General features: G+C 34.5%; 1 protein-coding gene and 3 long non-coding RNA genes across 14 annotated transcripts in view; 3 read left to right on the top strand and 1 right to left on the bottom strand.

The window, feature by feature from the left end:
- LOC134715199 (E3 ubiquitin-protein ligase arih1-like) overlaps positions 1 to 18,642 on the bottom strand; it is a 19,823-nt gene extending 1,181 nt beyond the window's left edge. Inside the window, exons 1-14 of one of the 2 annotated variants that reach the window (XM_063577219.1) lie at positions 18,126 to 18,642; positions 16,638 to 16,705; positions 14,528 to 14,618; positions 13,901 to 13,978; positions 12,989 to 13,137; positions 10,395 to 10,461; positions 8,909 to 9,015; positions 7,947 to 8,061; positions 7,261 to 7,391; positions 6,117 to 6,174; positions 4,472 to 4,555; positions 3,718 to 3,891; positions 2,846 to 2,958; positions 1 to 1,645 (exon numbers count right to left, since the gene is read on the bottom strand). The exon at positions 1 to 1,645 is cut by the window's left edge and continues 1,181 nt beyond it. In XM_063577219.1, coding sequence (XP_063433289.1) covers positions 1,558 to 1,645; positions 2,846 to 2,958; positions 3,718 to 3,891; positions 4,472 to 4,555; positions 6,117 to 6,174; positions 7,261 to 7,391; positions 7,947 to 8,061; positions 8,909 to 9,015; positions 10,395 to 10,461; positions 12,989 to 13,137; positions 13,901 to 13,978; positions 14,528 to 14,618; positions 16,638 to 16,705; positions 18,126 to 18,338 — 1,536 coding nt within the window. In that variant the 5' untranslated portion in view covers positions 18,339 to 18,642 and the 3' untranslated portion in view covers positions 1 to 1,557. The remainder of the gene's footprint in view (positions 1,646 to 2,845; positions 2,959 to 3,717; positions 3,892 to 4,471; positions 4,556 to 6,116; positions 6,175 to 7,260; positions 7,392 to 7,946; positions 8,062 to 8,908; positions 9,016 to 10,394; positions 10,462 to 12,988; positions 13,138 to 13,900; positions 13,979 to 14,527; positions 14,619 to 16,637; positions 16,706 to 18,125) is intronic. The other variant, XM_063577220.1, reaches the window with a different exon arrangement.
- A 7,720-nt stretch (positions 18,643 to 26,362) lies between these two features.
- On the top strand, positions 26,363 to 83,708 carry LOC134715198 (uncharacterized). Of its 2 annotated transcripts, XR_010106632.1 has the most exons (4): positions 26,363 to 26,479; positions 30,075 to 30,164; positions 82,350 to 82,449; positions 83,572 to 83,708. It is a non-coding gene; the product is annotated as an uncharacterized LOC134715198 (long non-coding RNA). The 2 variants fall into 2 exon arrangements; XR_010106633.1 differs by lacking the exon at positions 82,350 to 82,449.
- Positions 83,709 to 84,736: 1,028 nt separating this feature from the next.
- On the top strand, positions 84,737 to 87,741 carry LOC134715197 (uncharacterized). Its single transcript, XR_010106631.1, has 4 exons — positions 84,737 to 84,802; positions 85,299 to 85,366; positions 85,879 to 85,938; positions 86,507 to 87,741. It is a non-coding gene; the product is annotated as an uncharacterized LOC134715197 (long non-coding RNA).
- Positions 87,742 to 101,265: 13,524 nt separating this feature from the next.
- The window catches only part of LOC134715196 (uncharacterized), an 18,808-nt gene continuing 6,343 nt past the window's right edge, over positions 101,266 to 113,730 (top strand). For 3 of the 9 annotated variants that reach the window (XR_010106622.1, XR_010106625.1, XR_010106626.1), the window contains exons 1-11: positions 101,266 to 101,746; positions 102,493 to 102,561; positions 103,325 to 103,947; positions 104,694 to 104,762; positions 105,526 to 106,148; positions 106,895 to 106,963; positions 107,727 to 108,349; positions 109,096 to 109,164; positions 109,928 to 110,550; positions 111,297 to 111,365; positions 112,129 to 112,751. This is a non-coding gene — a long non-coding RNA (uncharacterized LOC134715196). Of the gene's footprint in view, positions 101,979 to 102,492; positions 102,562 to 103,324; positions 104,180 to 104,693; positions 104,763 to 105,525; positions 106,381 to 106,894; positions 106,964 to 107,726; positions 108,582 to 109,095; positions 109,165 to 109,927; positions 110,783 to 111,296; positions 111,366 to 112,128; positions 112,752 to 113,497; positions 113,567 to 113,730 lie in introns of all 9 variants that reach the window. The other 6 variants (XR_010106623.1, XR_010106627.1, XR_010106628.1 and 3 more) reach the window with 6 other exon arrangements.

Here is a 113,730-nt window from a genome sequence, read left to right as displayed (position 1 = left end):
AAGTCGAATCGTGAAGACAAAAATAGAGTTAAACACATCTAATCAGATTAAAACATAAAATGACAAACATACAAAAAAAATTGTGGTTTGCCTTAAACACAATTGATATTAACTTTGATAAATTCACAAACACACTGTTCACCTTTGTTTTGAATAATTTTGTGTCAAAATAAGTGCTATAAATATGCAACAAAAGACAAGTAATGGGAGACAACTCTTTAAATTGAGGGTAAATATATAGAATTCAAAATCAACTTTCTCTAAGAAATGATTCACACAGCAAATATTTCATACAATTACACATTTATTTTTTAATTTGTTAGGGTTCAAAACAATATTTATATCATATGGAAAAGTAAACTTAGCATTTAACTAAAATAATTTCTTCTGAATAGTTTTCAGTACCCCAGACTGAAATGACTAACCATAAATTTTCTTTAATTTAAATAAAATAATCTCTTAAACTTCTATGTGTTTCAAGACTTGTACCAATAAATTTTGATTTGATGAAAACTTAATGTTTATTCAATAATAATCTCTAATACTCTTACTTACATGAAGTTTTGCATTTTTTTAAGCTTAAGATTTGTGTATAATAAGCACTTCTAAAATAACATAAATAATGAAAAACAAATCTAACAAAACCTAAAATGAATCCCAAGCAACCAACACAATACAAATCTTATTTCTAATTGGCAAGATTATCTTCTTCATTATTTTTCCACAATTTTTTGTTTCATAAAATTTACTTTTATTTGAATTGTTCTTCCATACAATAATGATGAGAATTTATCAAACTAGAAAAATATACTTTGTTTCTGACCATTTACTATAAAGCTATAGGCATTTTTAAAGAAAAGCTTCTTGAACATATACATTATTACCATTAAATTTAATGTTTAAAGAACTAAGTATGCAAAATAGTACAGTTCAAATGTCACACCTAAGAAAAAATGCTGTTTTCAAATAATCTATGTGAAACTTAGATCTATAAGATCAATCAATAAATACCATCATGGGATATAAGTACAGGATGATGTCATCAAACATTCAAACATACATACACACATGAACTTCAAGCTAACATTTCCTTCAGAAAAAGGAAATAAATGCATAACAAAATCTCTTTCCTACTGCTCAGCAGTAACTTTCAATACTTCCTTTCAGTTTAGTCTTTGTATGTATTTTGTATCTAATTAAAAACAAAACCTAACAAAACACACAAAAAGTCAGAATGTAATTTGCATTATCAATAAATCCTTCTTTACTATGCTGACAGAAGAAAAAAGATTTTGTTTGACTAAAAAATATAAAAGCCTTTCATGTCGATATAAACATACAACATTATTAATTTATAATAATAATATTTTACACAATAAAATATCAAAAACCTAACATTTCACAGTTTAAAAGTCCTGATACTCCCAAGATTCTTTTTCATAACCTTCTCGTACATGGTCTAGTAAAACATTACGTCTACTTTCACAGTATCTAAAAAGATAGAATGTATTCAATGATAGACATATAAAATACATTAGATATAGTTCTTATATCTAATTAATAATAATCCCAATACTCCCACGATTCTTTTTCATAACCTTCTCGTACATGGTCCTGTAATACATTACGTCTACTTTCACAGTATCTAAAAAGATAATAGTAGACATTAAAAATATTCGATGATGAAGCCTGGAGAATCATTGTTAGCAAGTAATTAGGTTCCAGAAAGTTATTAGGTTCCAGAAAGTTATTAGGTTCCAGAAAGGTAAGTCTGCACTAACTGTGTTCTGAAGTAAATACAGGGCTGCTTGCCCTATGGCAGAATAACAGCTAGCACCAAATATGGTATGTATATTGTAAATTCTGAAATTTTTGTGATGTTTGATTATTGCAAATATTGTGACTGAATAGATGAAGCAAAATAAAAAAAACTCACAAAATTGATTTCACATTATTTGTCTGCAATATTTTAATACTCTAATGGCAATAATTAATCTCATATTTTTATACTTTCTGAGAAAATGATCCCAATAATTGACCACAATAATACCTGAATTGCCAGTATTCAGATTGTTACAGCTCTTCCATGAAAGCATGCAAAGCAAACCTTTGACCAACTTGCTTTCTATGCTTGTTTGGGTGTTTGTAAACAACAGGTAGGTATAGTCTGTTTCAGTCAGTTTACTCAATGTAATGGAATTTTATTGGACAATTAACATTAACTTCATTTCATGTCAATTTCTGTTGTCTTATCAAATCCCAGTATATATATAAACAGACTGAAACTCCACCTACTTATGTTTGCAAACACTCAAGTAAATATAGCAAACAAGTTGGTCAAAGTTTTGTTTTGCATGCTTTTATGAAAGAGCTGTAATGAGATAGACTATTCTATACTTTGTACTTCAACAACATGTAAAGTCAGATTTGTATACATAATGTGCTAGCTATTATTCAGAAGGAAGACATGTCATTCTTACTAGATTAAATGTTGACTTCTTGGCTGAGGAGCAGAACATTTTAATTTTAAAGTCTCTGATTTGTCCAAACCTTGTATCAACCTAATAATCCTCCACACTTGAGGCATGCACACTACCACAAGAGTGTCACGCTAATAAAGATTTTACTGACTTGTAAAACATACATCACCACTATCAATAAACAAAACAAAATGTTTTTCACCAGATAAACAATGTGTACATAAAATAGTGAAATAAAGTGAAATTCAATGATACTAGGTAACAAAACAAATTTTTGGTATACAAAATATTGAATGTTAGTCTAATTTTAGAGTAAAGGGATACATTTTTATTTTTGTAATTGTTTATGCATTTTGTTGGCTTACCTATATTTATCCTGAACCTTCTGTTTAATGTCATTTAACATATCGGAGGTAATATCTCTTTCTAGATATTCAGATAATTGTTCTGTAGCATTCTCTAAATCTTTCTGGTTGTCCTGGAAACAAAACAATGAAACTCAATATTTTCTCTTTTTGTTCTTGTTATAAAGGAGAACTGTAATTTCCCGAATCTCTTTTTACTTTTCCATTTACTTTTATTAATTTTCCACGTATAAGCAGTTCATCAATGATTGTTTCAAGGTGAATTACTAAAAATTAATGAAAGAACTAATTTTAATTGAAGAGAGCAGACCACTGATGCATAACAGATTAACATTTACACAATTGTACATAGGATTTACCAATATAGAAAAGGCTGATAACATTTTTTCTGTAGAATGCCACTAATCGAGACATTGTAAAATAGGGTGCATGTTGATACTTTAGTCCATTACAACTTTTCTATAAGAGCATGCAAAACAAAACTTTGATCAACTTGCTTGCCTTGTTTGTTTGGATGTTTGCAAATAAGAGGTAAGCAAAGTTTCAGTTTGTTTAATATACACTGGTATTTGATTGTGACAATAAAAATGAATATACAATGTGGAACTTAACCTTGAAATGAAGTTAATGTTTATTGCCAAATCAAACTCCTGTATATAGTAAACAGACTGAAACGGACGGTCCTCCTTATTGTTTACAAACATAATAAGCAAGTTGATCAAAGGTTTGCTTTGCATGCTATTATAGAAAAGCTGTAAACTTTAAAACACAATTCACTTTTATAAAAAAATGTGAAAAAAAATCCAAGAAAGTAAACTAACATATACATATATAAAAGGCCTGTTTCATACCTTTCCTTCAGTATAACTTACCTCAAATATAATTGACTGATTGTTCTTTTTCAAATAGAAAGCAAAGACATATGTGTACATAAGAGTTTGTCTACATTGACACAACACATCAACAGCTTTTTTTAAGAATTGTACTTCAATCCATGACATGTGTTGCTGCATCTCTTCCATCTTTAACTTCACGGAGGCATAAAGCTACAAACAATATCATAATACGTCTATTATAATAAAAATTTGTAGTATGATTCTAATAAAATTATCATAGTGAGGAACAAATAATCCGATAAACTATAATCTAAACAGAAAAATATTAACCAGTTTACACTTCGATTTGCATATCCTTTCATGCATTACTTTGCATATCATTTTTGTATTCTGTTATAACAATTGTACATTTGCTTATTCTTACAAATAACAATGAATTAACACTGATTTGGTTTCTTGGTTGCACACTTCATTGTTATTGCTATTGCACAAGATTATTTTCTTCACAGACACATTATCATTTTTTTCAGAAGTACAGCAATATAACGGATAGTTTGAGTTTAAAAAAACAAAGATTGTTAGAATTTAGTTCTGATTTTATCATTTAATCTAAGATGCAAATTTAAATTTTTGCAATATTGAGGAAAACAAATTATTAATATAAAATATTTCAAAATGTGAGTTTAAATTATTGTAATTATAACCCTGTCGCATTTTTAGAAATAATTTCTGAATTTACAGTATATTGAAATGGTTCTTAACATAAGTTAGTGAACAATACGAATCTTACCTTGTTTTCAAACTTTAAACTTTGCATGTGGTTCATGTACCGGTTACAGTAGAACAGATATCTTTGCAGCATTGCCCTAGAGACCTGTAGTTAATAATAATTTTCTTTTATGACATACATACTTTAATAAGACAGTCACAAGTAAATGCAGTAGTTTTGACAGTTTTTCATTAGAACATGGATGTCAATGGTAATAGTTTTAATTTAGAACAGTGAAATTGTATAAATATAAATCTCTTGTTATCTCATCATCAGTTACAATTTTGTTCAGCAATCAGGCAGCAACGGCGGCATTGAAAGAATGAACGTTATTCTTTTCTTGTGCAATGTTTTTTTTTTAATAATTAATCTTAACACTTTCTATTAGACTCTACCATGATTTGGTTTACAGTTTTGAGTTATCTGTGCCATAGCTGACTGGTTCTTCATTTTTTGCTGTGCATGAATAAGACTTGTCAACAACACAATTCTTGAAACAAATTGGTTGATCCCAGATTAAGGTGGAGTTTGTGTAGTTCAATCCTTAGTTTTCTATGTAGTGTTTTGTGGACAGTTATATGGATTTTTAAAATTTTGTTTTGGACATAGAGTTGTCTATTTTCCTTCAATTTATGTTTTCCTATTGCTTTTTAGTATTTTGTCTTAATCTACCTATTTAAGTATTACTAGAACACACCCGTGATATCGCGAGTCCGTGACTGAATTAAAGTATATAACTATGCACAAGACTTATTTTTGTATTAGTATTGTCATCTAATAAAGTCATGCCGATTATAAGATAGTTATCACAGTTTTCTCTGCTTTCAAATCTATCTGTTTGAACCCTTCTAACTGGAACTTATCAATTATTGGTTATATTAATTATTTGGAAAACAAAAGGTCCTGGGATGGAGTATTTTTTTAATCAACATCATTGTCCTATATTAGTTATAAATAAAGTTGAATTCTTTGATCCGCTGTTTTACGTCATGCCCGCTAACAAATTGAAAACTGTACCTATACGCCTTATTTTTAGTATTCGTATTGTTATCTTATTAAGTCTTACTGATTAAAATACTACAATAGGTAACAATTTGACAATTTAGTAATGTCAACCCTGTGATTATGACCCGTGTATATAGCATATCCTGAATACACCGTTTGGTGGTGCGCCTGTGAAAGGCGGAACGTACAGATAAGGTAATAGGAAACAGATGAATATACTATTGGTATCGGTATCGGACTCGACCCAGAACTTCTTAATTATTGGCAATATTAATTACGTGGAAATCAAAAGGGCCTAGAGAAGTGTAATTTTTAATCTACACCTTTGTACTATATTAGTTATATATAAAGTTGAATTCTTTGATTCGTCATTTTTACGTGATGACGGCTGACAAATTGGACCTCGTAATTTTAGTATTATAGATAATCAAGATCTTAGCTTCATTTCTTATGTTCCCAATGGTCGTCTAAATAAGGAGGCTCAAAATTTCAGAAACCATTGTATAGCAACCCTATCTTTCATCAGTTTTCAGATTTTTTTTCTCACTTTTACATAATATACATAAAACAAGATCCTATAAATGCATCCTAAATTGAAAGTAATCAGCCATACAATTGGCATGCTATTAAGTTTTATCTTTCATTTTAAAGGACAATTTACCTCCTGGTTATCTCTAGCTTTCTTAGCCTCATCTTCATCATATCTGTTACAGTTATACCTGGAATACAATAATGTGTGTATATTTATAAATGTGATTCAAAGTAAAAAATTCAAAAAAATGTTGAATAAAGACTTGCTCAACTTTTGAACGATAAAAGTATTTGTTCCAGGCTATAGTTGTCTTTATGACTTTGTTTTACATACATGAAGCTTTTTTTTTGGTGTCATTTATCAAATTTATTTTTTCAGTGAATGTTTACTAGTTTTGTTAATATTTCCTTTTTAAGCCATTTCAAATGATATTTCATAGTGTCTTTCTGATTATGTTGTAATTTTATACTACTGTTTCAGGTTAGGGTAAAGGTTGGAGCGGGTTAAACTAGTTTAAACCCTCTGCATTTGTTTGCACCTGTCCTAAAGTCAAGAACCTGTTTGTGCAGTGGTTGTCATTTCCCATTTTATTATATAGATTAGACCTTTGTTTTTTGCTCTTTGAATGCTTTACACTTGTCATTTTCAGGCCCTTTATAACTTGCTGTTCAGTGTGAGCCAGCACTCCATCTTGAAGGCAGTAATTTGACTTATAATGGTTTACTTTTTACAAATTTTGACTTGGATGGAGAATTGTCTTGTTGACACTCATACCACATCTTCTTATATCTAATTTTTATATCTAAGATATTCTGTTTCAGAACTAATAAAGACTTTTCCATTGTAAATCAAGTAGAAAATTATCTTCTCTACATGGAATTGATAGAATTTTAACCCCACCCTACTGAAAGGAGGACAAAACAGTCATCATATATGTTTACAAATTAACTGAGTGTTGACCTTAAAAAGAAGTAAAGTCATTTTATAAATATTTTTAAAATGTGTAAGACTGATTAAAATCAGGTTGATCAAATTTAGGACTTTTACATTTTCAACCTTTACTATGTAAATAACAAAGCCCTATGTGATGCTATGCATTCCAAAATTACATCTAACAGACAAAGGATCAATATTTTCCATGGGGAAAAATGTAGATCACAATGACTCAAACCTGACTTTCTTTCTAAAAGTTTTAACCAAGATGACCCATGTGGTTCCCATGGACCTAAACACACCCAACAGAAGTCTGCTTTAAAATTCTAAAAGTTCTTACCATGATGAGCCATGTGGTTCCCATGGACCTAAGCATACCCAACAGAAGTCTGCTTTACAATTCTGGTTTTTACAGATCATGTGGTTACAGCCTCCATCTTTCTCTATAGTCACTCGACATTTTGGACATTCCTGCCAAGAAATAAAAGTATAGTACATTCTCTTACAGATTACAATTATTCTATTACTTGTTTCAAAGTTAACCATAAAATTAACTTTTCTGCTTAATTGTTTTTAGTTCTGGTATTAAATTTGTAAAAACTTACTGTATTTCAGGTTTTTTGTGTCAGCTTAAAAAGAGACGGACTTAATATTGATGGTTTCTTAGTATTAAATATGAGAGTCTCATGTACGAACACAACATATGGTTCTTCAAACTGCTTTGAATATAAGTTGCATGATTGAAATCATATACAAAGCAGCAATATAAAGATTTGTGTATCAAATTATAAATGAAACAAAAAGTTCCAAAATTTAGATTTAAATATTTTTACCTTGAGATTTAGCCTTGTTTTCAAAATTCCAATAAGGAACATACTTTATATAATTGTTTAAATAAACCAATTTTTCAAGACATTTCGGCCATTGGCCTTCTTCAGTTCTTTATTTTTCCTCTCAACTACAAGGCTGACTTTACATTTGTATTTCCTTTTCAATCATTGATTTGAGATTTAGGTTAATATGTACCTTGGTATTGGCAGCTATCCAGTTAGAGGTTTCACTGTCGTCATCACACTTCTTTATCCATTTTCTTAACCATTTACATTTGACTGGGTCATGCCAATTTTCTCCACATGCAAAGCTATATAACAGATAAACAAATTCTGTTAATTTTATTTTTGTATGAAAACCATATGTGTTACTGGCCTTTGACAATCCAATTTAAATTGACTTTTATTTCCCTTATTTGGTCACTAAAAAAATGTTTGCAATTTCATCTACCTATTGTAACAGTTACAGATAGAGGCTGGTCTGTTGTGCTTTTTGTTTTCATCTTGAATGGATTTGGTTGAGGAGTCTGGTTTGGTGCACTTATACACTTTATCGCTATTTAGTCTAATCCGGGAAAAACAGACATTTGTACAACTTCCTGTTTGGGTCAGGCCGCCAAAAATAGAGTTCATCAGTAGTGAGCTGAGGGAGGAAAAACTTTAGAAAGCGATCATCAAGAAACTTTGATAGAGTATGATCCACTTTTTCGAAATTAAAATTGAAGTAAAAACATATTTTGTTTGAAGTATTTATTGTAGTTTAAACAGGTCTCATTAAAAAGTATTAAGCATGGTGAATGTAATTTTAGAACTTATCTGGAATGGAATAAATAGCGATTAGTTGTATTAATATCTGTCTACTCATGCATATATTGATTTACATATATGTTATGTGAATTGTAATAGAAACAAATAAAAGTGCCTACATAATCATACAGAATATTCTATTGTTCTATTACTCAAATGTAGTTTTAATGGTTTCCACAATTAATGACAATTTAATCCAAATAATCACCTTTCAAGGATTTCGAAAACATAAAAAAACATGTGCAAACACTGCTAATGTAACAGTTTCTTTGATTTGACTTTGTAAAGCTATTTTGTAAAGCTATATCTTTTTCTGAGCATGAAACATAGATCTGAGATATTTATTCTCACCAAAATATATGGCCACAGGCGCAGGTTACTGGTTTGGCATCGTGGAAAATAACTTTTACTACATGCCCACAGTCTGGGGCTGGACACCATCGTAATAACTTGTTACACTGAAATATAAACACATTCAATTTTTATCTAATATTTATAAAAACACATTCAATAGTTATTTGACATTCACAGAATATCCTAGTGTGAAAGCTAAAATGGATGTTTTTTCATAAACAAAAATGACTTGTAAGGTGTTTTAAAATAAGATAAACTCTTAAGGGCATACGATACAGTTACGGGGGAGGTAATGAAGTTGCTAACGTAAAATGTTATTTTCGCAACGTCAAACTGTGACATATCGGGAAAAGATGTATTTTTCAACTGATTTTTATCATTCAAACTGATTTAATTTGAAAACGAGTGCATGGACCCCCATTTTTTAAAACGACATTTTGTTTCATTTTGCAGGGAGATTATGTGGACCAAATTTTATAAAACTGTAAATAGTGCAATTTTTTTAATTTTGAAAAATATACAGCAAAAAATGACGTTTTTTTCTCAATTCTTGACCATTTGATAAATATGAGTTATTTCTGAACAAAAAATGCATAACTTTTTAGTCTACGTATACATAACAGAAATTACAAATTATTTCACAAAAAACAATTTGTGTTTATCTTTTAAAACAAAAAAGTTATGTCTTTCTTTCGAAAAGGAAAATACGCCCATAAATCCGAATTTTGAGCAAAAATACAAAATTTCGACCTCATTTAACTCAAAAAGTAGCACATGAAGGTATATTTTTTATTACATATTTGATTTAATCAGGTAAAAAATAGCCTATATGCAAATTTTCATCAACTTTTAAATACAGGATCAAAACTGTATCGTATGCCCTTAACATGACTTTGAAACAAATAAGTTTATAACAATAAATATTAAAAGTTGCAATTTTTGTTCAATGTCGAACTTCATAGTATTTCTACTTGATGTTCATACTTTGTATGCCTGATTTCTTTAACATGCATAATTAATTGATTGATTTTTAGTATAATACATCACTTTTGTCACTCTAGGCTACATATATAACATTGTATTATGGCAGTCAGAACAAATTATGGAGGAAGCCAAACTCAAACTGGCAATTCTTATCATTTTAGATACTGTAAACCAACTTATTTTGCGGATACTTTATTACGCGTTTAGCCCTTTCGAGTCCATTTCGCAGCAATTTAATTTCACGATTTTATAATCAACTTGATGTAATTTAATAAGGAAAGATAAAATTTTTACATATTCGCGACGACTTAAATTCGCGTTATTTTTCTACTTGCGAAAGTCGCAAAAATAAATCGCTCGCGAAAATTAGTTGGTTTACAGTAGTGGAAAGCACCTTTCCACAAGATTGGTTGGAACTTACATTTTTGAAAACTTACATTTATAGCTATTACTTAGACAAAAACAGAATGCCAATAATATTTTACTGTGATAATCTTACCTCTACAAAACTATTGGTTATTAATTGCTGGTATTTTAATCTAGTTCTTCGATCAGTTATTAATTTCCTGCAAGCATAAATCATTTAATCTTAAACCATATGACATATGACCTGTAATTGTCCATCTAAACTAAAATTAGGATCGAAACAGTATAATAAATATCTTTTTGATTCCTACATTTCTAGATTTAAGAGTAGATTATTATGATACAATTCTACAATGGTAACAGATTGCCAGATTTCAATAATGAGTAGTTTACTCAGATCTTTCACTTAGATATTCAAATGTGTCCTTTTTGTAAGATCTAAAGACATAATACATGTAGGTCATGTTAAGTGATGTTTCAGAATTCAATCAAATTTTCATTACAAAAGTTTAAGTATCAACCAGATGCTCCGCAGGGCGTAGCTTTATACGACCACAGAGGTTGAACCCTGAACGGTTGGGGCAAGTATGGACACAACATTCAAGCTGGATTCAGCTCTAAATTTGGATTGTGATTAAATAGTTGACACAGCATAGGTTTCTGACAGAGAATGAATGTGTTCTAATGAACTTAAAACTTTTGTTTTCTCTTAGAGCAATTCACTATGCTGTTGAATATTAATCCTCTCAAAAAAATGTTTGAAGAAATTTTCATTTTATTTATGAAATTTCATTTCAAGTGAGAAAATTGAACCCATTTTTTTTAATCACATCCCCCTTTCCCTTATTCCAAATTAATCTCAATTAAATTTCTAATGGAGTTTGCAACAATAACTACTCATTTAAATACATCATAAAATATTAAGATGGTAGTAAAAAGTGAATATACATTGTATATAACAAAGATTTGAGTTGATTCTGGACAAAGAAAGATAACTCCAATTAAAAAAAAAAATTGCTATTTCACAATATTGTGCAATTAGATATTTCTTGCTTACTATTCTGGACAAAGAAAGATAACTCTAATTAAAAAAAATATTGCTATTTCACAATATTGTGCAATTAGATATTTCTTGCCATTGTGCAATACTGTGCAATTGAAAAGACTTGCTATTGCACAATACTTAATATAATATTTTAGATCCTGATTTGGACCAACTTGAAAACTGGGCCCATAATCAAAAATCTAAGTACATGTTTGGATTCAGCATATCAAAGAACCCCAAGATTTCAATTTTTGTTAAAATCAAACTAAGTTTAATTTTGGACCCTTTGGACTTTAATGTAGACCAATTTAAAAACAGGACCAAAAATGAAGAATCTACATACACAGTTAGATTTGGCATATCAAAGAACCCCATTTATTCATTTTTTTATGAAATCAAACAAAGTTTAATTTTGGACACCGATTTGGACCAACTTGAAAACTGGGCCAATAATCCAGAATCTAAATACATTTTTAGATTCAGCATATCAAAGAACCCAACCGATTAATTTTTTGTCAAAATCAAACTAAGTTTAATTTTGGACCCTTTGGACCTTAATGTAGACCAATTTGAAAATGGACCAAAAATTAAGAATCTACATACACAGTTAGATTCTGCATATCTAAGAACCCCAATTATTCAATTCTTGATGAAATCAAACAAAGTTTAATTTTGGACCCTTTTGGGCCCCTTTTTCCTAAACTGTTAGGACCAAAACTCCCAAAATCAATACCAACCTTCCTTTTATGGTCATAAACCTTGTGTTTAAATTTCATAGATTTCTATTTACTTGTACTAAAGTTATGGTGCTATAACCAAGAAATATGCTTATTTTGGTCCCTTTTTGGCCCCTAATTCCTAAACTGTTGGGACCTAAACTCCCAAAATCAATACCAACCTTCCTTTTGTGGTCATAAACATTGTGTATAAATTTCATTGATTTCTTTTCACTTAAACTAAAGTTATTGTGCAAAAACCAAGAATAATGCTTATTTGGGCCCTTTTTTGGCCCCTAATTCCTAAACTGTTGAAACCAAAACTCCCAAAATCAATCCCAACCTTTCTTTTGTGGTCATAAACCATGTGTCAAAATTTCATAGATTTCTATTAACTTAAACTAAAGTTATAGCGCGAAAACCAAGAAAATGCTTATTTGGGCCCTTTTTGGCCCCTAATTCCTAAAATGTTGGGACCAAAACTCCCAAAATCAATACCAACCTTCCTTTTGTGGTCATAAACCTTGTGTTAAACTTTCATAGATTTCTATTCACTTTTACTTAAGTTAGAGTGCGAAAACTAAAAGTATTCGGACGACGACGACGACGACGACGCCAACGTGATAGCAATATACAACGAAATTTTTTTCAAAATTTGCGGTCGTATAAAAACATTATGGGTAATCTGTGAGATACCTCTGCTTAATGCCTGGAAATTAAACTTAACAATTCTAATTTCATGCATAACCTAAGTGCTCCTTGGTTTGAAGCCTGTTGTGTACACTTTGGCAATAGATATCCCTTTTCATGGTTAGCAACTTGGAAGTCACAAGACAGGAAAGCAATTTTTTCCACTTATCGTCCGGCAGTAGCAGGAGTCCTTTATAGTTAATGATAATGAAAACAGATGATGCTGATAGCTTTTATTATTAAACCTTGAATTGTGTGTATACAGAGAATACTTACATAACTGTATCATCATCTACTAAAATATCACAACCATAAGCAGCACATGATATTTGTTGTCCTTGACCTTCCTCTACAATTTTAGATGTTAAATAATCTGTCCAACATTCACTGCAAAATTTATGGCCACATTCTAATCCTGTCATATCCTACAATACAAAAAAAAGTTAGTGGTCATGCTGGTCTGCTGGAATTACACACCAAGCTTGGAAAACTATCTACTTGTTTGGTACAATTAAACACTCTTTCACTCATCATTTGATGGAAAATGTAAATTATATGCCACAAGAAAGTAGAGCATTTCAAGTGTTTGCCGCTATTCATTTACTTATACTATGTGTATGTAACTTACGTCACTAATGTTACTTATTATTTAAATTAAATAAAGCCTTTGTATATGTAATGTTGCCTTGTGCACAACCAATCATTAAATGATTATTTATTGTAGGAAAACAAGCCCCATTTATCATTTAAGGTATCAGAAAACTGGAATTAGGTGAGATGTGTCTAACAGATTTGAAAAGCACACACAATTTACAACTCTACAGTGTTGAGCTGCTGACCTCGTTTTAAGGACATTAGGTTTTCTAGAGAGAATAAAAAGGGAGATGAAAATTTCAAGTTTACTTAAAATGATGAAAAATTATAAGCAATTGCATTTGAAGTAGGTAGGTAACTGTCAGATGCATAAAGTTCTCATACTTTACATCTGATCAGTCAAGCTGATAGTTCTGAAGGTTATTAGTTGAAGGAACAGAAGAAAAGATGGACAAGGTGCTGTAAATAATGTCTCCACCATGTTTTAGAGTAGATGTTTTATAAATCTTTGTTGACCCAAATTAATTTAGGACTCTGCTAGTCTGGATTTTATTAGTGTCTTTGGTTTTAAGTGCATCACCTACAATGACCTACCTTCTGTGATTTAGTCACATAACAGATCTCACAAGTTGCTGGAACACTATCAGCTGATGTTGCCAATCTTGTCATTTTCTATAACATAAACGAAAAAAATAACTTTTATTATTATCTGAAAAATGTATTTCAGTCATAAATATGTAATTAAATCACCATGATCTGACATTGCAGTTATTTATTACAAAACAAAATTCTCTACAATTTTTGCAAAATATTACTAATACAAATGAAATATCAACTATTGTTGGGTTTTGTCTCTAACCAGCCTGACCAGTGTTCTTCACGAGGCCTTTTAGCCTCATGGTAATATGATGCTATTTTTCTTGAATGTGATGCTTTATTTTTTTAGAAACAAGATGGTATTTAAAATTTTCCTCTTTACTAGGATGCTTTATCATGTAAATGTATGAAGAATCTAGGAAGAACACTGTCTACTATTTTGTGGGGATTAATTTTCCTGTCTTTAAGTATGTGGATGTTATTATTTAAAGGATAGAATTTTGTTGGGGTTTTAATTCCCTGGGCAATATATATCCTCATACATGTGAAAGAAGAAATAAAATCCTCAATAAAAAGTTTTGCTTTTACAGTAGTTTCTTCATTTGGCACAGCACATATATTTACCTTTGGCCTTGCTCCGGTTCCAGAATCTTTTCTCAATGGACTGACAACATGAGCCTCAGAAAACAGTCTGTCTTGATCACCATCATAGTACCTATTAAGTAATAAAACACTTAAGAAAAACCCTTTGATTTCCCAACCAACATATAAAATATAGCATAAAAAGTGAAACAAATTATTTTTTTAGTTTGGAAGGCACTCAACTAATCGTAATTGACTAATATTGTCAGTTTTCCTATCGACGGTCTGTGGTTTTCTCCAGGCACTCCTGTACGTTTGCTCCACCCAGTGGCGGATTCAGAGGGGGGCGTAGAGGGCGTACGCCCCCCCTTTGCGCGGACTTTTTTTTTTTTTTTGGAAAATTATTAATCAGACTAGACTTCGTGAACTTTGCCATTTCCCGAGTATTTAATTTTTATACGACAATTCTTTACCTATCAATATATTTTTCGCTGGTATTTACTGATTGTCAAAGTCATGTGATTTGCTATGGTGGAGTTGACCAGTGCGTTGAAAAAACGGCACACGGTCAATTCAAATTACAGTAATACACATTGCTTATAGGCTGAGGATGTCATGACAATCAGGAAACCGTCAAAGCGACACAGGATTGAGCAAGAACGTATTGACTTCTATTTCACTATTCTACCAAACAGAAAGTAATAGTAAATACTCTATAGACTATTTCACTTTCATGAAAAAAAAGTTCCACAAAATTATTTACCTACGAAAACATGTTTAACCCCAAATGCCCCAGCTTATTTTATAAATAAAAAAGTTGAATAATGATCCCCAGTCACCCCGCCGCATTTTTGCGCCTGTTCCAAGTCAGGAGCCTCTAGCCTCTGTTACTCTTGTATTATTTTATTTTTAGTTTCTTGTGTACAATTTGGAAATAAGCATGGCGTTCATTATCACTGAACTACTAGTAGTATATATTTGTTTAGGGGCCACGGAAGGACGCCTCCGGGTGCGGGAATTTCTCGCTACATTGAAGACCTGTTCGTGACCTTCTGCTGTTGTTTTTTCTATGGTCGGGTTGTTGTTTCTTTGACGTCGACACATTCCCAATTTCCATTCTCAATTTTAGTATAAGCTCTAGAAAAATTTCAAGTCTCATTTACGAAACCATTTGATTTGAGGAGGCATTCTGAGATATTTGAGAGAGAAAAAATTGACTCTGATTCTTGCCTAAAACAAAAATTCTGGCCGTATCTGGATTGAAAACAATAGTCTTATCCACTTTTTTGCTATTAAAAACGAAAATTTCCAACAAAATTATTAAGCATGAAATGAACATGATCAATAAAAACGGACGTAGTTTTTTTGTGGCCGGGGTTTGCGTGTCTTACTGGAATGTCTGTTTCACCGGACTGATATATATTGCATACTTTTTCAAGACCAGACTGTAACCTGCCTACTGGGTGTGACCTTCATGTCTCCATTTGTGGACCGTCATTCTAACTTCGTTGTCATTTCAGACACTTTCGTTATCTTTTGTGGATTTGGAACCCCTCACTTCGGTTCTCTATGTTATGTTGGGTGAAACATATCAATCAAACATTTGGATAAAAACTTCTTGTTTGTCTTTTTTAACTCGTGTCGATCGTATTGTAAATTGAGTCGAATTTCCATGTCTATTTTTTTTCTGACAAGTCCTACATCAAATATATCAGTACATAGATTTGGATTAATACTATCATTTTATGATAGACAATTAATAGGGAGAATACAGCATAAAAAATGTCCAATCCTTACACTTTACAGCAACTATAAAATATACATGCCCCAAGCACTTATTTTATGTTTTTTTAGCCCAAAAAGGGTCCCAAAATTTTTTCATCAAAAATCTTCGCCCCCCCTTTCCAAAATCCTGGATCCGCCCCTGCCACCAATAAAAACTGGCTGCCACAAATTATTATTATTTATCAAGAATTTCGCAATTTTTTCGGTGCTTAAAAGTCGTGGTAAAACACATAAAATCAGAAATCTTAGTTTTGTTAAATTTTAAAGCTTTATACCCTTTAAGCTGTTAAAAATTACTTGAAGCAAAACTTCATTTCACATACATTTCTCATGTTTATCTGCCAAACAATTGAAAACTGTACATTACCTTTCCATAAGCTTTTCTTTATCCCATCGAAAATGGTTCAGTAAAATTCTTATAACTGTTGGAGGAATCTGAAACAAATTTGTTATCCTATAGTAAATGTATGAACTAGAAAATCTTAATATAAAATATCTAATGATAATTTTCTTTTGCCTAAGTCATGAGCATTGTACATGTATCAGTTTCCAATTTATATTAATGACTGATTAGAATTGAGGGCTTTCACATTTCAGCAGGGTTGGCAAAGTAGTAATACCAAAGCGGGGAAAACCCAGGAATTACCAAGCGAGGCAATACTTCCTGAAATGGGTAATAGCAACCAAAGACAAAATGCAACCGCTGACAAATTCAAATGGCAGGGTTAAACCGTTCATGATAGGAAGGAATCAAATGTCTATTTATTTATTCAATTGTTTTAATATTGAACAATGATCACAGTCATCTTAAACAAAACAGACATCAGTATAAGTATAAATCTATAAAACTAAAACACACCCGTGAATTTGCGGGCCTTTGACTATATTAAAGTATATTACTATGTATAGGCCTTATTTTAGTATTGGTATTGTCATCTGATAAAGTCTTACTGATTATAAGATTCACAGTTTTCTCTGCTTTCAAAATTTTTCTGTTTGAACCCATTGACCGAACTATCAATTATTGGTAATATTAATTATTTAGAAAACAAAAGGGCCTGGAATGGAGCATTTTTTAATTAACAGCATTGTCCTTTAATAAATATAAATAAAGTCGAAATTTAGTTGTTTTACATCAAGCCGGCTAACAAATTGAAAGAGGTACCTTTACGCTTTATTTTGTCATCTTAGAAAGTCATACTGATTAAAATACTACAATTGGGAACAATGTGACAATGATTGAATTTAGTAGTGTCAACCCCATGATTGTGACCCGTGTATATAGCAAAATCCTAACTACACAGTTTAAATGCGCCTGTCGGATGCGGAACGTACAGTTAAGGTAATAAATAACAGGTGACTATACTTATGGTATCGGTATTGGATTCAAATTGGAACTTGTTAATTATTGGCAATACTAATTATCTGGAAAACAAAAGGGTATGGATTGGAGTGGTGTAATTTTTAATCAACACCATTGTCCTGCATTAGCTATATACAAAGTTGAATTCTTTGATTTGTCCTTTTTTCCCCATGACGGCTGATAAATTGGACTTGTTATTTTAGTATTATAGATACTACATTGTTATGTAATTTGTATACAATGTCAATGTATATATCTAGTCAATCATAACTCTCACACCTATATCAGTTTAGAATGATTCTATGGAATATTGCAACTTGAAATTAAAGTTAACTTTACAAAAAAGCCAATTGTACATGAATATGACCATATGAAATTATTAATCTAAAAAGTAAACAACACTCGACACATAGTTACTCATTCCACTAATTCTAGGAACTACCCTCCTTTGGTATATTGTGCAAATACAGTTTACATAACTTTCAAACACACCTGAACCACAACATTAACTTCTTTAATGCAATCAACCATAAACTTTACAATCTCATCAGCAGTCAAGACCTCAAATGGAAATTCTTCTTGTTCAGATTTGTCCTGTGAGGAGGAGGGTTCAGCCATTTCCACGAAGTCTTCATTATCACTGGAATCGATTTCAACTTCACCTTCAGAGTCCTCATCATATATCATATCATCTTCACTGTCCATTTTCTTTCTTTTGTTTGAAATATTTGTAGATCCCTCTTGAGTTGCACAAAACAGGTCGTATTTACATCTGTGACGTCATCTTCGGTCTGCGACCAACAGACGGTCACCAGTATTTGTGATTACTAGGGAAAACAATTGAAACTTTACTCAAAATATAAACAATGACATTTCCTTTTTGTCGTGCATGACATAAATTGGATTCGGTTGAAAAGAAAGCTTGGGTAAATCTGAATTTACGAAGATGATATCACCTTCGCCGAGCTCCTTCTCGAGGATTCTGGGAAAGTTTTTTGTTGTTGCTAAATTTACCTCAATAAACAAACGAGCGGAGTAAAGAGGAGGTAACTCACTCAAAATACTCGTTTTGTTGCCTTTTGGAGTTGGCTTTTTTATACCATTGTAGAACTTCGTAAAATTACTGGCTCTTGTTTTTACAATATTTGACTTGAAGATTTTGTTTATTTTTATTTTTTATATTAAAAGAGATTATATAAATATTAAAGCTAGGACTATTATATTATAGCGGTTACTAATTAGCGACAACAAGAATTTTAGCGACAAGAAGCGACAAGAAGAATTATTTTAGCGACAACAAGCGACAAGAAACTATTTAGCGACAAGAAAACATATTTTTTTAATCAAAATTAATTATTGCAATAGATATTAAAAGAATATGCAAAAGAAAATAATTTTAGCGACAAGAAAGTTAAAACTGTCAGAACAAAAATGAAACATTATTTAGATTCTACATATTTATTTTATCATCTATTGTAACAGCCAGTATTACGTTTAATTATTGTATTATGAGACTACTTTTCCTTGTGTTTTAGAACATATTATTTATCTTATAATTGTTAAAACTCTTTTCGTGCAATATACATTAAGCTCGCAAGATGAATTATTTGTGCATCATTTGTCCTGAAAATATTGAATTTGACACAAATTGTGAAATACAAAGAACTGAAATCAAACAAGAGGAAAAGAAAATTGAAACGTGAATGTTTTCATCTTTTTATTTGTTTATTGCCTCATTAAACGATATTTATCATGTTTATGCATATTAATTGAAGATGAAAGGAAATTAATGACAATCTTGAGTTTTCAACAGGTGTTCATTATTTACAATGATTGTATATTCTGGCGCGTTTAATTGTATAGTCTGACGCGTGTACAAAATTGAAGGTGTTAATTGGATGTTATTGTAGAAATAAAACAGGGGACACGCTCGTCGTTAATCTCATTTGATGTTCCTCATTGTGTGTACTGTTATTACCTAAGGGTGAAGCCACATCTAATGAGACGTTTAGCTAGCTATAAAACCAGGTTCAATCCACTATTTTCTACATTAGAAAATGCCTGCCCTGTACCAAGTCAGGAATATGACAGTTGTTATCCATTCGTTTGATGTGTTTGGACTTTTGATTTTGGATTTCCCTTTTTGAATTTTCCTCGGAGTTCAGTATTTTTGTGCTTTTACTTTTTTCTAATATTGTTCCTATCAAGAACAATGATTTATACTGTTAGAAAGGAAAGAAATATTTCATGTTTTTGTTTCACTTGAGTGGAAACACGCTTAAATAATAAAGATAGCAAAGCGTGGCTGAGAGTTCTACAAATAAAACATCGAATTGACATAACAATTAAGAGTACATTTAGAGCATTTATATCTAATATTTAATAATAAAAAAAATGTTTTCTTGTCGCTAAATAGTCTTCTTGTCGCTTGTTGTCGCTAAAATAATTCTTGTTGTCGCTTCTTGTCGCTTGTTGACGCTTGTTTTCGCTTCTTGACGCTTGTTGTCGCTAATTAGTGAGACCCTATTATAGTGTTAGATCTGAGACTACTATAACTTATGATCACTTATAGTAATCTCAGGTTTGATCTATCATGTTAACTGGCTGTTTCTGCCTCGAGACCCGTAGGGTCGAGGGCCAATACAGCTGACCGAGAATCTATATCAGTGCCAATACAGAAACAGCAAATATTATTTATTAAATATTCCAACTTTTTCAAGACAGACTTGTTCTGAATGCCGTATTACAAACATCAAATGTGAATATAGCGTGGGGTGCTCATTTTCGCCATAACTTTCCATGTTTTCTGAAGTTCAAGGATGTTCAGGTCTTGATGTTTTGAAGTATACTAATATGTCTATATGAAGATAACATCAACATCAACATATTCTTAGCTTGATAATTTGTTTCTTTGAAAAAAATGATTTTTTAATATTAAAAAATAATTTCGTATCAATACAAGGATTTGTATAGTTAGTATAACTATACAAACCCTTGATCAATATAAATAAATGATTTTTTAATATTAATAAATAGGGAATAAATTCCACAACGGCTTGCTATAGATTGAAAGCTATTTGAAATTTCCTTATGTTTTGTCAAAGGGGGACACATATTCGCCGTTTTAACACATCTATATATTTGAAACCAAATTACTGCAGCTTTAAACAAGATTTGTCATGCAAATCAATTTCGTTATATAAATAGATGAATAGCAGATATTTAAAAGGTGTAAAGAACTCAGTGAAATTAAGGACAATCAGTCAGAAATACTTCTCTGAAATATTTTTTTCATTTTTTGGGAAATTAGCCGGAAACTTGGTTGTCTGTTTTTCGGTCCTTTGCGATAACTGCCGAAATTTTGTCTTAGTTTAAAAAATTATCATATTTGTTATAATATTATTATTTACCGGCATATTTCTTCCATTTCAGTCGTCCTTTGAAGTTTTTACATCTCAAAATCATAAAACGGCAAAATTGTGCCCCCGGCGAATATGAGCGCCCCAATCCAATATTTCCAATACGGACTGGCAATGAATCCTGAATTACATGCACAATATCATATGTTTACATGTTATTCAGGACTCAAACGGCCATTTTCGGCTACCGTTAGTGTCAAATTGCTTGTTACTGCTCCACATGTGGCAACACCCGTCGTGTTGCTCATGTTTTACAAATCCGGTAATTAGTCTAATTCGGAAGGTCACATGCTAAAAAAATTGCCGTCAACGTCATCTGGCAAGAACTTAACCGTTATTCGTGAAAACGGTACTTCCATTACGACCCTCATCCATGATCAACAATTATTTTTCTATACCAGGTGGGGCCCGTAAACTCAATTTGCGACCATCAAATTACCAATTGATGCCGTCGGAGGTTAGAATACAATATAACTACATGTATCTCCTAAATGTGGCGTGAATTTTAGAGGGGGAATATTTTGATCCCAAAAATTATAGGAACTGTTTATAACACGAGTAATTGTAATGCTTTTTCTGTGATTCGTACTTAAAGTCATCAAAATGACGGAATTTACATTTTAATCAAATGGTGTTATATTATATATTTGTTCATTTTCTGTCATACTTTAAATCTACACGTGCTATTGTAACGGCAAAATATTTGTTCCGGCGTGACATTTATTCCACGGAACAAATTTCATATGAAATATGTTCCACATGCAGGAACTTATGTCACAGAAGATATGTTCCAGCACTATAAAACAAGTGTGAAATAAGTTCCGGAACAAAAATTACAGCACCATGAGTTTTGTTCCAATACTAAAATTTAAAAGAAAAGGTGAAATAAGTTCCTGTGATATTAGTTTTGAACAAAGGTATTTTATAGAAATCAATGAAAATGTTCTGCTCGAACCTATTTCACAGAAAATAAGTACTGTGCTTGCATGGGGTACATTTGCAATTGAGTGCATGACTGTAGGATGAAGATAAGAAATAAAAGCGATGATAATGTATCATAATTTGTTTCTATGTTTTATCCTTTATGTGGTATTCGACCTCCTTGTTTCCTGTTTATCTTTCATGGGTGTTCTTATCATACATGTATGTACTAAGCTATGGTCATTGCACAGGTTTTAAAGAGTGTGTCTTTTGTTTCTTTGTCTTTTAAAATAATTGATCAGTCACTTTGTCCTTTTTTTAAAAGTACAAATGTTCATCTTTAACTATGATACCTTTTTTTGGGGAATGACTTTTATTATTTTTTCTTATTCTACTCTTTCCTGGTTCAAAATTGTAATTTTTAGTATTATTAATTGTGTATGTTATTTAACTTTTGCTGAACTCCACATGCTCCAAATTGGATGTTTACACTTTTCATTTATTACATTATCAATATAATACAGACTAAATATGTGTTTTTTATAATGACTTTAAACTGACTGATGACAAGTGCTCAGTATATAAGATAACTTGTTTAACCAGTGGAACATATTTAATAGACAAGGAACTTATTTCACCAGGTGAGGAACAAATTTCACAAATCCAGAACTTATTTCAACAGGTAAGGAATAAATCTCACTAACATGGAACTTATTTCACTAGGTAAGGAACAAATTTCACCAACCCAGAACTTATTTCACCAGGTAAAGTGTGGAACTTATTTCATATAGATGGAACAAATTATATAGAAATTGTCTGTGTAAAAAGTTCTCCCAGAACATATTAACTGTGAAATTAGGTCCACTGGAACTTTTTTCACAGGAACAAATTTTGGCTCACACTATCACTTTACAAAAATGTATGATTCTTTCGGAGGCAGATTGTAAGCTGAAATGAACAGTGACCCCATTGTTTTATTTCATTTTCCTATTAAGTATATGATAAAGTTCATTAAAAAAAAAATCCTATTTAAAAAGTTATAAGAGTTATACCCGCGAGCCCCCTTAATCTATAATTTTATATCTATATTTATGTTTATATACCTTATATGGTCATCGGAGGTTTTACAAGGTCAACTCGATATTTAATTAGACGACGCAAGGATTTGTATAGTGATAGTATAGTATACAAATCCTTGGACGACATCTAGACTTAAATACACACGAAACGAAGCTACATATTGTCGATCATTTGCTCTATAAATTGTTTATTTTAAACATTTTAAAATCTAAATAGATGTTTTACATTGCTATGAATCAAATATGAGAAATTGAGTCAAATCGGTGAACACGAATTTGACAGCTAGTGCCCCTTTATACATTGACAACTTATTAAAACTATAAATGTAAAAAAAAAAAATGACGTTTTAAACTTTATGTAAAAATCAAAAACAGCAAAGACAGTAGGGTAAGTGCATGGGCCAGATTGTCGATGGCACAGCCACTTCATGGATAGAAATAGAGGTTCAATAAAATCTGATCAGTAAATTGGTTTAAAACGTTATAAACAATGGAAATTCAACCAATGACGTTACGTTATTTTCACTTTGGGGTACGAACAATGAAATTACCCATGATGCTTTAGATTCTGAAACGGCTAATTGTGTAACTGTTTTGAAGACAGATAGACAGAGAACAGATCTCTGTCAAATCCTGACTTTAAATGTATCAATTTGTGCTCATAACATTAATTTATTCCTTAATTCTAGAAGAATTTATAAAGACACATTTCTAGTGGAAAAAGCTACTTGTAATTAGGGTTCGAGTCTTGCTGATTGTTTCCTTTTTAGCTAAAAACTATTTGAATCAATATGCACATTGCATGGAAGTTTCAGATCACGACTCTTTTCAATCTAATTTGAAAATATAGAACTCTGATTTCGTTATACTACATATTTAGTATACTTTTAAAATCATGTTATGTACATGTATATACATTGAACATAAGAAAGAAACATACATTTTGTAGACTAGTCTACGTATGCCAACAATATGTTATCATCGGTTGTCGATGGACTATTGTATACCAAAAGAAGAAGAAAAAGAGAACCAATTTGAATTGTATGCAGGTCGATATCTAACTTTCTTTAGCTCATCAAAATTATGGGCATAGTAAAATCACAGATTTATATTTCAATAAGATTGTTCTCGAACAAAGAAAGAAATTCGTCATCATCACAATTGTTGGGTATGATGTATAATAATGTGAACATATGGTTCTGGCAAGTACTTTATGCCAAACTGCCTGTTTCGACTTGCATTTTATATGTATGCCACTTACCGTACACTTATATCCACAAGGGATGTGAATATTTCCCAAGAAAATTATTGAGTATCAAAGTTTCAAGTAAATTTCGGGATTTATTTTCTTTCTTGGTATTCCATTACAGAAAGAATAAACTCTTGTCCGCTTTTGGGGTATTCTTGCCAGTTAAAACAGACTGTATAACATAATTTTTTTTCGAGCGTTCATTTTTTTTTTATATAAATAAGGCCGTTAGTTTTCTCGTTTAAATTGTTTTACATTGTCTTATCGGGGCCTTTTTATGTAGTGACTATGCGGTATGGGCTTTGCTCATTGTTGAAGGCCCGTAAAGTGACCTAAAGTTGTTAATGTTTGTGTCATTTGGTCTCTTGCGGACAGTTGTCTTATTGGCAATTATATCACATCTTTTTTTTTATAGTATTCACTAACCATTCATCTATTCTTCTTTTGTTTTAAGTGAGGGGCCGGGAAATCATAGGACACACATTTGTTCTCGACTCTAATATAAAACGAGCTACTTGACCACCTAAAACCATAGGCGAATCTAGCAATTTCCCCTGTTGTGGGAAATTTTTGGTTGGTTATATAGGGAATCTCTGAAGCTTACTTTTTTTTGTATTGGCGCTCTGTTAGAAACATTAATTTTCAAAAGTCAACTTGAAGAGAGGTTGAATGCTCACAAACATATCAAACCATGCCAAACAATTTGCTTGCATATCGCAAGTCTGTATGGATGCTTGCTGTTTAATTGTTACATCTGTTTTCCGTTTTGTCATTGATCAACTCCCCCCCTTTATGTTTTACAGTTTGTTATGTTTGCACATTGCTAAACGCCGCCGTTCATTGACCTGTAATTTTAGTTACTATATAGGAGAGTATATTGACATGTCATCCAACATTAAGAAAGAAGCAGGCTGTGCTTATATGATTTCAAATCATGCCTTCATCGGTCAAGCTATGTTATTTTCACTATAAAGAATTGTTTTAATTCATATACTTAATTAGATGGGTCTTGAATAAACTCATCATAGACACCAGGATTAAAATTTTATATTTACCCTAGACGCGCGTTCGGTCTACAAAAGACTCATCGGTGACGCTCGAATAAAAAAATGTTTAAAAGGCCCAAAAAAGTACGAAGCCAGTGAAGAGCATTCAAATTGAGGTCCAAAAATTCCTAAAAGTTTTGCCAAATACAGATAATTTAAGGTAATTTATTCAGATACAGATAAGGTAATCTCTTCCTGAGGTAAAAAAAAACTGAGTTTTTTTTCTTCAAAAAATCAAGTTTTGTTAGCAGTAAAAGCATACTATTTAAAATGTTTACAAGTAAATGTATCACTCCCAAAATTTGAGTAGTCAGGCCCAAAATCCCGGAGGCGCACCGGTCATTTTCGGCTACCGTTAGCGTCAAATTGATTAAAATTATACCGTGATTTGTCAAAATATCCTTACCGTGATTCGTCAGAGGTCTCAAAAAAAAAATATAACGTGATTCGTCAAAATAATTCGATTGTTTTATCGTCTAAAAGAACGTGCACATTTATCGTCATGCACCAAAAATTACCGTTTTTGGTGCATGACGATAAAATGTGCACGTTCATTTCATTGATTTGGCAAGAAATTTTACCGTTATATTCGTCATGAAGGTACCCCCATTACCATCCTCATATATCGATATACTATTGACGTCACGGACCTGGACTACATGCGGACTGTTTTTTTCTTTTGTTTTACTTTAAGTACATGTAATTGAGAATGCAAATGGGGAATGTGTCTTTATTATTTTTGCAAGGAGAGTAAGGACAGATAATATTTTAAAAGAGAGACAAAAGACACCAAAAAAACCCAAAACAATCAAGCTCAAATGTTGAAAAAAACTTGAAAATCGACACATATGTGCCAAAGATACAACAACCCGACCGAAGAGCAGAAAACTCAATACATCGATAGAATCCTGAGTGTTTTTTTTTGTTTGGTTTCATTTCACCGTATGTATTTCCCTATTCACGGTTCATTAAGCCGCTATCCATTTATTGGTTAATATATTTGGCGGGTAAATTCTGTCAAGGCCGGGAGTCATGATCCATGGAACTGCGAAAAAATCTAAAACCCCTTTTTACGTTTTTACGATTTAATAACTTGACTTTGTGGTTGGAAATTCATTATATTATCAGTCAGGTAAGTCTTATTCTTTCGCTAATGACACAAAATGGCCATATCACTGTGTAATTTAATGTTAACCGATATTATGAATGTTTATAGCTTGATGATCATTGATTGACGAGAGCGAGTAAATATTCATATATATAATTATGATATATACCTCCTGTTTATGACTAGGTTATGTCTTATTGTTATCAGCCCTGATATTCATCTCAAGTAATAACTCCTGTCGATGAAAGTTAAATGATCAAATATGCGAAAATTAAAGATGCCATATTTAAATGGGCTAATATGGGAATCGAGTAGACCGGTATACATGTAAATGATGATATTTAAATTTTAAATTTTGTTTAACAGGTGGAGGACAACCCATCAAATGGGGAACTGTTCCCCAAATGAGTAACTATCCTTCATTTTTAAGTAATCATTTGGTAGTGCTAAAAACTAAATTTTCTTATCAAACTGAGTTTTTTTCTTATAATGACACATTCATGAGAAATGCTGCAAATTCTCCAAAAGATGATTATCCCTATCTTGATTTACTTGAGAGAGTTGTTCCATTTTCTATGAATTTGTGTAGTTTTTTCCTAAAAAAAAACATTTTTAGAAAATTTAGTTTTTAACAGTATGAACATGATGAAATGATAAGTCAAATGAGGGATTGTTATGTATTTGGGGAATATGACTTGAGGTGAATATCTAGACAAATAGTGTATGAAGAACAGTCCCTCATTTTAGGGATATCGCTTATTTGGAGGGTTGTCCTGAACCTGTTTTTATAGATTATCGGTGATCATCTCAACAAGATTAATTTTCTTGCTTGAGCTGGGACGGTGAAAGTGAGAAAGGCAATCGAGTTGAGATGAACAATGAAAATCTTTTTATCGCTATTTTCCCTATGATGACGTTGTCAATTTCGTTAGCAACGCCACGTGCATGCTTAGTTTCTAGCAATAATTTTCCATCTCAAGCGAGTAGCATGATATGAAAATTATCACAAAAAAAGATCAAAGGAAAAATGCACAAAATAGCGATAAAACTACATACTGTATGATAACGTAAAGGAAGAAAGTCCATATACTGATATATGTATATATATTATATTTGTATAAGGAATAACAGGAAAAACAGGAAATAAATTTTTACAAAATTTCCTTCTAGATACTAGTTTTTGATCATAATTAACAAGCTTCAGTCCAAGTTTAATTATAATCAAGGCTAGGAAGAAAGTTAAAAAAAAAAATCAAAACTTTAAACACACAGTGCCAATGGACTTTTCTCTAATTTTTGTGCCATTTTCACATTTCCTGACCGGTGTGAGAAAAATATTTCTCCTCACGAGTGAAAAATCTGTTAGCTGCAAATGATTGGTTGAAATCTAATTGTGACGTTGAATTTACTTGCTTTCTTCTGAATTTTCTTATTGTGATGTCACAAAAAAGGCGACAATGCCTGGTGACCTCACATCAAAAGTACACAGCTTTCCTCTAATCTTTTAAAAGGAAGGATAAAAATCAAAAGAGAAACAAGATTCCACCTCTATAACTCTTTTATAACGATATTCCTCCCCTCTGAACAGTTAAATTTCAATTATTTAAACAGCTCGGCAAGACTCACGCTTTAAATATTAAAACTTAACTGTCTTGAGTGGAGAAATATCATAATACACTTGTTACTGTCTTGTAACGGGGTATTTTCTGGTCAAATACAACGAAAACTAATCTAGGTATCTGTTCTTTTAATACACAATATTTAAGACCCTACAACATTTAATAACAAATAATAAATATTCACATGACAAGACAGTACATATAACACTAGAACACACCCGTGATATCGTGGGTCCGTGACTAAATTAAAGTATATAAGTATGCGCAAGCCTTATTTAAGGATTAGTATTGTCATCAGGTAAATTAAGTCATGCCGATTATAAGATACACAGTTTTCTCTGCTTTCAAATCTTTCTGTTTGAACCTGTCGAACTGGAACTTATCAATTATTGGTACTAATATTAATTATTTGGAAAACAAAAGGTCCAGTAATGGTGTACTTTATAATCAACAGCATTGTCCTAAATTAGTTATAAATAAAGTTGAATTCTTTAATTCGCTGTTTTACGTCATGCCCGCTAACAAATTGAAAACTGTACCTATACGCCTTATTTTTAGTACAGATTTTTAGTATTTGTGTTGTTATCTTAGAAAGTCTTGCTGATTAAAATACTACAATAGGTAACAATTTGACAATTTAGTTGTGTCAACCCTGTGATTATACGACCCATGTATATAGCATATTAATCCTGAATACATCGTTTTGTGGTGCGCCTGTCAGATGCAGAACGTACAGATAAGGTAATAAGTAACAGGTGAATATACTATTGGTATCGGTATCGGACTGGACCCAGAACTTCTTAATTATTGGCAATATTAATTACGTAGAAAACAAAAGGGCCTGGAGTGGTGTAATTTTCAATCTACACCTTTGTTCTATATTAGTTGTATATAAAGTTGAATTCTTTGATTCATCGTTTTTACGTGATGACGGCTGACAAATTGGACCGTAATTTTAGTATTAATATAGATATGGGCAAAGGGGAATAACTACAATTATTCCATATTGATAAAATATTAGAAGGTTTTTCTATTTGAATGGGATTTTGAATAAATAAGCATATTCACCTGTGGAAAAAGGATATTCACCGTGCAGAACGTCGCATGCTTTTACATGTATAATTTTGGTAAAAAAACGTTTGATGTACAATTGGTTTTGGTAAATATTTTCCATTACCGTTGGCCTCAGTGAATATCAGTTTTTCAAAAGTCAATAAAACCACACATTTACCTCACCAAGAGACAGTAATTGTATATATATATATATATATATTCATACTTATTCCATTGAATATCTATATACTGAAATAAGTCCTTAAAGCACACAAATCTAACTCTTTGGTTAACTTTCCAATAAAATACTCATATGTATCTCATAATAATTAATGATTTTATATACACATCTCAAATCTATTAATGAGTTGTCCATTTTATAAATATATTTGTAAATAAAGTATACAAATTCTGACCAACATAAATATATTACATAAACTACACTTCACATAAACAGACAATTACTTGAGAAAAACATAGACAGTACAGACATTACAAATAGACAACATAGAACACAATGCTTACCATGTATAATATGGTACAAAGGTCAGTGTATTAGCTGGAAATATCACAGTGCTGTGTATATTAAAATGTGAGCACTATTCATATGACAACTTGACAAGGTATTAATCCATATCCTGAATACATACAAATATAACATTCACAAGTCCAGTGGCAGGACTATTTCACCAATTAAATAAAATATACAACTACATCTAAAATATGTAGTTTCAGAGTTCTGTATTATTCAAATACTAAAGTTACGTCTTTTACTTTTATTGTAACTTTATAATATTTGAAGTACTAGAATGTTTTATATTAAAATGTTTAATATGACTTTGTGTTTTTATAAAATGATTTAATCTTTTACTCATTCACACTCCAAATATTCTTCCATTCAATTAATTTGATGAATTGTTTATATCTTTTGATATTCATGTTTGCAGATAAGTACTTCAACAATGAGAAAAGGTTTTAAAAATATTGAGGACAGAAAAAGCAGCAGAAAGTGAAAGACTTGAAGAAATATAGGGAATGTAAGTACGATTAAATGATTTTGCTGCTTGTGGCGTTTCCTTGAAGTAGCTCGTTTCATCCAAATGAGATGACAGTCATGGATGTTGAGAAAATCAGGCATTAAAAAATAGAAGAATAAGAAAAGGAAATAGTCAAATTCACTTGGTCTACAACAAAGGAGCACTTTTGTTTATTTTATTCCAATTCTACCGATTTAAACAGCTTGATCGAATAAAATAAATTTTTCTCTTTTAATTTTCATAAAATTTTGACAAAATATTTTCTTTAATGACTCTGACAAAAATATAAAAATCTCAAAAATGTTATGCCACACACTTTATCAGAAAAATTTCATTTGATATTTAGGAGTTTGACAAAGACTATTTTTTATCATTGAGAAGCTTTAAATATTTCTTCAACTGAAGAATGTGATTAAAACGTTCAGCTGTTTATTACAGAGTATATCTCCTTCGTGTAATGAAGGCGTCAGACCACTAGTTACTCCCTCAAATTTAGAACATATGTAAAAGAAGGCCTACTCTAACACAAAACAGTGCTTTTGATGTCATTGTTTACTTTTAAAATTTAACTAACAAATTTGCAGAAATGAAACTTTTGGTGCAAGAGAAATTTGTTTTGACCAATTCATGCAACTTGAGCCAAAATTCACTTGTCTATCCGTTTGCATTAAATTTCAGCATAAATGCGCTCCACATTATACTCATTTAAGATTTCCAGAAAACCAGACGTTATTTAAGGAGTACCTCTGTTTCTAAGGTCAGATGTACCACCTTAATAGTAGAATTTTGCAACAAAATATTTATCTTAATTTGAAAACAATTTGCCATTGACAATACAAATATCAAATGATCATTTCAGAAATACATTGTGCTTCAAGTGCAAAGTCTTTTCTAACAATTAACAATTAACATAGTTGTTTTCTGAGCTAGTTCTGATTGGTCAGTTTTTATTGTGTTTCTTGCTTTTGTTCTATGGATAGTTCAGTGGTATCTTGTTTTTCAGGATATGGTGTGTGTTATTCAAAGGCATCTTTTTATGTAATTTTGAAATGATATACATTTGATATTTGATAGCAATTGAGATTGAAAAGACCAAATATTATAGTGCATTAAGGAGGTACCTAACACTACAGGGAGATAACTCTGTAAAATCAGCTAAACGTTTTAATGATATTGTGTTGTTAGGGGAATGTTGAGCTTCTCAATGATCAAAATTAGTGTTTGTCAAACTGCTATATATACAGTCCGCCAAAAGTTAAGCACCACCCTATATTTAACACCAATGATATTTAACAACACCTTTTAATCTAAAAAACTCAAAAGTTAACTAAAAAGTGTTATACTTTTGTTAAATTATGAATCATAACAAAATTTAGGTCAAATTTTAAAAAGGTCTTTTTAAACTTTTGGTACTCTAAATTTATGTTTGAAATACTGTCAAAATTGCAACTTGTTACGGCAACAAAAAAGTTTCACTTTGACAACAAAATTTTATTGTTAAACAAAATTTAATATGTGCACAATTAGCATAGCATAAAGTCAAAGGACCTGATAATGTCTACATTAAATTTCGCATCAATATGATGTGTATCCGCCCGCTACCGGTAAAGTTATCTTACACGGCGTCTCATACTGTGGACCAGGCGTTTCAAATTTTCAAGTCACTGGAAATATCTGCCATTCCAAAACTATTGCTGCTCGTCACTCTTGGAGATTTCGACAAGCTGGGTTCCGGCAGTTAAGATTTTGTCCAATTGCATCCCACACATGCTCGATTGGGTTTATATCAGGAGACATGGCCGTCCAAAAGATTCTGTCAATAGACTCTTGCTGCTTGTAAGCTGTCACAATTCTCGCTCTGCGGTCTGGCATTATCGTCCATGTACAGGGGAAGATCAGCAAGTGGATGGCCATCAAAATGTGGAACAACAATGTCAGGTAACACTAAGTCCCTGTAAATCTGACCATTCATGTTCCCTTGTCAGCCATGCATATCCAGGATTAAGTGATTTTGCTGGTTCTTTCTAACCTCCCTGTTATTAAGAAGCAGGAAAAATTGAAGAATAAGAGAGAGAAAATGTCAAATTTGCTTGGTCTTCAACAAAGAAACCCTTTTGTTTTATTGCTGTGCTTCATATACAAGTTGACAGACCAGTCCTTCAACAATGAGAAAATGTTTTAAAAAAATTGTGTATTAAAATGTTTTGTTTTGTGTACATTAATCTGAATAATAATGACTTTCTTTTATTTCCAATTCTACCAAAGAGGACAGAAGATCGAAGAAACCCAAAGTGAAAGACTTGAAGAAATATAGGCAATGTAAGTAGGATTAAGTGATTTTGCTGTTTGTGGCGTTTCCTGGAAGTAGCTGGTTTATACCTCCGAATGGGACGACAGTCATGGATGTTGAGATGGCCAACGTCGCAGATTCGCGAGGACGGGCGGCTCGGATGTTTGCTAGCGACCTACGACAGCTACAGGCTTCCTGCCTATGCCTGTAGAAGGGGACTTTGAGATGTCATGCTGAAGTTTTCTGGAGATTATCTGGTTTCATTTTTGGGAAGCAGTCCACATGGAAAAATGATGCAGCCAAACTAAAGATATGCTCGATTGGTTTTTTCTAACCTCCATGTTATTAAGAAGCAGGAAAAATTGAAGAATAAAAGAGGGAAAATGTCAAATTTGCTTGGTCTTCAACAAAGAAACCCTTTTGTTTTATTGCTGTGCTTCATATACAAGTTGACAGACCAGTCCTTCAACAATGAGAAAATGTTAAAAAAAAATTGTGTATTAAAATGTTTTGATTTGTGTACATTAATCTGAATAATAATGACTTTCTTTTATTTCCAATTCTACCAAAGAGGACAGAAGATCGAAGAAACCCAAAGTGAAAGACTTGAAGAAATATAGGCAATGTAAGTAGGATTAAGTGATTTTGCTGTTTGTGGCGTTTCCTGGAAGTAGCTGGTTTATACCTCCAAATGGGACGACAGTCATGGATGTTGAGATGGCCTACGTCGCAGATTCGCGAGGACGGGCGGCTCGGATGTTCGCTAGCGACCTACGACAGCTACAGGCTTCCTGCCTATGCCTGTAGAAGGGGACTTTGAGATGTCATGCTGAAGTTTTCTGGAGATTATCTGGTTTCATTTTTGGGAAGCAGTCCACATGGAAAAATGATGCAGCCAAACTAAAGATATGCTCGATTGTTTTTTTCTAACCTCCATGTTATTAAGAAGCAGGAAAAATTGAAGAATAAGAGAGGGAAAAGGTCAAATTTGCTTGGTCTTCAACAAAGAAACCCTTTTGTTTTATTGCTGTGCTTCATATACAAGTTGACAGACCAGTCCTTCAACAATGAGAAAATGTTAAAAAAAAATTGTGTATTAAAATGTTTTGATTTGTGTACATTAATCTGAATAATAATGACTTTCTTTTATTTCCAATTCTACCAAAGAGGACAGAAGATCGAAGAAACCCAAAGTGAAAGACTTGAAGAAATATAGGCAATGTAAGTAGGATTAAGTGATTTTGCTGTTTGTGGCGTTTCCTGGAAGTAGCTGGTTTATACCTCCAAATGGGACGACAGTCATGGATGTTGAGATGGCCTACGTCGCAGATTCGCGAGGACGGGCGGCTCGGATGTTCGCTAGCGACCTACGACAGCTACAGGCTTCCTGCCTATGCCTGTAGAAGGGGACTTTGAGATGTCATGCTGAAGTTTTCTGGAGATTATCTGGTTTCATTTTTGGGAAGCAGTCCACATGGAAAAATGATGCAGCCAAACTAAAGATATGCTCGATTGTTTTTTTCTAACCTCCATGTTATTAAGAAGCAGGAAAAATTGAAGAATAAGAGAGGGAAAATGTCAAATTTGCTTGGTCTTCAACATAGAAACCCTTTTGTTTTATTGCTGTGCTTCATATACAAGTTGACAGACCAGTCCTTCAACAATGAGAAAATGTTAAAAAAAAATTGTGTATTAAAATGTTTTGATTTGTGTACATTAATCTGAATAATAATGACTTTCTTTTATTTCCAATTCTACCAAAGAGGACAGAAGATCGAAGAAACCCAAAGTGAAAGACTTGAAGAAATATAGGCAATGTAAGTAGGATTAAGTGATTTTGCTGTTTGTGGCGTTTCCTGGAAGTAGCTGGTTTATACCTCCAAATGGGATGACAGTCATGGATGTTGAGATGGCCTACGTCGCAGATTCGCGAGGACGGGCAGCTCGGATGTTCGCTAGTGACCTACGACAGCTACAGGCTTCCTGCCTATGCCTGTAGAAGGGGACTTTGAGATGTCATGCTGAAGTTTTCTGGAGATTATCTGGTTTCATTTTTGGGAAGCAGTCCACATGGAAAAATGATGCAGCCAAACTAAAGATATGCTCGATTGGTTTTTTCTAACCTCCATGTTATTAAGAAGCAGGAAAAATTGAAGAATAAAAGAGGGAAAATGTCAAATTTGCTTGGTCTTCAACAAAGAAACCCTTTTGTTTTATTGCTGTGCTTCATATACAAGTAGACAGACCAGTCCTTCAACAATGAGAAAATGTTTAAAAAAAATTGTGTATTAAAATGTTTTGTTTTGTTTACATTAATCTGAATAATAATGACTTTCTTTTATTTCCAATTCTACCAAAGAGGACAGAAGATCGAAGAAACCCAAAGTGAAAGACTTGAAGAAATATAGGCAATGTAAGTAGGATTAAGTGATTTTGCTGTTTGTGGCGTTTCCTGGAAGTAGCTGTTTATACCTCTAAATGGGACGACAGTCATGGATGTTGAGATGGCCTACGTCGCAGATTCGCGAGGACGGGCGGCTCGGATGTTCGCTAGCGACCTACGACAGCTACAGGCTTCCTGCCTATGCCTGTAGAAGGGGACTTTGAGATGTCATGCTGAAGTTTTCTGGAGATTATCTGGTTTCATTTTTGGGAAGCAGTCCACATGGAAAAATGATGCAGCCAAACTAAAGATATGCTCGATTGGTTTTTTCTAACCTCCATGTTATTAAGAAGCAGGAAAAATTGAAGAATAAAAGAGGGAAAATGTCAAATTTGCTTGGTCTTCAACAAAGAAACCCTTTTGTTTTATTGCTGTGCTTCATATACAAGTAGACAGACCAGTCCTTCAACAATGAGAAAATGTTTAAAAAAAATTGTGTATTAAAATGTTTTGTTTTGTTTACATTAATCTGAATAATAATGACTTTCTTTTATTTCCAATTCTACCAAAGAGGACAGAAGATCGAAGAAACCCAAAGTGAAAGACTTGAAGAAATATAGGCAATGTAAGTAGGATTAAGTGATTTTGCTGTTTGTGGCGTTTCCTGGAAGTAGCTGTTTATACCTCTAAATGGGACGACAGTCATGGATGTTGAGATGGCCTACGTCGCAGATTCGCGAGGACGGGCGGCTCGGATGTTCGCTAGCGACCTACGACAGCTACAGGCTTCCTGCCTATGCCTGTAGAAGGGGACTTTGAGATGTCATGCTGAAGTTTTCTGGAGATTATCTGGTTTCATTTTTGGGAAGCAGTCCACATGGAAAAATGATGCAGCCAAACTAAAGATATGCTCAATTGGTTTTTTCTAACCTCCCTGTTATTAAGAAGCAGGAAAAATTGAAGAATAAAAGAGGGAAAATGTCAAATTTGCTTGGTCTTCAACAAAGAAACCCTTTTGTTTTATTGCTGTGCTTCATATACAAGTTGACAGACCAGTCCTTCAACAATGAGAAAATGTTAAAAAAAAATTGTGTATTAAAATGTTTTGATTTGTGTACATTAATCTGAATAATAATGACTTTCTTTTATTTCCAATTCTACCAAAGAGGACAGAAGATCGAAGAAACCCAAAGTGAAAGACTTGAAGAAATATAGGCAATGTAAGTAGGATTAAGTGATTTTGCTGTTTGTGGCGTTTCCTGGAAGTAGCTGGTTTATACCTCCAAATGGGACGACAGTCATGGATGTTGAGATGGCCTACGTCGCAGATTCGCGAGGACGGGCGGCTCGGATGTTCGCTAGCGACCTACGACAGCTACAGGCTTCCTGCCTATGCCTGTAGAAGGGGACTTTGAGATGTCATGCTGAAGTTTTCTGGAGATTATCTGGTTTCATTTTTGGGAAGCAGTCCACATGGAAAAATGATGCAGCCAAACTAAAGATATGCTCGATTGTTTTTTTCTAACCTCCATGTTATTAAGAAGCAGGAAAAATTGAAGAATAAAAGAGGGAAAATGTCAAATTTGCTTGGTCTTCAACAAAGAAACCCTTTTGTTTTATTGCTGTGCTTCATATACAAGTAGACAGACCAGTCCTTCAACAATGAGAAAATGTTTAAAAAAAATTGTGTATTAAAATGTTTTGATTTGTGTACATTAATCTGAATAATAATGACTTTCTTTTATTTCCAATTCTACCAAAGAGGACAGAAGATCGAAGAAACCCAAAGTGAAAGACTTGAAGAAATATAGGCAATGTAAGTAGGATTAAGTGATTTTGCTGTTTGTGGCGTTTCCTGGAAGTAGCTGGTTTATACCTCCAAATGGGACGACAGTCATGGATGTTGAGATGGCCTACGTCGCAGATTCGCGAGGACGGGCGGCTCGGATGTTCGCTAGCGACCTACGACAGCTACAGGCTTCCTGCCTATGCCTGTAGAAGGGGACTTTGAGATGTCATGCTGAAGTTTTCTGGAGATTATCTGGTTTCATTTTTGGGAAGCAGTCCACATGGAAAAATGATGCAGCCAAACTAAAGATATGCTCGATTGGTTTTTTCTAACCTCCCTGTTATTAAGAAGCAGGAAAAATTGAAGAATATGAGAGGGAAAATGTCAAATTTGCTTGGTCTTCAACAAAGAAACCCTTTTGTTTTATTGCTGTGCTTCATATACAAGTTGACAGACCAGTCCTTCAACAATGAGAAAATGTTAAAAAATAAATTGTGTATTAAAATGTTTTGATTTGTGTACATTAATCTGAATAATAATGACTTTCTTTTATTTCCAATTCTACCAGAGAGGACAGAAGATCGAAGAAACCCAAAGTGAAAGACTTGAAGAAATATAGGCAATGTAAGTAGGATTAAGTGATTTTGCTGTTTGTGGCGTTTCCTGGAAGTAGCTGGTTTATACCTCCAAATGGGACGACAGTCATGGATGTTGAGATGGCCTACGTCGCAGATTCGCGAGGACAGGCGGCTCGGATGTTCGCTAGCGACCTACGACAGCTACAGGCTTCCTGCCTATGCCTGTAGAAGGGGACTTTGAGATGTCATGCTGAAGTTTTCTGGAGATTATCTGGTTTCATTTTTGGGAAGCAGTCCACATGGAAAAATGATGCAGCCAAACTAAAGATATGCTCGATTGTTTTTTTCTAACCTCCATGTTATTAAGAAGCAGGAAAAATTGAAGAATAAGAGAGGGAAAATGTCAAATTTGCTTGGTCTTCAACAAAGAAACCCTTTTGTTTTATTGCTGTGCTTCATATACAAGTTGACAGACCAGTCCTTCAACAATGAGAAAATGTTAAAAAAAAATTGTGTATTAAAATGTTTTGATTTGTGTACATTAATCTGAATAATAATGACTTTCTTTTATTTCCAATTCTACCAAAGAGGACAGAAGATCGAAGAAACCCAAAGTGAAAGACTTGAAGAAATATAGGCAATGTAAGTAGGATTAAGTGATTTTGCTGTGTTTGTGGCGTTTCCTGGAAGTAGCTGTTTATACCTCTAAATGGGACGACAGTCATGGATGTTGAGATGGCCAACGTCGCAGATTCGCGAGGACGGGCGGCTCGGATGTTCGCTAGCGACCTACGACAGCTACAGGCTTCCTGCCTATGCCTGTAGAAGGGGACTTTGAGATGTCATGCTGAAGTTTTCTGGAGATTATCTGGTTTCATTTTTGGGAAGCAGTCCACATGGAAAAATGATGCAGCCAAACTAAAGATATGCTCGATTGGTTTTTTCTAACCTCCATGTTATTAAGAAGCAGGAAAAATTGAAGAATAAAAGAGGGAAAATGTCAAATTTGCTTGGTCTTCAACAAAGAAACCCTTTTGTTTTATTGCTGTGCTTCATATACAAGTTGACAGACCAGTCCTTCAACAATGAGAAAATGTTAAAAAAAAATTGTGTATTAAAATGTTTTGATTTGTGTACATTAATCTGAATAATAATGACTTTCTTTTATTTCCAATTCTACCAAAGAGGACAGAAGATCGAAGAAACCCAAAGTGAAAGACTTGAAGAAATATAGGCAATGTAAGTAGGATTAAGTGATTTTGCTGTTTGTGGTGTTTCCTGGAAGTAGCTGGTTTATACCTCCAAATGGGACGACAGTCATGGATGTTGAGATGGCCTACATCGCAGATTCGCGAGGACGGGCGGCTTGGATGTTAGCTAGCGACCTACGACAGCTACAGGCTTCCTGCCTATGCCTGTAGAAGGGGACTTTGAGATGTCATGCTGAAGTTTTCTGGAGATTATCTGGTTTCATTTTTGGGAAGCAGTCCACATGGAAAAATGATGCAGCCAAACTAAAGATATGCTCAATTGGTTTTTTCTAACCTCCCTGTTATTAAGAAGCAGGAAAAATTGAAGAATAAAAGAGGGAAAATGTCAAATTTGCTTGGTCTTCAACAAAGAAACCCTTTTGTTTTATTGCTGTGCTTCATATACAAGTTGACAGACCAGTCCTTCAACAATGAGAAAATGTTAAAAAAAAATTGTGTATTAAAATGTTTTGATTTGTGTACATTAATCTGAATAATAATGACTTTCTTTTATTTCCAATTCTACCAAAGAGGACAGAAGATCGAAGAAACCCAAAGTGAAAGACTTGAAGAAATATAGGCAATGTAAGTAGGATTAAGTGATTTTGCTGTTTGTGGCGTTTCCTGGAAGTAGCTGGTTTATACCTCCAAATGGGACGACAGTCATGGATGTTGAGATGGCCTACGTCGCAGATTCGCGAGGACGGGCGGCTCGGATGTTCGCTAGCGACCTACGACAGCTACAGGCTTCCTGCCTATGCCTGTAGAAGGGGACTTTGAGATGTCATGCTGAAGTTTTCTGGAGATTATCTGGTTTCATTTTTGGGAAGCAGTCCACATGGAAAAATGATGCAGCCAAACTAAAGATATGCTCGATTGTTTTTGTCTAACCTCCATGTTATTAAGAAGCAGGAAAAATTGAAGAATAAAAGAGGGAAAATGTCAAATTTGCTTGGTCTTCAACAAAGAAACCCTTTTGTTTTATTGCTGTGCTTCATATACAAGTTGACAGACCAGTCCTTCAACAATGAGAAAATGTTAAAAAAAAATTGTGTATTAAAATGTTTTGATTTGTGTACATTAATCTGAATAATAATGACTTTCTTTTATTTCCAATTCTACCAAAGAGGACAGAAGATCGAAGAAACCCAAAGTGAAAGACTTGAAGAAATATAGGCAATGTAAGTAGGATTAAGTGATTTTGCTGTGTTTGTGGCGTTTCCTGGAAGTAGCTGTTTATACCTCTAAATGGGACGACAGTCATGGATGTTGAGATGGCCAACGTCGCAGATTCGCGAGGACGGGCGGCTCGGATGTTCGCTAGCGACCTACGACAGCTACAGGCTTCCTGCCTATGCCTGTAGAAGGGGACTTTGAGATGTCATGCTGAAGTTTTCTGGAGATTATCTGGTTTCATTTTTGGGAAGCAGTCCACATGGAAAAATGATGCAGCCAAACTAAAGATATGCTCGATTGGTTTTTTCTAACCTCCATGTTATTAAGAAGCAGGAAAAATTGAAGAATAAAAGAGGGAAAATGTCAAATTTGCTTGGTCTTCAACAAAGAAACCCTTTTGTTTTATTGCTGTGCTTCATATACAAGTTGACAGACCAGTCCTTCAACAATGAGAAAATGTTTAAAAAAAATTGTGTATTAAAATGTTTTGATTTGTGTACATTAATCTGAATAATAATGACTTTCTTTTATTTCCAATTCTACCAAAGAGGACAGAAGATCGAAGAAACCCAAAGTGAAAGACTTGAAGAAATATAGGCAATGTAAGTAGGATTAAGTGATTTTGCTGTTTGTGGCGTTTCCTGGAAGTAGCTGGTTTATACCTCCAAATGGGACGACAGTCATGGATGTTGAGATGGCCTACGTCGCAGATTCGCGAGGACGGGCGGCTCGGATGTTCGCTAGCGACTTACGACAGCTACAGGCTTCCTGCCTATGCCTGTAGAAGGGGACTTTGAGATGTCATGCTGAAGTTTTCTGGAGATTATCTGGTTTCATTTTTGGGAAGCAGTCCACATGGAAAAATGATGCAGCCAAACTAAAGATATGCTCGATTGGTTTTTTTCTAACCTCCCTGTTATTAAGAAGCAGGAAAAATTGAAGAATAAAAGAGGGAAAATGTCAAATTTGCTTGGTCTTCAACAAAGAAACCCTTTTGTTTTATTGCTGTGCTTCATATATTCATATACAAGTTGACAGACCAGTCCTTCAACAATGAGAAAATGTTTAAAAAAAATTGTGTATTAAAATGTTTTGATTTGTGTACATTAATCTGAATAATAATGACTTTCTTTTATTTCCAATTCTACCAAAGAGGACAGAAGATCGAAGAAACCCAAAGTGAAAGACTTGAAGAAATATAGGCAATGTAAGTAGGATTAAGTGATTTTGCTGTTTGTGGCGTTTCCTGGAAGTAGCTGGTTTATACCTCCAAATGGGACGACAGTCATGGATGTTGAGATGGCCTACGTCGCAGATTCGCGAGGACAGGCGGCTCGGATGTTCGCTAGCGACCTACGACAGCTACAGGCTTCCTGCCTATGCCTGTAGAAGGGGACTTTGAGATGTCATGCTGAAGTTTTCTGGAGATTATCTGGTTTCATTTTTGGGAAGCAGTCCACATGGAAAAATGATGCAGCCAAACTAAAGATATGCTTGATTGTTTTTTTCTAACCTCCATGTTATTAAGAAGCAGGAAAAATTGAAGAATAAGAGAGGGAAAATGTCAAATTTGCTTGGTCTTCAACAAAGAAACCCTTTTGTTTTATTGCTGTGCTTCATATACAAGTTGACAGACCAGTCCTTCAACAATGAGAAAATGTTAAAAAAAAATTGTGTATTAAAATGTTTTGATTTGTGTACATTAATCTGAATAATAATGACTTTCTTTTATTTCCAATTCTACCAAAGAGGACAGAAGATCGAAGAAACCCAAAGTGAAAGACTTGAAGAAATATAGGCAATGTAAGTAGGATTAAGTGATTTTGCTGTGTTTGTGGCGTTTCCTGGAAGTAGCTGTTTATACCTCTAAATGGGACGACAGTCATGGATGTTGAGATGGCCTACGTCGCAGATTCGCGAGGACGGGCGGCTCGGATGTTCGCTAGCGACCTACGACACCTACAGGCTTCCTGCCTATGCCTGTAGAAGGGGACTTTGAGATGTCATGCTGAAGTTTTCTGGAGATTATCTGGTTTCATTTTTGGGAAGCAGTCCACATGGAAAAATGATGCAGCCAAACTAAAGATATGCTCGATTGTTTTTTTCTAACCTCCATGTTATTAAGAAGCAGGAAAAATTGAAGAATAAGAGAGGGAAAATGTCAAATTTGCTTGGTCTTCAACAAAGAAACCCTTTTGTTTTATTGCTGTGCTTCATATACAAGTTGACTGACCAGTCCTTCAACAATGAGAAAATGTTAAAAAAAAATTGTGTATTAAAATGTTTTGATTTGTGTACATTAATCTGAATAATAATGACTTTCTTTTTTTTCCAATTCTACCAAAGAGGACAGAAGATTGAAGAAACCCAAAGTGAAAGACTTGAAGAAATATAGGCAATGTAAGCAGGATTAAGTGATTTTGCTGTTTGTGGCGTTTCCTGGAAGTAGCTGGTTTATACCTCCAAATGGGACAACAGTCATGGATGTTGAGATGGCCTACGTCGCAGATTCGCGAGGACGGGCGGCTCGGATGTTCGCTAGCGACCTATGACAGCTACAGGCTTCCTGCCTATGCCTGTAGAAGGGGACTTTGAGATGTCATGCTGAAGTTTTCTGGAGATTATCTGGTTTCATTTTTGGGAAGCAGTCCACATGGAAAAATGATGCAGCCAAACTAAAGATATGCTCGATTGGTTTTTTCTAACCTCCATGTTATTAAGAAGCATGAAAAATTGAAGAATAAAAGAGGGAAAATGTCAAATTTGCTTGGTCTTCAACAAAGAAACCCTTTTGTTTTATTGCTGTGCTTCATATACAAGTAGACAGACCAGTCCTTCAACAATGAGAAAATGTTTAAAAAAAATTGTGTATTAAAATGTTTTGTTTTGTTTACATTAATCTGAATAATAATGACTTTCTTTTATTTCCAAGTCTACCAAAGAGGACAGAAGATCGAAGAAACCCAAAGTGAAAGACTTGAAGAAATATAGGCAATGTAAGTAGGATTAAGTGATTTTGCTGTTTGTGGCGTTTCCTGGAAGTAGCTGGTTTATACCTCCAAATGGGACGACAGTCATGGATGTTGAGATGGCCTACGTCGCAGATTCGCGAGGACAGGCGGCTCGGATGTTCGCTAGCGACCTACGACAGCTACAGGCTTCCTGCCTATGCCTGTAGAAGGGGACTTTGAGATGTCATGCTGAAGTTTTCTGGAGATTATCTGGTTTCATTTTTGGGAAGCAGTCCACATGGAAAAATGATGCAGCCAAACTAAAGATATGCTCGATTGGTTTTTTCTAACCTCCCTGTTAATAAGAAGCAGGAAAAATTGAAGAATATGAGAGGGAAAATGTCAAATTTGCTTGGTCTTCAACAAAGAAACCCTTTTGTTTTATTGCTGTGCTTCATATACAAGTTGACAGACCAGTCCTTCAACAATGAGAAAATGTTAAAAAATAAATTGTGTATTAAAATGTTTTGATTTGTGTACATTAATCTGAATAATAATGACTTTCTTTTATTTCCAATTCTACCAAAGAGGACAGAAGATCGAAGAAACCCAAAGTGAAAGACTTGAAGAAATATAGGCAATGTAAGTAGGATTAAGTGATTTTGCTGTTTGTGGCGTTTCCTGGAAGTAGCTGGTTTATACCTCCAAATGGGACGACAGTCATGGATGTTGAGATGGCCTACGTCGCAGATTCGCGAGGACGGGCGGCTCGGATGTTCGCTAGCGACCTACGACAGCTACAGGCTTCCTGCCTATGCCTGTAGAAGGGGACTTTGAGATGTCATGCTGAAGTTTTCTGGAGATTATCTGGTTTCATTTTTGGGAAGCAGTCCACATGGAAAAATGATGCAGCCAAACTAAAGATATGCTCGATTGGTTTTTTCTAACCTCCCTGTTATTAAGAAGCAGGAAAAATTGAAGAATATGAGAGGGAAAATGTCAAATTTGCTTGGTCGTCAACAAAGAAACCCTTTTGTTTTATTGCTGTGCTTCATATACAAGTTGACAGACCAGTCCTTCAACAATGAGAAAATGTTAAAAAATAAATTGTGTATTAAAATGTTTTGATTTGTGTACATTAATCTGAATAATAATGACTTTCTTTTATTTCCAATTCTACCAAAGAGGACAGAAGATCGAAGAAACCCAAAGTGAAAGACTTGAAGAAATATAGGCAATGTAAGTAGGATTAAGTGATTTTGCTGTTTGTGGCGTTTCCTGGAAGTAGCTGGTTTATACCTCCAAATGGGACGACAGTCATGGATGTTGAGATGGCCTACGTCGCAGATTCGCGAGGACGGGCGGCTCGGATGTTCGCTAGCGACCTACGACAGCTACAGGCTTCCTGCCTATGCCTGTAGAAGGGGACTTTGAGATGTCATGCTGAAGTTTTCTGGAGATTATCTGGTTTCATTTTTGGGAAGCAGTCCACATGGAAAAATGATGCAGCCAAACTAAAGATATGCTCGATTGGTTTTTTCTAACCTCCCTGTTATTAAGAAGCAGGAAAAATTGAAGAATCAAAGAGGGAAAATGTCAAATTTGCTTGGTCTTCAACAAAGAAACCCTTTTGTTTTATTGCTGTGCTTCATATACAAGTTGACAGACCAGTCCTTCAACAATGAGAAAATGTTAAAAAAAAATTGTGTATTAAAATGTTTTGATTTGTGTACATTAGTCTGAATAATAATGACTTTCTTTTATTTCCAATTCTACCAAAGAGGACAGAAGATCGAAGAAACCCAAAGTGAAAGACTTGAAGAAATATAGGCAATGTAAGTAGGATTAAGTGATTTTGCTGTTTGTGGCGTTTCCTGGAAGTAGCTGGTTTATACCTCCAAATGGGACGACAGTCATGGATGTTGAGATGGCCTACGTCGCAGATTCGCGAGGACGGGCGGCTCCGATGTTCGCTAGCGACCTACGACAGCTACAGGCTTCCTGCCTATGCCTGTAGAAGGGGACTTTGAGATGTCATGCTGAAGTTTTCTGGAGATTATCTGGTTTCATTTTTGGGAAGCAGTCCACATGGAAAAATGATGCAGCCAAACTAAAGATATGCTCGATTGGTTTTTTCTAACCTCCCTGTTATTAAGAAGCAGGAAAAATTGAAGAATAAAAGAGGGAAAATGTCAAATTTGCTTGGTCTTCAACATAGAAACCCTTTTGTTTTATTGCTGTGCTTCATATACAAGTAGACAGACCAGTCCTTCAACAATGAGAAAATGTTTAAAAAAAATTGTGTATTAAAATGTTTTGTTTAGTTTACATTAATCTGAATAATAATGACTTTCTTTTATTTCCAATTCTACCAAAGAGGACAGAAGATCGAAGAAACCCAAAGTGAAAGACTTGAAGAAATATAGGCAATGTAAGTAGGATTAAGTGATTTTGCTGTTTGTGGCGTTTCCTGGAAGTAGCTGGTTTATACCTCCAAATGGGACGACAGTCATGGATGTTGAGATGGCCTACGTCGCAGATTCGCGAGGACGGGCGGCTCGGATGTTCGCTAGCGACCTACGACAGCTACAGGCTTCCTGCCTATGCCTGTAGAAGGGGACTTTGAGATGTCATGCTGAAGTTTTCTGGAGATTATCTGGTTTCATTTTTGGGAAGCAGTCCACATGGAAAAATGATGCAGCCAAACTAAAGATATGCTCGATTGGTTTTTTCTAACCTCCCTGTTATTAAGAAGCAGGAAAAATTGAAGAATCAAAGAGGGAAAATGTCAAATTTGCTTGGTCTTCAACATAGAAACCCTTTTGTTTTATTGCTGTGCTTCATATACAAGTAGACAGACCAGTCCTTCAACAATGAGAAAATGTTTAAAAAAAATTGTGTATTAAAATGTTTTGTTTAGTTTACATTAATCTGAATAATAATGACTTTCTTTTATTTCCAATTCTACCAAAGAGGACAGAAGATCGAAGAAACCCAAAGTGAAAGACTTGAAGAAATATAGGCAATGTAAGTAGGATTAAGTGATTTTGCTGTTTGTGGCGTTTCCTGGAAGTAGCTGGTTTATACCTCCAAATGGGACGACAGTCATGGATGTTGAGATGGCCTACGTCGCAGATTCGCGAGGACGGGCGGCTCGGATGTTCGCTAGCGACCTACGACAGCTACAGGCTTCCTGCCTATGCCTGTAGAAGGGGACTTTGAGATGTCATGCTGAAGTTTTCTGGAGATTATCTGGTTTCATTTTTGGGAAGCAGTCCACATGGAAAAATGATGCAGCCAAACTAAAGATATGCTCGATTGGTTTTTTCTAACCTCCCTGTTATTAAGAAGCAGGAAAAATTGAAGAATCAAAGAGGGAAAATGTCAAATTTGCTTGGTCTTCAACAAAGAAACCCTTTTGTTTTATTGCTGTGCTTCATATACAAGTTGACAGACCAGTCCTTCAACAATGAGAAAATGTTAAAAAAAAATTGTGTATTAAAATGTTTTGATTTGTGTACATTAATCTGAATAATAATGACTTTCTTTTATTTCCAATTCTACCAATCGAAGAAACCCAAAGTGAAAGACTTGAAGAAATATAGGCAATGTAAGTAGGATTAAGTGATTTTGCTGTTTGTGGCGTTTCCTGGAAGTAGCTGGTTTATACCTCCAAATGGGACGACAGTCATGGATGTTGAGATGGCCTACGTCGCAGATTCGCGAGGACGGGCGGCTCGGATGTTCGCTAGCGACCTACGACAGCTACAGGCTTCCTGCCTATGCCTGTAGAAGGGGACTTTGAGATGTCATGCTGAAGTTTTCTGGAGATTATCTGGTTTCATTTTTGGGAAGCAGTCCACATGGAAAAATGATGCAGCCAAACTAAAGATATGCTCGATTGGTTTTTTCTAACCTCCCTGTTATTAAGAAGCAGGAAAAATTGAAGAATCAAAGAGGGAAAATGTCAAATTTGCTTGGTCTTCAACAAAGAAACCCTTTTGTTTTATTGCTGTGCTTCATATACAAGTTGACAGACCAGTCCTTCAACAATGAGAAAATGTTAAAAAAAAATTGTGTATTAAAATGTTTTGATTTGTGTACATTAATCTGAATAATAATGACTTTCTTTTATTTCCAATTCTACCAATCGAAGAAACCCAAAGTGAAAGACTTGAAGAAATATAGGCAATGTAAGTAGGATTAAGTGATTTTGCTGTTTGTGGCGTTTCCTGGAAGTAGCTGGTTTATACCTCCAAATGGGACGACAGTCATGGATGTTGAGATGGCCTACGTCGCAGATTCGCGAGGACGGGCGGCTCGGATGTTCGCTAGCGACCTACGACAGCTACAGGCTTCCTGCCTATGCCTGTAGAAGGGGACTTTGAGATGTCATGCTGAAGTTTTCTGGAGATTATCTGGTTTCATTTTTGGGAAGCAGTCCACATGGAAAAATGATGCAGCCAAACTAAAGATATGCTCGATTGGTTTTTTCTAACCTCCCTGTTATTAAGAAGCAGGAAAAATTGAAGAATATGAGAGGGAAAATGTCAAATTTGCTTGGTCTTCAACAAAGAAACCCTTTTGTTTTATTGCTGTGCTTCATATACAAGTTGACAGACCAGTCCTTCAACAATGAGAAAATGTTAAAAAATAAATTGTGTATTAAAATGTTTTGATTTGTGTACATTAATCTGAATAATAATGACTTTCTTTTATTTCCAATTCTACCAAAGAGGACAGAAGATCGAAGAAACCCAAAGTGAAAGACTTGAAGAAATATAGGCAATGTAAGTAGGATTAAGTGATTTTGCTGTTTGTGGCGTTTCCTGGAAGTAGCTGGTTTATACCTCCAAATGGGACGACAGTCATGGATGTTGAGATGGCCTACGTCGCAGATTCGCGAGGACGGGCGGCTCGGATGTTCGCTAGCGACCTATGACAGCTACAGGCTTCCTGCCTATGCCTGTAGAAGGGGACTTTGAGATGTCATGCTGAAGTTTTCTGGAGATTATCTGGTTTCATTTTTGGGAAGCAGTCCACATGGAAAAATGATGCAGCCAAACTAAAGATATGCTCGATTGTTTTTTTCTAACCTCCCTGTTATTAAGAAGCAGGAAAAATTGAAGAATATGAGAGGGAAAATGTCAAATTTGCTTGGTCTTCAACAAAGAAACCCTTTTGTTTTATTGCTGTGCTTCATATACAAGTTGACAGACCAGTCCTTCAACAATGAGAAAATGTTAAAAAAAAATTGTGTATTAAAATGTTTTGATTTGTGTACATTAATCTGAATAATAATGACTTTCTTTTATTTCCAATTCTACCAAAGAGGACAGAAGATCGAAGAAACCCAAAGTGAAAGACTTGAAGAAATATAGGCAATGTAAGTAGGATTAAGTGATTTTGCTGTTTGTGGCGTTTCCTGGAAGTAGCTGGTTTATACCTCCAAATGGGACGACAGTCATGGATGTTGAGATGGCCTACGTCGCAGATTCGCGAGGACGGGCGGCTCGGATGTTCGCTAGCGACTTACGACAGCTACAGGCTTCCTGCCTATGCCTGTAGAAGGGGACTTTGAGATGTCATGCTGAAGTTTTCTGGAGATTATCTGGTTTCATTTTTGGGAAGCAGTCCACATGGAAAAATGATGCAGCCAAACTAAAGATATGCTCGATTGGTTTTTTTCTAACCTCCCTGTTATTAAGAAGCAGGAAAAATTGAAGAATAAAAGAGGGAAAATGTCAAATTTGCTTGGTCTTCAACAAAGAAACCCTTTTGTTTTATTGCTGTGCTTCATATACAAGTAGACAGACCAGTCCTTCAACAATGAGAAAATGTTTAAAAAAAATTGTGTATTAAAATGTTTTGTTTAGTTTACATTAATCTGAATAATAATGACTTTCTTTTATTTCCAAGTCTACCAAAGAGGACAGAAGATCGAAGAAACCCAAAGTGAAAGACTTGAAGAAATATAGGCAATGTAAGTAGGATTAAGTGATTTTGCTGTTTGTGGCGTTTCCTGGAAGTAGCTGGTTTATACCTCCAAATGGGACGACAGTCATGGATGTTGAGATGGCCTACGTCGCAGATTCGCGAGGACGGGCGGCTCGGATGTTCGCTAGCGACCTACGACAGCTACAGGCTTCCTGCCTATGCCTGTAGAAGGGGACTTTGAGATGTCATGCTGAAGTTTTCTGGAGATTATCTGGTTTCATTTTTGGGAAGCAGTCCACATGGAAAAATGATGCAGCCAAACTAAAGATATGCTCGATTGGTTTTTTCTAACCTCCCTGTTATTAAGAAGCAGGAAAAATTGAAGAATAAGAGAGGGAAAATGTCAAATTTGCTTGGTCTTCAACAAAGAAACCCTTTTGTTTTATTGCTGTGCTTCATATACAAGTTGACAGACCAGTCCTTCAACAATGAGAAAATGTTAAAAAATAAATTGTGTATTAAAATGTTTTGATTTGTGTACATTAATCTGAATAATAATGACTTTCTTTTATTTCCAATTCTACCAAAGAGGACAGAAGATCGAAGAAACCCAAAGTGAAAGACTTGAAGAAATATAGGCAATGTAAGTAGGATTAAGTGATTTTGCTGTTTGTGGCGTTTCCTGGAAGTAGCTGGTTTATACCTCCAAATGGGACGACAGTCATGGATGTTGAGATGGCCTACGTCGCAGATTCGCGAGGACGGGCGGCTCGGATGTTCGCTAGCGACCTACGACAGCTACAGGCTTCCTGCCTATGCCTGTAGAAGGGGACTTTGAGATGTCATGCTGAAGTTTTCTGGAGATTATCTGGTTTCATTTTTGGGAAGCAGTCCACATGGAAAAATGATGCAGCCAAACTAAAGATATGCTCGATTGGTTTTTTCTAACCTCCCTGTTATTCAGAAGCAGGAAAAATTGAAGAATATGAGAGGGAAAATGTCAAATTTGCTTGGTCTTCAACAAAGAAACCCTTTTGTTTTATTGCTGTGCTTCATATACAAGTTGACAGACCAGTCCTTCAACAATGAGAAAATGTTAAAAAATAAATTGTGTATTAAAATGTTTTGATTTGTGTACATTAATCTGAATAATAATGACTTTCTTTTATTTCCAATTCTACCAAAGAGGACAGAAGATCGAAGAAACCCAAAGTGAAAGACTTGAAGAAATATAGGCAATGTAAGTAGGATTAAGTGATTTTGCTGTTTGTGGCGTTTCCTGGAAGTAGCTGGTTTATACCTCCAAATGGGACGACAGTCATGGATGTTGAGATGGCCTACGTCGCAGATTCGCGAGGACGGGCGGCTCGGATGTTCGCTAGCGACCTACGACAGCTACAGGCTTCCTGCCTATGCCTGTAGAAGGGGACTTTGAGATGTCATGCTGAAGTTTTCTGGAGATTATCTGGTTTCATTTTTGGGAAGCAGTCCACATGGAAAAATGATGCAGCCAAACTAAAGATATGCTCGATTGGTTTTTTCTAACCTCCATGTTATTAAGAAGCAGGAAAAATTGAAGAATATGAGAGGGAAAATGTTAAATTTGCTTGGTCTTCAACAAAGAAACCCTTTTGTTTTATTGCTGTGCTTCATATACAAGTTGACAGACCAGTCCTTCAACAATGAGAAAATGTTAAAAAAAAATTGTGTATTAAAATGTTTTGATTTGTGTACATTAATCTGAATAATAATGACTTTCTTTTATTTCCAATTCTACCAAAGAGGACAGAAGATCGAAGAAACCTAAAGTGAAAGACTTGAAGAAATATAGGCAATGTAAGTAGGATTAAGTGATTTTGCTGTTTGTGGCGTTTCCTGGAAGTAGCTGGTTTATACCTCCAAATGGGACAACAGTCATGGATGTTGAGATGGCCTACGTCGCAGATTCGCGAGGACGGGCGGCTCGGATGTTCGCTAGCGACCTACGACAGCTACAGGCTTCCTGCCTATGCCTGTAGAAGGGGACTTTGAGATGTCATGCTGAAGTTTTCTGGAGATTATCTGGTTTCATTTTTGGGAAGCAGTCCACATGGAAAAATGATGCAGCCAAACTAAAGATATGCTCGATTGGTTTTTTCTAACCTCCCTGTTATTAAGAAGCAGGAAAAATTGAAGAATAAAAGAGGGAAAATGTCAAATTTGCTTGGTCTTCAACAAAGAAACCCTTTTGTTTTATTGCTGTGCTTCATATACAAGTAGACAGACCAGTCCTTCAACAATGAGAAAATGTTTAAAAAAAATTGTGTATTAAAATGTTTTGTTTAGTTTACATTAATCTGAATAATAATGACTTTCTTTTATTTCCAATTCTACCAAAGAGGACAGAAGATCGAAGAAACCCAAAGTGAAAGACTTGAAGAAATATAGGCAATGTAAGTAGGATTAAGTGATTTTGCTGTTTGTGGCGTTTCCTGGAAGTAGCTGGTTTATACCTCCAAATGGGACGACAGTCATGGATGTTGAGATGGCCTACGTCGCAGATTCGCGAGGACGGGCGGCTCGGATGTTCGCTAGCGACCTACGACAGCTACAGGCTTCCTGCCTATGCCTGTAGAAGGGGACTTTGAGATGTCATGCTGAAGTTTTCTGGAGATTATCTGGTTTCATTTTTGGGAAGCAGTCCACATGGAAAAATGATGCAGCCAAACTAAAGATATGCTCGATTGGTTTTTTCTAACCTCCCTGTTATTAAGAAGCAGGAAAAATTGAAGAATATGAGAGGGAAAATGTTAAATTTGCTTGGTCTTCAACAAAGAAACCCTTTTGTTTTATTGCTGTGCTTCATATACAAGTTGACAGACCAGTCCTTCAACAATGAGAAAATGTTAAAAAAAAATTGTGTATTAAAATGTTTTGATTTGTGTACATTAATCTGAATAATAATGACTTTCTTTTATTTCCAATTCTACCAAAGAGGACAGAAGATCGAAGAAACCTAAAGTGAAAGACTTGAAGAAATATAGGCAATGTAAGTAGGATTAAGTGATTTTGCTGTTTGTGGCGTTTCCTGGAAGTAGCTGGTTTATACCTCCAAATGGGACAACAGTCATGGATGTTGAGATGGCCTACGTCGCAGATTCGCGAGGACGGGCGGCTCGGATGTTCGCTAGCGACCTACGACAGCTACAGGCTTCCTGCCTATGCCTGTAGAAGGGGACTTTGAGATGTCATGCTGAAGTTTTCTGGAGATTATCTGGTTTCATTTTTGGGAAGCAGTCCACATGGAAAAATGATGCAGCCAAACTAAAGATATGCTCGATTGGTTTTTTCTAACCTCCCTGTTATTAAGAAGCAGGAAAAATTGAAGAATAAAAGAGGGAAAATGTCAAATTTGCTTGGTCTTCAACAAAGAAACCCTTTTGTTTTATTGCTGTGCTTCATATACAAGTAGACAGACCAGTCCTTCAACAATGAGAAAATGTTTAAAAAAAATTGTGTATTAAAATGTTTTGTTTAGTTTACATTAATCTGAATAATAATGACTTTCTTTTATTTCCAATTCTACCAAAGAGGACAGAAGATCGAAGAAACCCAAAGTGAAAGACTTGAAGAAATATAGGCAATGTAAGTAGGATTAAGTGATTTTGCTGTTTGTGGCGTTTCCTGGAAGTAGCTGGTTTATACCTCCAAATGGGACGACAGTCATGGATGTTGAGATGGCCTACGTCGCAGATTCGCGAGGACGGGCGGCTCGGATGTTCGCTAGCGACCTACGACAGCTACAGGCTTCCTGCCTATGCCTGTAGAAGGGGACTTTGAGATGTCATGCTGAAGTTTTCTGGAGATTATCTGGTTTCATTTTTGGGAAGCAGTCCACATGGAAAAATGATGCAGCCAAACTAAAGATATGCTCGATTGGTTTTTTCTAACCTCCCTGTTATTAAGAAGCAGGAAAAATTGAAAAATCAAAGAGGGAAAATGTCAAATTTGCTTGGTCTTCAACAAAGAAACCCTTTTGTTTTATTGCTGTGCTTCATATACAAGTTGACAGACCAGTCCTTCAACAATGAGAAAATGTTAAAAAAAAATTGTGTATTAAAATGTTTTGATTTGTGTACATTAATCTGAATAATAATGACTTTCTTTTATTTCCAATTCTACCAAAGAGGACAGAAGATCGAAGAAACCCAAAGTGAAAGACTTGAAGAAATATAGGCAATGTAAGTAGGATTAAGTGATTTTGCTGTTTGTGGCGTTTCCTGGAAGTAGCTGGTTTATACCTCCAAATGGGACGACAGTCATGGATGTTGAGATGGCCTACGTCGCAGATTCGCGAGGACGGGCGGCTCGGATGTTCGCTAGCGACCTACGACAGCTACAGGCTTCCTGCCTATGCCTGTAGAAGGGGACTTTGAGATGTCATGCTGAAGTTTTCTGGAGATTATCTGGTTTCATTTTTGGGAAGCAGTCCACATGGAAAAATGATGCAGCCAAACTAAAGATATGCTCGATTGGTTTTTTCTAACCTCCATGTTATTAAGAAGCAGGAAAAATTGAAGAATATGAGAGGGAAAATGTCAAATTTGCTTGGTCTTCAACAAAGAAACCCTTTTGTTTTATTGCTGTGCTTCATATACAAGTTGACAGACCAGTCCTTCAACAATGAGAAAATGTTAAAAAATAAATTGTGTATTAAAATGTTTTGATTTGTGTACATTAATCTGAATAATAATGACTTTCTTTTATTTCCAATTCTACCAGAGAGGACAGAAGATCGAAGAAACCCAAAGTGAAAGACTTGAAGAAATATAGGCAATGTAAGTAGGATTAAGTGATTTTGCTGTTTGTGGCGTTTCCTGGAAGTAGCTGGTTTATACCTCCAAATGGGACGACAGTCATGGATGTTGAGATGGCCTACGTCGCAGATTCGCGAGGACGGGCGGCTCGGATGTTCGCTAGCGACCTACGACAGCTACAGGCTTCCTGCCTATGCCTGTAGAAGGGGACTTTGAGATGTCATGCTGAAGTTTTCTGGAGATTATCTGGTTTCATTTTTGGGAAGCAGTCCACATGGAAAAATGATGCAGCCAAACTAAAGATATGCTCGATTGTTTTTTTCTAACCTCCCTGTTATTAAGAAGCAGGAAAAATTGAAGAATATGAGAGGGAAAATGTCAAATTTGCTTGGTCTTCAACAAAGAAACCCTTTTGTTTTATTGCTGTGCTTCATATACAAGCTGACAGACCAGTCCTTCAACAATGAGAAAATGTTAAAAAATAAATTGTGTATTAAAATGTTTTGATTTGTGTACATTAATCTGAATAATAATGACTTTCTTTTATTTCCAATTCTACCAAAGAGGACAGAAGATCGAAGAAACCCAAAGTGAAAGACTTGAAGAAATATAGGCAATGTAAGTAGGATTAAGTGATTTTGCTGTTTGTGGCGTTTCCTGGAAGTAGCTGGTTTATACCTCCAAATGGGACGACAGTCATGGATGTTGAGATGGCCTACGTCGCAGATTCGCGAGGACGGGCGGCTCGGATGTTCGCTAGCGACCTACGACAGCTACAGGCTTCCTGCCTATGCCTGTAGAAGGGGACTTTGAGATGTCATGCTGAAGTTTTCTGGAGATTATCTGGTTTCATTTTTGGGAAGCAGTCCACATGGAAAAATGATGCAGCCAAACTAAAGATATGCTCGATTGTTTTTTTCTAACCTCCCTGTTATTAAGAAGCAGGAAAAATTGAAGAATATGAGAGGGAAAATGAAAAATTTGCTTGGTCTTCAACAAAGAAACCCTTTTGTTTTATTGCTGTGCTTCATATACAAGTTGACAGACCAGTCCTTCAACAATGAGAAAATGTTAAAAAAAAATTGTGTATTAAAATGTTTTGATTTGTGTACATTAATCTGAATAATAATGACTTTCTTTTATTTCCAATTCTACCAAAGAGGACAGAAGATCGAAGAAACCCAAAGTGAAAGACTTGAAGAAATATAGGCAATGTAAGTAGGATTAAGTGATTTTGCTGTTTGTGGCGTTTCCTGGAAGTAGCTGGTTTATACCTCCAAATGGGACGACAGTCATGGATGTTGAGATGGCCTACGTCGCAGATTCGCGAGGACGGGCGGCTCGGATGTTCGCTAGCGACCTACGACAGCTACAGGCTTCCTGCCTATGCCTGTAGAAGGGGACTTTGAGATGTCATGCTGAAGTTTTCTGGAGATTATCTGGTTTCATTTTTGGGAAGCAGTCCACATGGAAAAATGATGCAGCCAAACTAAAGATATGCTCGATTGGTTTTTTCTAACCTCCCTGTTATTAAGAAGCAGGAAAAATTGAAGAATAAAAGAGGGAAAATGTCAAATTTGCTTGGTCTTCAACATAGAAACCCTTTTGTTTTATTGCTGTGCTTCATATACAAGTAGACAGACCAGTCCTTCAACAATGAGAAAATGTTTAAAAAAAATTGTGTATTAAAATGTTTTGTTTAGTTTACATTAATCTGAATAATAATGACTTTCTTTTATTTCCAATTCTACCAAAGAGGACAGAAGATCGAAGAAACCCAAAGTGAAAGACTTGAAGAAATATAGGCAATGTAAGTAGGATTAAGTGATTTTGCTGTTTGTGGCGTTTCCTGGAAGTAGCTGGTTTATACCTCCAAATGGGACGACAGTCATGGATGTTGAGATGGCCTACGTCGCAGATTCGCGAGGACGGGCGGCTCGGATGTTCGCTAGCGACCTACGACAGCTACAGGCTTCCTGCCTATGCCTGTAGAAGGGGACTTTGAGATGTCATGCTGAAGTTTTCTGGAGATTATCTGGTTTCATTTTTGGGAAGCAGTCCACATGGAAAAATGATGCAGCCAAACTAAAGATATGCTCGATTGGTTTTTTCTAACCTCCCTGTTATTAAGAAGCAGGAAAAATTGAAGAATCAAAGAGGGAAAATGTCAAATTTGCTTGGTCTTCAACAAAGAAACCCTTTTGTTTTATTGCTGTGCTTCATATACAAGTTGACAGACCAGTCCTTCAACAATGAGAAAATGTTAAAAAATAAATTGTGTATTAAAATGTTTTGATTTGTGTACATTAATCTGAATAATAATGACTTTCTTTTATTTCCAATTCTACCAAAGAGGACAGAAGATCGAAGAAACCCAAAGTGAAAGACTTGAAGAAATATAGGCAATGTAAGTAGGATTAAGTGATTTTGCTGTTTGTGGCGTTTCCTGGAAGTAGCTGGTTTATACCTCCAAATGGGACGACAGTCATGGATGTTGAGATGGCCTACGTCGCAGATTCGCGAGGACGGGCGGCTCGGATGTTCGCTAGCGACCTACGACAGCTACAGGCTTCCTGCCTATGCCTGTAGAAGGGGACTTTGAGATGTCATGCTGAAGTTTTCTGGAGATTATCTGGTTTCATTTTTGGGAAGCAGTCCACATGGAAAAATGATGCAGCCAAACTAAAGATATGCTCGATTGGTTTTTTCTAACCTCCCTGTTATTAAGAAGCAGGAAAAATTGCAGAATATGAGAGGGAAAATGTCAAATTTGCTTGGTCTTCAACAAAGAAACCCTTTTGTTTTATTGCTGTGCTTCATATACAAGTTGACAGACCAGTCCTTCAACAATGAGAAAATGTTAAAAAAAAATTGTGTATTAAAATGTTTTGATTTGTGTACATTAATCTGAATAATAATGACTTTCTTTTATTTCCAATTCTACCAAAGAGGACAGAAGATCGAAGAAACCCAAAGTGAAAGACTTGAAGAAATATAGGCAATGTAAGTAGGATTAAGTGATTTTGCTGTTTGTGGCGTTTCCTGGAAGTAGCTGGTTTATACCTCCAAATGGGACGACAGTCATGGATGTTGAGATGGCCTACGTCGCAGATTCGCGAGGACGGGCGGCTCGGATGTTCGCTAGCGACCTACGACAGCTACAGGCTTCCTGCCTATGCCTGTAGAAGGGGACTTTGAGATGTCATGCTGAAGTTTTCTGGAGATTATCTGGTTTCATTTTTGGGAAGCAGTCCACATGGAAAAATGATGCAGCCAAACTAAAGATATGCTCGATTGGTTTTTTCTAACCTCCCTGTTATTAAGAAGCAGGAAAAATTGAAGAATCAAAGAGGGAAAATGTCAAATTTGCTTGGTCTTCAACAAAGAAACCCTTTTGTTTTATTGCTGTGCTTCATATACAAGTTGACAGACCAGTCCTTCAACAATGAGAAAATGTTAAAAAATAAATTGTGTATTAAAATGTTTTGATTTGTGTACATTAATCTGAATAATAATGACTTTCTTTTATTTCCAATTCTACCAAAGAGGACAGAAGATCGAAGAAACCCAAAGTGAAAGACTTGAAGAAATATAGGCAATGTAAGTAGGATTAAGTGATTTTGCTGTTTGTGGCGTTTCCTGGAAGTAGCTGGTTTATACCTCCAAATGGGACGACAGTCATGGATGTTGAGATGGCCTACGTCGCAGATTCGCGAGGACGGGCGGCTCGGATGTTCGCTAGCGACCTACGACAGCTACAGGCTTCCTGCCTATGCCTGTAGAAGGGGACTTTGAGATGTCATGCTGAAGTTTTCTGGAGATTATCTGGTTTCATTTTTGGGAAGCAGTCCACATGGAAAAATGATGCAGCCAAACTAAAGATATGCTCGATTGGTTTTTTCTAACCTCCCTGTTATTAAGAAGCAGGAAAAATTGAAGAATAAAAGAGGGAAAATGTCAAATTTGCTTGGTCTTCAACATAGAAACCCTTTTGTTTTATTGCTGTGCTTCATATACAAGTAGACAGACCAGTCCTTCAACAATGAGAAAATGTTTAAAAAAAATTGTGTATTAAAATGTTTTGTTTAGTTTACATTAATCTGAATAATAATGACTTTCTTTTATTTCCAATTCTACCAAAGAGGACAGAAGATCGAAGAAACCCAAAGTGAAAGACTTGAAGAAATATAGGCAATGTAAGTAGGATTAAGTGATTTTGCTGTTTGTGGCGTTTCCTGGAAGTAGCTGGTTTATACCTCCAAATGGGACGACAGTCATGGATGTTGAGATGGCCTACGTCGCAGATTCGCGAGGACGGGCGGCTCGGATGTTCGCTAGCGACCTACGACAGCTACAGGCTTCCTGCCTATGCCTGTAGAAGGGGACTTTGAGATGTCATGCTGAAGTTTTCTGGAGATTATCTGGTTTCATTTTTGGGAAGCAGTCCACATGGAAAAATGATGCAGCCAAACTAAAGATATGCTCGATTGGTTTTTTCTAACCTCCCTGTTATTAAGAAGCAGGAAAAATTGAAGAATAAGAGAGGGAAAATGTCAAATTTGCTTGGTCTTCAACAAAGAAACCCTTTTGTTTTATTGCTGTGCTTCATATACAAGTTGACAGACCAGTCCTTCAACAATGAGAAAATGTTAAAAAATAAATTGTGTATTAAAATGTTTTGATTTGTGTACATTAATCTGAATAATAATGACTTTCTTTTATTTCCAATTCTACCAAAGAGGACAGAAGATCGAAGAAACCCAAAGTGAAAGACTTGAAGAAATATAGGCAATGTAAGTAGGATTAAGTGATTTTGCTGTTTGTGGCGTTTCCTGGAAGTAGCTGGTTTATACCTCCAAATGGGACGACAGTCATGGATGTTGAGATGGCCTACGTCGCAGATTCGCGAGGACGGGCGGCTCGGATGTTCGCTAGCGACCTACGACAGCTACAGGCTTCCTGCCTATGCCTGTAGAAGGGGACTTTGAGATGTCATGCTGAAGTTTTCTGGAGATTATCTGGTTTCATTTTTGGGAAGCAGTCCACATGGAAAAATGATGCAGCCAAACTAAAGATATGCTCGATTGGTTTTTTCTAACCTCCATGTTATTAAGAAGCAGGAAAAATTGAAGAATATGAGAGGGAAAATGTCAAATTTGCTTGGTCTTCAACAAAGAAACCCTTTTGTTTTATTGCTGTGCTTCATATACAAGTAGACAGACCAGTCCTTCAACAATGAGAAAATGTTTAAAAAAAATTGTGTATTAAAATGTTTTGTTTAGTTTACATTAATCTGAATAATAATGACTTTCTTTTATTTCCAATTCTACCAAAGAGGACAGAAGATCGAAGAAACCCAAAGTGAAAGACTTGAAGAAATATAGGCAATGTAAGTAGGATTAAGTGATTTTGCTGTTTGTGGCGTTTCCTGGAAGTAGCTGGTTTATACCTCCAAATGGGACGACAGTCATGGATGTTGAGATGGCCTACGTCGCAGATTCGCGAGGACGGGCGGCTCCGATGTTCGCTAGCGACCTACGACAGCTACAGGCTTCCTGCCTATGCCTGTAGAAGGGGACTTTGAGATGTCATGCTGAAGTTTTCTGGAGATTATCTGGTTTCATTTTTGGGAAGCAGTCCACATGGAAAAATGATGCAGCCAAACTAAAGATATGCTCGATTGGTTTTTTCTAACCTCCCTGTTATTAAGAAGCAGGAAAAATTGAAGAATCAAAGAGGGAAAATGTCAAATTTGCTTGGTCTTCAACAAAGAAACCCTTTTGTTTTATTGCTGTGCTTCATATACAAGTTGACAGACCAGTCCTTCAACAATGAGAAAATGTTAAAAAAAAATTGTGTATTAAAATGTTTTGATTTGTGTACATTAATCTGAATAATAATGACTTTCTTTTATTTCCAATTCTACCAAAGAGGACAGAAGATCGAAGAAACCCAAAGTGAAAGACTTGAAGAAATATAGGCAATGTAAGTAGGATTAAGTGATTTTGCTGTTTGTGGCGTTTCCTGGAAGTAGCTGGTTTATACCTCCAAATGGGACGACAGTCATGGATGTTGAGATGGCCTACGTCGCAGATTCGCGAGGACGGGCGGCTCCGATGTTCGCTAGCGACCTACGACAGCTACAGGCTTCCTGCCTATGCCTGTAGAAGGGGACTTTGAGATGTCATGCTGAAGTTTTCTGGAGATTATCTGGTTTCATTTTTGGGAAGCAGTCCACATGGAAAAATGATGCAGCCAAACTAAAGATATGCTCGATTGGTTTTTTCTAACCTCCATGTTATTAAGAAGCAGGAAAAATTGAAGAATCAAAGAGGGAAAATGTCAAATTTGCTTGGTCTTCAACAAAGAAACCCTTTTGTTTTATTGCTGTGCTTCATATACAAGTAGACAGACCAGTCCTTCAACAATGAGAAAATGTTTAAAAAAAATTGTGTATTAAAATGTTTTGTTTAGTTTACATTAATCTGAATAATAATGACTTTCTTTTATTTCCAATTCTACCAAAGAGGACAGAAGATCGAAGAAACCCAAAGTGAAAGACTTGAAGAAATATAGGCAATGTAAGTAGGATTAATTGATTTTGCTGTTTGTGGCGTTTCCTGGAAGTAGCTGGTTTATACCTCCAAATGGGACGACAGTCATGGATGTTGAGATGGCCTACGTCGCAGATTCGCGAGGACGGGCGGCTCGGATGTTCGCTAGCGACCTACGACAGCTACAGGCTTCCTGCCTATGCCTGTAGAAGGGGACTTTGAGATGTCATGCTGAAGTTTTCTGGAGATTATCTGGTTTCATTTTTGGGAAGCAGTCCACATGGAAAAATGATGCAGCCAAACTAAAGATATGCTCGATTGGTTTTTTCTAACCTCCCTGTTATTAAGAAGCAGGAAAAATTGAAGAATCAAAGAGGGAAAATGTCAAATTTGCTTGGTCTTCAACAAAGAAACCCTTTTGTTTTATTGCTGTGCTTCATATACAAGTTGACAGACCAGTCCTTCAACAATGAGAAAATGTTAAAAAAAAATTGTGTATTAAAATGTTTTGATTTGTGTACATTAGTCTGAATAATAATGACTTTCTTTTATTTCCAATTCTACCAAAGAGGACAGAAGATCGAAGAAACCCAAAGTGAAAGACTTGAAGAAATATAGGCAATGTAAGTAGGATTAAGTGATTTTGCTGTTTGTGGCGTTTCCTGGAAGTAGCTGGTTTATACCTCCAAATGGGACGACAGTCATGGATGTTGAGATGGCCTACGTCGCAGATTCGCGAGGACGGGCGGCTCGGATGTTCGCTAGCGACCTACGACAGCTACAGGCTTCCTGCCTATGCCTGTAGAAGGGGACTTTGAGATGTCATGCTGAAGTTTTCTGGAGATTATCTGGTTTCATTTTTGGGAAGCAGTCCACATGGAAAAATGATGCAGCCAAACTAAAGATATGCTCGATTGGTTTTTTCTAACCTCCCTGTTATTAAGAAGCAGGAAAAAATGAAGAATAAAAGAGGGAAAATGTCAAATTTGCTTGGTCTTCAACATAGAAACCCTTTTGTTTTATTGCTGTGCTTCATATACAAGTAGACAGACCAGTCCTTCAACAATGAGAAAATGTTTAAAAAAAATTGTGTATTAAAATGTTTTGTTTAGTTTACATTAATCTGAATAATAATGACTTTCTTTTATTTCCAATTCTACCAAAGAGGACAGAAGATCGAAGAAACCCAAAGTGAAAGACTTGAAGAAATATAGGCAATGTAAGTAGGATTAAGTGATTTTGCTGTTTGTGGCGTTTCCTGGAAGTAGCTGGTTTATACCTCCAAATGGGACGACAGTCATGGATGTTGAGATGGCCTACGTCGCAGATTCGCGAGGACGGGCGGCTCGGATGTTCGCTAGCGACCTACGACAGCTACAGGCTTCCTGCCTATGCCTGTAGAAGGGGACTTTGAGATGTCATGCTGAAGTTTTCTGGAGATTATCTGGTTTCATTTTTGGGAAGCAGTCCACATGGAAAAATGATGCAGCCAAACTAAAGATATGCTCGATTGGTTTTTTCTAACCTCCCTGTTATTAAGAAGCAGGAAAAATTGAAGAATCAAAGAGGGAAAATGTCAAATTTGCTTGGTCTTCAACATAGAAACCCTTTTGTTTTATTGCTGTGCTTCATATACAAGTAGACAGACCAGTCCTTCAACAATGAGAAAATGTTTAAAAAAAATTGTGTATTAAAATGTTTTGTTTAGTTTACATTAATCTGAATAATAATGACTTTCTTTTATTTCCAATTCTACCAAAGAGGACAGAAGATCGAAGAAACCCAAAGTGAAAGACTTGAAGAAATAAAGGCAATGTAAGTAGGATTAAGTGATTTTGCTGTTTGTGGCGTTTCCTGGAAGTAGCTGGTTTATACCTCCAAATGGGACGACAGTCATGGATGTTGAGATGGCCTACGTCGCAGATTCGCGAGGACGGGCGGCTCGGATGTTCGCTAGCGACCTACGACAGCTACAGGCTTCCTGCCTATGCCTGTAGAAGGGGACTTTGAGATGTCATGCTGAAGTTTTCTGGAGATTATCTGGTTTTATTTTTGGGAAGCAGTCCACATGGAAAAATGATGCAGCCAAACTAAAGATATGCTCGATTGGTTTTTTCTAACCTCCCTGTTATTAAGAAGCAGGAAAAATTGAAGAATCAAAGAGGGAAAATGTCAAATTTGCTTGGTCTTCAACAAAGAAACCCTTTTGTTTTATTGCTGTGCTTCATATACAAGTTGACAGACCAGTCCTTCAACAATGAGAAAATGTTAAAAAAAAATTGTGTATTAAAATGTTTTGATTTGTGTACATTAATCTGAATAATAATGACTTTCTTTTATTTCCAATTCTACCAAAGAGGACAGAAGATCGAAGAAACCCAAAGTGAAAGACTTGAAGAAATATAGGCAATGTAAGTAGGATTAAGTGATTTTGCTGTTTGTGGCGTTTCCTGGAAGTAGCTGGTTTATACCTCCAAATGGGACGACAGTCATGGATGTTGAGATGGCCTACGTCGCAGATTCGCGAGGACGGGCGGCTCGGATGTTCGCTAGCGACCTACGACAGCTACAGGCTTCCTGCCTATGCCTGTAGAAGGGGACTTTGAGATGTCATGCTGAAGTTTTCTGGAGATTATCTGGTTTCATTTTTGGGAAGCAGTCCACATGGAAAAATGATGCAGCCAAACTAAAGATATGCTCGATTGGTTTTTTCTAACCTCCATGTTATTAAGAAGCAGGAAAAATTGAAGAATATGAGAGGGAAAATGTCAAATTTGCTTGGTCTTCAACAAAGAAACCCTTTTGTTTTATTGCTGTGCTTCATATACAAGTAGACAGACCAGTCCTTCAACAATGAGAAAATGTTTAAAAAAAATTGTGTATTAAAATGTTTTGTTTAGTTTACATTAATCTGAATAATAATGACTTTCTTTTATTTCCAATTCTACCAAAGAGGACAGAAGATCGAAGAAACCCAAAGTGAAAGACTTGAAGAAATATAGGCAATGTAAGTAGGATTAAGTGATTTTGCTGTTTGTGGCGTTTCCTGGAAGTAGCTGGTTTATACCTCCAAATGGGACGACAGTCATGGATGTTGAGATGGCCTACGTCGCAGATTCGCGAGGACGGGCGGCTTGGATGTTCCCTAGCGACCTACGACAGCTACAGGCTTCCTGCCTATGCCTGTAGAAGGGGACTTTGAGATGTCATGCTGAAGTTTTCTGGAGATTATCTGGTTTCATTTTTGGGAAGCAGTCCACATGGAAAAATGATGCAGCCAAACTAAAGATATGCTCGATTGGTTTTTTCTAACCTCCCTGTTATTAAGAAGCAGGAAAAATTGAAGAATCAAAGAGGGAAAATGTCAAATTTGCTTGGTCTTCAACAAAGAAACCCTTTTGTTTTATTGCTGTGCTTCATATACAAGTTGACAGACCAGTCCTTCAACAATGAGAAAATGTTAAAAAAAAATTGTGTATTAAAATGTTTTGATTTGTGTACATTAATCTGAATAATAATGACTTTCTTTTATTTCCAATTCTACCAAAGAGGACAGAAGATCGAAGAAACCCAAAGTGAAAGACTTGAAGAAATATAGGCAATGTAAGTAGGATTAAGTGATTTTGCTGTTTGTGGCGTTTCCTGGAAGTAGCTGGTTTATACCTCCAAATGGGACGACAGTCATGGATGTTGAGATGGCCTACGTCGCAGATTCGCGAGGACGGGCGGCTCCGATGTTCGCTAGCGACCTACGACAGCTACAGGCTTCCTGCCTATGCCTGTAGAAGGGGACTTTGAGATGTCATGCTGAAGTTTTCTGGAGATTATCTGGTTTCATTTTTGGGAAGCAGTCCACATGGAAAAATGATGCAGCCAAACTAAAGATATGCTCGATTGGTTTTTTCTAACCTCCATGTTATTAAGAAGCAGGAAAAATTGAAGAATATGAGAGGGAAAATGTCAAATTTGCTTGGTCTTCAACAAAGAAACCCTTTTGTTTTATTGCTGTGCTTCATATACAAGTAGACAGACCAGTCCTTCAACAATGAGAAAATGTTTAAAAAAAATTGTGTATTAAAATGTTTTGTTTAGTTTACATTAATCTGAATAATAATGACTTTCTTTTATTTCCAATTCTACCAAAGAGGACAGAAGATCGAAGAAACCCAAAGTGAAAGACTTGAAGAAATATAGGCAATGTAAGTAGGATTAATTGATTTTGCTGTTTGTGGCGTTTCCTGGAAGTAGCTGGTTTATACCTCCAAATGGGACGACAGTCATGGATGTTGAGATGGCCTACGTCGCAGATTCGCGAGGACGGGCGGCTCGGATGTTCGCTAGCGACCTACGACAGCTACAGGCTTCCTGCCTATGCCTGTAGAAGGGGACTTTGAGATGTCATGCTGAAGTTTTCTGGAGATTATCTGGTTTCATTTTTGGGAAGCAGTCCACATGGAAAAATGATGCAGCCAAACTAAAGATATGCTCGATTGGTTTTTTCTAACCTCCCTGTTATTAAGAAGCAGGAAAAATTGAAGAATCAAAGAGGGAAAATGTCAAATTTGCTTGGTCTTCAACAAAGAAACCCTTTTGTTTTATTGCTGTGCTTCATATACAAGTTGACAGACCAGTCCTTCAACAATGAGAAAATGTTAAAAAAAAATTGTGTATTAAAATGTTTTGATTTGTGTACATTAGTCTGAATAATAATGACTTTCTTTTATTTCCAATTCTACCAAAGAGGACAGAAGATCGAAGAAACCCAAAGTGAAAGACTTGAAGAAATATAGGCAATGTAAGTAGGATTAAGTGATTTTGCTGTTTGTGGCGTTTCCTGGAAGTAGCTGGTTTATACCTCCAAATGGGACGACAGTCATGGATGTTGAGATGGCCTACGTCGCAGATTCGCGAGGACGGGCGGCTCCGATGTTCGCTAGCGACCTACGACAGCTACAGGCTTCCTGCCTATGCCTGTAGAAGGGGACTTTGAGATGTCATGCTGAAGTTTTCTGGAGATTATCTGGTTTCATTTTTGGGAAGCAGTCCACATGGAAAAATGATGCAGCCAAACTAAAGATATGCTCGATTGGTTTTTTCTAACCTCCCTGTTATTAAGAAGCAGGAAAAATTGAAGAATAAAAGAGGGAAAATGTCAAATTTGCTTGGTCTTCAACATAGAAACCCTTTTGTTTTATTGCTGTGCTTCATATACAAGTAGACAGACCAGTCCTTCAACAATGAGAAAATGTTTAAAAAAAATTGTGTATTAAAATGTTTTGTTTAGTTTACATTAATCTGAATAATAATGACTTTCTTTTATTTCCAATTCTACCAAAGAGGACAGAAGATCGAAGAAACCCAAAGTGAAAGACTTGAAGAAATATAGGCAATGTAAGTAGGATTAAGTGATTTTGCTGTTTGTGGCGTTTCCTGGAAGTAGCTGGTTTATACCTCCAAATGGGACGACAGTCATGGATGTTGAGATGGCCTACGTCGCAGATTCGCGAGGACGGGCGGCTCGGATGTTCGCTAGCGACCTACGACAGCTACAGGCTTCCTGCCTATGCCTGTAGAAGGGGACTTTGAGATGTCATGCTGAAGTTTTCTGGAGATTATCTGGTTTCATTTTTGGGAAGCAGTCCACATGGAAAAATGATGCAGCCAAACTAAAGATATGCTCGATTGGTTTTTTCTAACCTCCCTGTTATTAAGAAGCAGGAAAAATTGAAGAATCAAAGAGGGAAAATGTCAAATTTGCTTGGTCTTCAACATAGAAACCCTTTTGTTTTATTGCTGTGCTTCATATACAAGTAGACAGACCAGTCCTTCAACAATGAGAAAATGTTTAAAAAAAATTGTGTATTAAAATGTTTTGTTTAGTTTACATTAATCTGAATAATAATGACTTTCTTTTATTTCCAATTCTACCAAAGAGGACAGAAGATCGAAGAAACCCAAAGTGAAAGACTTGAAGAAATATAGGCAATGTAAGTAGGATTAAGTGATTTTGCTGTTTGTGGCGTTTCCTGGAAGTAGCTGGTTTATACCTCCAAATGGGACGACAGTCATGGATGTTGAGATGGCCTACGTCGCAGATTCGCGAGGACGGGCGGCTCGGATGTTCGCTAGCGACCTACGACAGCTACAGGCTTCCTGCCTATGCCTGTAGAAGGGGACTTTGAGATGTCATGCTGAAGTTTTCTGGAGATTATCTGGTTTTATTTTTGGGAAGCAGTCCACATGGAAAAATGATGCAGCCAAACTAAAGATATGCTCGATTGGTTTTTTCTAACCTCCCTGTTATTAAGAAGCAGGAAAAATTGAAGAATCAAAGAGGGAAAATGTCAAATTTGCTTGGTCTTCAACAAAGAAACCCTTTTGTTTTATTGCTGTGCTTCATATACAAGTTGACAGACCAGTCCTTCAACAATGAGAAAATGTTAAAAAAAAATTGTGTATTAAAATGTTTTGATTTGTGTACATTAATCTGAATAATAATGACTTTCTTTTATTTCCAATTCTACCAAAGAGGACAGAAGATCGAAGAAACCCAAAGTGAAAGACTTGAAGAAATATAGGCAATGTAAGTAGGATTAAGTGATTTTGCTGTTTGTGGCGTTTCCTGGAAGTAGCTGGTTTATACCTCCAAATGGGACGACAGTCATGGATGTTGAGATGGCCTACGTCGCAGATTCGCGAGGACGGGCGGCTCGGATGTTCGCTAGCGACCTACGACAGCTACAGGCTTCCTGCCTATGCCTGTAGAAGGGGACTTTGAGATGTCATGCTGAAGTTTTCTGGAGATTATCTGGTTTCATTTTTGGGAAGCAGTCCACATGGAAAAATGATGCAGCCAAACTAAAGATATGCTCGATTGGTTTTTTCTAACCTCCATGTTATTAAGAAGCAGGAAAAATTGAAGAATATGAGAGGGAAAATGTCAAATTTGCTTGGTCTTCAACAAAGAAACCCTTTTGTTTTATTGCTGTGCTTCATATACAAGTTGACAGACCAGTCCTTCAACAATGAGAAAATGTTAAAAAATAAATTGTGTATAAAAATGTTTTGATTTGTGTACATTAATCTGAATAATAATGACTTTCTTTTATTTCCAATTCTACCAGAGAGGACAGAAGATCGAAGAAACCCAAAGTGAAAGACTTGAAGAAATATAGGCAATGTAAGTAGGATTAAGTGATTTTGCTGTTTGTGGCGTTTCCTGGAAGTAGCTGGTTTATACCTCCAAATGGGACGACAGTCATGGATGTTGAGATGGCCTACGTCGCAGTTTCGCGAGGACGGGCGGCTCGGATGTTCGCTAGCGACCTACGACAGCTACAGGCTTCCTGCCTATGCCTGTAGAAGGGGACTTTGAGATGTCATGCTGAAGTTTTCTGGAGATTATCTGGTTTCATTTTTGGGAAGCAGTCCACATGGAAAAATGATGCAGCCAAACTAAAGATATGCTCGATTGGTTTTTTCTAACCTCCCTGTTATTAAGAAGCAGGAAAAATTGAAGAATAAAAGAGGGAAAATGTCAAATTTGCTTGGTCTTCAACAAAGAAACCCTTTTGTTTTATTGCTGTGCTTCATATACAAGTAGACAGACCAGTCCTTCAACAATGAGAAAATGTTTAAAAAAAATTGTGTATTAAAATGTTTTGTTTAGTTTACATTAATCTGAATAATAATGACTTTCTTTTATTTCCAATTCTACCAAAGAGGACAGAAGATCGAAGAAACCCAAAGTGAAAGACTTGAAGAAATATAGGCAATGTAAGTAGGATTAAGTGATTTTGCTGTTTGTGGCGTTTCCTGGAAGTAGCTGGTTTATACCTCCAAATGGGACGACAGTCATGGATGTTGAGATGGCCTACGTCGCAGATTCGCGAGGACGGGCGGCTCGGATGTTCGCTAGCGACCTACGACAGCTACAGGCTTCCTGCCTATGCCTGTAGAAGGGGACTTTGAGATGTCATGCTGAAGTTTTCTGGAGATTATCTGGTTTCATTTTTGGGAAGCAGTCCACATGGAAAAATGATGCAGCCAAACTAAAGATATGCTCGATTGGTTTTTTCTAACCTCCCTGTTATTAAGAAGCAGGAAAAATTGAAGAATCAAAGAGGGAAAATGTCAAATTTGCTTGGTCTTCAACATAGAAACCCTTTTGTTTTATTGCTGTGCTTCATATACAAGTAGACAGACCAGTCCTTCAACAATGAGAAAATGTTTAAAAAAAATTGTGTATTAAAATGTTTTGTTTAGTTTACATTAATCTGAATAATAATGACTTTCTTTTATTTCCAATTCTACCAAAGAGGACAGAAGATCGAAGAAACCCAAAGTGAAAGACTTGAAGAAATATAGGCAATGTAAGTAGGATTAAGTGATTTTGCTGTTTGTGGCGTTTCCTGGAAGTAGCTGGTTTATACCTCCAAATGGGACGACAGTCATGGATGTTGAGATGGCCTACGTCGCAGATTCGCGAGGACGGGCGGCTCGGATGTTCGCTAGCGACCTACGACAGCTACAGGCTTCCTGCCTATGCCTGTAGAAGGGGACTTTGAGATGTCATGCTGAAGTTTTCTGGAGATTATCTGGTTTTATTTTTGGGAAGCAGTCCACATGGAAAAATGATGCAGCCAAACTAAAGATATGCTCGATTGGTTTTTTCTAACCTCCCTGTTATTAAGAAGCAGGAAAAATTGAAGAATCAAAGAGGGAAAATGTCAAATTTGCTTGGTCTTCAACAAAGAAACCCTTTTGTTTTATTGCTGTGCTTCATATACAAGTTGACAGACCAGTCCTTCAACAATGAGAAAATGTTAAAAAAAAATTGTGTATTAAAATGTTTTGATTTGTGTACATTAATCTGAATAATAATGACTTTCTTTTATTTCCAATTCTACCAAAGAGGACAGAAGATCGAAGAAACCCAAAGTGAAAGACTTGAAGAAATATAGGCAATGTAAGTAGGATTAAGTGATTTTGCTGTTTGTGGCGTTTCCTGGAAGTAGCTGGTTTATACCTCCAAATGGGACGACAGTCATGGATGTTGAGATGGCCTACGTCGCAGATTCGCGAGGACGGGCGGCTCGGATGTTCGCTAGCGACCTACGACAGCTACAGGCTTCCTGCCTATGCCTGTAGAAGGGGACTTTGAGATGTCATGCTGAAGTTTTCTGGAGATTATCTGGTTTCATTTTTGGGAAGCAGTCCACATGGAAAAATGATGCAGCCAAACTAAAGATATGCTCGATTGGTTTTTTCTAACCTCCATGTTATTAAGAAGCAGGAAAAATTGAAGAATATGAGAGGGAAAATGTCAAATTTGCTTGGTCTTCAACAAAGAAACCCTTTTGTTTTATTGCTGTGCTTCATATACAAGTTGACAGACCAGTCCTTCAACAATGAGAAAATGTTAAAAAATAAATTGTGTATAAAAATGTTTTGATTTGTGTACATTAATCTGAATAATAATGACTTTCTTTTATTTCCAATTCTACCAGAGAGGACAGAAGATCGAAGAAACCCAAAGTGAAAGACTTGAAGAAATATAGGCAATGTAAGTAGGATTAAGTGATTTTGCTGTTTGTGGCGTTTCCTGCAAGTAGCTGGTTTATACCTCCAAATGGGACGACAGTCATGGATGTTGAGATGGCCTACGTCGCAGATTCGCGAGGACGGGCGGCTCGGATGTTCGCTAGCGACCTACGACAGCTACAGGCTTCCTGCCTATGCCTGTAGAAGGGGACTTTGAGATGTCATGCTGAAGTTTTCTGGAGATTATCTGGTTTCATTTTTGGGAAGCAGTCCACATGGAAAAATGATGCAGCCAAACTAAAGATATGCTCGATTGGTTTTTTCTAACCTCCCTGTTATTAAGAAGCAGGAAAAATTGAAGAATAAAAGAGGGAAAATGTCAAATTTGCTTGGTCTTCAACAAAGAAACCCTTTTGTTTTATTGCTGTGCTTCATATACAAGTAGACAGACCAGTCCTTCAACAATGAGAAAATGTTTAAAAAAAATTGTGTATTAAAATGTTTTGTTTAGTTTACATTAATCTGAATAATAATGACTTTCTTTTATTTCCAATTCTACCAAAGAGGACAGAAGATCGAAGAAACCCAAAGTGAAAGACTTGAAGAAATATAGGCAATGTAAGTAGGATTAAGTGATTTTGCTGTTTGTGGCGTTTCCTGGAAGTAGCTGGTTTATACCTCCAAATGGGACGACAGTCATGGATGTTGAGATGGCCTACGTCGCAGATTCGCGAGGACGGGCGGCTCGGATGTTCGCTAGCGACCTACGACAGCTACAGGCTTCCTGCCTATGCCTGTAGAAGGGGACTTTGAGATGTCATGCTGAAGTTTTCTGGAGATTATCTGGTTTCATTTTTGGGAAGCAGTCCACATGGAAAAATGATGCAGCCAAACTAAAGATATGCTCGATTGGTTTTTTCTAACCTCCCTGTTATTAAGAAGCAGGAAAAATTGAAGAATCAAAGAGGGAAAATGTCAAATTTGCTTGGTCTTCAACATAGAAACCCTTTTGTTTTATTGCTGTGCTTCATATACAAGTAGACAGACCAGTCCTTCAACAATGAGAAAATGTTTAAAAAAAATTGTGTATTAAAATGTTTTGTTTAGTTTACATTAATCTGAATAATAATGACTTTCTTTTATTTCCAATTCTACCAAAGAGGACAGAAGATCGAAGAAACCCAAAGTGAAAGACTTGAAGAAATATAGGCAATGTAAGTAGGATTAAGTGATTTTGCTGTTTGTGGCGTTTCCTGGAAGTAGCTGGTTTATACCTCCAAATGGGACGACAGTCATGGATGTTGAGATGGCCTACGTCGCAGATTCGCGAGGACGGGCGGCTCGGATGTTCGCTAGCGACCTACGACAGCTACAGGCTTCCTGCCTATGCCTGTAGAAGGGGACTTTGAGATGTCATGCTGAAGTTTTCTGGAGATTATCTGGTTTTATTTTTGGGAAGCAGTCCACATGGAAAAATGATGCAGCCAAACTAAAGATATGCTCGATTGGTTTTTTCTAACCTCCCTGTTATTAAGAAGCAGGAAAAATTGAAGAATCAAAGAGGGAAAATGTCAAATTTGCTTGGTCTTCAACAAAGAAACCCTTTTGTTTTATTGCTGTGCTTCATATACAAGTTGACAGACCAGTCCTTCAACAATGAGAAAATGTTAAAAAAAAAATTGTGTATTAAAATGTTTTGATTTGTGTACATTAATCTGAATAATAATGACTTTCTTTTATTTCCAATTCTACCAAAGAGGACAGAAGATCGAAGAAACCCAAAGTGAAAGACTTGAAGAAATATAGGCAATGTAAGTAGGATTAAGTGATTTTGCTGTTTGTGGCGTTTCCTGGAAGTAGCTGGTTTATACCTCCAAATGGGACGACAGTCATGGATGTTGAGATGGCCTACGTCGCAGATTCGCGAGGACGGGCGGCTCGGATGTTCGCTAGCGACCTACGACAGCTACAGGCTTCCTGCCTATGCCTGTAGAAGGGGACTTTGAGATGTCATGCTGAAGTTTTCTGGAGATTATCTGGTTTCATTTTTGGGAAGCAGTCCACATGGAAAAATGATGCAGCCAAACTAAAGATATGCTCGATTGGTTTTTTCTAACCTCCATGTTATTAAGAAGCAGGAAAAATTGAAGAATATGAGAGGGAAAATGTCAAATTTGCTTGGTCTTCAACAAAGAAACCCTTTTGTTTTATTGCTGTGCTTCATATACAAGTTGACAGACCAGTCCTTCAACAATGAGAAAATGTTAAAAAATAAATTGTGTATAAAAATGTTTTGATTTGTGTACATTAATCTGAATAATAATGACTTTCTTTTATTTCCAATTCTACCAGAGAGGACAGAAGATCGAAGAAACCCAAAGTGAAAGACTTGAAGAAATATAGGCAATGTAAGTAGGATTAAGTGATTTTGCTGTTTGTGGCGTTTCCTGGAAGTAGCTGGTTTATACCTCCAAATGGGACGACAGTCATGGATGTTGAGATGGCCTACGTCGCAGATTCGCGAGGACGGGCGGCTCGGATGTTCGCTAGCGACCTACGACAGCTACAGGCTTCCTGCCTATGCCTGTAGAAGGGGACTTTGAGATGTCATGCTGAAGTTTTCTGGAGATTATCTGGTTTCATTTTTGGGAAGCAGTCCACATGGAAAAATGATGCAGCCAAACTAAAGATATGCTCGATTGGTTTTTTCTAACCTCCCTGTTATTAAGAAGCAGGAAAAATTGAAGAATAAAAGAGGGAAAATGTCAAATTTGCTTGGTCTTCAACAAAGAAACCCTTTTGTTTTATTGCTGTGCTTCATATACAAGTAGACAGACCAGTCCTTCAACAATGAGAAAATGTTGAAAAAAATTGTGTATTAAAATGTTTTGTTTAGTTTACATTAATCTGAATAATAATGACTTTCTTTTATTTCCAATTCTACCAAAGAGGACAGAAGATCGAAGAAACCCAAAGTGAAAGACTTGAAGAAATATAGGCAATGTAAGTAGGATTAAGTGATTTTGCTGTTTGTGGCGTTTCCTGGAAGTAGCTGGTTTATACCTCCAAATGGGACGACAGTCATGGATGTTGAGATGGCCTACGTCGCAGATTCGCGAGGACGGGCGGCTCGGATGTTCGCTAGCGACCTACGACAGCTACAGGCTTCCTGCCTATGCCTGTAGAAGGGGACTTTGAGATGTCATGCTGAAGTTTTCTGGAGATTATCTGGTTTCATTTTTGGGAAGCAGTCCACATGGAAAAATGATGCAGCCAAACTAAAGATATGCTCGATTGGTTTTTTCTAACCTCCCTGTTATTAAGAAGCAGGAAAAATTGAAGAATCAAAGAGGGAAAATGTCAAATTTGCTTGGTCTTCAACAAAGAAACCCTTTTGTTTTATTGCTGTGCTTCATATACAAGTTGACAGACCAGTCCTTCAACAATGAGAAAATGTTAAAAAAAAATTGTGTATTAAAATGTTTTGATTTGTGTACATTAATCTGAATAATAATGACTTTCTTTTATTTCCAATTCTACCAAAGAGGACAGAAGATCGAAGAAACCCAAAGTGAAAGACTTGAAGAAATATAGGCAATGTAAGTAGGATTAAGTGATTTTGCTGTTTGTGGCGTTTCCTGGAAGTAGCTGGTTTATACCTCCAAATGGGACGACAGTCATGGATGTTGAGATGGCCTACGTCGCAGATTCGCGAGGACGGGCGGCTCGGATGTTCGCTAGCGACCTACGACAGCTACAGGCTTCCTGCCTATGCCTGTAGAAGGGGACTTTGAGATGTCATGCTGAAGTTTTCTGGAGATTATCTGGTTTCATTTTTGGGAAGCAGTCCACATGGAAAAATGATGCAGCCAAACTAAAGATATGCTCGATTGGTTTTTTCTAACCTCCATGTTATTAAGAAGCAGGAAAAATTGAAGAATATGAGAGGGAAAATGTCAAATTTGCTTGGTCTTCAACAAAGAAACCCTTTTGTTTTATTGCTGTGCTTCATATACAAGTTGACAGACCAGTCCTTCAACAATGAGAAAATGTTAAAAAATAAATTGTGTATAAAAATGTTTTGATTTGTGTACATTAATCTGAATAATAATGACTTTCTTTTATTTCCAATTCTACCAGAGAGGACAGAAGATCGAAGAAACCCAAAGTGAAAGACTTGAAGAAATATAGGCAATGTAAGTAGGATTAAGTGATTTTGCTGTTTGTGGCGTTTCCTGGAAGTAGCTGGTTTATACCTCCAAATGGGACGACAGTCATGGATGTTGAGATGGCCTACGTCGCAGATTCGCGAGGACGGGCGGCTCGGATGTTCGCTAGCGACCTACGACAGCTACAGGCTTCCTGCCTATGCCTGTAGAAGGGGACTTTGAGATGTCATGCTGAAGTTTTCTGGAGATTATCTGGTTTCATTTTTGGGAAGCAGTCCACATGGAAAAATGATGCAGCCAAACTAAAGATATGCTCGATTGGTTTTTTCTAACCTCCCTGTTATTAAGAAGCAGGAAAAATTGAAGAATAAAAGAGGGAAAATGTCAAATTTGCTTGGTCTTCAACAAAGAAACCCTTTTGTTTTATTGCTGTGCTTCATATACAAGTAGACAGACCAGTCCTTCAACAATGAGAAAATGTTGAAAAAAATTGTGTATTAAAATGTTTTGTTTAGTTTACATTAATCTGAATAATAATGACTTTCTTTTATTTCCAATTCTACCAAAGAGGACAGAAGATCGAAGAAACCCAAAGTGAAAGACTTGAAGAAATATAGGCAATGTAAGTAGGATTAAGTGATTTTGCTGTTTGTGGCGTTTCCTGGAAGTAGCTGGTTTATACCTCCAAATGGGACGACAGTCATGGATGTTGAGATGGCCTACGTCGCAGATTCGCGAGGACGGGCGGCTCGGATGTTCGCTAGCGACCTACGACAGCTACAGGCTTCCTGCCTATGCCTGTAGAAGGGGACTTTGAGATGTCATGCTGAAGTTTTCTGGAGATTATCTGGTTTCATTTTTGGGAAGCAGTCCACATGGAAAAATGATGCAGCCAAACTAAAGATATGCTCGATTGGTTTTTTCTAACCTCCCTGTTATTAAGAAGCAGGAAAAATTGAAGAATCAAAGAGGGAAAATGTCAAATTTGCTTGGTCTTCAACAAAGAAACCCTTTTGTTTTATTGCTGTGCTTCATATACAAGTTGACAGACCAGTCCTTCAACAATGAGAAAATGTTAAAAAAAAATTGTGTATTAAAATGTTTTGATTTGTGTACATTAATCTGAATAATAATGACTTTCTTTTATTTCCAATTCTACCAAAGAGGACAGAAGATCGAAGAAACCCAAAGTGAAAGACTTGAAGAAATATAGGCAATGTAAGTAGGATTAAGTGATTTTGCTGTTTGTGGCGTTTCCTGGAAGTAGCTGGTTTATACCTCCAAATGGGACGACAGTCATGGATGTTGAGATGGCCTACGTCGCAGATTCGCGAGGACGGGCGGCTCGGATGTTCGCTAGCGACCTACGACAGCTACAGGCTTCCTGCCTATGCCTGTAGAAGGGGACTTTGAGATGTCATGCTGAAGTTTTCTGGAGATTATCTTGTTTCATTTTTGGGAAGCAGTCCACATGGAAAAATGATGCAGCCAAACTAAAGATATGCTCGATTGGTTTTTTCTAACCTCCATGTTATTAAGAAGCAGGAAAAATTGAAGAATATGAGAGGGAAAATATCAAATTTGCTTGGTCTTCAACAAAGAAACCCTTTTGTTTTATTGCTGTGCTTCATATACAAGTTGACAGACCAGTCCTTCAACAATGAGAAAATGTTAAAAAATAAATTGTGTATTAAAATGTTTTGATTTGTGTACATTAATCTGAATAATAATGACTTTCTTTTATTTCCAATTCTACCAGAGAGGACAGAAGATCGAAGAAACCCAAAGTGAAAGACTTGAAGAAATATAGGCAATGTAAGTAGGATTAAGTGATTTTGCTGTTTGTGGCGTTTCCTGGAAGTAGCTGGTTTATACCTCCAAATGGGACGACAGTCATGGATGTTGAGATGGCCTACGTCGCAGTTTCGCGAGGACGGGCGGCTCGGATGTTCGCTAGCGACCTACGACAGCTACAGGCTTCCTGCCTATGCCTGTAGAAGGGGACTTTGAGATGTCATGCTGAAGTTTTCTGGAGATTATCTGGTTTCATTTTTGGGAAGCAGTCCACATGGAAAAATGATGCAGCCAAACTAAAGATATGCTCGATTGGTTTTTTCTAACCTCCCTGTTATTAAGAAGCAGGAAAAATTGAAGAATAAAAGAGGGAAAATGTCAAATTTGCTTGGTCTTCAACAAAGAAACCCTTTTGTTTTATTGCTGTGCTTCATATACAAGTAGACAGACCAGTCCTTCAACAATGAGAAAATGTTTAAAAAAAATTGTGTATTAAAATGTTTTGTTTAGTTTACATTAATCTGAATAATAATGACTTTCTTTTATTTCCAATTCTACCAAAGAGGACAGAAGATCGAAGAAACCCAAAGTGAAAGACTTGAAGAAATATAGGCAATGTAAGTAGGATTAAGTGATTTTGCTGTTTGTGGCGTTTCCTGGAAGTAGCTGGTTTATACCTCCAAATGGGACGACAGTCATGGATGTTGAGATGGCCTACGTCGCAGATTCGCGAGGACGGGCGGCTCGGATGTTCGCTAGCGACCTACGACAGCTACAGGCTTCCTGCCTATGCCTGTAGAAGGGGACTTTGAGATGTCATGCTGAAGTTTTCTGGAGATTATCTGGTTTCATTTTTGGGAAGCAGTCCACATGGAAAAATGATGCAGCCAAACTAAAGATATGCTCGATTGGTTTTTTCTAACCTCCCTGTTATTAAGAAGCAGGAAAAATTGAAGAATAAAAGAGGGAAAATGTCAAATTTGCTTGGTCTTCAACAAAGAAACCCTTTTGTTTTATTGCTGTGCTTCATATACAAGTAGACAGACCAGTCCTTCAACAATGAGAAAATGTTTAAAAAAAATTGTGTATTAAAATGTTTTGTTTAGTTTACATTAATCTGAATAATAATGACTTTCTTTTATTTCCAATTCTACCAAAGAGGACAGAAGATCGAAGAAACCCAAAGTGAAAGACTTGAAGAAATATAGGCAATGTAAGTAGGATTAAGTGATTTTGCTGTTTGTGGCGTTTCCTGGAAGTAGCTGGTTTATACCTCCAAATGGGACGACAGTCATGGATGTTGAGATGGCCTACGTCGCAGATTCGCGAGGACGGGCGGCTCGGATGTTCGCTAGCGACCTACGACAGCTACAGGCTTCCTGCCTATGCCTGTAGAAGGGGACTTTGAGATGTCATGCTGAAGTTTTCTGGAGATTATCTGGTTTCTTTTTTGGGAAGCAGTCCACATGGAAAAATGATGCAGCCAAACTAAAGATATGCTCGATTGGTTTTTTCTAACCTCCCTGTTATTAAGAAGCAGGAAAAATTGAAGAATAAAAGAGGGAAAATGTCAAATTTGCTTGGTCTTCAACAAAGAAACCCTTTTGTTTTATTGCTGTGCTTAATATACAAGTTGACAGACCAGTCCTTCAACAATGAGAAAATGTTAAAAAAAAATTGTGTATTAAAATGTTTTGATTTGTGTACATTAATCTGAATAATAATGACTTTCTTTTATTTCCAATTCTACCAAAGAGGACAGAAGATCGAAGAAACCCAAAGTGAAAGACTTGAAGAAATATAGGCAATGTAAGTAGGATTAAGTGATTTTGCTGTTTGTGGCGTTTCCTGGAAGTAGCTGGTTTATACCTCCAAATGGGACGACAGTCATGGATGTTGAGATGGCCTACGTCGCAGATTCGCGAGGACGGGCGGCTCGGATGTTCGCTAGCGACCTACGACAGCTACAGGCTTCCTGCCTATGCCTGTAGAAGGGGACTTTGAGATGTCATGCTGAAGTTTTCTGGAGATTATCTGGTTTCATTTTTGGGAAGCAGTCCACATGGAAAAATGATGCAGCCAAACTAAAGATATGCTCGATTGGTTTTTTCTAACCTCCCTGTTATTAAGAAGCAGGAAAAATTGAAGAATCAAAGAGGGAAAATGTCAAATTTGCTTGGTCTTCAACAAAGAAACCCTTTTGTTTTATTGCTGTGCTTCATATACAAGTAGACAGACCAGTCCTTCAAAAATGAGAAAATGTTTAAAAAAAATTGTGTATTAAAATGTTTTGTTTAGTTTACATTAATCTGAATAATAATGACTTTCTTTTATTTCCAATTCTACCAAAGAGGACAGAAGATCGAAGAAACCCAAAGTGAAAGACTTGAAGAAATATAGGCAATGTAAGTAGGATTAAGTGATTTTGCTGTTTGTGGCGTTTCCTGGAAGTAGCTGGTTTATACCTCCAAATGGGACGACAGTCATGGATGTTGAGATGGCCTACGTCGCAGATTCGCGAGGATGGGCGGCTCGGATGTTCGCTAGCGACCTACGACAGCTACAGGCTTCCTGCCTATGCCTGTAGAAGGGGACTTTGAGATGTCATGCTGAAGTTTTCTGGAGATTATCTGGTTTCTTTTTTGGGAAGCAGTCCACATGGAAAAATGATGCAGCCAAACTAAAGATATGCTCGATTGGTTTTTTCTAACCTCCCTGTTATTAAGAAGCAGGAAAAATTGAAGAATAAAAGAGGGAAAATGTCAAATTTGCTTGGTCTTCAACAAAGAAACCCTTTTGTTTTATTGCTGTGCTTAATATACAAGTTGACAGACCAGTCCTTCAACAATGAGAAAATGTTAAAAAAAAATTGTGTATTAAAATGTTTTGATTTGTGTACATTAATCTGAATAATAATGACTTTCTTTTATTTCCAATTCTACCAAAGAGGACAGAAGATCGAAGAAACCCAAAGTGAAAGACTTGAAGAAATATAGGCAATGTAAGTAGGACTAAGTGATTTTGCTGTTTGTGGCGTTTCCTGGAAGTAGCTGGTTTATACCTCCAAATGGGACGACAGTCATGGATGTTGAGATGGCCTACGTCGCAGATTCGCGAGGACGGGCGGCTCGGATGTTCGCTAGCGACCTACGACAGCTACAGGCTTCCTGCCTATGCCTGTAGAAGGGGACTTTGAGATGTCATGCTGAAGTTTTCTGGAGATTATCTGGTTTCATTTTTGGGAAGCAGTCCACATGGAAAAATGATGCAGCCAAACTAAAGATATGCTCGATTGTTTTTTTCTAACCTCCCTGTTATTAAGAAGCAGGAAAAATTGAAGAATAAGAGAGGGAAAATGTCAAATTTGCTTGGTCTTCAACAAAGAAACCCTTTTGTTTTATTGCTGTGCTTCATATACAAGTTGACAGACCAGTCCTTCAACAATGAGAAAATGTTTAAAAAAAATTGTGTATTAAAATGTTTTGATTTGTGTACATTAATCTGAATAATAATGGCTTTCTGTTTTTTCCAAAAAACAGGCATGAAAAAATAGAAGAATAAGAAAGGGATATAGTAAAATTCACTTGGTCTACAACAAAGGAGCACTTTCGTTAATTTTATTCCAATTCTACCGAGGAGGACAGAAGAAGCAGCTAAAGATTTTTCTTTGGGTACATCTTCTGACATTAGACTCAGACTTTTCTTGAATTGAATTTTAAATGTGCGTATTGTTATGCATTTACTTTTCTACATGGCTAGAGGTATAGGGGAGGGTTGAGATCTCATAAACATGTTTAACCCTGCCGCATTTTTGCGCCTGTCCCAAGTCAGGAGCCTCTGGCCTTTGTTAGTCTTGTATTTTTTTAATTTTAGTTTCTTGTGTCCAATTTGGAAATTAGTATGGCGTTCATTATCACTGAACTAGTATATATTTGTTTAGGGGCCAGCTGAAGGACGACTCGGGTTGTGGGAATTTCTCACTACATTGAAGACCTTTTGGTGACCTTCTGCTGGTGTTTTTTATATGGTCGGGTTGTTGTCTCTTTGACACATTCCCCATTTCCATTCTCAATTGTATTGGAAGAAAAAAGGCAATGTAAGTAAACTGATTTAATCAATAGAGATATGCTTGGTTGGCTTTTTCTATATATTACAGTTATGTTAGTGAAAATTGGTTTGGTTTGCAAAATGAAGACATATTTGCAGTGTTTTATTTCAAATTTAAAATCAATATAGTGCAAATGTATTAGATTTTTTTTCAGTTTTTGGTATATTGAATGCATCGTGATATATTGTAAAACAGGATAAACTTTTAATTAATTAAAACTGATTTAAACAGCTTGATCGAATTAAATAAATTTTTCTCTTTGAATTTTTATAAAATTTTGACTAAATATTTTCTTTTATGACTTTTTGACAAAAATATGAAAATCTCAAAAAACTTATGCCACACACTTTATCAGAAAAATTTCATTTAATATATAGGAGTTTGACAAAGACTATTTTCTATCATTGAGAAGCTTAATATTACCTCAACTAAAGAATGTGATTAAAACGTTCAGCTGTTTTTTTACAGAGTATATCTCCTTCATGTAATGAAGGTGTCAGACCACTAGTTACTCCCTCAAATTTAGAACATATGTAAAAGAAGGCCTACTCTAACACAAAACAGTGCTTTTGATGTCATTGTTAACTTTAAAAATTTAACCAACAAATTTGCAGAAATGAAACTTTTGGTGAAAGAGAAATGTGTTTCGACCAATTCATGCAACTTGAGCCAAAATTCACTTGTCTATCAGTTTGCATTAAATTTCAGCATAAATGCGCTCCACATTATACTCATTTAAGATTCCCAGAAAACCAGACGTTATTTAAGGAGTACCTCTGTTTCTAAGGTCAGATGTACCACCTTAATAGTAGAATTTTGCAACAGAATATTTATCTTAATTTGAAAACAATTTGCCATTGACAATACAAATATCAAATGATCATTTCAGAAATACATTGTGCTTCAAGTGCAAAGTCTTTTCTAACAATTAACAATTAACATAGTTGTTTTCTGAGCTAGTTCTGATTGGTCAGGTTTTATTGTGTTTCTTGCTTTTGTTCTATGGATAGTTCAGTGGTATCTTGTTTTTCAGGATATGGTGTGTGTTATTCAAAGGCATCTTTTTATGTAATTTTGAAATGATATACATTTGATATTTGATAGCAATTGAGATTGAAAGACCAAATATTATAGTGCATTAGGGTGGTACCTAAACTGGTCCGTCATTCTATCTACAGCTATACACCGAAGGAACAAGTTGGAGCTATTGTCACCTTGTCATTAATTGGACAAGTCTTACAAATTCAACAATTTGCTAATAAAATTTGCCATTTAAAGTCATAGGAAATTAACCTCAAATGTTAATACTGGGATGCCTCAAAATAATCAAGTATCTGTTAATTAATTCCATGATGGTAGCGCAGATGAATGACCAACGAGCTTGTTAAAATTTTCTTGACAAACTGAGCTGTTATCTTTCAGTCCCTTAAGAACTAAGTAGGGTTATAAATAGGATAATTTCTGTTTGATTTTCTATCAGTATAATACATAATCAAACATAGCACATGATGTACTAGTCTCGTCAATTTATTAAATCCCATGGTCAGAATTATGACCACCGGATTTAGGCCATACCTGTTGTCAGTGTAGCAATAAGTGAACACAACAGGGGTCCAGTTTAGGTGGTACCTAATACTACAGGGAGATAACTGTGTAGAATCAGCTAAAGGTTTTAATGACGTGTTGTTATGGGAATATTAAGCTTCCCAATGATCAAAATTAGTGTTTTTCAAACTGCTATATATATAACCAGTGTAATTTTTCTGATAAAAAGGTTGGTTTGAAATTTTGAAATTTTTGTCATAGGGTCAAAGTAAATACTTTGTCAAAACTTTATGAAAATTCAACAAGCCAATTAATTTTAGTGAAGGTGTAAGCTTTTAATTGTGTTTATAATTTTCAAAATAAAGTTAAAAAAACATTTTGAATCAAAATCTATTTAACAATGTGTATGTTGAAAATGTTACAAACCAATCATTTAAATTTAAAATTTGAAGAAAACAGTTTTGTTTTAAAAGTGAGGCTTGAAATTCTAAAGTTACACTGTTTAAACAATTTCTCCAATATTCAAGCTAAAGGCTGGTAATCTTCTTATTTATCTAAAAAAAAAAGATAATGTCAATAGTCCTTTCTTTTCATGTTTGAATTAATTATTTTTAAGGAAATTCATATTCAATGTCAAACCTTTTTGGTTGGTTGATGATTTTTTTTATTGGTTTAGTCATAGAATTTAAAATAGATTCTACTCTTAAATTAACTTCAAATCCAAAGTTTAAAGAGAACTATTTCATTTTTACTTTCAATTAGGGGGAGGGGAATGGAGGGACATGTTCTCCATTTATTTGTTTAATATTTAGCATTTCTATGTTTTAAGGGAGATAACTAACTCATCATTAAAATAAGTTAACCACAACAATTGGGAAATGTGTTAAATTACCATACAAACCATTGTTGGTTTTCTACTTTGAATGGTTTAACAATAATCATTTTTCAGGCCCTGTATATCTTGTTGTTCAGTGTGAGCCAAGGCTCAGAGTTGAAGGCCGTACCTTGACCTATAATTTTTTACTTTTATAAATTGTTATTTGGATGGAGAGTTGTCTCATTGGCACTCATACCACATCTTCCTATACCCATCATAAGTAAGATATTCAAAAGAAGAAATTTTCTTAGTTTTGAATACATTTTGTACTTTGGTCTTTTAAAGAAAGCATATTTTTCTCAGAGCATAATCTATATATATGTTTCCTCCTTGGAATCTTTATTTGAGTCATTTAAAAATTATTGCAAAATATTTTGTAATGTGGTTTTTAGATATGTATTTGACTTTAATTTCAATTTTATTAACACTGTCTCTATATTTGTAGAAGACGCAATCATTTCATGGCTATACCATGAGTATGTAGCACTATTTCATATCTAAGTACAGTATTTATCAATTAATGTTAGCAGGAAGGAATAGAAGAGGTATTGTATACAACTATTCTTTCAAATTTAAGAAACGGTAGATGATTTATTTTAAACGATTAAATTTTGCTGTGGGGGCCTCGATGGCAGAGTGGTTACTACTGTAATCACTAGCTACTCAACACTGATGCGAGTTCGAACCTGCTCTTGTGGGTGCACGACAGTAAAAAGACTCCAATTTTAATTGACTATAGGGTTGCAAGTTTCCTTATCAAAGGTCAGTGGTTTTCTCCTCGATCTAGCAGGTTGAAATTAAGGGGAGGTAATATCCCTGTTAACTACTCATTATTTGATATTTTATGCATAAAATATTTAAAAGATATTGGATAATTCATGCATGAAATATTAAAAAGGTATTGGATCATAAATTGGGAGCATAATCTTTATGTTGAGTAGTCCCTTTCCATAGAAATTGTCAATATTTTGAGTTACAGCTGTTTGGTATTATTTCTCCTAAGGCCAATTAAAATTAATTGATAGATTTTCATCCCAGCCCGCCCTGATTTTTTTTATTTTGAAAAATTTACAATTTCTGGATTTTGTTCATTTCCATTACCGATAACTGTTCAATCAGAACATCGTTTCATTTTGTCCACCATCAGCCAACCTTTTCTCCACCTGCATTTCATTCTGGTTTTGTATTTCTTCAAGAAATCTAACTTAAATGATTATAAGACGACATATTCTGTGCTCTAACATGACAACCTCATCTACCAAGAATTGAGATTGATTACGAGAAGGGCATGAAATATTCGGATTACGAGTAAAACGCTTAATTTACATTTTGCATATGCACCAATCCTAATATTTTCAACAGTTTGAGTTTTCATATCATTATGTACTTATACAACTTGTGTTGCATACCAATGCATTTGCTTCATCTTCTGGGGACTACAAATCATCACTTAGATTTGCAACGTTCTAGATGATAATTTTTAAGGGGAGAAGAAATTGTGGTTTACAACCAATTTTTGGCAAGTTTTTAAAATATTAGATATGTTTTAACCCACATCTGGTACTTAATACATACCTGTAATATTATAATTTAATCCAATAAATCATCATGATTGGAAAAAAGATATTATTGTGAAGAAAGAAATAAACATTTTTGTGACATTTCAGTTATTTAAATGGACAGTGGATTTTGATATCATGAAACCCAATGTTGAAAAGCACTTCAAAACAGCTTGAAGTCAATATCAGCTCTAAGAAAGATTGTAGAGAGATCTTCAACCAAGTCTGAGGCTTTTCATGAACTAAATCAGGCAAGTTTATTTGAGCCATACAATTTTTATAGATTTTATAGAAATGAAAATGTACATGAAAAAACACAAGACATCAAACAATATATTGATTTAAATGTGTTTCATTCATATCTCCAAAAACGAGTTGATTATATAGGGAATCACTGAAGCATGACTGGAGTCCCCCCTTTTTGTTTAGTCTCCCCTTTAGTTCAGTCAATAGGGCCACCTTATAAAAAGTACTGGATCTCCCACTGAATATATAAAAAAGAAGATGTGGTATGATTGCCAATGAGACAACTATCCACAAAAGACCAAAATGACACAAACATTAACAACTATAGGTCATCGTACGGCCTTCAACAATGAGCAAAGCCCATACCGCATAGTCAGCTATAAAAGGCCCCGATAAGACAATGTAAAACAATTCAAACGAAAAAACTAACGGCCTTATTTATGTAAAAACATGAACAAAAACAAATAGGTAACACATAAACAAACAACAACCACTGAATTACAGGCTCCTGACTTGGGACAGGCACATACATAAATAATGTGGCGGGGTTCAACATGTTAGCGGGATCTCAACCCTCCCCTAACCTGGTACAGTGGTGTAACAGTACAACATAAGAACGAACTATAAAAATCAGTTGGAAAAGGCTTAACTCACCAGATAGACAAAAAATACAAGTGGACGTGGCTGGGTTCTTGTACATCCCGACACAATAAACAGATCTGAGAGTACTCACAGTTATCTGACAGCTAGTTCAAAGCCACTAACAACTAATAAAAAAATCATGCCTGTAAGACTAAACAATCAATCCGTACACATCCCACATACAAAGGATTTAGTGTAAAGACGTCATAAACAGTCTGAGAAAAACATGACCTTGTGCAATGCCATGGATTTTATATGAAGCTAGATTTTTAAGCAAGACAAAATTTTGTTTTTTACATCATTCATATCCTATTTGCCAAAAATAAATCCAGAACATTTTTTTTTGTAACTGAATATGTAGGTCAGATTATTTGTTTAAACATTACAGATTAGCTTTTGGTTTGTCCATAAGGATTGAGACTGGAAATGGCAATTGAATCAGACTTTTAAAGTAAGTTTTGATCATTAATTTCTAAACTTAAATAATGTAAAATGTGAATTTGCGTGAGGTATAATGTTTTTGACCTGTCTGTCCTGTCCATCAACCTGTTTCTTGTCATTACAACAGAATTTTATAAAACAAGGTAGTTCGTACACAATACTTTGTAGTTGAGCATGTAAACAAGAAATTTTGAATGTTTTCCCCCTAGGAGTAATGTTATGCCCCTCTGGACTTAAATTAAGGCCTATACTGCTGTAACAGTTTCAATACAAGTCCTCGGAACTGCACAACAGAATTTCATGGATCTTTGAAGTTAATGAGGACAGTTTATAGCATATCCACAAGATATCAGTTGACTTTTTTTCTATCAATACAAGCACAATAGATTTCTTTAACAAGTATGTGTTATTAGTAGACTGTTTTGTGAAAGATATCTATAGTATTTAAATTGACCTGTAAAAGGAATATTTCATACACGTATATTGCTTTAATTATTTGTTTATAGGCTGATGTGAGGACTGATTTCATGGTGTTGGAAGTAAGAACTGGCGATCTTATACTGCTAACATATTGGTAGATATACCCAAATTTTTATCCTCCACGTAACACATATCTCAGACAATTTCTATAATGGTGGACAATCAACTTTTTTAAAAGAGTTATGCCCTATGGAAATATAAAATAAGTGCAACAAGTGGAACTATATTCTTTTATTTTAATGTAAAAGTGTTTGATGTCAATTTTAATAACGGTTCAGGTATCATGAAGATTGAATTTCATGGAGATATTCAGCTCCAGAGGAAAGGGGTACATAATTGTCCAAAATAGTAAAGGTACTGTCAAGCTTTGAAACAAAAATTGTTTTTGACTTTTTTTCTATTTATCAAGATTCAAACTAAATATCAAATGAATTTCTTAAGTAATTATGAACCACAAACTTAAATGTTCAAAGTATAATTTTTTATCAACCAACTTTCTATCAAATATCCACAGAAATCAAAGTTTTCCTCAATCTCAATGAAAATCATTTAATCTGTAGATTTTTTGAAGAGTAGATATATAACTGATTCAACTTTGTATTACAGGTTAGCATCACAGCTTGTCCTTTTGCATACTGCCTGGAGTAGAATTTGGATCTTTTTGAGGTGAAAAAATATATATTTGTCCACTAGAAGAGGGTGGTAATGGGGATACCTTTATAACCAATAATGGTAAAAATTATTACTGAATGACGTTTACTGAAACTTTGGAGCATGCAATAAAATGTAAAGTTTTAGATGATGAAAAAATTTAACAAATTTTGACGAATCAAGTTAGTTTTTTTCCAAAAAAATAACGGTAACGATCAGTGATTGTTTGATGCTAGCAGTAGCCAATAAAGACTGTTTGACGCCTGATGGTAAAGGGCATTACTACCCTCATACAAATTTTGTTAATTGATGTAATCTTATTGACAGTTTGAATTTCTATAAATCTTTATTATTTACAATTATATTTCATTTTTATATTTTCTACTGCAGCCTTTATAGATGCAAATCAGATCTTTTAATGTTAAGAAGGTTTGTAGTTCTATTTAACTTCTTTCTCTAATACCATTTTTAAAAGAAAAATTACCACTCAATTATTTAAACATTACCTAATTCATATACTTTAACATTACTTGAAATTACTATGGCTTGTCTAGAAATGAATATGATTTTATTTCTTTTACAGGTGCCCTTGTGTGGTCAATCCAATGGACAATAACAATCGTGCAGACCAGATATATATTGCTTTTTTTGTATAATAAATTCTTTAAATGATAATTCTGAAAGCCAAATGATTCATTTTTTTATGCTGTTACTTTTTCTATTTACTGTATATTAATAAAAAAAAAGGTTTTTAATGCTGTTATTCATTTGGCTCAAATGTAGTATACAGATATTTAGTTCCAGATTTTGATATATGTATTCCTATGCAAATAAAAACTTGTATTATAGTTATAAAAATAGTTGATTAATATTATTTGATGAAATGGAAAATTATAATTGTAATGGTTGACAATTTGATAGAATAGAATAGTCTTTTATGATTGACTGGTAGACAGATCAACAGATTGACAAGTCAACAGATGCCTATATTAAGGAAACTCACTTGTCATGTTTTGGAACTTTGGTAAGGCAGCAACCATTTGATTTTCGGGGGGGGGGGCTATGTTTTTTTGGGGAAAAAAAAGTTTGTTTCCAGTTTTTGGAGAAAAAAATAATTTGTTTTTGATATTGAAAAAAAAATATTTTTGTTTCACCCTAGGCTGCCACTATATGTAAGCTAAACTTGAAAGAAAAAAATTGTTTACGGCTTGTCGCGGGAAAAAAAGATAAAAAACATAGCCCCCCCGAAAATCAAATGGTTGCTGCCTAAGTTTTTCTGAATCCTCTGGTCTTATCCATTTGAATGCCATAACAAATTTTGCCCGGTGACCCCCATTTTTCTTTTTATAATTTTTTTACATGTATAATGTTAAGCTGTCTGTTAAAGTCTTATATAATTTTAATTCATTTTTGAGGACTTAAACTTGTCAATGATACAGCTATGAAAAGTCATTAAAGAACATTTTCCCGCCAAAATTTCAATGGCTAATATATCAAAACAGCATGGTGACCTATGTATTTTTTTTGTTGCTCTTTGGATTCCTTTATTAATCCCCTATCGATATAAACTAGTCTTTTGAAACAGAGAAGCGAGTTCCCTTAAAATAATGCCTTTCTTTTTAAGTAACAATATAAGGCACTTAATTAAACATTAATAGAGCATTTCCTCAACCCTTAAACTCACTATCATCCTTTACTTTAACCCTACTTTAACCCTAACCCTCACCCTTAATCTAACTCTAAAGGAAGTTTGCTGCTCAGTTTCAAAATAAATTACTTTCCATAAAACTAGTATATATTGATAAGAGATTAATTGAGGAATCAAAAAAGCAACAAAAAAATAAAGGGATCAATGTGCTTGTTTTCAAGATATTAGCCATTGGAATTTTTGCAAGAAAATGTTCTCTTGATTTTTCATAGCTTTATCATTGACCAGTTAAAGTTCTCAAAAACTTTTTAAAAATATATTAGATTTTATAAGACTTTTACAAGTGGCTTATAATTATACATGTGATAGATTTATAAAAAGAAAAAGGGAGTAACATGGGCAAATTTTTTTAATGGATAAAACCAGAGGATTTTGAAAATCTGACTAAAATTCCAAAAAAAGACAAACAAACATCCTTAATCATAATCCTTACACTAGCTGTCCTAACCCATAGATGTAATATACCTATATACTAGTATACATCTATATGCATGGGTATTAACTCTATGCCTACCCCTAGCCTTACCACTAGTCCTTGAAACTTGTCGGCCTATGTAGGTAGACAATTATTTGTAAAAGTCAATTTGTCGACCAACAATTTTGTTAATGTTAAGTTGTTGAGCTGTGAATGTAGACAATTTTTTAAAAGTAAACTTGTTGTTTTCTTGTGAATTTAAACATTTTTTCAAGATTCTACTGTTAACTTGATGACAGTGTATCACATATTTAACAAAAGAAGATAGTCAGCAAGGAACTACATATCTGTATACTCCAGGTTATCCATTTATTTTCCAATGACTATAAATTCACAGATTTTTCATACATTTTTTTTTAATAAAAATTGCTACACCAATATAGATTTCACAAAAATAAAATTATATTGTAAATTTCGATAGCATGATTTATTTTAAACATGTCTTTAAATAACAATTATTTGTTCTTTTTGTCCAATGTTTAACATTACCAAGCAATAAATACTTCGAAATTTGGTTTGAATTTACAGTAAAAATATGTTTTCATTATTTATATATCCATGATACTATTGCTTTTTTTTTTTTTTTAAATATACATGTTTTGAGCTTGTAACTAAATAGAAAACTCAATTAGCATAGTTAGAAGGATAGCTTCAGAAACATATGTATGTGTGTGCTCAGATAGAATGTAATACTACTATCCGTAAAATAATTCATTATTTTATCACTTGTATGATTTTTTAATATTATTAGAATTTACTATTTTGCTTTTTGTCTAAACAATAGTACTTGGGACAGGGGAGATAATTAGTGTTGATCATCTCCCCTACACAATGACACAAACTCACTTAAGTAAATTTCCTTATTATATTTAGAACAGGAAAGGTATATCTTGAAGAATAATAACTTGCTCATGCACCTTAAAGAGAAGCATATAAGGACTTGAGTATATAAATAGTGTGGTGCACAGTGTATAGAACCAAAAGAAATTTTGAAAAACATAGCAAATAATATTTATTTTTACAATATACAATGTGTTTGTTGTGCAAACATTAAAGGTAGTGAAATGGGCATAATGATGACATCTATTAATTTATAATATACGAGCTTAGTAGAAATGCCCTGCTATATTTATATCTTTTCTATTTTAAGTATCATATTACTTGGAAATATTGTTAACAGCATTTATAATAAGAAAAGTATTACTGTATTTATATAATATAAGTTGATTGGCATATGATATCTATACCTTTTGTATTTTGATATTTCCTGGGCTATTTTCTATATCACTAATTTTTTTAAACATTATACACAGATGATGACAGAAAAATGGAACATAACAATAAAAAAAGACAATATACATGTATCAAAATAACATTTCTCTGTGCTAAGGGAAGCAACTCATATTAATATGTTACATACACTTTCATATGAAAAACATCCACTTTTTATCCTTTCATTTATGATATATTCTGAAATTGATTTGATATTGATATTCGAAACAATTTGTGCAAACAGCAGCTAGTACTGAACACATACAGAAAAATTTTATGCATACTTTAATTGAATTCATCATCTAATATTTTTGCTCTTGATTTTAAGGGAAGCAACTCCAGCTTAAAATGATTTCAAATTATACATATTTATATTACAGATTTATTTTAAATGAGAATTTCACAATTAATATATTAAAACCACCACTCATGCAATGATGTAAAAGAACAAACACTAAAAAAGAGAGAAATATTTCTATAAAAACTTAAAACAACCTCAGATCTCAGAATGAATAATCGAGTTAATATATATTCTTTGTATGTTTATAACACAGGCACTTGTCTCAGAAAAAAAAATCCTATATACCTTTTTAAAACACAAGGTACTTAACTTGCATTTTAGAAAAATGTTGGGTGGTGACGAAGTTCCGTTGTATGCCGCTTTATAGGCTGTCAACCCCACTAAAGCTTGTTATATCGTAAATCTAAATTGATTTATCTATACAATGGTGTATAACATGCCTACATTTGTTGTCGGAATCATCCGTAGCAATCCTACCAAAGTATGTCAATCGTTATAATTTTGCAAACCGCTGAAGAATTGGCAATAAACGCGTCATGCTCCTTGTATATCTCGGTTTCCGATTGGTCAATTCTATGGGAAAGTCTAAATGATTCTCGGGTTACCTGATCTTGTTTCATTTCATACGTAAAGTTAAGAGAGAGTCTGAAAGACATTGACGTCATTGGAAAATTTGTAACTTTTTTTTAATAAATCATTTACTGCGGCCGTTTATTGCCAATTCTTCAGCGGTTTGCAAAATTATTACGATTGACATACTTTGGTAGGATTGCTACGGATGATTCTGACAACAAATGTAGGCATGTTATACACCATTGTATAGATAAATCAATTTAGATTTACGATATAACAAGCTTTAGTGGGGTTGACAGCCTATAAAGCGGCATAGAACGAAACTTCGTCAGCACCTAACATTTTTCTAAAATGCAAGTTAAGTACCTTGTGTTATAATAAGGTATATAGGAATTTTTTTTTTCTGAGACAAATGCCTGTGGTTTATAATCTTGTATGAATATTGTTAGTGCTTCATAAGCCTCTAAAGGCTGGCTGATATGGTATACTATTGCTAATGTATTGAAATGTAATTGTAATTTCATGTATATTGTATCAGGTTGCACTTTAAATAAAATAAAGTCTAAATCTAAATCTATACAATGTTTAATTTGTGCCTCGAGAACTGTGTACACAAAGATTTGGGCTGATGGTTATATATTGCCAATTTTTAAATCTGGTGATCCATCTAATTATAGAGGTATAACAATTACTAGTATCATTGGTGAACTTTTTACAGCTTTTATATTAATGCTAGCAAGACAAATCTTTGTATGGCTTGCTTGCTTTGCTTGTATCAATGTTTGCTCAATCATGACAATTAAGATAGGTGGGGCTCCAGCTTGTATACATCATACTTAAATTTTATTGGACGTTATGTTTGAGGTAAAGGACACTAAATTTTAAAACATCACAAGATGACAAATATAAAGCGCAATTGTAGAAATAGAAGCCAAAACTTTTTTTTTGTTTTTTCTCGAAGATATGCATTTTTTTATTATTCAACTTAAAAGACTGTCGTCAAGTACTTTAAGTAAAAAAAACTATTCGAACACACCTACTACATAAGTATTTCATTAGACCCATATATTTCATCTTTTAGTACTGTGATTTTTTATGTTATAAAGTCAACCTGTGGCTTTGCTATATAAAAATGATAGAATCTGAAGCGAGATGATGTATCAAATATTCTTGCTTTGTACGTTTTCAAGACAAAATATTTATCTCAAAACACACCATAACAAAGAAGGTGCACTTGATTTTCTAATAAAAGAGATAAATTAGGTAGGAGGGGAAATGACTAATTCATCCCTTTTATTTAATATGTCCATTGTTATTGAATATTGCGCATTTTGGATTAATTTTTGCTTGTAAACCTTCAAACTGATTATTCTTTGTTTATAGAGATGGCGATAAATGCTTTCTGTAATGTTTACCATAATTTTTTTTAAAGTGAATAGAAACAAATAAAATAACAATTTTCTTCTCAAATACGAAGTGTTTTATTGTAAAAACAACCATTTGCATAAGTTTTCAATTTATCTATTACATAGTTAGGCAGAACAATTAGATATCAAGTTGCCGACATGGTTATCTATCAAGTTGGATGAAGAAAAAGCATAACCTTCATTTTTTTAAAACTTAATACGGACGGAGAACATATCAATCTATAAGTTTAGTTATTTCCGTGTCTGTCCTTCCATTATGTGACTCAACAAAAAAAATCAAAACATTGGTACTAGTAACAATTGTATCAAAAAGAGAAAATCAAGTGAACCTTCTTATGCTAGGGTGTGTTTGAGATGAATATTTTGTCTTAAAAATATACAAAGAAAGAACATTTGATACATCAACTCGCTTCAGATTCTATCATTTTTATATAGCAATGCATATCTTCGAGAGAAAAAAAACACCTATTTTTTGGCTTTCATTTATTATTGCGCTTTATATTTATCATCCAGTGATGTTTTAAAATTTAGTGTCATTTACCTCAAACATAATGTCCAATAAAATTTAAGTATGATGTATACAAGCTGAAGCCCGGCCTATCTTAAATGTCATGCTTGAGCAAACATTGATACAAGCAAAGCAAGCAAGCCAAACAAAGATTTGTCTTGCTAGCATTAATGTAAAAGCTGTAATTTAAAGATATCTATAGTATTTGCTGGGATACAATACGGTGGCTAGAATTTCTATGTTACACCTGAACATCTGTAATTAAGGTCTTTCCTTTCTTAAATGGAAAGACCTTACTGTATTTCGTTTGTTTATTATTATTATTAGGTCTTTCCACTTTTCTGTGGAAAGACCTATTGTTTTTCTTCTGATTATTTTTTTTTTTTTTTCTTCCCCCTAATTTTGTTCTTGCGATAAACATTTGTTTCACAATATGTCGCTTAGATATTTGGTATATGATATCGAAAAGTTTATGCCCTTTTGAAATTTACCCTGCGTAAACAAATAATTTTCTTTGTAGGAGTTATCTCCCCAAACACTGTTTTCCTTGTGAGCGCAACTCCTTCGCAACCGTAAAATATGACAAATTTATTTTACAAAATTGCTCATTATATCCTTCGCATGATTTGTCCTATTTTGACCGAAGTGATATGAACGCTCCATATGAGAGTTATTTCCCCTTATGCATTTGATATAAGTGATATGCACTTGTATCTGGTAAACCATAAGTGCTAGATACCTAGGATGTTTTGATTTGAGGTCCTTGGTCCAAAAAAATGAAAATTAGGTCAAGGTCAAAGGTCAAGGTCATATTCTAATTTTTGAATTTGGCTTATTCTCTCTTATTTCCAGAAACGATAAGATAACGACAAATTATTTTACCTAAATTGTTTGTTGCGACATGTCGTTACACGGAAATATTGATTGCAAGGGTACGTTAAACGTAAAAGGGAGTTTTCTCCCCTCTTGTATTAAAAAATACGCGTATGGTGATATAACTCATTAACCAACTATAAATAAGACTTATAGTCTTTTGATTTGAGGTCCTTGGTTTGCGGCCTTGAAATTGAGGTCAAGGTCATAGGTTAATAGGATGTTCTAGATTTTGACCTTCTCTTAATTCATATAAATACATCAAAAAGCCATAGGAACTAATATTATTAACTGATTTTTACTATATCAATATCAAAATAGATCTTTACTAGTGGAAAGACCTTCAATTGTTCTCTGAACAATTGGTTTTTAATTATTATTATTATTAGGTCTTTCCACTTTTCTGTGGAAAGACCTATTGTTTTTCTTCTGATTATTTTTTTTTTTTTTTCTTCCGCCTAATTTTGTTCTTGCGATAAACATTTGTTTCGCAATATGTAGCTTAGATATTTGGTATATGATATCGAACAATTTATGCGCTTTTAAAATTTACCCTGCGTAAAGGAATACTTTTCTTTGTAGGAGTTATCTCCCCAAACACTGTTTTCCTTGTGAGCGCAACTCCTTCGCAACTGTAAAATCTTATGACAAATTTATTTTACAAAATTGCTCGTTATATCCTTTGCATGATTTGTCCTATTTTGACTGAAGTGATATGAACGCTCCATATGAGAGTTATTTCCCCTTATGCATTTAATATAAGTGATATGCATTTCTATCTTGTAAACCATAAGTGCTAGAGACCAAGGATCTTTAGATGGGAGGTCCTTGGTCCAAAAAAATGATAATTAGGTCAAGGTCAAAGGTCAAGGTCATATTTTAATTTTTGAATTTTGCTTCTTTCCACTCATTTTCAGAAACCGTATAAGATATCGACAAATTATTTATTCTGAATTGTTATTTTGCGACATGTGGTAACAAGAAAATTTTGATTACAAGAGTATGTTGAACGTAAAAGGGAGTTTTCTCCCCTTTGGTATTTAAAAATACGTGTATGGTGATATAACTCATTAACCAAACATAATTAAGATCTATGGTCTTTTGATTTGAGGTTCTTGGTTAATGACCTTGAAATTGATCTCAAGGTCATAGCTTAATTTGACGTTCTAGATTTTGACCTTTGCTTTTACCTCATGAGTATACATGAAAAAGCCATAAGACTTTTGGCAAACGGTATCAAACCATTTAACCTTCAAAAAACAACCGGAAGTGATCTTGTGTAAACCGGAAGTAGCTATTTATTGTACTTTATTAATATAAAAGTATATAGAACAAGATATTTTTAGAATCAGTGTCAAGTAAATAGTCAAATATTATCGGAAATAGCATTTTTCAAACAGAAAGTAAGAAATTATCTCCCTTATTTAAAAATATTGTATAGAAATCATATATTTTTGGAATCAGCATACAACAAGCTATCAATTGAGGATCGAAATGACATTTTAAACTTAATTTTACATCTTTCATATTAAAATACTGTTTTTTTTTGGTGGTTCAGAGAACAATTGGTTTTTAATTATTATTATTATTCTTTTTCCTCATCTGTTTTCAAATTAAAAAAGCAAGAAAAGTACACAACATATCCAAATGATCTCTTTGGTACCATGTATTAGGGGTATAATATCTATCTTGCATTAGAATAACCAAGGTCTACTGTTTACCTTATAGGAGTTATCTCCTAATTACAAAAAACAATGTTATCACTACTCCTCATAAACTATAAGACTTAGCGGCAAATGTTTTTTTTTTAAATGTTCATGCCAAAAGTTACAACTTCAAATAACTTTAACCGAAGCGATCCAGTGACCTATTATAGGAGTTATTTCCCCTTGAATATTTAAATTTTCGATATCCATATAAATCTCGTGAACCGTAAGTCATAAAGACTGCGGGTCTTCAAATTTGAGTTCATTGGACCAAAACTTGAAAATGTAGGTCAAGGTCAATGGTCAAGGTCATATTTTAGATTTTCAAAAGTTTTTCATTTCCCTATAACTATTGAACGGTTATAGATACAGAAAATTTAAGCAGTGAAAATGATTGGTACTTCCAGGGGCAACTATTTTACATTATGACTATATTGATTTTACCATCATGTAAGGGACATAACTCCCATTGATGGTTTTTAAAAAGCCATTTTTAGGCAAAACTCTTAAACAAAAGGTCCTTGACCAATACGGTCTTTTGCAATGACCTTGACGAAGGTTACAAGGTCAAAGGTCAAGGTCATCAAATTATGTGGTTTTGGCACTATTTAAACAGTTTTATGTGTGTTTGAATTCCAACCAACCAACCAACCAATCAATCAATCAACCAATCAATCAATCAATGTTTCCGTTTCATGTATTTCATACGGGATCCAATCTCTTTTTTCTCTCGCTTGTTTAACCAACCAACATGTTTAACCAACCAACCAATCAATCAATCAATCAATATAATCAATTAGTGCATGTTTCCGTTTCATGTGTTGAATACGGGATCCTAGATGGTTTTTTTCCGCTTGTTTTAATTGAGCCTATCCAACGTGTTATACCAACATGTTTAAACAACGTGTTAAACAGCCAACCAATCAATCAATCAATTAATCAATGGATGTTTCTGTTTCATGTGTTTCATACGGGATCCAATTTCCTTTTTTTCTCTCGCTTGTTTAACCAACCAACGTGTTTAACCAACATGTTTAACCAACGTGTTTTAGCAAGCAAGCAAGCAACCAATCAATCAATCAATGCACGTTTCCGTTTCATGTGTTGTATACGGGATCCAAGGTTTTTTTCCCGCTTGTTTTAATTGCACCTGTCCCACGTGTTTTGCCAACCAACGTGTTCAACCAACCAACATGTTTATCTAACCAACGTGTTTAACCAACTAACCAATCAATCAATAAATCAATCAATGCATGTTTCCGTTTCATGTGTTTCATACGGGATCCAAAGTTTTTTCCCGCTTGTTTTAATTGAGTCTATTAAACGTGTTTAACCAACCAACGTGTTTAACCAACATGTTTAACCAACGTGTTTAACCAACCAACCAAACAATCAATCAATGCATGTTTCCGTTTCATGTGTTGTATACGGGATCCAAGGTGTTTTTTTCGCATGTTTTAATTGCGCCTGTCCAACGTGTTTTGCCAACCAACATGTTTCACCAACCAACATGTTTAACCAACGTGTTTAACCATCCAACGTGTATAACCAACTAACCAATCAATCAATAAATCAATCAATGCATGTTTCCGTTTCATGTGTTTCATACCGGATCCAAGGTTGTTTTTTTCGCTTGTTTTAATTGAGTCTATTAAACGTGTTTAACCAACCAACGTGTTTAACCAACATGTTTAACCAATGTGTTTAACCAATGTGTTTAACCAACGTGTTTAACCAACCAACCAACCAATCAATCAATGCATGTTTCCGTTTCATGTGTTGTATACGGGATCCAAGGGTTTTTTCTCGCTTGTTTTAATTGCGCATGTCCAACGTGTTTAACCAACCAACATGTTTAACCAACGTGTTTAACCAACTAACCAATCAATCAATCAATCAATGTATGTTTCCGTTTCATGTGTTTCATACGGGATCCAAGTTGTTTTTTTTCGCTTGTTTTAATTGAGTCTATTATACCTGTTTAACCAACAAACGTGTTTAACCAACATGTTTAACCAACGTGTTTTACCAACGTGTTTAACCAACCAATCAATCAATGATCAATGCATGTTTCCGTTTCATGTGTTGTATACGGGATCCAAGGTTTTTTCCCCCGCCTGTTTTAATTGCGCCTGTCCCACGTGTTTGCCAACAAACGTGTTTAACCAACCAACATGTTTAACCAACGTGTTTAATTGACCAACGTGTTAAACCAACCAACCAACCAACCAATCAATCAATGCATGTTTCCGTTTCATGTGTTGTATACGGGATCCAAGGGTTTTTTTCTCGCTTGTTTTAATTGCGCATGTTCAACGTGTTTAACCAACCAACATGTTTAACCAACCAACATGTTTAACCAACCAACATGTTTAACCAACCAACGTGTTTAACCAACTAACCAATCAATCAATCAATCAATCAATGCATGTTTCCGTTTCATGTGTTTCATACGGGATCCAAGGTTTTTTTTTCCGCTTGTTTTAATTGCACCTGTCCAACGTTTTTGCCAACCAACGTGTTTCACCAACCAACCAATCAATCAATGCATGTTTCCGTTTCATGTGTTGTATACGGGCTCCAAGTTTTTTTTCCGCTTGTTTTAATTGCACCTGTCCAACGTTTTTGCCAACCAACGTGTTTAACCAACCAACATGTTTAACCATCGTGTTTAACCAACCAACGTGTTTGACCAACTAACCAATCAATCAATCAATGCATGTTTCCGTTTCATGTGTTTCATACGGGATCCAAGGTTTTTTCTCTCGCTTGTTTTAATTCAGTCTATTAAACGTGTTTAACCAACCAACATGTTTTACCAACGTGTTTTACCAACGTGTTTAACCAACCAACCAATCAATCAATACATGTTTCCGTTTCATGTGTTGTATACGGGATCCAAGGTTTTTTTCGCTTGTTTTAATTGCGCCTGTCCAACGTGTTTTGCCAACCAACGTGTTTAACCAACCAACATGTTAACCAACGTGTTTAACCAACCAACGTGTTTAAACAACTAACCAATCAATCAATCAATCAATCAATGCATGTTTCCGTTTCATGTGTTTCACACGGGATCCAAGGTTTTTTTCCCGCTTGTTTTAATTGAGTCTATTAAACGTGTTTAACCAACCAACTTGTTAAACCAACATGTTTAACCAACGTGTTTAACCAACATATTTAACCAACGTGTTTTACCAATGTGTTTAACCAACCAACCAACCAATCAATCAATCAATCCATTCCATTAATTAATGCATGTTTCCGTGTGTCGTGTGATGTGTTTAATACCGAATCCAAGGTCTCTTTTTTTCGCTTGTTTCAAGAGACCCTATATCAAGTGTTTAATTAATAAACCAATCAACCAACCAACTAATCAATAAATTAATCAATCAATATATATATGATATATTTATTTATGACAGTATAATTAAAAGAAAATGGAAGGAAAGACCTATCAATTATTCAAGAAGAATTGAAATTTAATTATTTATTTTATTTGTCCGTTCACGAAATTTTCCCGTAAAGAAGGTGAGAAAATGGGCGCATGAAGTTAAAACAATTAATTGGAATTATCTTCTGTTGTTTTCAATATTTATTTTATTAAGTTTGAATTTTTTGATCAATTGATACCCTTTTAAACATATTTTAAAGTAACTCGTTTGAAAAACGCAACCGCTACTCATCCAGCATGCATGCATATCTGGCAATCACTCTGTGCAAATATAAATAAATTACTTTCATGTCTATTTTTTGTTATATTTGCCGCCGGACGTAAAGCAAACGTGACCAAGCAATTAATGACCAGGAAATTATTGAAATACATTAATTATTTTTTCTTAATTTTTAATTTTTTGGCCCATTTTGTCTAAATTGTTAATATTTTTGATGTAACAATTGGCTACGTTTGTATATAATTAACTTAATTGTAAGATATATATTCATTTGTGTTTCTTAGAGTATGGAATAAAACAATAGCTTCTATATATTATAATACAGTGTTTCTATTGTGTATACTACTATCCGTGTATTGTGTGTTTATCTAAATATGTTGGGTTTTGTTTTGTGTTTTTTTTCTTCTAATTTTTTGTTGTGTTTTTTTCCATTGGCCGACGGTATTTATCCCAAAATGTATGATATTTTGTTTATTGTGTAAGAAATTACTTGTTTTTTTGTTTGTATGCAAAATCTTCATGTACATGGAGAAAATAAAGATTCACTCATTCATTCATTATTGTCATGCGTCCGTTATTGCATAAGTCTACAACGAAAAAATGGTTCTTTGAATCAGCGGGACAAACAATATCTAGAAGAACATCAATCTAATTGATATTTTTTACGCGTTCCAGTACAACGACAAGTTCTTTTTTAACGACTTTGACTACCCATGATGGGGTCTCGTACGTCTGCCCTTCTTTCAGTTATTTTAATTTAAAAAAAACAAAGGCTTCAAGCGAATACGCAATTTTTTTTTCATGTGTTAGGGTTCCAGAGAACTGGGTTTGATGTCCAGCCTACAACAGTATAGGGGCATTTTGTTTTCTGGTTTGTTCGTCCGTTCGTCTGTCTGTCTGTCTGTCTGTCTGTCTGTCTGTCTGTCTGTCTGTCTGTCTGTCTGTCTGTCTGTCTGTCTGTCTGTCTGTCTGTCTCCAGGTTAAACGTCTTTGGTCAAGGTAGTTTTTAATGAAGTTGGAAGTCCAATCAACTTGAAACTTAGTACATATATTCCCTATGATGTGATCTTCTAATTTTAATAGCAAATTGCAGTTTTTACTCCAATTTTACGGTCCACTGAACATAGTGCGAGTGGGGCATCCGTGTACTATTGACACATTCTTGTTTTTTTATATAGTAATTTGATATACACAATGAGACATGATAGAAAATTAATAGAAATGTGATCCTGTTGAATGTAAATTTTGGGATATCTCAGTATTTGTGTTGTAAACAAATTCTTTGAATCTCTCGATTTGATGCTATAAACAATAAACTGTTAATAAGCAATACGGACTGAGGTTTAAAAGGCTACACCTAGACAAAACACCTAACAATTGCCGTGCCCTTTGATTTGAAGTGTCTTAAGTATACACAACTGAATGCAAGCAATCATAGCAAGTTTTATTATTTCCAGTATGGTTTTCGTTCAAGTTATATTTTATTAACAGTTTTAGTATCTATAAATACGTATTGTATAAGGAATTGGCTTGCCTGTGGATTATGCACTGCTCATTGATAGCCAAGGAATTGTATAGTAAGATACACATTCTTGTGAAAGCGGACAATTAACAGATTATCATTCTGTAATTCTATCATTGTCAAATATTATAAGTCAGAAAAATAGGGGCTTCTTGTGACATATTGCAAAGATTGAAAGTCGGTATTAAAACTGTTCATCTTGAATAAATATCAATTTTTATATTCAAAAGTCGTGAGTCAATAGCTTAAGCAAGGCCTGGAAGTCTTGGAAACAATACTAATGTCCGTCAAAAGTCGTACCGGAGAGATTTCAAAGGAAAAATCATATTTTGGGAACTAATACTAAGTAATAATTACTTTGGTGACCTTCTGCTGTTTTCTGTTATATGGTCGGTTGTTGTCTGTTGATGATATGTGGGTTTTTCCGTCCGACTATCCTGTCTGGATATTGCGGACTTTCTACTTATTGTCTGGTTCTGATTCAGTTGACCGTTTAGCTTTTAATTTGTTTCTAAGAGTGTGATAAGGCTCATCTGGTCGTTCCAAGATCAAAAGAGCTGTTGTAACTGCCTCCGGTGATGGCATCAATAGTGGCGATGTGTGAGGTGGTGTCCAGAGCAACTCGGGATTGTCTAGGTCGAATCCCTCGTCATAGTCGATCCGGCATCGCTTGCTTCTGTCTTTGATTGGCTGGAGGTAGTATTGGCGATGGCATGCCTTCCTGGAGTTGTACGGACTGATGTGTGTTTGACACATTCCCGATTCCAATTCTCAATTGTATTTATTTAGTATACAATTTATGATGATGACTGATTGGTGTGTATGTCAAGTAGAAAATGTTACATGCATATTAGGATGAGAACATGCTACATCTTAAATATAAAAATCAGTATTCTGCTTGACCGACATGCTGAGCCGTGATATTTCATAAAGTCTCATTAAAGCTTTAACAGTTTAATGTGTATCTCCTGTCTTTTTCAGTCTATGATTTTTTTTTTATATTTAGAATCAGCAATAATTTTGTTTGCAGGAGCAAAGCAATAGAGAATATAACAATTTCTTTTATGTGTCCGAAATATGAAATGAGAGAAGTTATTTTTGTTACTTTTGATTTTATCACCATACAAGTATCTGTATTATTTTTGCTCATATAATAATACAAGTATCTGTATTAATTTTGCTCATATAACCATACAGATATCTATACTACTTTTGCTCATATAACCATACAAGTATCTGTATTACTTTTGCTCGTATAGATGGGACAATACCCCTAATGCGCCTTGAAATGAGGACAAAAGTCACGTGTAAACAAAAAATCTCTGTGTAGTGATATTTGACACATTTCTATGATAAACAAATAACTGAGCTGAACCATTAGTGTTAATTTAGAAAATAAGGGAACACAGAATAAATGTGTAAAAACCATGGAGCTATGAAATGTGTTCAAAGTATTAAAATTTCAAAGAACTTATAGTGTTAAAATTGGGATTTTTTACCATGAGGAGCGACATCGCAAAAGGATACTCGGGGTTTGCTAAATTACGGAAAAATGAATCACACTTCGTACCCCGAAAATTTAACCACATATGTAAAAATGTCTCAGCTTCGAAACAAGCCATCATACATATACAAGTTTACGATATGGGCTGAGCAACAGAAGAAAACGTTACCATTACGGCCTATGGAATAACAATTGCGCATATTGCCCCATCGTGTGAGACAGGATCCAGAGATGTCTTAAGCTAATTTCACCTTATACACCACAGAAAATTGTTAAAATGATGGTTAGTAGTTTTTTATTTATACCTAGTTATCATAAATGATTTCAGATAAATATTATTGATAAAGAACAGCAAAAATTCAATAAAATTTTCACTTTTAAATGCATTACTGGCACGGGGCTGAACACTTTTTTTAGGCACAGTCATAACTTTGTTTACCCCCGAGAGATCCGAAATGAATTGTTTATTCAATTGAAAAAGGCAAGAAAAAACTTACATGTAATATAAATAAATTGTAAGTAAACATGACACAATATAGTCTTTGTTATGCAATTATCACTCTGGTCTACAGGAATAGCTTATAATCAAGGGAGATAACACACTTCACACGAGTAAAGTGAGATACATCATACATGTGCTTTTATCCGATGATTTGACCCTGGTCAGTAGATATCATATGCAAATAAACAGAAAAAAACATGTACATGTATTAAGAAAATCACGAATTACTATTGTTAATGCACACGAGCAAAACACCAGATATTGTCATTTCTCAGTGAAAAAGGGGGAGGGTCAAACCTTCTTGAACACAATATTGCTATTCAACTACATGTATTAAGCTAGTTAGCTACTACTCATTGCTTCTAATATAAACAGTTTAAATGAAGGTGGCTAAGCCACAAGGGAGAAGCATTTTTCTTTCTTTGTGATAAAATTTTCAAGAATTAGATTTTTCTCTCTCAATAATACTTATGTATTTAAATTAAATGATAACACAGTTTGAGTTAATTTTTTTTGTCTTATTTCAGTTCCAGACATATCATTACTTTTAAATATGAGATGACAAACTAAAGGTTTTAAAAAGTCCTGAATAACTGGTAAGCATTTTGATTTATTAGGTAAGCTCTAAATTATTTATTTATGGTATTTGTGCAAATGAAATTACAGTCGGTATGTTAAAAATATGCTTATATGAAAACTGTTGCTATGGTCTTGCTATTAAATGAAAAGGCTTGGTTACTGGTCTTTTCGACTCAACATTTTGAGTTAAATCTTGCGTCAACTGATTCTCATGTAACACTGCAAACTCTATTTAGCACTATTTTGATCTGTCATTATTTAATGACGCCATAATACGTGTGATGTCACAATGTTTCCTTTAATACCTCATGTGGATTTCTCACTGATAAAGGGTTTTCACTGAAATACATGTAAAAAGCCTTTTTTCTCAAATAGAATTATGTGAATGGACAAGTTTTGAAAATTTGCACTTCATTGCACTCTAATTACATAATAAGAATGACTTTCCCAGTAGTTTTGAGGGGTTTCCACAGTATTATATACCAGATGTCCACTAGTAAGAATAGTTATTTTGCTGTTTTTTTTTTATATGAAATCTACATTTTTGCATAATTTCTCTGTCAAAATGCACTTTAAGACACAAGAAAATGTTATAGAATGCTTTAATAGGGTCTGTGTATTGTTATTTAAGGTTATCATCAGAAGTTTTGTCCTTGTTTTGACTAGTAAAGGTATACTGGAAGAAATTAATTATACATGCACGTTGTATTAAAAATAAATGAATATAGCGATAAAAGTGTCATTGCCATATAGTGCTGAAATGACTTTATTTTTTTTCAGAAATGGACAAAAATACACAGATTTATTCAGAATGTCATACCGATGAAGATCACCTAAAAATATTTGGAAAAATCAGAACTATGGATTTCAATATGGGACAATACCCCTAATGCGCCTTGAAATGAGGAACACAAAAGTCACGTGTAAACAAAAAATCTCTGTGTAGTGATATTTGACACATTTCTATGATAAACAAATAACTGAGCTGAACCATTAGTGTTAATTTAGAAAATAAGGGAACACAGAATAAATGTGTAAAAACCATGGAGCTATGAAATGTGTTCAAAGTATTAAAATTTCAAAGAACTTATAGTGTTAAAATTGGGATTTTTTACCATGAGGAGCGACATCGCAAAAGGATACTCGGGGTTTGCTAAATTACGGAAAAATGAATCACACTTCGTACCCCGAAAATTTAACCACATATGTAAAAATGTCTCAGCTTCGAAACAAGCCATCATACATATACAAGTTTACGATATGGGCTGAGCAACAGAAGAAAACGTTACCATTACGGCCTATGGAATAACAATTGCGCATATTGCCCCATCGTGTGAGACAGGATCCAGAGATGTCTTAAGCTAATTTCACCTTATACACCACAGAAAATTGTTAAAATGATGGTTAGTAGTTTTTTATTTATACCTAGTTATCATAAATGATTTCAGATAAATATTATTGATAAAGAACAGCAAAAATTCAATAAAATTTTCACTTTTAAATGCATTACTGGCACGGGGCTGAACACTTTTTTTAGGCACAGTCATAACTTTGTTTACCCCCGAGAGATCCGAAATGAATTGTTTATTCAATTGAAAAAGGCAAGAAAAAACTTACATGTAATATAAATAAATTGTAAGTAAACATGACACAATATAGTCTTTGTTATGCAATTATCACTCTGGTCTACAGGAATAGCTTATAATCAAGGGAGATAACACACTTCACACGAGTAAAGTGAGATACATCATACATGTGCTTTTATCCGATGATTTGACCCTGGTCAGTAGATATCATATGCAAATAAACAGAAAAAAACATGTACATGTATTAAGAAAATCACGAATTACTATTGTTAATGCACACGAGCAAAACACCAGATATTGTCATTTCTCAGTGAAAAAGGGGGAGGGTCAAACCTTCTTGAACACAATATTGCTATTCAACTACATGTATTAAGCTAGTTAGCTACTACTCATTGCTTCTAATATAAACAGTTTAAATGAAGGTGGCTAAGCCACAAGGGAGAAGCATTTTTCTTTCTTTGTGATAAAATTTTCAAGAATTAGATTTTTCTCTCTCAATAATACTTATGTATTTAAATTAAATGATAACACAGTTTGAGTTAATTTTTTTTGTCTTATTTCAGTTCCAGACATATCATTACTTTTAAATATGAGATGACAAACTAAAGGTTTTAAAAAGTCCTGAATAACTGGTAAGCATTTTGATTTATTAGGTAAGCTCTAAATTATTTATTTATGGTATTTGTGCAAATGAAATTACAGTCGGTATGTTAAAAATATGCTTATATGAAAACTGTTGCTATGGTCTTGCTATTAAATGAAAAGGCTTGGTTACTGGTCTTTTCGACTCAACATTTTGAGTTAAATCTTGCGTCAACTGATTCTCATGTAACACTGCAAACTCTATTTAGCACTATTTTGATCTGTCATTATTTAATGACGCCATAATACGTGTGATGTCACAATGTTTCCTTTAATACCTCATGTGGATTTCTCACTGATAAAGGGTTTTCACTGAAATACATGTAAAAAGCCTTTTTTCTCAAATAGAATTATGTGAATGGACAAGTTTTGAAAATTTGCACTTCATTGCACTCTAATTACATAATAAGAATGACTTTCCCAGTAGTTTTGAGGGGTTTCCACAGTATTATATACCAGATGTCCACTAGTAAGAATAGTTATTTTGCTGTTTTTTTTTTATATGAAATCTACATTTTTGCATAATTTCTCTGTCAAAATGCACTTTAAGACACAAGAAAATGTTATAGAATGCTTTAATAGGGTCTGTGTATTGTTATTTAAGGTTATCATCAGAAGTTTTGTCCTTGTTTTGACTAGTAAAGGTATACTGGAAGAAATTAATTATACATGCACGTTGTATTAAAAATAAATGAATATAGCGATAAAAGTGTCATTGCCATATAGTGCTGAAATGACTTTATTTTTTTTCAGAAATGGACAAAAATACACAGATTTATTCAGAATGTCATACCGATGAAGATCACCTAAAAATATTTGGAAAAATCAGAACTATGGATTTCAATATGGGACAATACCCCTAATGCGCCTTGAAATGAGGAACACAAAAGTCACGTGTAAACAAAAAATCTCTGTGTAGTGATATTTGACACATTTCTATGATAAACAAATAACTGAGCTGAACCATTAGTGTTAATTTAGAAAATAAGGGAACACAGAATAAATGTGTAAAAACCATGGAGCTATGAAATGTGTTCAAAGTATTAAAATTTCAAAGAACTTATAGTGTTAAAATTGGGATTTTTTACCATGAGGAGCGACATCGCAAAAGGATACTCGGGGTTTGCTAAATTACGGAAAAATGAATCACACTTCGTACCCCGAAAATTTAACCACATATGTAAAAATGTCTCAGCTTCGAAACAAGCCATCATACATATACAAGTTTACGATATGGGCTGAGCAACAGAAGAAAACGTTACCATTACGGCCTATGGAATAACAATTGCGCATATTGCCCCATCGTGTGAGACAGGATCCAGAGATGTCTTAAGCTAATTTCACCTTATACACCACAGAAAATTGTTAAAATGATGGTTAGTAGTTTTTTATTTATACCTAGTTATCATAAATGATTTCAGATAAATATTATTGATAAAGAACAGCAAAAATTCAATAAAATTTTCACTTTTAAATGCATTACTGGCACGGGGCTGAACACTTTTTTTAGGCACAGTCATAACTTTGTTTACCCCCGAGAGATCCGAAATGAATTGTTTATTCAATTGAAAAAGGCAAGAAAAAACTTACATGTAATATAAATAAATTGTAAGTAAACATGACACAATATAGTCTTTGTTATGCAATTATCACTCTGGTCTACAGGAATAGCTTATAATCAAGGGAGATAACACACTTCACACGAGTAAAGTGAGATACATCATACATGTGCTTTTATCCGATGATTTGACCCTGGTCAGTAGATATCATATGCAAATAAACAGAAAAAAACATGTACATGTATTAAGAAAATCACGAATTACTATTGTTAATGCACACGAGCAAAACACCAGATATTGTCATTTCTCAGTGAAAAAGGGGGAGGGTCAAACCTTCTTGAACACAATATTGCTATTCAACTACATGTATTAAGCTAGTTAGCTACTACTCATTGCTTCTAATATAAACAGTTTAAATGAAGGTGGCTAAGCCACAAGGGAGAAGCATTTTTCTTTCTTTGTGATAAAATTTTCAAGAATTAGATTTTTCTCTCTCAATAATACTTATGTATTTAAATTAAATGATAACACAGTTTGAGTTAATTTTTTTTGTCTTATTTCAGTTCCAGACATATCATTACTTTTAAATATGAGATGACAAACTAAAGGTTTTAAAAAGTCCTGAATAACTGGTAAGCATTTTGATTTATTAGGTAAGCTCTAAATTATTTATTTATGGTATTTGTGCAAATGAAATTACAGTCGGTATGTTAAAAATATGCTTATATGAAAACTGTTGCTATGGTCTTGCTATTAAATGAAAAGGCTTGGTTACTGGTCTTTTCGACTCAACATTTTGAGTTAAATCTTGCGTCAACTGATTCTCATGTAACACTGCAAACTCTATTTAGCACTATTTTGATCTGTCATTATTTAATGACGCCATAATACGTGTGATGTCACAATGTTTCCTTTAATACCTCATGTGGATTTCTCACTGATAAAGGGTTTTCACTGAAATACATGTAAAAAGCCTTTTTTCTCAAATAGAATTATGTGAATGGACAAGTTTTGAAAATTTGCACTTCATTGCACTCTAATTACATAATAAGAATGACTTTCCCAGTAGTTTTGAGGGGTTTCCACAGTATTATATACCAGATGTCCACTAGTAAGAATAGTTATTTTGCTGTTTTTTTTTTATATGAAATCTACATTTTTGCATAATTTCTCTGTCAAAATGCACTTTAAGACACAAGAAAATGTTATAGAATGCTTTAATAGGGTCTGTGTATTGTTATTTAAGGTTATCATCAGAAGTTTTGTCCTTGTTTTGACTAGTAAAGGTATACTGGAAGAAATTAATTATACATGCACGTTGTATTAAAAATAAATGAATATAGCGATAAAAGTGTCATTGCCATATAGTGCTGAAATGACTTTATTTTTTTTCAGAAATGGACAAAAATACACAGATTTATTCAGAATGTCATACCGATGAAGATCACCTAAAAATATTTGGAAAAATCAGAACTATGGATTTCAATATGGGACAATACCCCTAATGCGCCTTGAAATGAGGAACACAAAAGTCACGTGTAAACAAAAAATCTCTGTGTAGTGATATTTGACACATTTCTATGATAAACAAATAACTGAGCTGAACCATTAGTGTTAATTTAGAAAATAAGGGAACACAGAATAAATGTGTAAAAACCATGGAGCTATGAAATGTGTTCAAAGTATTAAAATTTCAAAGAACTTATAGTGTTAAAATTGGGATTTTTTACCATGAGGAGCGACATCGCAAAAGGATACTCGGGGTTTGCTAAATTACGGAAAAATGAATCACACTTCGTACCCCGAAAATTTAACCACATATGTAAAAATGTCTCAGCTTCGAAACAAGCCATCATACATATACAAGTTTACGATATGGGCTGAGCAACAGAAGAAAACGTTACCATTACGGCCTATGGAATAACAATTGCGCATATTGCCCCATCGTGTGAGACAGGATCCAGAGATGTCTTAAGCTAATTTCACCTTATACACCACAGAAAATTGTTAAAATGATGGTTAGTAGTTTTTTATTTATACCTAGTTATCATAAATGATTTCAGATAAATATTATTGATAAAGAACAGCAAAAATTCAATAAAATTTTCACTTTTAAATGCATTACTGGCACGGGGCTGAACACTTTTTTTAGGCACAGTCATAACTTTGTTTACCCCCGAGAGATCCGAAATGAATTGTTTATTCAATTGAAAAAGGCAAGAAAAAACTTACATGTAATATAAATAAATTGTAAGTAAACATGACACAATATAGTCTTTGTTATGCAATTATCACTCTGGTCTACAGGAATAGCTTATAATCAAGGGAGATAACACACTTCACACGAGTAAAGTGAGATACATCATACATGTGCTTTTATCCGATGATTTGACCCTGGTCAGTAGATATCATATGCAAATAAACAGAAAAAAACATGTACATGTATTAAGAAAATCACGAATTACTATTGTTAATGCACACGAGCAAAACACCAGATATTGTCATTTCTCAGTGAAAAAGGGGGAGGGTCAAACCTTCTTGAACACAATATTGCTATTCAACTACATGTATTAAGCTAGTTAGCTACTACTCATTGCTTCTAATATAAACAGTTTAAATGAAGGTGGCTAAGCCACAAGGGAGAAGCATTTTTCTTTCTTTGTGATAAAATTTTCAAGAATTAGATTTTTCTCTCTCAATAATACTTATGTATTTAAATTAAATGATAACACAGTTTGAGTTAATTTTTTTTGTCTTATTTCAGTTCCAGACATATCATTACTTTTAAATATGAGATGACAAACTAAAGGTTTTAAAAAGTCCTGAATAACTGGTAAGCATTTTGATTTATTAGGTAAGCTCTAAATTATTTATTTATGGTATTTGTGCAAATGAAATTACAGTCGGTATGTTAAAAATATGCTTATATGAAAACTGTTGCTATGGTCTTGCTATTAAATGAAAAGGCTTGGTTACTGGTCTTTTCGACTCAACATTTTGAGTTAAATCTTGCGTCAACTGATTCTCATGTAACACTGCAAACTCTATTTAGCACTATTTTGATCTGTCATTATTTAATGACGCCATAATACGTGTGATGTCACAATGTTTCCTTTAATACCTCATGTGGATTTCTCACTGATAAAGGGTTTTCACTGAAATACATGTAAAAAGCCTTTTTTCTCAAATAGAATTATGTGAATGGACAAGTTTTGAAAATTTGCACTTCATTGCACTCTAATTACATAATAAGAATGACTTTCCCAGTAGTTTTGAGGGGTTTCCACAGTATTATATACCAGATGTCCACTAGTAAGAATAGTTATTTTGCTGTTTTTTTTTTATATGAAATCTACATTTTTGCATAATTTCTCTGTCAAAATGCACTTTAAGACACAAGAAAATGTTATAGAATGCTTTAATAGGGTCTGTGTATTGTTATTTAAGGTTATCATCAGAAGTTTTGTCCTTGTTTTGACTAGTAAAGGTATACTGGAAGAAATTAATTATACATGCACGTTGTATTAAAAATAAATGAATATAGCGATAAAAGTGTCATTGCCATATAGTGCTGAAATGACTTTATTTTTTTTCAGAAATGGACAAAAATACACAGATTTATTCAGAATGTCATACCGATGAAGATCACCTAAAAATATTTGGAAAAATCAGAACTATGGATTTCAATATGGGACAATACCCCTAATGCGCCTTGAAATGAGGAACACAAAAGTCACGTGTAAACAAAAAATCTCTGTGTAGTGATATTTGACACATTTCTATGATAAACAAATAACTGAGCTGAACCATTAGTGTTAATTTAGAAAATAAGGGAACACAGAATAAATGTGTAAAAACCATGGAGCTATGAAATGTGTTCAAAGTATTAAAATTTCAAAGAACTTATAGTGTTAAAATTGGGATTTTTTACCATGAGGAGCGACATCGCAAAAGGATACTCGGGGTTTGCTAAATTACGGAAAAATGAATCACACTTCGTACCCCGAAAATTTAACCACATATGTAAAAATGTCTCAGCTTCGAAACAAGCCATCATACATATACAAGTTTACGATATGGGCTGAGCAACAGAAGAAAACGTTACCATTACGGCCTATGGAATAACAATTGCGCATATTGCCCCATCGTGTGAGACAGGATCCAGAGATGTCTTAAGCTAATTTCACCTTATACACCACAGAAAATTGTTAAAATGATGGTTAGTAGTTTTTTATTTATACCTAGTTATCATAAATGATTTCAGATAAATATTATTGATAAAGAACAGCAAAAATTCAATAAAATTTTCACTTTTAAATGCATTACTGGCACGGGGCTGAACACTTTTTTTAGGCACAGTCATAACTTTGTTTACCCCCGAGAGATCCGAAATGAATTGTTTATTCAATTGAAAAAGGCAAGAAAAAACTTACATGTAATATAAATAAATTGTAAGTAAACATGACACAATATAGTCTTTGTTATGCAATTATCACTCTGGTCTACAGGAATAGCTTATAATCAAGGGAGATAACACACTTCACACGAGTAAAGTGAGATACATCATACATGTGCTTTTATCCGATGATTTGACCCTGGTCAGTAGATATCATATGCAAATAAACAGAAAAAAACATGTACATGTATTAAGAAAATCACGAATTACTATTGTTAATGCACACGAGCAAAACACCAGATATTGTCATTTCTCAGTGAAAAAGGGGGAGGGTCAAACCTTCTTGAACACAATATTGCTATTCAACTACATGTATTAAGCTAGTTAGCTACTACTCATTGCTTCTAATATAAACAGTTTAAATGAAGGTGGCTAAGCCACAAGGGAGAAGCATTTTTCTTTCTTTGTGATAAAATTTTCAAGAATTAGATTTTTCTCTCTCAATAATACTTATGTATTTAAATTAAATGATAACACAGTTTGAGTTAATTTTTTTTGTCTTATTTCAGTTCCAGACATATCATTACTTTTAAATATGAGATGACAAACTAAAGGTTTTAAAAAGTCCTGAATAACTGGTAAGCATTTTGATTTATTAGGTAAGCTCTAAATTATTTATTTATGGTATTTGTGCAAATGAAATTACAGTCGGTATGTTAAAAATATGCTTATATGAAAACTGTTGCTATGGTCTTGCTATTAAATGAAAAGGCTTGGTTACTGGTCTTTTCGACTCAACATTTTGAGTTAAATCTTGCGTCAACTGATTCTCATGTAACACTGCAAACTCTATTTAGCACTATTTTGATCTGTCATTATTTAATGACGCCATAATACGTGTGATGTCACAATGTTTCCTTTAATACCTCATGTGGATTTCTCACTGATAAAGGGTTTTCACTGAAATACATGTAAAAAGCCTTTTTTCTCAAATAGAATTATGTGAATGGACAAGTTTTGAAAATTTGCACTTCATTGCACTCTAATTACATAATAAGAATGACTTTCCCAGTAGTTTTGAGGGGTTTCCACAGTATTATATACCAGATGTCCACTAGTAAGAATAGTTATTTTGCTGTTTTTTTTTTATATGAAATCTACATTTTTGCATAATTTCTCTGTCAAAATGCACTTTAAGACACAAGAAAATGTTATAGAATGCTTTAATAGGGTCTGTGTATTGTTATTTAAGGTTATCATCAGAAGTTTTGTCCTTGTTTTGACTAGTAAAGGTATACTGGAAGAAATTAATTATACATGCACGTTGTATTAAAAATAAATGAATATAGCGATAAAAGTGTCATTGCCATATAGTGCTGAAATGACTTTATTTTTTTTCAGAAATGGACAAAAATACACAGATTTATTCAGAATGTCATACCGATGAAGATCACCTAAAAATATTTGGAAAAATCAGAACTATGGATTTCAATATGGGACAATACCCCTAATGCGCCTTGAAATGAGGAACACAAAAGTCACGTGTAAACAAAAAATCTCTGTGTAGTGATATTTGACACATTTCTATGATAAACAAATAACTGAGCTGAACCATTAGTGTTAATTTAGAAAATAAGGGAACACAGAATAAATGTGTAAAAACCATGGAGCTATGAAATGTGTTCAAAGTATTAAAATTTCAAAGAACTTATAGTGTTAAAATTGGGATTTTTTACCATGAGGAGCGACATCGCAAAAGGATACTCGGGGTTTGCTAAATTACGGAAAAATGAATCACACTTCGTACCCCGAAAATTTAACCACATATGTAAAAATGTCTCAGCTTCGAAACAAGCCATCATACATATACAAGTTTACGATATGGGCTGAGCAACAGAAGAAAACGTTACCATTACGGCCTATGGAATAACAATTGCGCATATTGCCCCATCGTGTGAGACAGGATCCAGAGATGTCTTAAGCTAATTTCACCTTATACACCACAGAAAATTGTTAAAATGATGGTTAGTAGTTTTTTATTTATACCTAGTTATCATAAATGATTTCAGATAAATATTATTGATAAAGAACAGCAAAAATTCAATAAAATTTTCACTTTTAAATGCATTACTGGCACGGGGCTGAACACTTTTTTTAGGCACAGTCATAACTTTGTTTACCCCCGAGAGATCCGAAATGAATTGTTTATTCAATTGAAAAAGGCAAGAAAAAACTTACATGTAATATAAATAAATTGTAAGTAAACATGACACAATATAGTCTTTGTTATGCAATTATCACTCTGGTCTACAGGAATAGCTTATAATCAAGGGAGATAACACACTTCACACGAGTAAAGTGAGATACATCATACATGTGCTTTTATCCGATGATTTGACCCTGGTCAGTAGATATCATATGCAAATAAACAGAAAAAAACATGTACATGTATTAAGAAAATCACGAATTACTATTGTTAATGCACACGAGCAAAACACCAGATATTGTCATTTCTCAGTGAAAAAGGGGGAGGGTCAAACCTTCTTGAACACAATATTGCTATTCAACTACATGTATTAAGCTAGTTAGCTACTACTCATTGCTTCTAATATAAACAGTTTAAATGAAGGTGGCTAAGCCACAAGGGAGAAGCATTTTTCTTTCTTTGTGATAAAATTTTCAAGAATTAGATTTTTCTCTCTCAATAATACTTATGTATTTAAATTAAATGATAACACAGTTTGAGTTAATTTTTTTTGTCTTATTTCAGTTCCAGACATATCATTACTTTTAAATATGAGATGACAAACTAAAGGTTTTAAAAAGTCCTGAATAACTGGTAAGCATTTTGATTTATTAGGTAAGCTCTAAATTATTTATTTATGGTATTTGTGCAAATGAAATTACAGTCGGTATGTTAAAAATATGCTTATATGAAAACTGTTGCTATGGTCTTGCTATTAAATGAAAAGGCTTGGTTACTGGTCTTTTCGACTCAACATT

The sequence above is a fragment of the Mytilus trossulus genome, chromosome 4 (assembly GCF_036588685.1).
Source record: "Mytilus trossulus isolate FHL-02 chromosome 4, PNRI_Mtr1.1.1.hap1, whole genome shotgun sequence".
NCBI lineage: Eukaryota > Metazoa > Mollusca > Bivalvia > Mytilida > Mytilidae > Mytilus > Mytilus trossulus.
This window is presented reverse-complemented; position numbering and strand designations above follow the sequence as displayed.